This window comes from Myxocyprinus asiaticus, chromosome 38 (assembly GCF_019703515.2).
Source record: "Myxocyprinus asiaticus isolate MX2 ecotype Aquarium Trade chromosome 38, UBuf_Myxa_2, whole genome shotgun sequence".
NCBI lineage: Eukaryota > Metazoa > Chordata > Actinopteri > Cypriniformes > Catostomidae > Myxocyprinus > Myxocyprinus asiaticus.
This window is the reverse complement of record NC_059381.1, coordinates 18,418,154-18,554,797: the sequence shown is the minus strand read 5'-3', so window position 1 is coordinate 18,554,797 and position 136,644 is coordinate 18,418,154. Positions and strand designations below refer to the sequence as shown.

The following is a 136,644-nucleotide window of genomic DNA, read 5'->3' as shown; positions in this document are numbered from 1 at the left end:
AAGATATAATTTACATTTTTATTAACCTGTTTTGCAGCATACAAAATTCAATAACATGAATCGTCCCATAAAGCTTACAGTATAGAATCCACTGAAAGGTTAGGTGGCTTTTAAGACAGTTTTAAAAAGCGTTTAGTTTTATAAACTGTTGCATTTTGAATATTAAATGTTAATGCAAACAACTATAACTGTTTGACTGTATAATTAATACAGTAAGCAAAATTGGACTTACCTGACAGCAACAAAGACAGCAGGAGGACAGGACTCATCCTGCCAGTTAAATTCCAGGTTTTGTTTTAGAAGACAAACTGCAACCTTATCCAAATCACTTTCCACACACCCTTTCCTAGCTTTTAAAATTATACCCTATTACAAAGTGTCTTTTATTAGAGGCAGAATGCCATGAAGCATCAGAATGGTCGTCAAACACGTGACTGCAACAAATGCACAGGAGCAACTTGCTCTCCACTCTAGCAAATTGATTTTCCATTATGATGGTAAGAAGATCTGTGTTTGTGTATAGGATGTGTCCTCTGTCTGCTCAACTCATGGACACTAAGGAGTATAGGGGAGTACTAGAAGATAATGAGTCATCATTCAATCATCTATTATCACTCATACTGAGCATGATTTTGTAATGCTGTTTTTCGAGACAATGAATAAATATATGGGTGAATATGTTAACATGGTCATTGCTATGTGCTTTATAGAGTCTTAATATGCATGTCATGGTAATGACATTCTTTAACAAAAGTCTTTGATAATAATCAAATGCATTATACATATTATTATTATACATTAGCGATTAGTGATATGATAATGCAAAATGCAAGTTTTTTCAACGGGTGTTCTAAAAGACATCCTTTAATTGTTATCATATAGGCAATTCTGTCCAACTGCAGCTAGTCTAGATTTAACAAATATGATATTTGCCCTTTATTAGTACACAGTTATGTTTACCCCACTGAAAAAATCTGTTGAAACCAGTATTTGCTAGTCTCCCATCTTGGTCAGCCTGATCTGTTGGCTGGTTTTAGAGGGGTTTGGGGCACTTTTTAGCTGTCTAAACCAGCTGAGCACCAGCTCGGCTGAGCTGGGAGACCATCTTAAAACAGCTGATACCAACAAACCCACTTAGGTTAGTCTTCACAATTTATTTATTTATTTATTTTGCAGTGTACAAGCCCTTGGGTCCACTGGAAAAAATGTCCATAATTTTAATGGTAAAAGAATGTAAAAATGCTAAAGTAAAAAAAATAATAATAATAATTTAATTGGTTAATGGGTAGTTACCTTAACATATACAGGTATATGGTAAAGATTGATAATATATTTAACAAGACAACACGTAATTTTACGGTAACATATTGTAAAAAAATAAATAAAAATACAAAATAATTTTGATGCAAAAAGTATAATTTTACCTTATTATTAACGGGAAAATGGATCTTAAGTTTTACAAGACATTACAAGTACTTTTTATGGTAAACTATTCTTAAAATGATGGTGAAAAACAATAATCGGGTGTTCCCAGTAGTCCCTGCGTGACCCATCACATTTAATTCTATTTATGTTTCACCTTTTTTTTTATATCAGTTCTGTAAATTGTGGTGTTCTGTGTTATATTTTATGTAGATAGTTAATGTTTATTGTATAGTTTTAGTGTCATGTGTTACCCTGATTGTGTTTGTGTGAGTAACTGTGCACTGTCTCCACATGTGTATTAAATATTGCTCCTAAAAAGGTTGCTCTTGATGAATTTTTAAAGGAAAAGTTCTTCCAAAAATTTAAATTCTCTCATCATTTACTCACCTTCATGCCATCCCAGATGTGTATGACTTTCTTCTGCTGAACACAAACAAAGATTTTTAGAAGAAAAAATCTCAGCTCTGTTGGTCCTCACAGTGCAAGTGAATGGGTACCAAAATTTTTAAGCTCTAAAACGACATAAAGGCAGCATAAAAGTAATCCATAACACTCCAGTTGTTAAATCTATATCTTCAGAAGCAATATGATAAGTGTGGGTGAGAAACAGGTAAATATTTAAGTCCCTTTTTATCATTAATCTCCACTTTCACTTTCACATTCTTCTTCTGTTTTTGGTGATTCAAATTCTTCGTGCATATCGCCACCTGGGCAACTTAAATATTGATCATGCGAACATATGTTGTTCCAGAAGGTTAGTATATTAAGTTTAGATCATTTAACAATACAAACTGTAGCGAACCTTAAAATATATGGGCATCAAATTGAAATCCCGTAAAGCCTGAAACATTGTCACCGTGTTTTTTATGGTAAACATCTGGCAACCACAGCTGCCAGTATTTTTTTTATTATTATTTATTTATTTTTGTTTTTTTACCATATATGTAACAGATTTTTTACAGTAATTGTACAAAAATATATATATTTTTTTTTACAGTGTAGCATGCAACTGAGAAAATATACCAGCAGGTATGCGATATAGGCTTACCTTATACAATATTGATAAAAAGAAACTTATTTTGTGGCACCAAAAAACCTTTTTTATTTGTATCATTTCATATAATTTCTTGATGAAAAATTATAACTTTATCTATGTACCCTTACAAAAGTTGCTACGCTATAACCATCATCACGAGATAGCTAAACAATTTTAAAAATTCTTTCACTGTCTGATGCAGATCCCATGTTAATTTATGGATTTACAGTTGTAGCAACAATAGTACCTGGCGTTTTGGCAGAAGGGTGACATTGGCGGGAAAAATCATACTTTACAACTTTAGTTGTTGGGGGCACAAAACGTTGGTAATATTTTAAGTTTATCATACTGGACGAAACTGTCATCATTAACATGTTCAGGGTTAATAAGATCACCGAGCAGTAGCGGATCCTGGCATAGGCGATATAGGCAGGCACCTAGGGCGGCAACGCTCTGTGGGGTGGCACAACAGGGTACCTGATCGATCGCCCCTGCACAGAGCTCGCAAGATCGCGATGGGAGAAAGGTCCCCCGAATTGTGCCATCACGCCCCTGGCTCGCGAAGGGTGAAAGGTGCCCCAAATCATGCCACCCTGCCCCGAGCTGCAAGATTGCGATGGGAGAGGGGTGCCCCAAATCGTGCCACCCCGCCCCCGCCCCGAGCTTGCAGGATCGCAATGGGAGAAAGGTGCCCCAAATTGTGCCACCCCGCCCCTGGCTCACAATGGGTGAAAGATGCCCCAAATCATGCCACCCTGCCCCGAGTTCACAAGATCATGATGGGAGAGAGGTGCCCCAAATCATGCCACCCCACACAGAGCTCGCAAGATCGGGATGGGGGAAAGGTGCCCCAAGTCGTTCCTGACAGGCTATTCAGCCTAAAAGGCTCTAAATGGTTAGGATTATAGATGTTCATAATGCATTCTTACATTCTGAACAAACATAAGATAACCATAATCAACAGTATAGGTACAACATGACACAGGATGGACTCGGTGGTCTTGAGAAAATAAGTATTAACCATGTGATTGCAGGGCAGATTTGACAAAGTCATTGATGATTTTGCATCAATGAAAACTAGGAGGGGAGGGTTAAATTTGAAATTAGGAATTATGTGTAATAGCACAAGCAGCAATCTGTAAGTAGGGGTAGGGTATGGGAAGTTAAGGGGGGCGCCAAGTCGGATCTCGCCTAGGGCACCAAGACCAAGTAAGCCAGAACCGCCACTGACACCGAGAACGCGTCTTCCTTTTGACGTTTATTGACTGTTTACCAAGCGCGCACGCGATGGTCCCAGCGCGCGCTTGAGAGAGCGCTTGTCCTCGCGCAGCGCTTGTGTGGGTGTGTGTGGCACATGGAGGAATAGGTCACACTCTGGAATCAGGGCGAAGGGATCTGGAAAAATAGGGGGAAAGCGCTGCCATGAGAGTTGAACAGGATTTTGAGCATGGGGAAAAGTCTGCCAACTCGGTGAGCGAAGTGTGTTTTTGAAGAAAGTGCATTTTAAACACGAATCCATTTCTGACAAGGCGTGTATTATGAGATACAGACCCGTATGACAGCTGTCACCGACTTGTTGAGTGTTGGGAGTTGTGTTAAAATGTGCTTTGATGAACAGGATTTTCAGATGTTGTGTTCTGACTCAACTGTAATATTTATACTACAATATATTATAAAAGTAGCAGTCTGTGTATATATCTTTAAATTATGCTAACTTACTTTCTTTAAACTTTGTGATAGCTTATTTTGTGATATCATATTTCTTGTCCTCTGAATGAAATCTCAGAATTATTGTTTAATTTTGTATGCTTGTGTCACTCAAGCTCTCGTGAGCACCATGATAAACAGAGGCGTTATTTGCCTCGTGGGCCCAAAATAGAGCTTTAAACGCGCGCTCACAGGCCTCGAGCTCACCATATATGTCTCCTGCTCCCAGCATAGGGTGTCTGGCGGCCTCTACGTCCATGCCGACATTCCCACCTGCTGTCACAGTTGCTTTATATAGTTCCTCAGGCTCCTGCATCTCTCATTTGGGCCACAGACTTTTTAAATGTTGACATGCCACCTATGCCAACGGCTAGAGCCTATTTTCAGACGCACTGTAGTTAAACAGATGTAATGTCAAATTTGAAACAGTGAAGAAGGAGATATGGGTTTCATGTGTGTTGGGCCTTGCCTTCTGTACATGTAGAATATTGACATTTTCTTTGTAAAATATGTTGATCTAACCAGCTCCTTTACTCCAGCCCACGCAAGAATGACACCTGAGTCAGAAATGACGAATAGTGGGTGATAAATCCAAGTGCAAATTGTGTCTCATATCAAATTCTTGTTTCTAACTCATCAGTTCACACCTGCTCTTTTTTTCTGTAGCGGATCTTGTTATTGAGCGGTTAATTGCTCAAGTGGGTCTTGTTATCACAAACAGTAGTATTCTCAATATACTGATGGGGAATTTTTTTTTTTTTTTTCTTCTTCTTTTTGCTCTATAAAAATTACCAACAGGATGTTTGCTTATCTTTTTCAGAGCCAAATGCTGCTTAACCAGCTCAAAGAGATCACTGGCATTCAGGATCTACAGGTTCTCCAGAGCGCCCTGAACGTATGTTCACTAAAGCAGCACTTATCCATGTATTTATAACATAAGAAACAGATGTAATAAGACTGACATGGCTATAAATAGAACATAAGCCAGGCAAATGTTTGTAAATATGTAAATCATACCATGAGCGAAGGGTTAGCTTACATTCAGCAGTGAGGGTTGGGTTACCTAGATATGGCATAAAAACACAACATGTGTGTCAGGGACACTCAAGCAAAGCATTTTATTGACAACATATTTAACTCCTTTTTGGACTGGCCCAAATCCATCATACAAGAGTGACCTCATATTCTTTTGTTATATATTTCAGTAGTGATGACTAGCTGCATGAATGCTCTTTGTCTTTGTTCAGGCAAGCCAAGGTGACATCAGCCATGCCATCGGGCTACTGACCACTCAGGCCCCAGAGGAGGAGAACATGCCCGAAGAGCCCACTAAAGTCAACAATGAGAGACAGAATGGTGGGCTGATTCTTACATTTTAACATTTTTAATATTTGTTCTGCCCAGTCTTGAACATTTGGTTACATCCTTGGGGAAGACAGAAGAAGCAAACTATCTATATAAAATGATCTTCATGTCATTACATTTTCTCTCTAAAATCAGATTTCTTACCTGTGTGTCAAAAATGTTTTTAAAGGCATAGTTTATCCAAAAATGAAAATTCTATTATAATTTTCTCACCCTCATGTTGTTCCAAACCTGTATGAATTTATTTAATCTGTGGAACACAAAAGGAGATTTTATACTGTATAAAGTGGTAACCTGCAATTGTTACAAAGCTATTTCTACTTCATCTAATCCTTAAAATTAAAATTTGTTGGTGTAACCTAATGTATTTAGGTTGATTTATTGATGTAAAATAATATTTCTGGGTTAATTTAGATGTTACCATATGAATAGGGCTGGGTATTGATACAGATTTCCCAATTTGATTCCGATTCTGATATCGATTCATATGGTTACCTTTCTGTTACAATGTTCATTTAGCTTACATATGATAGAAATTATCTCTCAGCTAATGCCCTTAATTATAAAGGAACCTTCTGTGCAACCCTTCTGGGTACAATTTGAAAATATGAATTTTACCAATTATATTTTATCATTGGTTTTTCATCAAATTAGTCACATTTTTAGCTTTTGAAAAATTTAAAAATTCAGTCTATTCCATCAGTTAATGTACTAAAATGGCATATACTTTATTATGTTGAATATATATATATATATATATATATATATATATATATATATATATATTTTTTTTTTTTTTTTTTTTTTTTAAAGGTGAAATCCCCCAATTAGATCTTGACACTTGTACAGTTTGGAAATATTCTGCCAGGGAGACACTTTAGTTACGCAATCTGGCAACTATGAGCGCGCAAGCTCTCTCTCCACTGCAAAATACACTGGTTTTCTGAAAACACTGGCAAACAAGTATGTTGGAATTTAGCGATGACTTGTGTTCGCATGAAACTTACGCCACTGAAGGTAATGCAATTTTCAAAAGTTTGGCGCACTTTCAAAATGGCCAAGAGAACAGTTCAACAGTTTCTTTAAAAAGAAGATAACAGAAGATAAGATATTGCTATGACGAGTGTACAACATGTACATGGTTTTAATTAAAAAGCTTTTGTGTGTAGAACAACTTTTTTAAACCACTGTTTAAGCATCCTTCATAGAAACAGCCCAAACTTCCTTTACTAGTTCAGTTTTTGGAGTAGAAAAAATGCGTGTCTGTTACAGTGGGCGAGCGATCTAGAAAAAAACTTTTTCATGATCATAACGTGGATTCTTTTAACAGAATTAATCATAAAATACAATAACAGAGGGTAACGTACATATTATGGCCATGTGTCCTTAAGGTCAATGAAGTGATGCTCAGTTTTGTCCAGACCAATTAAAAAATGCAGTTCACACAAACCATTTACTTGAAAACACCTCTTCTATGATGAACAAATTTCCAGTTTCTGAGTTTAAAGTTATATTGATATTTTGGGCTTAAAGTAAAAAAGTAATGTGGAGTCCAGAGACAGTAAGTCAAAGTCTCATTAAAAGCTAAAATTCCTGGAAAAAGAAATGTTGGCATGACTAGTGCAGAATAATTTTTTATTGTTATTAAAAAAAAAAATTTTTTTTAAATGTGTTCTAAAATATAATTCATATTTAAAAACACTTTTGTCCACCAAATCAAAGTCATTGGGTGAAACCGACATTGTAGACGTTTTGTTGTTTATGTTGACCATGAAAACCATAAAACAGAGCAAACAACTTTTGACCCTCAGGACTGAGCATGAAGTTTAAAAAACATCTGATATTTATTTTGACATTTTAAAGGAAAGGCACATTTTGTTAAAATCATGTGGTGGAACCCTGAAAAAAACTTCTTGATATTCTTGATTCAAAAATTAATAATATTTATAAAAAATATTTTTTTACCTTGAAATATGTGTTTGAAAACTTTTTGAAAATTAAAAATTAAATTTGTTTATAATCTCATGTATTCAAGGTGCAATGAAAGTATTATAATACTTTTTACTTGATGGTCACACCACCTGACAATTTTAAAGTTTTAATTTTTTTTGTAGAAAATGCTATGAAGTTTTTCAAAAATTTATGAAACCAAATTGAACACGTCACAAGTGTTTTAAACTAAATTTTTAAAAGTTGTCTCATTTTAACACCTTGGACATCCTTAATTGTCAATGGACCATAAAAATTAGATGATGACAGAATTTTCATTTTGGGTGACCTATCCATCTAAGATATATGTTTTATGCATATGTTGTTGTTTTATTCATCCTCATGTAACTGGTAATTGACTTGTCCTCAGGTCCTGCTAAAGACGATCTGCAGACCGCCATTGAGCTCAGTCTACAGGAGTCACAGCAGGTCGAAGCAGAGAGGATAGAGCTCCACAGGTTAATTTCCAATGCGACAGTGCTTTGGTGGAAATTAAGGAATACACTTACACACACTCTAACTGGCAGAAATGATCAGACACTGGTTTAGACTTCATGGCCCACTGCCGTTCATTCTCTAGGGTTCTCGATGTTAGTGCTGAAGAGAATGCAGCTCGCATGAAGAGGAAGAGGTGTGAGGGGTCTGGAGAGAGCTGCAGCCCTACTGACTGGATTCGACAAGAGGACTGGCCGGTGGGCATCCGGAATGTGGGAAATACCTGTTGGTTCAGTGCTGTCATTCAGGTGAGAGGGCTGCTTAAATATCCCATTAAATCAATTGACAAGTGCAGTTTTCTGTCCTGTGTTGACATATTTCCTATTGAAACAGGAAGTTTGGACTGGGCACATTGTTTTTTATTTTATTTTAAATAGCCAAAACTATTAGTTAAGTCATGATCCATGATTTGCTGCTTGCTTCTTGGTTGCAGAGCGAGAGACATTCTCATTCTTGAGAGCATTTGATTGGACAAAAATCTGTGTAGTGCAGCATGAGTCATCAATATTTTTGGTACAATCGCCCGAAAGAAAAAGACTGTAAATTTAAAATGCGTATATCTGCTTGACGTGAATTTTGTCGATGTTTAGGAGGACACTAGCATATAGACGCTACTTTTGATTTCAAGTGGATCTGTAATCGTAAATGTAGCCTTGTATGTCAGCATTTTCAGTAAAATAAGGTAGTGAGGCAGAGAAGACCCTTCATTATGTTCCACTTATTCGTACATGTATATAAGCTTCATTTTTGGGAACAATTTTCTCAAGGCTTATAAATTGTGTTGTTAAAATTAATTGCAGCGTGTTAGGCTCATTAATATTATAGCAGCTGAACAGATTCTATAGAAATAAAACAAAGGACTGCTGAATAGACTGCTTAAAGTGTTCTCATCTACCCTGTTAGAATGTAATCTGGGCATATTGTGCAAATTATATTAGCGGTGTTGCTAATGACTAGAGAAAAGAGAAGATCAGGTGAAGCTTCTGTTTTTTATTCCTGAATCCAGAAGCGTCTCAGTGCTCTAATTTTATTATGGCCATTCCAGCCTGAATTTAGTGAGGCTTCTCAGATGTCTGTGGTGAAATTTAAGCCTTCATTGATATTGATAGATGTCTGAGCTAATTAAATAGAGCATTGTTTTGATGATAACCTAGCCAGTCCACTGTACAACCTGATGTTGAAATGAGTTTAGCTTATAGATAAGTAGTAACAAAAGCATCTTTGGTAATATTTAATGCAGTTTACTTTAATGTGCCTTGCGGCTAAATGTAAGATGATGTCATCTAAAAAGATAAAACTTACATGGACATAAATACCCCTTTTATTTTTTTTATTATGAAATATACAGATAGTCTGTATACTTGTAAAAAAAATGTTTGCATAGTCCATAGGGGTAGAATTTTAAATGCTTTTATATATTTTATTCTGACAGTCAATGCATAAATGCTTGTTATTTATATTTGTAGAACAAAGAAAAGCAAGTGTCAGATTTGTTAGTGGTATCAGATGTCATTAATAATCATAATTCAAAAATACATCTCAGTAGATTAGATTATTAAACTTTATTGTCATAAGAGTGAGTGTCTATGAAATACAATAGGTATCTAACCAGAAGTGCAAAAAAACAAAAAAAACAAACATGGTATATATCATGAGATGTGGTTCAGAATATTAAAATGTTATATACTGTAAATACTGTATACAGGTCAGGAGCTTCAGTTAATGTTAACATCAACCATCAGAATGGGGAACAATGTGTTCATTACATAATTAATGACACAAATACATTTACTGCAATTAATCATGTAAGAGAATCTTTTTCCTCTTTGTTTTTAGTCACTGTTCCACCTGCCAGTCTTCCGTCGACTGGTGCTCAACTACTGCCTGTCTGAGCGAGTGCTGGAGAAATGCAAGAGTCATTCAGTGAGTAATCTGCCAGATGAGCACTAGTGTCATTTAGTCTTAATGAAGTATGATATAGACAAGAAATCTAGTTTAAAGGTGCAGTATGTAAGATTCAGAAACCCTTGTTATTAATGACACCTGTGGCCGTTAAGTGAACTGCAGCCAGCTACCTGTTGCTCGTGCTCGCACTCGTGCACACACTCCATAGGGACGCGAGCATCAGCCAAAAACAGTGACGTAATGTACAAAGAGACTGAACGTGATCCACCGGCATCATACTGACAGATGAGGTAGCATAATTAAAATTACACAGTTATGACTGTTTTACTACAAACTTTGAGAATAAACTAAAACTACTTATCAGCTAACATAGCATACTGATACACACATACAGCTACATACTACCGAACTATACCAGACAGTTTACTGTTGCACTGCACTGTTATGTTGCACTATTGTATGTTTTGTATGTCATATGTTGTATTACGATCAAGAAACCAGCATATTTGCTTAAATTTATCCTGTATACCTGACTTTTAGTATAAAGAGAATAGCGTTGAAATTATTTGAAAGTTACGAAGCAAGGTAGCTTTCAATTTGTCAGCGTTAGCAGGCAAGATCAAGTTAGCTAAAATTACACAGATCAATCCTTATGGCACTATATTTCACATGCTTTGCAGTTATGTAAGCTTACCTGTCCAATAAGAAGAATGTCAATTCAGGGTTGGTTTTGATCCCCAAAACCGAACGAAGGTCCCTACAGGAATCAAATGCCCTGCCGATGTTCACTCTAGTTTCCGCTCGACCACGATCATGTTCCTGCTTCGCCAGACTGGATTCAGTAGATAAATGTTTTTTCTTGTTGTTTTTTTTTTTTTTTTTGGCTTACTCTGAGTGTGTAGGAGTCGGTGTTGTGCTGGGAGTCGGTCATTTGCTGGATTCCATCTCTAAGATAACGTTACCTAGTGTTGCAGTTTGTTGTCACTGTTGAATAGCGGAAGAGAAGCACTGAGGCAAGGCTCTCGGGAGCGTGCATAAACGTCACATCCTTTGGATTTTCCTGGCAAAACCGACCTGCTCCCTTCGCATGAAAATCAGTCTACAGGCTTTAATAGGCAACCTAGGAAGTCCGGGAAGGGCTCATTTTTTAAGTTGCGTTACAAGCCGTTCACACATTGGCAAAAAAAAGGCAAATATTACATGAAAATTGTTACATTTTGCACCTTTAATAAAGGTATAATCGCTTTTGTTTTTTAAGACACATTCATTAAAGTATATTCCTCAGCATTACAAGCAAGTCTTCATAAATTTCACTTTGTTGATTGGATTTCTATTGCAGGAGAAAAGAAACATTGCCTTCATGCAGGAGTTGCGATGTCTGTTTGCCCTTATGGTGGGTTCAAACCGTAGGTTTGTAGATCCCTCTGCAGCAGTCAAGCTTCTCAGGGATGCATTTAGAACCAGTGAAGCACAACAGGTAAATCATTTAACTGATATGATTTACAGCTGTCCTAAATATTTGCAAATGGTGCACTAAATAAAGGTATCTTCTATGTTCTCCATTCACAGCAGTTTAGAAAGCTGCCAAAGTGATTCTGCTAAAGAGGCAATATGTTGTAAATGTTTATTTTAAATTTGGTTATTCTAGGATGTCAGTGAATTCACACACAAGTTGCTTGATTGGCTAGAGGATGCTTTCCAACTGGCTGCTAATGGAACGTAAGTTTATAAATGATAGCTTTATTTTAATACAGTAATCATAATCATCTTAACTGTGATCTTTGTAAAGATTCAATAATAATTATGCCATTGTTTTTCAGTAAAATGTGTTGTGTTGTGTTTTATGAATTTATGTCATAGAGCTTTTACATTATACATTTATACATACATTTTACATTATAGCCTTAAAAGAAATCCTTTTTGCTGAGCATGTTTAATCATTGAATTAATAAATGTTAATACATGTAGCATTTGTTGTGTAATCATGAATATTTACTCTATGGTATCTTTGATTGCTAATGTATTTGCTAAATCAAATTTTAGTCCCAAAAAATTTTACGTGTCAGCTGTTATTTTCAGTAACCCAGATGATAAACAAAACAACCCAATGGTGCAGCTGTTTTATGGAACATTTGTGGCCGAGAGACTTCATGAAGGTGAAGGAATGCCATTTGTTCTGTTTTGATTATTCTGTGCTTGTCAAAACCATTGCTAACAGTTGTTTAATTGTGTGCAGGAAAGATTGTGTCCAACATTGAGCAATTTGGACAATACCCTCTCCAAGTAAATGGCTTCAATAACTTAGATGAATGTTTGGAGGGTGCTATGGTTGAAGGAGAGATTGAGTCCCTTCATTCAGATCAGACAATTTCCTCCGGTCAGGAGGTTAGTTTTTCTTATTGATAACATCTCTCATTACATATTTAATCAGATAATGATATGAAGTACACACCTGTTGCTTTTATGAATTCAAGTGGAGTATGTGATTTTTCATTGTCTGCAGAGGTGGTTCTCCAAGCTACCACCAGTATTGACCTTTGAGCTGTCCAGATTTGAGTTTAATCAGTCTTTAGGGCGACCAGAAAAAATACACAAAAAACTGGAGTTCCCCCAAGTGATCTATATGGACAGGTTAGAGGTCTACTTGGTCATTGGCCTCAATGTGCTTATTGTGTTTATACAGCTTTCGAAATGGCTATTCACTGTTCTTTGTGTGCAGATACCTTCACAAAAATGTTGAACAGACCCATGGTAGAAGAGGAGAGGTCAAGAGACTCAAGGACCAGTTAACTGTTCTACAGCAGAAACTTGAGGGGTATGAACAAAAACTAAATGCATGCTATATTAAGTTATCCTATTCATAGATAGTATATGTAGGTATTCGTGTGTAAAGTGTGGTTCTAGCAAACATACATTTTGGTGTAAAAGATCAACATATTGACACCATCTAAAATGTAAATTCATTCACGTATGAACTAATTTAAAGATGTACCAATGTTAATGAATCATTTGAGGTTCATAGAATATTAAATAAATGGAATTAATAGGTTGATTTTATTATATTTATAATAAATTAGATAAAAAATGCCATCACATGTATTAAACACAGTTAATGCATTTACCTAAATTTACATTAATAGTTTCCTGCTGCTCTGTGTGATCTCTGAAACTGGTCGGAACAATGACAGCACACACACAAATCAGTAAATGAGTCACAGTGTGTTTCAATCAGCTCCTGAGCTCCCTATGTCATGAATCAGTATATCGTGAACATGAATTCAGGCACTGGCAAGGGTGTTTATCCACTGAACATTGGTACACTTGACTCAATTACCTGCCACATGACTATGAGGTCGCGATTTTAAACGCAGCTGGTATTAATCAGCAACATTTCTGTAGGCTATAAATGACACTATTGTGCATTTTTAGTGTAGATATTGAAACATACAGTGTTTTTATGAAAGATAAATGAAGAAAGAAGTATACAAAGGAGTGTATTTTTAATATTTTTCTAATAACTCTAATATTTAAAAGATTGTTTGCCTTACATGAAAATTATGGATGAAAGATCATTACCTTTTAAAGAGGAAGTACGGTTTTGACATTGTATATTTATGCTTGCATTCATCCTCTAACTTTTTCTTCTTTTTTTTAAGCATAATCAAAATAATACAATAACAGGCAACATTGTGTAACCTCAAAGATACAGACGTTCGTCCTCTAACAACTTGAGAGACTTCAGAAGCCCTGACGTCATTTCAGTGAAGGGAACATAGTGAGCAACAATGCTCCCTGGTTTTTATAGTGCATTCTGGGAATTTTTAGGGAGCAAATGTTTTAGTGCACTGGAACGATTTTCCGATTGAGACAAGCCTAGAAATGGCTGACTTACTGATCAGTGCCCTGACTACTGAACTAGGGAGCTGATTAAGACGCACCCTGAAACACATGTTTATGTTACACCATAACATTGATGGTGTTTCACAAGATTTTATGATAATTAATTTTAGCCGTGCAAATTACTTTTATTGGTCTCATCTGGATTTAATGTACAAAAAATGTACATTTAAGATGCTGTCAATACATTCATATTGTATGTTTCATTGTCTATCCAAGCATATAAAAATTTACAAATGTTTATATACTAATACTTATATGAATACTAATATACCGACTATATCCAGGTTAACACTGCAAGCACACTTTGAATATTGTTCCTTCCTTGTTTTTCTATTCTAAAGCTATAAAAACTATGGCTCGGGGCCAGCAAAATACCCTTTGGCAGACATGTTGCAGTATGTACTGGAGTTTGCCACCACAAAGCCCACGAGTGTATCACCTGTCACCCCAATACCTACGAACCCTACCGTAAAAACAGAACCCAGCTCAAGTGACACCAGGCAAGGCCCAACAACAAACACGCTTTTCATGATTCCCTAAGCTGCGTGAGAGAGAGCTATAAAATTGAAGTTTTTGTCCTCATTGTTTGTTTACTCCTCCGTGTTTGTCTCCCTCTCTAACTATGTTTAATTTCTTGCTGTAGTCAAACAGAACCAGATGATGCTGGCTCGTCAAATGGTTTTAGCTGCCTGCAGACCACTACACAGAGAAGTCCCATACACAAGCCTTTTACTCAGTGCAGATCCCTTATGGAGTTGCCACTGCAACCAGCCCCCCACAGTGTGACTGAGGAGGAGCTGTACTTCGTCAGGGGCTGCATACAGCGCTGGAGAGCAGAGGTTGAGAACACTATAAACGGTAGATGCTTCATGTTGGTTGTTTCTCTCTCTCTGAAAAACCACACTTAGTTAGGATCTCTCTACATTTGCTGCATAGGAGTGAATGTTTTTCCACAACTTGAATACATTCTTTTTAAATATATGCTCAGTTCCAAAACTTAGTGAGCGACCTGTGGAGACAACATTTTAAGGCATCATAGGCATGGTATATCTCCTGTACTGAGCAATTATTTATGTGCTGCACAGAGTTGCTGCCGATGGACTGTAGAGCATTCCAAATCTGTCACTTATGAGGTTCCATGACGGTTAGGATGCTGCCTTAGAAGGCAGCTGCCTATGTACTGTAGGTAGTGGGCAGTGAAGCAGCTCACTAAGTTTTGGAACAGAGTTATAATGTGCATTTTAATGTTTCTCTTCTGAAGGCCATAGTTATTTACAAGCAGTTATCCTAATGCATTTGTGACTGTATCAGGATCCTGCCTCGGGCACAGCATATTGATCTGTGTTCTCTCCTTGTGTGCAGAACTGAAAGCCAGCATTGACAAGGTCAGCCAGGCCCTGGAGGGAATGTACTCAGATAACAGTCTGTGCCAGGTAAAGTCTATATCCTGAACACTTGTTGGTTCTTTTATATTGACTGTAACCTTTCAAGATATTTGCATTATTCGTCTATGTACCCTTCATACTCATTCCAAGAAAATCTGATGCATTTTCTGGTATGTTCAGGTGCCCTACAGGCTACATGCTGTGCTTGTCCATGAGGGACAGGCCTCTGCTGGTCATTACTGGGCCTACATCTATGATCACGCTAATAAACGCTGGCTGAAGTACAACGATGTACTGGTTACTGAGTCGACTTGGGAAGAGCTGGTCCGAGACTCATATGGAGGCATGACCAACGCCAGTGCCTACTGCCTCATGTACATCAATGACAAGTTAACACACCTCATAGCAGGTACTTTCCCCATGAATCTCTCAGATTACACGGTTGTACTCAGATTTTGCTGAATGAGCTAAGCATATCACACTCATGACTTCATGCATTGACATGATGAGATACTCAGATTTCTTTCATGTATTTGTAAAACCACTTGGGAAATTAAATGTAAATAGACTCCTTGGCATACTTAGATTATTTTTTTGGCATGAGAGTGTCTCTGCTAAGCGGTGAGCCTTATACACTCTCTGTAATGGCTTTTACAGAGTTCTAAATGTTTAATGTGTTCTGAGTCCAAGCTGAAAATCTGGGATTCACATTCTTATTTTAACCTGGAAATAAGCAGTGTTTTTAGGATATTGAAAAATAAAAAAAATAAATGTTATAATGTAAAATGAGAAAGAAATTAAGAATCTGATTCAAGGTTACTAATAAAATAAGCAAAGTTGGGAAGAAAGTCTAAAATTGATGTAGTTTTCATTTTTAATTTTCAAATTGTTATGCTGATAATTTATAATGGGAAAAAAAATGGATCATATTAGAAAATGCAAAACAAAAGCATTTTCACAAGTCAGCTCAGAATTTTGAACCCCACTGAATATGAATTAAATAATCATCTTTTTCCCACTATTTTCCTGCTTATGAATGGCAGAGGACACAGATGATGAAACAGGGCAGGTTCTGAAAGGAATGGACTCTCTCCCGCCCATCCTGAGACGTTATGTTCGGGAGGATAACCGCTGGTTCCAGCAGGAACTGAGAGAATGGGAAGAGCAGTTCTGCCAAGCCCAGCATGAAGAACCGCAAGAACTTCAAACTAACGATTCCACCAACACGGAAGAACCAGTCCCAGAACAACCACAGAATCCAGAGCAAAAACCAAAACAAGAACCAGCCCAAGAACACACACATGAAGTAACTGAAGAACCATCTTCAGATCCAACACCAGCACCTACACAGGAATGTGAAGGTCAGGGCCTTTTCTAGTGGTGAGATTTTGTCCATGTATCTGTTCAGCTATAATTTCAGTGTCCTCTTACATCTCAGAGCCTGTGGCCAGTTCAGCAGCTCTCAATTCAATATCATCTGAACCCAATGTGAATGTGAGAGAGGGAAATGAGGAGGATGTCACAAGAAGTTTGGTACATGGCCTGCCAGAAGAGGAGAAGCCAGAGCAGAGTCAGGTGAGAGAAAGGAAACGTTATTTTGAGACCTGCAAGAAATAGGTCACATATACACAAATGTAGTCATCATGTACAGTGTACACTGTATGGGTTACAAGCAGAATACTTTCTTCTGCAGAAAACAAACAAAGATTTTTAATCCATGTCTTCTGAAGTGATGCAATTGGTGAGAACAGACCAAAATATAACTCCTTTTTAACTATAAATCTTGACATTAGCAGTCTCCTTGGCGATCGTGATTTCATGCTTGATTACACTTATAAGTGCCATCTATCGCTCTGCGCATGCCTCAAGCACTAGGAAGTGTAATCGAGCTTGAAATCATGATCATCAAAAGTTATCTTTTGGTCTGTTCTCACCCAAAATCGATTAGATCGCTTAAGAAGGCATGGATTAAACCATTGAGTCTTATGGATTACTTATATGCTGCATTTATGTGTTTTTTGGAGCTTCAAAGTTTTGGTCACCATTCGCTTGCATTGTATGGACCAACAGAGCTGACAAACCTTTGTTTATGCTCTGCAGAAGAAAGAAAGTCATACACATCTGGGATGGCATGAGGGTTTCAATTTTGGGTGAACTATTCCTTTAATACATTCTTTTCAAAAATGTTGATATACAAAATATGTTTTTATATACAGTGGGGTTCAAAAGTTCACACTGAAAATATGGGATTCAAAATCCAATTCATGTATGCAAATAAACATATTTCTAGGATTTAATGATGTAAAATGAATTATTTAAGAAATATTTAAGATTCTGAATTATTTAAGGCCACTGATCAAATAAGCAAATATGTGACATTGACTGTGTTAACACCATGTTTTCTTGCCTTCATTGAAGCACACCAGATTCTTAAACATTCTCAAATCATGCTGGGATAACATGGATCATCAGATTTTACACAAACTTGTGGAGTCCATGCCCACTCTAGTACATGTTGTCATTAAAGCAATGGTGGGATACACCAAATATGAAGAAACTCTGACCTTTTTACCCAAATAATATAATTTGTAATGAAAAAAACAACAACAACTATTTAATTACAATAATGCAAAACAGAAGCATTTTCATGATTGGACTTTTGAATGGTTCGAGAGTGGTGTGGGAATGTGGGAGAGAGCATTCTAAATTTAAATGAATAGATATATTACAGGATTATAAACATGTTTGTTTATACTTGATTAATGTTTAATGTTTTGCCACTCGTGTTCCAAAAGTCTGGTATTTTGTAAGGGGATAAGATCTGGAATGAAATATGGGGATAAGGTTCATCAGACAGCTGAGAGCTGTCCAACATTCTGTTATGGTTCAGGCTTCAAGCAGGGTTGTTGAGTACTGTGTGTCAGCAGAGAAGAGCCACAGGCTTTAAATAGAGCATGAACTCTGTTTCCTACATCTTATCATCAAGAACCACTGTATGCATAATTTTTTCAAAGCCGATAAGTGATTCTTGAAAACATACTCCTGATGCTTCAATCAACAGTCAATTGTTTATGCCTTGTCTGATCTTCGTGTCTAGTCTTGGATACTACTTGACTCAGTTTATGGAGTTTTAATCATTGTTTCTGTGATTAGTGCACAGGATTTATTCATCTGGTTTAGTTCACAGCTCTGCTCTTCCTCTCAATGACTCATAGATTTTTTTGGTGGTCCTCATTTATGTCTCCTTAATTGCATTCCATTGGGTACATTTTTAACAATATGACATTTTTGCAGTGCCTTGTCATAAATGGTAGTGGGACGACCTCTAGTGGTCAGTATCCCATACAGCCATAAGCAACAAGCATACAAAAAGCCATCTCATGCTAGAATGTATTTTAAAGAACAGATAGTTACGACTCTATGTTCTGATTGGATGTAAAATGCTGATAAATGCACACCTGTGACTACACATTTTATATTACAGGTGCTGTTAGTGATTTATTTATGGAATGGTATGGAGAAAATATTCCATGTACTGCTGCTCTTCTGCTCAGTGACGGTCTCAACGGTACAACCGTATCTTTGGAGGGCAGGGTTTTGGAAAGAGGGGGCGTGTCTAATTAAATGATTCAGTCTTGTGGAAGTTCCAGAACGTCTGAAATCTCTTACAGCACTTTTAAGTTGCCATGTTGCATGGCAGCTGTAAGCAGTATTCAGTTAGGTTAAAGAACCATTTAACTTGGTGAAATAATTGCTTATTCTGAATATTTTTATTAATAATAATAAATGTAATGATATATTGAACACTGGTGTCCTTTATCTAATTGCTGTTGTCACTGTTTTATGGGGTTCCCACAGTCATGGGAAATCTGGAATTATCAGGGAATTTTAAAACTGTGATTTCTAGGCCTGAAAATTCATAGAAATTAGTAAAATCTTAAAAAGTCATGGAAATTGATATAGTGTATTTACAGTATATTTTTCTAGTTTTGCTCTTATCTAAAATAATTGGCTTGGAATTTATCTTTGTGACTGCTTGTGATGCTTGCAAGTCATTATGATAACATCAGTATCTCTGAAGACATTATTACATTAATAAGTATAATCATTTAAATCTAATAATTCCAAAGACTGGTACCTGACATATTAAATAAATCCAAATCAGCAATTTCAATAAAATGATTTTTAAATTATTTTGTATCCAGTAATCAGGAACAACTGGAAAGTTCATAGAAAAGTAATGGAAATTCATTGGTCAAAAGGTGTTGGAAGCCTGATTAAAGAAGCTGCTTGAGAATGTGCATTACAATAATTTTACCACAGTTAAAGGGATAATTCACTCAAATGAAAATTATCTCATCATTTATTAACCCTCATGCTGAATACAAAGGAAGATTTGTAGAAAAATATTTCAGCTCTGTAGGTCCATACAATGCATGTGAATGGTGGCCAGAACTTTAAATGTTCAAAAAGCACATAAAGGCAGCATAAAAATAATCCATACACCTCCGGTGGCTAAATCCATGTCTTCAGAAGGTGATAGGTATGGATGAGAAACAGATCAATATTTAAGTCCTTTTTTTACTATCAATCTCCACTTTTACTTTCACATTCTTCTTTTGTTTTTGGTGATTCACATTCTTCGTGCATATCTCCACCTACTGGGCAAGGAGGAGAATTTATAGTAAAAAGGAATTTAATAGTGATCTGTTTCTCAACCACACCTATCATATCGCTTCTGAAGATATGCATTTAACCACTGGAGTCAAATGGATTACTTTAATTCTGCCTTTATATGCTTTTTGGTCCTTTAAAGTACTGGTCACCATTCAGTTGCATTGTATGGACCTACAGAGCAGAGAAATTCTTCTAAAAATCTTAATTTGTGTTCAGCAGAAGTAGGTAATTCATACACATCTAGCATGAGGGTGAGTAAATGATGAGAGAATTTTAATTTTTGGGTGAACTATTCCTTTAAGGGGGTTCCCCTTCTGTCACTCACTCGAAGTTGTGTCAATGTAGTGGCACTAGGGGTCGCTCTTGAGAGCTTGAGCGCCGAACACCTCAGATCTTTGAGAAAAGGCCAATGAGAATTGCCGAGTGGAATTTGCATGCCACTCCCCCGGACATACGGGTATAAAAGGAGCTGGCTCGCAAACACTCGTTCAGATTTTTTCTTTGGAGCCGAGCAGTTGTACTATCAGCGAGCTGAATACTACTGCTGTTCCATTCACCTCTTAAGAAGCATATGCTTTTGGATATACGGGGCATTTCCAGCAGCTTACTGCACGACAAGTGCAGATTTCACCCCAGGGCGCTTCGACAGCACTAAAAGAGTGTATATTCCTGCTAAAGAGTATATTTTCTCTATTAGAGCACACACATTGACGTTGAATGTCTTTTTAAAGACGCGTCTTTATAAAGATGCCTTTCGGTCTTTGTGTGATTCCTGGATGCCGTTGCCACTTCCGACGGCCATGGGCGCTGCCTCACGTGTCTGGGCAGCGATCACACTGAGGCAGTGTTCGTGGATGGTTCATGTTCTCATTGCGAGAATATGACCACGGCAACATTGCGGTTGCGGCTTTCCTTCTTCCGGGGGAAAGCCCCTCTAGCCGCCCCCCGTGCCTTGCCTTTTACCTCCAGGTACGAGGCCAGCCCAGCTGGCACTGGAGGCGATTTGGGGGCTTCAATGGGCGCGGCTCCGCCGGATAAATCCCCGCAGACCTCCCATTCCACTAGCACGCTCGTTTGCCCCCGGCGAGTTCCGAGAGGTGACCAGCTCGCCCCAGGGCCAACATAGTGTCCCTTTCGGAGCTCCGGAGCGGGACGAGTGCTCGATCGCTGCATCGGAGACCCCAAAGCACATTTTGGCGTGTGTCCGGCATCAAGATTGGTTCGCAGCGGTAGACCTGAAGGATGCTTAATTTCACGTCTCGGTTCTACCTTGACACAGACCCTTCGTACGGTTTGCTTTTGACAGCCAGGCATATCAGTACAAGGTCCTCCCCTTCGGCCTGTCCCTGTCCTCTCGCGTCTTCACGAAAGTCGCAGAGGCAGCTCTTGCCCCGTTAAGGGAAGTGGGTGTCCACATACTCAACTACCTAGATGACTGGCTGACTCTAGCTCACTCTCGAGAGCTGCTATGTGCACACAGGGACCTCATGCTCAGGCACCTCAGCCGGCTAGGCCTTCGGGTCAACTGGGAAAAGAGCAAGCTCTCCACAGTTCAGAGCATCTCTATTCTCAGCATGGAGTTAGACTCAGTCTCGATGATAGCGCATGCGGTCGGTGCTGAACTGCCTGAAGTCGTTCAAGCAGAGAACAGCGGTTCCACTGAAACACTTTTAGAGGCTCCTGGGGCATATAGCATCCTCGGCGCCGGTCACGCCACTAGGGTTGATGCATATGAGACCGCTTCAACACTGGCTTCGGACTCGAGTCCCGAGATGGACATGGCGCTGCGGCACACATCGCGTGGCCATCACGCCGATCTGCCACCACTTGTTCAGCCCTTGGACAGACCTTGCATTTCTACGGGCAGGAGTTCCCCTACAGCAAGTGTCCAGGCACATTGTCATTACGACAGACGCCTCCAAGCAAGGCTGGGGTGCCGTGTGCAATGGGCACGCAGCCGCTGGCTCCTGGACAGGACCGTGACTGTGTTGGCACATCAACTGCCTCGAGTTGCTGGCAGTATTGCTTGCCCTGTGGAGGCTTTTGCCGTTGATCTAGGGCAAGCATGTGTTGGTCCGGACGGACAACACAGCGACAGTAGTGTATATAAATCGCCAAGGCAGCTTACACTCACATTGCATGTCGCAACTCGCCGCCGTCTCCTCCTATGGAGTCAGCGGCGACTGAGGTCGCTGTGGGCCACTCACATCCCGGGCAACCTCAACACCTCAGCGGACGTGCTGTCATGGCAGGTGATGCTCAGGGGAGAGTGGAGACTTCACCCCCAGGTGGTCCAGCTGATTTGGAGTCGGTTCGGCAAAGCACAAGTAGACCCGAGAAACCTCCCACTGCCCGCTCTGGTATTCTCCGACGGGGCCCCCTTGGTCCAGGCGGGCTGGCACACAGCTGGCCCCGGGGGTTGTGCAAGTATGCGTTCCCCCCAGTGAGCCTACTTGCACAGTCCCTGTGCAAGGTCAGGGAGGACGAGGAGCAGGTCACCCTCGTGGCCCCGTATTGGCCCACCCAGTCTTGGTTCTCAGACCTCACGCTCCTCGCGACAACCCCTCCCTGGCGAATTCTTCTGAGGAAGGACCTTCTTTCTCAGGGACTGGGCACCATCTGGCACCCACGCCCAGACCTCTGGAACCTCCACGTCTGGCCCTTGGATGGGACGCGGAAGACCTAAGTGGCCTACCACCAGCAGTGGTAGACACGATCACTCAGGCCAGAGCTCCCTCCATGAGGCAGCTTTATACCCTGAAGTGGCATCGGTTTGCGAATTGGTGTTCTTCCCGAGCTGAAGACCCTCAGAGATGTGCAGTCGGGTCAGTGCTTTCCTTCCTGCAGGAGAGGCTGGAGGAACGGCTATCCCCCTCCACCTTAGGGAAGCACGACCTGATCATCAGGTTCCTGAGAGGCGCCCGGAGGCTGAATCCTCCTAGGCCACACCTGTTCCCCTCATGGGATGTCTCCGTGGTCATCCTGGGCCTTTGCGCAGCCCCCTTTGAGCAGCTAGAGTCAGTCGAGTTGAAAGCCCTCTCCTTGAAGATGGCCCTCCTGATTGCGCTCAACTCCATCAAGAGGGTCAGGGACCTGCAAGCTTTCTCTGTCAGCGATACCTGCCTGGAGTTCGGTCCAGGTGACTCTCACGTAATCCTGAGACTCCGGCCGGGCTATGTGCCCAAGGTTCCCACAACCCCCTTCAGGGATCAGGTGGTGAACCTGCAAGCGCTGCCCCAGGAGGAGGCTGACCCAGCCCTGTTGTTGCTGTGTCCGGTGCATACTTTGCGCATCTACTTGGATCACACGCAGAGCTTTAGATGCTCTGAGCAGCTCTTTGTCTGCTTTGGTGAACAGCGAAAAAGGAACGCTGTCTCCAAACAGAGGCTTGCCTACTGGATCGTGGATGCCATCGCTATGGCATACCAGGCCCAGGCCGCGCCCACCCTTTGGGAATACGAGCACACTCCACAAGGAGTCTGGCATCCTCTTGGGCACTGGAACATGGCACCTCTCTAGCAGACATCTGCAGGGCAGTGGGCGGGGCGACACCCAATACCTTTGTGAGATTTTACGATCTCCGGGTTGAGCCGGTTTCGTCCCGTGTTCTGTCAGATACGAACAGGTAAGTTCGGTAATACGGACAGCTGGCCGGGTGTATTGCTTGCGTATAGCGCCTTTCCCCTCCAAAGAGGCGAAGATGTGTGCTTCTTTTCCCATGCGAGTTCACAAACCTGTGAACTTTGGATGTCCTTCCTCCCTAGCCCTGTGGCTCGTGAATTCGGCAGAGGAATTCACAGCCGGAACCAGTATGTGTGCTAATATGCCCTTACTGAGGTAGGTGCTCCACAGGTGCCGGTTAATCCGGTAACCCCCTATGATGTATTTTCCGCAGTACGGTCTCCCTGTCAGCAGACCTGCGTCTCCCTTCGACAGAGCCCTCTCTGTCCCGGTCACTGTGTTTGTAGAGCTCCTCCCCTTTCAGGCAGGACCTACCACCGTGCCTCTTCCACGTGCGGCTCTGAGCCCACATGACGTGCTTACCACATGTTGCCTCCCCTCTAGGCAGGATGTGGTCTCCGCGGGGTCTTTTCCCCTGAAAGAATAGGATAGGAAAAGAACACCTTCCCCGGCGCATATATTGAACGTTAAAATGGCCCCGGCCGAATAACTGAATACTCTGTGGAGAGAAAACATTGAGAGAAAAGGCAGCTGGCGTGGCCTGCTTCCATACTAGATACGTCTCTAACCCCCCCTAGGGATGTGGGGAACTATACGACGTTTTTTGGGGCATTGGGGAAGGCTACCTGCAGTAGCAATCAAGCTGCTACTACGCACGCAGCAGCTTGATTGCATCTGCACCAGCAGTCCACATAACATGGTTCAGCTAGTTGTGGCGTTTCGTATAGGGACCCCTAGTGTCACTACATCGACACAACATCAAGTGAGTGACAGAAGGGGAATGTCTCGGTTACTGTCGTAACCTCCATTCCCTGATGGAGGGAATGAGACATTGTGTCCCCCCTGCCACAACGCTGTACTACCCGCTGAAATGGCTGGGACCCTGTCTCGGCTCCTCAGCACAAAACCTGAATGATTGGTTGCGAGCCAGCTCCATTTATACCTGTATGTCCGGGGGAGTGGCATGCAAATTCCACTCGCCAATTCTCATTGGCCTTTTCTCAAAGATCTGTGGTGTTCGGGGCTCTCAAGAGCAACCCCTAGTGTCACTACATCGACACAATGTCTTGTTCCCTCCATCAGGGAACGGAGGTTATGACAGTTTTTAGGCTCTCAGTTTTGCATCATGCCAAAGAACACCCCTATATGTAGTAAAATCACTGTAACACACAGCCTTTTGTGGCTTATTTCTTTAGGATTTACAATGACGAGTTGATAAGATGATTGACAGTCATTCAGCACCCTCTTCTCTCATTTCCTCTCTCTGTATTTCAGCAGCCTGATGCGGAGTCAGCCTCTGAAGACAAAGCTGATGAGGGAGGACCAGAGGCAGAAACAGACACACAGCCCCAGCCAGAGGCCTCATCCACAGAGGAAAACCCAGCCGCAGTCACACGCAGGCAGCCTGAGAATGAGGTATCTGAGGTGGAGATACCCAATGTAGGCAAGATTCTGGTGCGCACTGATGCAGATGGCTACAATGAGGAGGTAAAAACCATGACATTACACAGGAAAGTGACACTGAAGTATCTAAAGTCTTATTTTATAAAGCAATTAATGAAAATTATAAATCATCAGATCATAGTTTTCATCTTGTCATCTTTAATTAACAGATGATGCTAACCCCAGCCATGCAGGGTGTTATTCTTGCTATTGCCAAAGCAAGACAAGCCTTTGACAAAGATGGGCCAGAAGCAGGACTCATTAAGGTATTCAGCTTAAAATGTATCAGTAAACCAAACAACTTGGCACTACAGAGTTCTTATAGATCTGAATGTTATTGCTTTTGCACTAGAATATTAAAAGCAAAGTAAATTTCGATGTTAAGATAATTTCCCCTATCACTGCCTAATATGCAGAGACAACTATAAGTAAGCTATATGTAGGTTGATTTCCCTGAAAAATGTAAACACTGTGGCACTATCAAAACATTGCTCTGTTTGTTTGAGCATCCCGACCAGCCCGACATAAAAACACTGGCTCAACCAGTCACATGAGTTTGGGGCAGGCTAAAATTTATGTCTGAGCAGTGGCAGAAGGGGGAACCTGACATTATTTTTGCAATTCCATTTGGTGGTAATAGTGGTGCAGAAATTGTACACTTCAACTTTGACACTGATTACTTAGCACTTGATTTTAAAAACCCTTATTTGTTTTACTATTTATTTCTTTGAAAATCGAAATAAATGGTGCCCTTAACTGCATCCCTTTCTTTGATCTCCCAATCAGGCGTTCCATGAGGAATATTCCAGATTGCATGAGCTGTCCCAGGAGGAAGCTACACCCCAGCAAGACCCTCGACTCCAGCATGTACTGGTCTACCTCTTCCAGAATCAGGCGCCTAACCGTATCATTGAGAGGACATTATTGGAGCAGTTTGCAGATCGTAACCTGAGTTTTGATGATAGGTACACAATACCTTTCTCTACATCTTTCTGCCTTAAAAGGCAGTTTCTTGATTGATGGGTCATTTCATTTTGTGAGTGACAAACTTGTTATTGTAACATGCTTAGCATGTGTCATAATATGACATGACTTAGTTCTGATATCTTTGCTGATTTGGTTGAAAAGTGAGTGTCAATTTCAGTCATTTGTCAATTAGTCAATCTATAGGTTCCTAACACATGGAACTTCTCAATGTTAATGAAACAGTGAAGGTCTAGTCAGTGCAGTGATTTAGGATTATATAACTTGACTAAGATAAGCCATTGAAACCTCCTTTTAGGGCCATCAGTATCATGAGAGAGGCCAGAACTAAACTTCGTCTCATTAAACCAGAAGACATGGACATGGATGAGTATTTGGTAAAATCTCTTAGACTATCTACTCTTTTCAGTTCTTTATTTGTAATATATTTTCTTATTTAAATTTTAAACAATATTTTCTTAATTATCTTTCCAGCAATGGCATGATGACTACAGCATGTTCAAGACAGTGTTTGCCTACCTGTTGACAGGTCTTGAGCAGTATCAGAATGGAAAGTATGTAGAGTCGTGGAATACGGGAAGGGTCTGTGCATTGTTTGTGTGCAGGAGTCTTTGAGACTACAGCATTTATGTTTTCCCTTGCAGAATAAGAGAAGCACTGAATTATCTTGCACATGCACACCAGGACAACTTAGTCCTTCTCAGAAAAGGGGAAAAGAAAGGAGTGGACCAGTCGCTTATTGCACTTTACAGGAGAAGATGTCTAAAAGTATGGATTGTTCACTTTGATAATCCTACTGATTTTGGATTTAAAGGAATATTCGGGTTCAATACAAGTTAAGCTCCATTGACAGCATTTGTGGCATTTTATTGATTACCACAAAAAATAATTTCGACTTGTCCCTCTTTTTCTTAAAAATAAGCAAAAATCAAAGCACTTAAAATGGAAGTGAATGGGGCCAATTTTTGGAAGGTTTAAAAGCAGAAATGTGAAGATTTATAATTTTGTTGAAGCACTTACATTAATTCTTCTGTTAAAACGTACATATTATTTGAGCTGAAATTTTGTTTAAATCATAATTTTTACAGTCATTTTATGGTTTTAGGGGTTTGTTGACATTACCATATTATGGCAACAAAGTTGGCGATTTTATCACCCTTTATCATGTTAACACGCATATTGTTTGTCTTGTGGCTTTACTTTTGAAATAATTAGTATTTTAAAGATTACGTATTGGCCCCATTTACTTCCATTGTAAGTGCCTCACTGTAACCCAGATTTTTATTTTTTTTTTTAAATAAAGAAAGAGGGGCATGTCAAAATAATTTTTTGTGGTAATCAATATTTTTCTTTTATTTTTTTAACACAAATGCTGTAGATTGGGCTTAACTTAACTGTATTGAACCCTGAATATTCCTTTAAAGTAGAATTTTAATGTACTAAATTAATGTACTTAAAAATGTGCATAATTTACTAGTTTTTAAATTAATCTTTCACCTTAGATGTATTTTTAATTCACTTTACACCAAAAGTTTTAAACCACATTGATAATGTGGGATTTATTTATTTAAACTGGGAAATAAAAAAAAGTTGTAGAATTTAGACAAACACAAAGTTGTGATGTAAAATAAAGAGGGAATATTTAAGATTCTGAACTATTTCTAGGCCACTAAACAAATGTACGCAAATTTGTATATATATATATATATATATATATATATATATATATATATATATATTGTATATACAGTATGTTCTGTTGTTTTATTGCACCCTGCAGGAGCTTAATGACAAGGCAGCCACACTCTTTAAAAGTCAAGATGTGAATGACATAGCAGAGGGAGAGACCATCATGAACGAATGTGTTATCCCTTGCATGCATCTTATGGTAAGAGACAGCATCAGTCAAGAGGACTTGGATGTCATCGAGCTGATTAGGAATTGCTGGTGCTCCTACCTGGGCCAGGACATGGATGGTGGGCTTTCACTCTATTTCTCTTTTTGTATGTAAACTATGCTAATGAGATTTTATGTCCTACGTCACATTGTTGTCTTATTGTCTGTTTTTGGTTAATCAGATTCTCTGCAGGAAAAGCTCAGTGTATTCCTACCTAGGGTCCTGGACTGTTCTGCTGAAATGGTGGTGCTGAAGGAGCCGCCCAAAGTGAGGAAATCCTCCCATGATCTTTGTAGCCGCCTTGCTGCTGTCATGGAGTCCATTCATAGCACCTCAATTGTCATTGTGAAGTGAAGCAATATCCTGTGAGACAAGGTTGAAAAAGATCACAGTACTGTCACAAGGTGATTTAGTCTGTTTCAGCCTGAGCTCTCAAACCCTGTTTTTTGCTGCACAATGACTATGGAGTTTTGTGTTTCTTTTGTCAAAAATGATTTTGTCATGACATGGCACACTGTTCTGTATGTGTTCTGAATTCCTTGAAGGGATATTTGATTGGCTGATCTCACTCTTTGTAGACATTTGATCTCAGGAAAGATCAAACTGAATAAATTTTCTAAAGAGCTGATATAAGACTGCAGGTTTGATAAGAGGGCAGTGAAGGCAGAGTGTACATTTTTACCCTGCAGTTCTCTTCACTTCAACCTAAGAAATACAGTGTTGCATAAAAATAGTATTTTATAGATATTTGCTGAAGTCACTTTATTTTAGTCTACACTTAGCTGAAGATCCTCTATGTATTCTATCTTTGTACAGTAAGTTTGTCTGATTTTCCACTCCTTTGTTCTACCCCTCTCTTGACTTTCAATAAAATTTTGATTTCTCACTTTGTTGCCCTGTACTGTGAGTTCTCTCTTTCTTCCTTTAGTTTTTCCCATCCACCTTTTTTCTGTCTTCATAGTTTCTTTCATCACAAAGCTTACAGGATGACCATTTATACTGTACATCAAATACAGCTCCATTGACGACACTTAGTTTTCGTGTAGGAGAGCACAGGCATATCTGTTATTAGGAAGTGCTGGTAGCTTTAAATCATCTTTATCTCCGTCTCAGGAATACATTTTTACTTAGATAGTGGTACTGATTTTAGTATATTACTTTTCTTAGGTTGATGCAAAAGTGAGCAGGTTTTTTTACTTGTCTAACAGGATAGGAAAATGTCTGCCAATTCCAAAAAAGGTAGTGAGACATTTCTCATGGCTTGCTTTCAAATTACTGTACATTCATTATGAACAACAACAAAAATTACAACATGAATCTTTTTTTATTTTTTTATTTTTTTACAATCGTGTTTAATTAAATGTTACTACTTTTCATTGGGGTTCTCCTTATTCTTGTTAATAGTAGTAATATTATGTCAGAAATCGGAGATTATTTTGGGATACCGTGCTTACTATCAGTATTTGTAAATATATCAGTAAATATATCATATTATATTTGCTGAACATCTGTAGCAGGGCCTGAAAGTGGTCTTTTTTTTTCTTTTCTTTTTTTAAATGCTGTGTGAGAGGACATTACTAATGTTTTTATTATAATTTTATTATTTTTTGTAAATCTGAGCAAAATAATCATGACTTAAGTAAGAATAATCTTCTCAAATCCATGAACACATCACAACATCTAATTCTTAACACATTCTCATTGAATTAATTTAGAAGATCAGACTACATAATCACCAGAGTTTAATTAGACTTGGAACGCTTGCATGATTGTGATGATAAAACAAAACTTTGCACAGCACAGTGGATTGTGGTCGTCTAAGGCTTCATGAGTGGAGCATGTGAAAGATAAGATGCGGTGGAGCCATCTGGTTGAGTTCCACAAGAATTTCATTATACAGGATTATACTCTCCCATAACCTTTTATATTCAAAACAGAGAGGTTTGTGTTGATTTGACTTTATGAACTTAAGAACTTTAGGTTTATATTTTTATTGATGTTTGTCTTTAGTGGCAAGAGCAATATAATAATAATTAAAAAAAAAAACAATGTTAAATAGTTAAATTTATTATTAATACTAATAATCAGTACCAACGTCCTTCCGTAGTTTATTAACCTAACTTTAGGACGTTTGCAGTTGCCAAGCAATTTAGCATGTTAATTTAGCATTCAATTAATGTGTGGTCACAGGTGTTTGTGTGAGGTAGGGGTTTCACTAGTGAGCCTCTACTATTGTTGATTTGACAACACTGAATAAGGTATTTTCTATCCTCAGGAAGATGGCGCTCGTTGTCTGTGATGGTCTCCACTACCTGTAACAGAATAGCTGTACAGGTGCCCAATGGTGAGAATGGAGGTGGCATGAGACTAAACACTGGCAGAAAATCCATCCCCCAAGCACAGTTTCTAACAGCAAAGCACTTGCTTGCATGTCTCTCCCGAGCACCACCAGAATCAACTTGTTATGGACAATACCCAAAGAAGGTAACTGACTAAAACATTGTGACAATGCTTCTAATCAAACTAAGGATTGTACTCTAATGAATTGCTTGACGTGGATTTTCATTCTTAAATTGGAAACAAATAAGCCATAAGCGTAGCAGTGCATCCTCAGAAGGATGCTGCAACTGCCTTAAGGCACGCTAATCTCTTTTCTGCAGCAAAATTACTCATGTTGCTTTTGAAGAAATCTACTTCTTAGACACCTGGTTCAGTGATAATTAAGGACATGTGAATGATCCAAATTGGCAAAGGTTAAAGGTTGGCGAACTCTCGACAGTGAAAGGGCCACTGGAGACCACATATTGCATGGAGGGTGTCGCATTAAGCCAATGTTAAGCCAATGCATTAATGTTCAGTCTATCATTGGTTCAATTATTGATGTCCTCATAGTTGGATGCATGTTTGTCAAGATGTCCAGGCCACTGAAGAGGGCTCAGACTTTGATTTTAGCAAACAGTGTCATATGTGAACGTGATGAAAAAATGTTGTCTGCTTTTCTGTATCAGAGACCCTGAGAGAGAGCCATTGATGCCAAGATCAAAGCCAAATTCATTAAATCAAGACTAACTAAAGAAGGGAATTTTATACCACTGGAACAGTCTGAAATTAGCCTGGGTCATGACACTAGTGAAGCCTCAGACTTTTATTCAAATAATTAATGAAAACAACCCTTTTGGTAAATACAGATCTTTGAAGATGGATCCATTTGAGATTACTGTAATCCTTAAAAGTGCAGCAGAAGCCTTTGGTTTGTTAGAGCTACTATACTTCTAGTAGTTCATCCAAATACACAGTACTTGAAAGACTTACTGTACATTTGCCAGCAATTCAAAGTTTTGGAAATATCACCATTGTTCCAGTCCTTTCTATTGATCAACATTTGTCAGTTTTTTGATAATGTCTCCAACTCCATTTTTGTTCTAAGTGTGACATGTCATGCCAGAACATTGTACATTGAAGATGAGATTCTTTGGGATCATCATAATCTTGCATCTCCTTACAAAAGAGTGCTTTTTTGTGTGGACTATAGTAGGCAAGTATGGTAAGACGTTTTAGGTGCAAATGTCTCTTCAGAACGCTAAGAGTCTGAAGGAAAATGTTATACTTTATAAACTTTATAATGAACAGTCCTTCATCCACTTTAATGCCACAGGAATGGCTTATAATGAACCACGTGTGAAAGCACTATAAATCTGAGACTATTTAGCCTGATTCAGAGCATTTGTATTGAATCGGAGAAATTGGAACACCCAATATAGTGGATGTAGAAACGGAAGTCCGGCTTTACAGGTAAAAGAGCCAATCACCTTTTAGATACAGACATCGCCTGTCAGTTAACTCAAGAATGCGCAGAAAAATAGTGGTTTTTGTTGTTGTTGTTTTTTGTGTGTGTGTGTGTGTGATCTGAGCTAAAGAAGCACAATTTATGATACCATTGTTGTCAGGTTTAACTGCTGATTTGAAATATGTTCTTTTATTGTAATCTTGACAAAATGTTTTGGAGATTTTAGTCTTTCCCCATTCAAGCAAATAGGAGCTGTACTTTCATGCCGCCTGTATCAATAGAAAATAGCTGTCCAGGAGCGTTTCCAAGATGGTCGTGGACTGACAAACCAGGACAAATCTAGAACTGGATACATTACTTTCACACTGAAATTTCATGAGACGCAATTGGCTGTCAAACATATTAAGCTACACAAAACACATAAGATACACATAAGTTATACATAAGGTACACAGGACACATACATTTTTTCTTATTTTTCTTACAACTTAAATAATTTCAGTAGTACACCCAAATAACAATAGTCATATCAGACTGTTTATGTGTTCTACTTGCTATAGTTTACCTCCATGTTGTTTCTGCATCAAATAGCAATGTCAAATGTAAATCAAGTCGATCACTGAAACAACAGCGCCACCTTGAGTAAGAAATCGTATGTATAATATGAATGTGTACACGCATACAGTATGGGATACTGACTGGTAATTCCATTGCACAGAAAATCAACGTGATATACAGACACTATAAAAACTTTATTAGGAACACCTGTACACCTACTTATTCATGCAATTATCTAATCAGCTAATGGTGTGGCAGCACTGCAATGCATAAAATCATGTAGATACAGGTCAGGAGCTTCAGTTAATGTTCACATCAACCATCAGAATGGAGGAAAAATGTGATCACACTGATTTCGACCATGACATGATTGTTGGTGCTAGACAGGCTGATCTGAGCATTTCTGTAACTGCTGATCTTCTGAGATTTTCACACACAACAGTCTCTAGAGTTTACTCAGAGTGGTGCCAAGAACAAAAAACATCCAGTGAGTGACAGTTCTGCAGACAGAAATGCCTTGTTGATGAGAGAGGTCAATGGAGAATGGCCAGACTGATTCGAGCTGACAGAAAGGCTACGGTAACTCAGATACCGCTCTGTACAATTGTAGTGAGCAGAATAGCATCTCAGAATGCACAACACTTCAAACCTTGAAGCGGATGGGCTACAACAGCAACAGTCTATGTCGTGCACTTTATTAGGACCATAGTGTTCCTAATAAAGTGCTCAGTGAGTGTAGTATTTATTTGTATGACTATAGTACTCATTTCTCTTGTAATAATCAAAGAAATAGATATCATGTGATAGTAAACTTATATAGATATGAAATAATCATAAAAAAAAAAACATTTATGGAAGTGCAAAAAGAAAAAAGAAAAATTAATGAGGGCCCGGGTCACAGTACAACCATGCATGATTCAAAAAACTAAAATAGGCTTTGTATCCACTCTGCTTTTACGTCAAGATATTTTGATCATAACTTTTGGTCACTAATGTTTTTTTCTTCAAAACCACATTAAAAACCAGTTATATACAGTGGGAGATGCAATATATACAGGTGCTGGTCATATAATTAGAATATCATCAAAAAGTTGATTTATTTCACTAATTCCATTCAAAAAGTGAAACTTGTATATTATATTCATTCATTACACACAGACTGATATATTTCAAATGTTTATTTCTTTTAATTTTGATGATTATAACTGACAACTAAGGAAAATCCCAAATTCAGTATCTCAGAAAATTAGAATATTACTTAAGACCAATACAAAGAAAGGATTTTTAGAAATCTTGGCCAACTGAAAAGTATGAACATGAAAAGTATGAGCATGTACAGCACTCAGTACTTAGTTGGGGCTCCTTTTGCCTGAATTACTGCAGCAATGCGGCGTGGCATGGAGTCGATCAGTCTGTGGCACTGCTCAGGTGTTATGAGAGCCCAGGTTGCTCTGATAGTGGCCTTCAGCTCTTCTGCATTGTTGGGTCTGGCATATCGCATCTTCCTCTTCACAATACCCCATAGATTTTCTATGGGGTTAAGGTCAGGCAAGTTTGCTGGCCAATTAAGAACAGGGATACCATGGTCCTTAAACCAGATACTGGTTGCTTTGGCACTGTGTGCAGGTGCCAAGTCCTGTTGGAAAATGAAATCTGCATCTCCATAAAGTTGGTCAGCAGCAGGAAGCATGAAGTGCTCTAAAACTTCCTGGTATACGGCTGCGTTGACCTTGGACCTCAGAAAACAAAGTGGACCAACACCAGCAGATGACATGGCACCCCAAACTATCACTGACTGTGGAAACTTTACACTGGACCTCAAGCAACGTGGATTGTGTGCCTCTCCTCTCTTCCTCCAGACTCTGGGACCCTGATTTCCAAAGGAAATGCAAAATTTACTTTCATCAGAGAACATAACTTTGGACCACTCAGCAGCAGTCCAGTCCTTTTTGTCTTTAGCCCAGGCGAGACGCTTCAGACGCTGTCTGTTGTTCAAGAGTGGCTTGACACAAGGAATGCGACAGCTGAAACCCATGTCTTGCATACGTCTGTGCGTAGTGGTTCTCCCCCACATTTTTGAATGGGTTTTGTTTCACAATCCTCTCCAGGGTGTGGTTATCCCTATTGCTTGTACACTTTTTCTACCACATCTTTTCCTTCCCTTCGCCTCTCTATTAATGTGCTTGGACACAGAGCTCTGTGAACAGCCAGCCTCTTTTGCAATGACCTTTTGTGTCTTGCCCTCCTTGTGCAACGTGTCAATGGTCGTCTTTTGGACAACTGTCAAGTCAGCAGTCTTCCCCATGATTGTGTAGCGTACAGAACTAGACTGAGAGACCATTTAAAGGCCTTTGCAAGTGTTTTGAGTTAATTAGCTGATTAGAGTGTGGCACCAGGTGTCTTCAATATTGAACCTTTTCACAATATTATAATTTTCTGAGATACTGAATTTGGGATTTTCCTTAGTTGTCAGTTATAATCATCAAAATTAAAAGAAATAAACATTTTAAATATATCAGTCTGTGTGTAATGAATGAATATAATATACAAGTTTCACTTTTTGAATGGAATTAGTGAAATAAATCAACTTGTTGATGATATTCTAATTATATGACCAGCACCTGTAAATAATAATTCAAACAAAAAAGTCTACTATTTATTTAACATCACCCTTGCTGCAAGAAAACCAAAAAGCATCCACCTTGTAAAACCACCATCCCCCTTTCCATCCCCTTTAGATCAATTGTGTCATGTATTACTAAGAACTAATCATGCAAGTAACATATTAAAGTTTCTATGTTTAATAAATAACAGACATTAAATAATGGCAATTAGCCAGTCAGAATTAGATTTTGACATGTGTGTGGTTGCCAGATTTTTATAGGTGAAATCCCCCAATTAGATCTCGACTCTTGTACAGTTTGGAAATATTCTGCCAAGGAGACATTTTAGTCACACAATCTGGCAACCATGAGAACGCAAGCTCTCTCTCCACTGCGAAAAGATGCCGGTTCCCTATCGATCCAGTTCACTCGACATTGCCGTAAGCACTATGGGGAAGTCCTTCTAGATGGCCTTGTTGAAACCCTTATTCAATCATGCTAATCTTCTGATTGGCAATGGTGTCTGAGCCCCTGAAGGCACACAGTTGGCCTATATAAGTAGGCGCTTAGTCACCATTTCTTCAGAATTTTCTTCCTTCAAGACTACGAACTTCTTATTCGAACGCTTCTGCTTCGCCGTCAATATATACTTACAGCGGACGGAACTTCTCAGCAGGAAGCGAAAAGGACGACTTGTCGCCTGTGCTCAGTGCCTGCACCGAGAGGCTTTCCGCTCCCCTGTGTGTTCCGGTGAAGAGTTGTCCACATTGTCGTCAAAGACGCTCTCGCTCTCTTCGCTTCAGATGTTCGTTGTTGATCAACACGGTGCTTTAACGAAATTCTACCTGCTTCCCATAGCGCTCCGGCAGAGCCGTTTGCATGATATGCGTCTTTTTAAAGATGTTTCCTATGCAAACAGCACATCCTGCCGTCTGATGAGCATGAGAGCTGTGTTAACTCCCTGGGCCATGCCCACGCACAAGCAACTCTCATGAAGACAGACTGCCCTCACTGCGAGGGCATGAATCTCCAGACGTTGCACTCTAGGATCGACCTCGTTCTGAGGAAAGATCCAGGCTCTCGTGCCCTCCAACCCGCCTCTTCTGTGTTAAGTCCCGAAGGACCACATGAGGAGGCACGGTGGGGCAGTAAGGTTGAGAATTAGAGGAGGATCTCGTGCCGGGCACAAGCCCTGCGAGCCTCCCATACTTCCGATCTAACATCCTCGCCTGTGCAATATGTGCGTGATGAGCTCCGGCCCTCTATTGGAGTACACGGCCTCATTACACTTGGCAGCTCTGATGATGGGGATGATGCTGTGTCATTCGCAGCTTCAGGCGAGGGGTTCACAGAGGATGTTGTCGCCTCTACCCCCAGCGAGGGTGAAGACCTTGCACACCCCATGGACAAGGAGATTCTTCGCATTCTCGAAAGTGCGGTTGAAGAGCTCGGTCTCGAGTGGTCCCCTCCAAAAGAGTCAGAAAAGATGAATGGTTTTTGCAAACCGGCCATTGTCAACAGTCTGCGGTCCAGAGGAGCGCACCATTCTTCCCCAAGATCAACGCGGAGCTCACAAAGACCTGCCGTGTGCCCTACTTTTTGCGCACTCAGGTCAGAGATGCTGCTGTCCTCACTAAAGTGGACCACGCAGAGGAAAAATGCTACTCAAAGCTTCCCCCGGTGAAACAGGAGATTGCAGCTCACCTCTGCCTTAATACTGCCCGCCCCGCCCACCAAGTCATGTCGACTGACGTCCGCACTGGCTGGAAGAGCTTATACAGCAGCGGTCCAAGCTCTCCATAGCATGTTGGTGCTCCAGGTTTTTCAAGCTAAGCTCCTCAAACAAATGGATGAGCAAGGCCCCGATCCAGAGCTGTTCAAAGAACTGCAAGCCATGAATGCTACCACTCAGGCCATCTGCAAAGCAATGAGCAGCCTGGTGGTTCTGGACCGGCACGTTTGGCTAACTCTCACGAAGATGCGTGACACAAAGAAAGCCGCCCTCCTCGACACCCCAGCGTCACAATGGTCTCTTTGGCAACGCCATGTAAGGCTTTTTAGAGTGCTTCATTGTGGCGCAAAAGCAGTCTCAAGCTATGAAACATTTTCTGCCACGCTCCCAATCTAATTACGGTCAGCGCCCAGCAAAGAATCCATCTGTTGCTGCCCCGCACATTCATGAAGTGTATCGGCACTTGCCCCATTGAAAATGATGATTGTCTATTACTAGCCCAATCAGAGGCACTATTGAACAAACACAAAGACTTGCCATCTGCAAAATCTGGCTCTGAATGTCAACTGGGCGAAAAGCACACTTTTCCCTCAGCCAGCAAATCTCCTTTTTAGGGGTTCGTCTCAACTCCGTGAGCATGTGCATGCACCTTACGAACGAGCGTGTACAGACCATTCTTCAGTGTCTGTCTCAGTTCAAACTCGGGAAAACATTGGCACTGAAGTCATTTCAGAGAATGCTGGGTTTTATGGTGGCAACATCCGCCGTCATACCGTTAGGTCTGTAATATATGAGACCTCTCCAGTACTGGCTCAAGCGGCACATTCCACATCACGCCTGGAGCTTCAGGTGCATGCGCATCTTGGTGACTCACTGCTGTCTTGCTGCTCTAGCACCATGGACAGTGCCGGCCTTCTACCACAGGGTGTTATGCTGGGTCAAATTTTCAGAAGAAAAGTGGTGACCACAGATCCATCTAACACAGGTTGGGGTGCGGTGTGAAATGTATGCCGACTTTCAGCACCTGGACAGGTGTGAAACGGGCGTGGCACATCAACCGCCTAGAAGTACTGGCTGTCTTTCTAGCTTTGAGAGCTTTTCAGTCTGACATTGTGAATCACCACGTTCTGATTCCTTCGGACAACACAGCAGTAGTGGCGTACATAAATTGCCAGGGCAGACTCCAATCGCCACAATTAATGAGCATGACACAATGCCTCCTCCAATGGAGCGGCCGTCATCTCCTCTCGTTGTGTGCGACACATGTCCCGGACCGTCTGAATTTCGGAGTGGATTTGTTGTCATGCCAGGGAGTATTTCCAGGGGAATGGAGACTTAATCCTCAAAGAGTGATGAGGATTTGGGAAATATTCGGCAAAGCAGAAGTCGACCTATTCGCCTCCGTGGAGAACACCCACTGTCCTCTCTGGTACTCCATGTCCCAAGCCCCACTGGGCGTGGACGCGCTGGCTCACAAATGGCTGGCAAAACGCAAGTATGTGTTTCCCCCAGTGCGCCTCATTCTGTTTTCAGCAAAGTCCGAGAGGACATGGAAACAGTTCTGTTAATTGCGCCGAAATGGCCCAATCAGTCCTGGTTTCCGGAGATGATAGAAATACTAGATGGCCCTCCATGGGAAATACTGCTGAGGAGAGACCTTCTCTCTCAAGCACAGCCAGAGCTGTGGAACCTACACGTGTGGCCCCTGAAAGGAGCACATCGGACGAGCCAGAATTGGCTTAGTCGGTGATGAATACCATATTACAGTCTAGAGCACCATCCACAAGAATCCTCTATGCACTTAAATGGTGCTTGTTTGCAAACTGGTGCTCTTCACGTGGTAAAAATTCAGTGAATTGCCCCATAGCTGAGGCTGGATGCTGTCTTACCTCGTCAACGCTCAAGGTTTATGTAGCGACTATTTCAGCATACCACGTTGCGGGTGCTTTCCTTAAAGACTGCACTCCTGTTTGCTTTGGCCTCATTTTAACGGGTGTGTGACATGCAGGCGCTGTCGATTGACAGCTCATGCCTGGAGTTTGTTCCAGATCTGTCAAAAGCCACCATTAAACCTAGAAAAGGCTACGTGCCTAAGTTTTTATCAATGCACTTCAGGGCTCAGGTGGTTCGTTTACAAGCCTTCTTTCCCCCACCGTTGAATTCAGATGAAGAGCAGTCTATGCATATGTTATGCCCGGTGAGGGCATTGCATACATATGCTGAGTGCACCATCAGTTTAGACTGTTGGATCAGCTCTTTATTTGTTATGGTGGATACACAAAATTAATGTCCGTATCCAAACAAAGGCTCTCTCGCTGGATTGTTGATGCGATCGCCCTCGCATACACATATGGAGTGGTGGTGGCGAAGTGGACTAAAGCACTGAACTGGTAAGCAGAAGGTTGTTGGCTCGATCCCCACAGCCACCACCATTGTGTCCTTGAGCAAGGCACTTAACTCCAAGTTGCTTTGGATAAAAGCATCTGCCAAATGCATAAATGTAAATGCATACGAATCACAGGGCACAAATTGCCCTATTGGCGTCAAAGTGCATTCAACCAGAGGCATGGACAAACGGTGTGTCCTTACAGGACATATGTTTGGCAGCAGGATGGTCCTCACAAAACACATTATAACCTGGACATGGTGTCCATCTCTTCACAAGTCCTCTCTGTATAGAGCGCTTCTTACTTTCAAGCTGGTGAGCCCAAGCCCTTATTATGGGTGGGCTACTGACTATATTCAACACAGCCACCTAAGATATAAGGTAAGATATTGCTACGACGAGTGTACAGTTACAACATTTACATGTTTTTAATTCAAACTATTTACAGGGTTTCGCCCATAAAAATTTGTAGAACAATTTTCTTACACCACTGTTTAAGCATCCTTCTTAGAAACAGCCCAAACTTCCAAAACCTTTTTTATGATCATAACGTGGATTCTTTTCACAAAATTCATCATAAAATACAATAACAGAGGGTAATATGTGCATATTATGGCCATGTGTCCTAAAGGTCAATGAAGTGACACACATTTTTGTCCAGATCTATTAAATTAATTAATTTAAAAATACATTAAAAAATGCAATTCACACAAACCATTTACTTGAATACACCTCTTCTATGATGAGCTTATTTTCAATTTCTGAGTTTAAAGTCATACTGATATTTTTTCTTGGGCTTAAAGTAAAAAATTTAATGTGGTCTCGAGAGACAGTAAAGTCTCATTAAAAGCTTAAATTCTTGAAAAAAAGGAATGTTGGCATGACTAGTGCAGAATAATCTTTCATTGTTATTTTTATTTTTATTTTTAAAGCAGTGAAACATTTGTGTTCTAAAATATAATTCATATTTAAAAAAACACTTTTGTTCACCAAATCAAAGTCATTGGGTGTAACCGACATTGTAGCCATTTTGTTGTTTACATTGACCATAACCATAAAACAGAGCAAACAACTTTAGACCCTCAAGACTGAGCATGAATATTAAAAAACATCTGATATTTATTTTGACATTTTAAAGGAAAGCCACATTTTGTTCAAGTCATGTGGTGGAACCCTGAGAAAACTTGATATTCTTGACTCAAAAATTCATAATATTTATTATATATACTTCAAAAATTAATGATTAAGTTGTTTATAATCTCATGTATTCAAGGTGCAATGAAAGTATTATAATACTTTTTACTTGATGGTCACCACCTGACAATGTTTTTTTTTTTTTATTTTATTTTTTTAGAAATGCTATAAAGTTTTTCAAAAATTCATGAAACCAAATTGGACACAAATATTACATTTCTCATTGACCTTGGACAACATTATTTGTCAATGACCCATTATTAGATCCCCATTGTTTAAATGGCGCCTCAGTGAATCACATACCAGGATTTCTAACGGCCTCGTTTTCAAATAAACGACCGTTTTTCTTCTCCCATCCCCCTCCCCTCACACCAACTCCCAGCATTCCTTGCGCGCGGAATGGCGGGTAGTGGCATGAAGTGTTGAACAAGCCTTCTTTCATCTGACTGGCCGTTATACCAAAGTCCAGTCGTCATGTCGTCGTTTGTGACTGAAGTGCTCGCCAGCTCAGGTAAACTGGAGAAAGATGACCTCGCCTGCAAAATCTCCAAACTGTCACGGAAAGTGGAAGAAACAAAGGTAAACAAACTAATCTGTGTTAAGTTGAGTCCGCTAGCCTGCTGTCAAATCCGAGCATGATAAGACAAATCTTGACGAAATCAACACTTAATACTAAATGTATTACATTTGAATAGTTAACATGTTTTCAAACTTACTTAGAAATTAATTGTTATTCCAATATGTGCTTGCATATTAGGTTTTCTTTTTAAGATATCTGAATGTTGCTTTTATTATGTTGAAATAATGAAAGCCAGACTAAACTCCTTGTTGCTGTGCAAGCATCCTATACATGTCTTAAAAGTGTAGCTATACTTTGCACAGTCTATTTCTGGTGGAATAAAGTGTCTTTTAAGAATAATAAACGTTTCGTTAAAAATAATGAAGTTCAGCTGGACCATTTTTACTGTTCTGTGTTCATCGTGAGCTGACATTAGCAGGCTGACGTGTCAGTGCCAGTCTGAGCGCTTGGCTCTGTTTTCCGATAGATTAAGCTTGTTTTTAACCTGGTTGTAGTCAACAATATGGTACTTTTTAAGTTGTGAGACACTACTGACACAAATGATCACAGATTACCATAATTTCTCACCGTGTACAAGCATGTTCTGTCTTATGTTTTTGGTTTTGCAAGATTAATCTAATTTTCTAACATTAAAAGCTTTTTGTGCAGTGTGGACTTAAGCAAATGTTAATATATGGCATGCTTTCATGTTTACTACTGCATATTTGTCGTTTGTAAATTAGTGGCCTAGAGTAGTGCTGATCTTTATATTGACAACCGGACTATAAGGTGTTTGTTTGTTTTTTAATTCAATATCCTCATATACTGTGAAACATGTTTGGATTTTAAAACTCAAAGATCCAGCTATAAAATGAATTTTTTTGTTTCACCACTCGTTCTTTTTCTCAATATAGGAAGAGGTCACTGACATGATAAATAAAAAATACAATGAGTTTGTTCCCAGTATGGAGGCAGCAGAGGAGCTTGTGGACCAAGTTGATTCTGTTTCCAAAGACATTGATTTATTAAAAAGCTGTATTGAGAATGAGGCAAGCTTATTGTTACATCCTTAAACAATTAGCATTCTTAAATTAAAACAGTGACACTTTAGTAGTTTGTTCTAATTCTGAATCAAGTGTTTGCACTTAACAGGTTCAGCAGAATCTTCATGATGCAGTAACAGAGTACACCAAGCTTAAACAGCAGTTAGAGAAGAACACTGCAGTCATATGCATGCTCCGGCATCTGCAAGAGGTAATGCTACAGAATTTGTGTGTAAGCTTAGTGAGCTGCAAAAAGGATTTTCTAGTTATAAAGCTAGATTTAACCTATGTCTTAATGCATGTTCAGTCTTGTGATTTATAAGATTGGTATGTAAAGAAAGCTCCCTGCATACACAGTAATTAGCTTGTTTACTGCAGTAAGGCACATGATTTGTGAAACTTGAACATTCTCATTTTAACATGAAATTTAAGTTTGACACGGCAATGGAGGAATATCATAGGGCCTTGCTGGAAAAGAACTATATGGTTGCAGCCAAGCAGCATGGAATAGTAAGTCACATATAACAATATGCATTTGCATATCATAATATCTGAAATATGTGATTTCATATTACACTATAGGACAAACTTTGAGTGTTTGTCTTATTGGTCCATTCTTTTGCCATGTTTAATTACATTTTCCTATTTCCATCATAAAGGCACAAGCTAGTGTTGATGCCCTACAAACCTGGAAAGATACAGAGTTGCCTTTACTTCGGGCCCTCAACTCAGAGATCACCATACAGAGAGAGAATCTCATTTACCACCTTGGAGAGGAGTGGCAGAAACTGACCGTATGGAAACTTCCTTCCACCAAAGGTGATTGCCTACTTAATGTTTTCCTTAATAAAAGACCATGTTCAGAAAAATGTCTCAGAAATGTGTTTCTGAACATAAAATAACATGTCTTCAGTGTCTCAAAAACACATTTGTGATATTAGAGAGAACTTTTTTTTTTTCCCTTTTTTTTCTTCCTCCAATTAAATGCAGTACTGTGCAAAAGTTTTAGGCACTTGTGAAAAATTTTACATAGTGAGGATGTCTTCAAAAGTAATGCCATGAATAGTTATCATTGATCATGTAGCAAATTAGCTTAAAAAGGGAATTATTTATAATTAATTATAACTGGTTATAATCAATAATAAATATTTAGATTAGATCTTAGAATTAACTGTAGCAGAATCGATATTATAATTACCTGATCTGTCCGTCCACCGAGCAGACAATATAATTATTTATCAATTCTAAGAAGATTACTTTCCTGGCCAAGGAACAATAGCCTTCCTACTTATACAGTGCTAGCAGTAGTTTAGCATGTAGCAAGGAGCAACATTCAGTGACTTTGAATTGTGAGCGGAACACAGAGATGATCAATTGTGAATATAAAGGATTTAATAAATTAAACTATAACTAACATACAAACAAACTAAGCAAAACATACATATATAGAATGAAGGAAAGTAAGGAAAGGAGAGAGAAGAGCAGAGAATGGCATTATTCACATCAATTAACCACAACCTAAATGAGAATCATCTTAGGCACAATTCACCTTAAAAGGGGTTCAAACTTAAACGCGCATCTAATCAGTTGTAAATGGTTACTTGCATTGGTTTGTTGCTGAATAAGAGTCTTGATGCGGTAGACAAGGTTCTCGACGATTTCTTTAGGAGTGAGTTGAAGAAGTCCACAGCAAATCCACAAAGTTACTTGAAGGTAAACACTGCCAGAAGGTTAAACTCAAGAGGAGAGTTTTGGAGTGTGTTGGTCTCAAGAAGAAGAGTTTTGAGCGATGATTAGTCTGCGTTCTGGAGTTTTAACAGTTCATTGCCGCACCCATTTTGTGGGTGGAGTGGCCAATCAGAGGCATGCATTTTGAGCGGGAGAGACATCCTTTGTCTCCGTTTATGGCCCATTCGCATTTTATTGCTGATCTGGACCGCTAGTTCAAAACATAGTAAGAATTGTTCGATGCATTTCACGATCACATGGTGTACATTATTGTGTGAGAAATCATTTTGATACCAAGAAGGTAACCTCCAGACGATATTAACGCAGAGATACACTCATACACTTGAATATAGGCATTTAACGTCTAACTAATACAAGTAAAGGGTTTTAACTAAGTTAATATAATAGAGGAATATACATACAACACATGCATATAGCAGATACATTTATAACTGCTTACTATGGCCTAAAATAGAGAAAATGTCTTTAGGTATGTGTGTGACGTGTATTGGAATTACTGGAGACAGACAACTGTTCTGGTGCCTGGCACGGGGGGTCACCCCCCTTTCTGTGGAATGTGTTTGAAGCTTGATGGAGACACTCCAGAGGCGACCTGTTTTAGCATCCTTTTGATAGTGATAAAGACCATCTGCAATTTAGCACCCATATAAATGTAAACGCGGAGGCCAGGTCAGTAATTTATATGCAAATGTCAAAAGGCTAAAAGGGTTTTTTTAAACAAAGTGTAATTAACCATCACTGATCTTACACAGACATTACAATCAGTTAACTTCATACAAAGTCCAGTAAACATAAAAAAGCTTAATCAATATTTGGTGTGACCACCTTTGCCTTAAAAACAGCACCAGTTCTCCTAGAGGTCTGCACGGGCCTTAAAATGAAACCCGGCCCGTACCTGAGACCGCGTGGCTAGACCCTACCCCGCCCGAACGATACCGTCAGATTTTAAACCCAAAAACGCTTACTATCTAATTTCTTCTAGCAAGTACTGTTGCAATAGGCTGTATTTTATGTAAGCATATAGGCAACATTCGAAACAGTATTGAAACAGTAAACATACAGTTTTAACAAGGCACAGCAGCCCCATAGTACTCTAGAGCAGAAGGGGAAAAAAGCATTGCCTCACCGTTTATTTGCTGAAACTTCACTTGGTGCAGAACAATCTGGAATAATATGAAACAATGCAACAGTCCCCTCTATGCAGCCTGAACTTGTTTAGAATATTGAATCTTTGTGACAACTGCGCTAAAAACAATCTAGATGCAGCGCAAAGAATGAAACAGAGCGCAGGTGTTTTTAACTCGACATTGTGTTTAAAAAGTGCCGGTCCTGCGCGAGACGCTGAAGAAAAAGCAAGATGTGGTGCAATTGTCAGACATTCGTCCAGCATGTGTTTACATAGGAAAACAATGGGATAACAGAACAGACGCGCGCAAAAACATGTTCAGTGTAAACGGCCCCTAACTCATCCATTCGTGCGTGTCTGAGCGAAACAAGTTCGGTAAGCCTGTTTATTTTTTCATTCATTACAAAAAGTCCTGCTTGAAAAACTGACCCGAACCCGGCCCGAAACCCGTCGATTCGGGTTGCAGACCTCTATCCTAGGTACACCTGGACACAGTTTTTCTTGGTTGTTGGCAGATAAGATGTACCAAGCATCTTGGAGAATTCACCACAGCTCATCTATCTGTTTAGACTGTCTCAATTGCTTCTGTCTCTTTATGTAATCCCAGACTGATTCAAGGTTCAGTGGGGACTCTGTGGGGGCCATGCCATCTGTTGCAGGGCTCCCTGTTCTTCTATTCTATTTTATTCTATTTGGAAACGTAATGTTTGGGAGTCTAAAATTTATATTTCCTATTGACTAAAGCTGAGTATATAAGTAACCATTTTAAGACAAATGTTTTTTTTTTTAAACAACTTACGTGCTTAAAACTTTTTCACAGTACTGTAAATATCAGCTCTATGCAGCACAACTGTGGACATGATGCTGGTCTGTTTTCTTCTGATCTTCTGAAATGCTTCCATATTGTTTGCAGAGCTCACTAGCATGAAGTATTTTCTGACGACAGCACTTCATTTAAACAAAGTAGGATCTAAAGTGGATGAATCTCTTCCACATCCTCTTCTCTCCAATATACTTCAAGCCCTGTCGGTTCAAGGAGAACTCCATAAAAAGATTAAACTGTTTGGTATGAATAGGTTTTGGTGTTACAGCCCATTTTTCCTCCAGATTGACTGATACTTTTGGTCTATTAGTAGAGTTTCTGAGTCTTTCTCCATCATTTAGGGCAGGTGTTGTTGAAGTACATGCTGAAGCCTCTAATCCTATACCCCTCTTTGGTGGTGGAAGTAAGCAGTCAACCTGAGCAGGGCACAGTTCTGAGCCTACAGTGTGAGGAGAGCAAAGCAGAGCATCCAGACCCCAACCAGGTTTACACCAAAGTGCTCACTGTGCTTAAGACGCTGCATAAACACCATTTTGGTATGACCAAAATTTTTTTATAGTTATTACATTACTGCCTAGGCATTGTAATGCATGTAGTAGGAGTGATGATGGAATTTCATTTGTTTTCTTTCTAGATGTGTCTGTAGGTGAAAAGAAAGTGTCTGAGATATTAGGAGACTTGATATGGGAGGAGATGTCAGAATGCATCATTCGAGAATGCTTGGTTCATTCCATACCAGTCAACAGTATTCAGCTAGCTGAGTATAGCACGGTAAGAGTCAACAAGACCATATAAAGATCTGTCAACATGTGTCAACTGTAAATTGGTCTTCGTAAAACAATATTTAATTCTGTCCTCAGGTTATTAAACAGACTGAACATTTTGAGAGCAGTCTGAAAGAGATGGGCTACCTCGCAGGGGACTCAACGGACCTCTTGAAATATGCCAAGAATGTCAACTGTCACTTCGCAAGCAAAAAATGCCAAGATGTCATCGTGGCTGCACGGAAACTTATGACATCAGAGATGCACAACACAGTGAAAGTAAGACTCCCTTTATTTCTACACATTAATACATGTACCCCAAGGCGATTTTTATTAATCTATAAATACTTTTTAGTGAGTCTCCTCACAAGCTCTCTTAAAACTCTTTGTTTCCAGATCACTCCAGAGTATAAACTCTCTGTCCCAAAACTACCGAGTCCAAGTGGAGGAGAGAAGGAGAGGAAGGAGGTGGTTAAGAAGGGTGGACATTATGATTGGCAGACCCTGGAGAATGAGAAGCTGTTGGGGCAGCAGACTCTTTGCCTGCCTGAGTGTCGCATTAGTGAATCAGTGCAACAGCTAATGGTCTTGGCTATACAAACTCTATCCGAGGCAGTTGGCAGCTCTCCCCAGTGGTAATAGCAGGCATTATGACCACTAAATGTGATAAGTTCAACTCCTATAGAGGTGTTCAGGTTTTAGTCCACAAACCCGGAAGAGAATTCGCCATGGGTTCCCTCAGGATTTTCCTATGGGTTTCTATAATGGGGTTTTTCAACTTATGTGTAAAATAAGGTCTGTGGTACACATTACTTGACGATTAATGTGATAGGAAAATCCAGAGGGAACCCATGGCGAATTAGACTTCCAGGTTCTCCTACAAATTGACTTCACGACTGAACAGCTCTGTATATAGTCTGTCCACAATCTATGCACAGACACTCAAGTTTATGGATTTTTTTTATTTGTTTTTTGGGGGTCCATGTGGTAGCAGTGATTGCTTAAGGACAAGTGTTGTTCTCTTTTTCTTTTCTTTTTTTCAGTGCAGTCCAGCTTTTCTACACAGTCCGAAATATTTTTCATCTGTTCTATGATGTTGTGCCTACATATCACAAGTTAGTCACTCTGTTTGCTTTTTTTTTTTTATAGCAGTATGTTTAGTATATTGTTTGTTGAAATGTATTGTTTTCCTTGACTCAGGGAGAACTTTCTGAAGTTGCCTCACTTGGCTGCAGTCCAACACAATAACTGCATGTTCATTGCCCACCACCTTCTGACCTTGGGTCACCAGTTCAAACCTCACCTTCCCTTGAAAGATGGAGTGTCTTATTTTGTAGACTTGGTCCCAGGCTTCAGAAGACTTGGTAAGAGCATGAAAAGAAATTGGCTTCCCAATATAAATGTTTTATGATTCACTTTTTATGAGAGAGATGCCTGTTTTTATTTTTTTTCTGTTTCTATCCAAGGTGCTCATTGTTTTGTGGCACAAATGAACATACAAAAAGCAGAGATGTTGGAAAGACTGTCCACTGCCCGTAACTTCTCCAACTTGGATGATGAAGACAATTACTCTGTAGCCAGCAAGGCAGTCAGACAAGTATGATCTAACACCATAATTTCATTATTTCTAAAGGGACGGTAGTGGCTTTTGCTGCTTATATTATCACATACCAGTATATATGAGCATATTTGTACCACTTGTACTAAGCATACCTGTCATTAAGGTTTTAATTATTTTATGTATTTTAGGTAATTCATCAGCTGAGGAGGTTGGGGAAAGTTTGGCAAGAAGTTTTGCCTGTGAACATATACTGCAAAGCCATGGGGACTCTGCTGAATACTGCAATATCAGAGCTGATTAATAAGATTATGATATTGGAGGTAATTCACTCTTCACCTTTATTAGATTCAACACCACACTATTTGAGGTGTAAACCAAGTAAAAGGAAATTATCTTGTTTTAGGACATCTCTAATGTGGACGGTGAGCGCCTGCGTACACTGTGTCAAACCGTCATAGAGGAGGGGCCGCTGGTCTTCAACCCATTGCCAGATGAAAACAAGAACAAAAAATATCAAGAAGAGGTTCCAGTCTACGTTAAGAAGTGGATGACCTTAAAAGAGCTCTCCACTGTGCTGAATGCTAGTCTGCAGGAGATAGTGGACAGGTATCATATGCTTTCCATACTCTTTTAGATTCATAGATGCACCTTTAATCCATCTTTTATTTTATTTTTTAGTGCTTCAGATCAAATATACAAAGATTAAATCGGTGGAGGTCGACTGAACTTTGCTCAAACACGTTGCATAACCAACAGTCTCTTTCCTTCGTGTAACTTGAAATGAATGACTTCCATTCACTTTTTTTTTTTTGGCTGCAAGTTGCTTTATGTGTGAATGCGCTTTAGATGTTTCTGTGTGTAACCCAGTCTGTTACATTTAAATGTCTTTTAAAGGCAATTGGTATTTTGTCTAATTTAGATTTAATGAGAGTTGGAACTCACATCTTATTTGTCTTTTTTAGATGGGTGGAGGGCAAGGGGCCTCTGGCAGTGGAGTTCTCCTGTAAAGAGATGAAGAGTCTCATTCGTGCCCTGTTCAAGAACACAGAGCGGCGAGCAGCCGCCCTCAATAAAATCATCAAATAGACAGCCTACACACCAGTGCACTTCCAATTCAACATATCGCTACATGGGGCTTTTCCTTACATATACTGTGTTATCTATTTTTCTATTTTGCTGAAAAATGCATTACAGTAAATGCTGTTCTAAGCACATGCATGTTGTCTTGTTATTAATGTATTATATAGTTTGCTGTAAATAAATTGATACTTGCCTCAATAAAATACCTCAAGAAAGTGAAGCAGTGGCCTTGTCTTGCGCTATCTTTTGTGTTTTCTTAAAGCAATACAATACAATAGCTAAGTTAAAGGAATATTCAAGGTTCAATACAAGTTAAGCTCAGTCGACAGCATTTGTGGCATAATGTTGATTACCACAAAAATTTATTTCAACTCATCCCTCCTTTTCTTTAAAAAAAAAGCAAAGGTCGAGGTTACAGTGAGTCACTTACAATGGTAGTGAATAAGGCCAAACACAGAAATGTGAAGCTTATTATTTTATGAAAGCACTTATATTAATTCTGTTAAAACTCATGTTTTATTTGAGCTGTAAAGTTGTTTAAATTGTAATTTTTACAAGCATTTTAGGGTTTGTTGACATTACATTGTCATGGCAATGACAAAATTGGATTTAACTTTACATAGAAAAGGTCAGTAAGTGATTTTATAACAATAAAATTATGTTAAAGCGTACATTATGTCTTGTGGCTATTCTTTTGAATTTGGTACTTTAATGTTTACGCATTGGCCCCCATTCACTTCCATTGTAAGTGCCTCACTGGAAACCAGATTTTTGATTTATTTTTTTAAAGAAAAGAAGAGCCAAGTCAAAATAAATTTTTGTGGTAATCAATATTATGCCACAAATGCTGTCGAATAAGCTTAACTTGTATTGAACCCAGAATATTTTCCTTTAAGTGCTCCACATAACTCTGTCGCCTTACAGCACTTTTACGACAGCTCTGACAGCTTACCACAGCGGCTTTGACAGCTTGCAAGGTTGCCATTTATTTAAGTAATCCCCCTTCAAAATAATGATTTACATGCAAGCGTAAAACTCTTATATTTTCAATGTATAACTCCTTTATCATATCCAGAATATCAAGTATTACAAGGCTAAAGTGAGGGATATCAGTGTCAAGCATGTGGTTCTATATCTGTTTATATATGCTTAGCGTTATTTATTAAAATGTATCTGATAAATCCATCTAAACCATACAATACCATCAAAAGCCGCAATGATGTGTAAATAATGAGAAAATTGGTGAAGGTTATGTTGCAAACGTGGAGCTATAAGGTTGCAAATGCATTTCTGGCAACCCTGGTGCGTCATCCAGAGAACGACGCGAAGGAGAGTGTCGTAAAGTGGGATGTTTTGAAGCGGGGAGGTCATTGGAAAGTGAGCTTGTTCGGTTCGCTTTGGGGGGGACAAACTGCTGCTTCACAGGTGTCAGATATTCTGATACCAGAGTAGCTTTACTTGTATCTAGTGTAGTGTTTCGGAGGTAATCACGGTTAAAAATGTTGCGTTTAGTGCTGCGAGTGAGACCTATTGCCAGGCTCACCCGGCCCGGTGTCCTCTCGGGCCCCGCTGCCAGTCCTCGATCTGGACCGGGTTCATGCCATCATCTCAAACGATACCACTGCAACGGCCCGTCCCGGTTCCGAAGCTTGTGTCACGGGCGATGCGTGTGCAACAGCATCCTCAGTAACAGATCATGGGGCTTGCAAAGCCAAACGGCCAGTTTCAGTCAAAGCATGCGAGTGTACAGTCTGCCGCCCCATCAGAAGGTAATCTAAGCCAACTGTCTTTCTAACACCTGGCTTGATCAGTTATAACATACTGCTTTACTAACAGATTCATATGTATAACATGTAGTCTGATTCTTTCGTCATCACATATACATGCTCTTTTAGAATACAAAAATAAAATCTACATTTAGTACAAAGAGGAATGATATAGAAAAAAGTAAATGCAAAATATGTTTGGATTTACTACCCTTTTAGTGAGCTTTAAGCTTTCTGAAGTGTTGATATGGGGCATCACTGTATTTCTTCTGTTGGTGTCACCTTCAAGATGGTCAAGAAGTGCTGTCGTAATGATATACAGTACAAATGTCCTGAATTCTGTGTGCTGCCAGAGGTTCATCCATCCATTGGACAGATACTTGTATGGATTGTATGGAAGGTGTCTTAGATTGCACCATTTTAGTTTTCCCATATCACTAGAAATAATCTAGACCACAGCTTCATTGTCTTGCCCCACAGTAAAAACCGCAGAAACAGTACAGCTCATGTATTTCACTCTGTGAGAGGAATTCCGTGAAGATCTACAAAATACATTTGTCCTAAAGTTTCTGTTAATTTAACATAAGTAATTCCATTTCAGGTGGAGCTACCTGCTTTGTCCCCTACAATGCAGGTGGGCACCATTGCACGCTGGGAAAAGAAGGAAGGTGACAAAATCAATGAGGGAGATCTGATTGCTGAGGTGAGGAACATTCTGCTTAGGGATGTGCCATCAACTAGTCGTCTAACAACTGACATTATTCTGTTAATGGGGTTGACTACTTACATTAATATTTTTAGTGGTGGTGGTTTAAATGGGAGACGCAGTTCTCAAATTAACTGAGTGACGCAACTTCTTAGAGAGCGTTTTTGACAGCAAAGCACTGCATCAACAATACATTTCAAGACAGTCACTGTTAGACATTAAATCCTCTGTTGTGAGTAATATTCCCATATTTGTAGTGTTGTGGAGAGATTCAAGTCTTTTGCTGATTCTGTCTGACATTTAAATAAATAGTTTCATGTCATTCTGCATTTAGGGTGCACAAAAGCTGCAGTTACCAGCAGCTTTCTTATTTTTTAAAGGGATAGTTCACCCAAAATTGAAAATGTTCTCATCATTTACTCACCCTCATGCCATCCAAGATGTATTACTTTTTTTCTTCAGAACACAAATTACGATTTTTAGAATAATATCTTAGCTCTGTTGGTCCTTACAATGCAAGTGAATGGTGACCAGACCTTTGAAGCTCCAAAAATCATATAAAGGCCACATAAACGTAATCCATACTACTCCAGTTGGTAAATCCTTTAGAAGCGATATGATAGGTGTGGGTGAGAAACAAATCAATATTTAAGTCCTATTTTGCTATAAATTCTCCTCCCTGACCAGCAGGTGGCGATATGCACGGAGAACGTGAATCACCAAAAACATAAGCATGTGAAAGTGAAGATTTATAGTAAAAAGACTACTTTAATTTTACTAAAAAAAGGACTTTCACATTCACGTTTTACTTTCACGTTCACATTCTTTTACATTTTGAAAGTGAAAGTGAAGATTTATAGTAAAAAAAAAAAAAAAAACTTGCATTTGGATAATTACAATTTAAATTTTAAAGTTTTAAATATTGATCTTTTTCTCACCCACAATTATCATATCACTATAGATGAAGATATAGATTTAACCACTGGAGTCTTATGGATTACTTTTATGCTGCCTTTATGTGCTTTTTGGAGCTACAAATGTCTGGTCACCATTCACTTGCACTGTATGGACCTACAGAGCTGAGAAATTCTTCTAAAAATCTTTGTTTGTGTTCATCAGAAGAAAGAAAGTCATACACATCTGGGATGGCATATGGTAAATGATAAAATAATTTTCAATTTGGGTGAACTATCCCTTCAATTTTCTTATTTTGTTTTGTGTAAGATGTTATAGGATATACTTGTTTATTTGTTGAATATTTGTTAGTCACCATGTTGAAGTGCTGCACTCAGCATCCGTATATCCCTATACATTATTATCCTTAGCACCGACTCATCGACAAGTCGTTAAAACAACCGCACCTCCCTAATTCTGCTGGTGTACTTAATGTTTTAAACCCATAAGAATCCACAGTATTTGTTACTGCTGGTATTCTTTTAATTAATCGTTAATTATGTAATCTATATATAACAGGGCTCCAGACTGCGACTAAAATGGTCGCATTTAATCATTTATTGCGACTATAATTTAAAATGTGGTCGCCGTTGGCGACAGTCGTGTTGTGTGCGTTCTTAAGCGGTTTCGTCAGATATGATCTTGTTAGTTATTGAATACATCTTTAGACCGCGCACCAGTGTGTCTCTCGCCTCTTTTCACCCGTTCTGTTTCTGACGAGCTCGCTGCACCGCACACAACAACAAACCCAGCGCAAGAGAGTCGTGACCAGATGATTCTTTTGAACCGGATCTTTTTCATGAATCACCCGAAAAGAACTGAGGGTTTGAACTCAGGAGCTCAGGTTAGCAGTTTGAATCAGATTCACTTTCTCAGCGAATCAGCCATCAGTGTGTTTACAACTGGGAGTGCAGACATTTCAAAATAAGAGTCCCATGTGTATTTCAGGCTTCTTTATAATTAAACGTTGTGTATTGTGTACCACTTTTTTTTTCTCCTGGTAATTATTGATTGGGATCGGAGTAGCACAATAAACTTTCAAATTCATTCAATTTGCACTCTTGTAGTCTCTGTGTTTGGCCATCTGCGCACACCCACACACCCACACACACACACATACATATATATATATATATATATATATATATACATATATGAGATCAAGCTTTTGACACTTAAGACAATTGAGATTGTTCACAACTATTACACAAGGTGAAAACATTCACTGATGCTCAAAAAGACAAACTACTATATGCATACTATATGTAATTACCTGTAATGTAGATTGTGAAGAGCAGTATTAAATAAAAAAATCTTTTATCTCTTATATTTGTATACATTTTGAAAGGGGTGTGAACATTTTTGAGACAAAAGGGAATGCAAACTTATCTTCTCAACAATATACTGTATACTGTTTATTAAACCTCAGATTAATGGGTTATCAGCTGTCTTTTCTTCTGCTTTATATCTTGTTTCTGAACAGCAATCTAAATCGAGCAGTTCTGAGATTTGGCAACTAAAAACAGCCATTTGGCTCCTTAATTTTTCAGTTTAGGAGCCAATGGCTCCTTAGTCATTTTTTTAGTCTGGAGCCCTGTATAAGATTGCATAACCAACTATTCTGTCTTCCTTCGGTCAGGTTGAAACAGACAAGGCTACAGTTGGATTTGAAATCCTGGAGGAGTGCTACCTAGCCAAGATCTTGGTTGCCGAGGGTACAAGTGATGTGCCCATTGGAGCTGTCATCTGTATTACTGTTGACAAGTAAAGAGCATTTTTATCTGCAGTGCCAAGATCCAGAGCATCATAAGATCCATTTATGCATACACAAAATACACTTTGTGCTTAATAACAGCCTAACTTTAACAGAGTGTTTGTGAAATAAATGACAATCCCAGTCAGTTTAGAGAATGCTGTGGGAGCACAGAGAAACATTTGATTTACCAACAATTGGCCACCCCATTTGGAGTAGTTTTTCCTTTTAAAGGTTGCATTATACAAAGGACTCAGATTGTTAGAGCTGTGCTATATGTCATTAATACAGTGCTGACTGTTTATCTTGTTGTTTGTTATATTAAATAAAAGTCGTCCTGTCATAAATCTGCTCTGTTGTTCAAAGGCTTTAAAAATTCTGTAGATGATGATACTGATGTGCACTTAAATTTCCTACCTAATGTACATCATCTGTTCATCCTTTGACCTTTAGCCCTGACCTCATCCCTGCATTTAAGGACTACACATTGGATAAAATCGCTAGCTCAGCACCTGCAGCTGCAGCTGCCCCTCCCACTCCAGCTGCACCTGCTGCACCCCCTGCACCCCCACAAGTACCTGGCAGCTCCTACCCTCCTCATATGAAGGTATGAGATGTTGGCCAGTGTTAAGTGTTGCTACATTTTGAATTATTAATTTGCAAGGAAGCATTTTGACCTCATAAGCACTGTATTTAATTACTTATATTTCAGCAATGAATACCTGCCTCTCCTGCTTCATTAGGTTCTTCTCCCGGCTCTCTCCCCCACCATGACGATGGGCACCGTGCAGCGCTGGGAGAAGAAGGTGGGTGAGAAGCTGAGTGAGGGAGACCTGCTGGCTGAAATCGAGACGGATAAGGCAACAATTGGTAATTTGTCAATTATTTTGCTTTTAAATGTAAAGCAAATGTAAACCTAAATATTAATAACACAGTTGCCTGTCTGCATAACATTCCATCCCAGATGTGAAGGACTTTCTGTCTTCTGCTGAACACAAACGAAGATTTTTAGAAGAATATTTCAGCTCTGTAGGTCCTTACAATGCAAGTGAATGGTGACCAGAACTTTGAAGCTCCAAAAGCACATAAAGGCAGCATAAAAGTAATCCATATGACTTCAGTGGTTAAATCAATGTCTTCAGAAGCAATATAGGTGTGGGTGAGGAAAAAGAAATCAATATATAAGTCCTCTTTTTACTATAAATCTCCACTTTCACATGCTGCTTGTGTTTTTGGTGATTCATGTTCTTTGTGCATATCGCCACCTGCTGGGCAGGGAGGAGAATTTATAGCAAAAAAGGACTTAAATATTGATCTGTTTCTCACCCACACTTATCATATCGCTTCTGAGACTAATTTAACCACTGGAGTCATATGGATTACTTTTAATGTGCTTTTTGGATCTTCAAAGTTCTGGTACCCATTCACTTGAATTGTAAGGACCTACCGAGCTGTAATATTCTTCTAAAAATATTTGTGTTCTGCAAAAGAAGGAAAGTTATACACATCTGGGATGGCATGAGGGTGAGTGATAAAAGAATATTTCATTTTTGGATGAATTATCCCTTTAACACTGCAGTGATGTTCATTAATTTCCTCCTTTGGTTTGGTAATCAGGTTTTGAGGTACAGGAGGAGGGCTACCTGGCCAAGATCATGATTACCGAAGGCACCAGAGATGTTCCTCTTGGCACTCCTCTCTGCATTATTGTGGAAAAGGAATCTGACATTAGCGCGTTTGCTGACTATGTAGAGATGGGGGTGGCCACAAGCCCACCACCTGCCCCCACATCGGTAAAGAGCTCTGTCACTTCTGCAAGACTATTTTTGTCATAACAATTATGTTATCATTATTGGGTTTGGAGTCATTTACTCTACAGTGCTGTTGCAAATGTGGAATTGACATGAGTGACATGGTATGATGTAATGTGATATACTTCACGTGATCACCTAAAGGCCACTGTGATACAGGTCAAGGTTTGCTTTTACTGCCATCGTAATTTCAACACTTTCAGTTTTGTGCTACTTGATGTCTAAAAGTGGAAGGTCACTGCAATGTTGTGCAAATACTGTTTGAATCATGCCATGCAAGCTTTGCAGGCATTGGTTGTCGAGAATAATTTTCGGAAAAAATCTACTGTCAGTTATTGTGGAATGCAGGGGCGTGATCTGGCAAGCTAGTTGAAAGGTTGTAATTAAATGTGACTGCGAAACACTAGGATCAAGTCTAATTTTAAGCCAGAGGGTTTTTACTTATTTTTTATTTTGGGGCTTTTATTTTTAATAATGTTGTTTAATGTTCTTAATGAAAGTTACTTACTGAGAAAATCTAGCTTTTAGTATTGATGGTCCCTGGGTTGGCTGAGAGTCTGGGTGGATGTCTCTGGGTCTGCAAAGGTTGAAAACCCCTGAGTTAGAGATTTAAGCTAACCAAACAGAAATAATTTTGGTATGTGGACTGTAAATGATTTCTAATTCTATGATACTGACTCCTCAGGTGTCTACCCCTTCACCAGCAGCAGCACCAGCAGCTCCCACCCAAGCACCTACTCCAGCTGCTTCCAGGAAGGGCAGACTGTTTTCCAGCCCTCTAGCCAAGAAACTTGCTGCTGAGAAGGGCATTGACATTTCCCAAGTCACAGGTATGATCGCTTTGACTTGGCTGGTGACGGTCTCAGTTATTTTCTTTTATTTGCATGAGAGATGTCACCCACAGAAAAGGGGATCTAGTGTTACTTAATTATTAGGGCTGAGAAATGTAATTTAAAAAAATTATGCAGTTAATGCAATATGAGTTTTTTCCCCACTATCTGTGGCTAAATTTGGCTTAAGGCCTGTCGTGATAATTAAATAACCGCCCGATCGCGGTTATTTGCTCTAACTGCGGTTATTTAAGATAACCGTGATTATTGTGCTCTTCAAATTCCAATCACATTTTACTTGCCCAAATAAGGGAATTTAATCAACAGCGCGTTTGTGTGTCATTCAGTTGAACACCGAGTGTCACTGAGCCGCATCGCTGATGTCAACCAGAGCAGATCCTGTCCAGAAGAGCGTCTGAAGTGCTTCTCAATTGCTCTGATGCGCGCGCAGTCAGCAGAGGCTCATGCCAAACTCCCGCGAATATATAAACGGACAAATAAAAACACTGACTTTTGAGTTTCATTTTAAACAAACGTGTAATGGCAAATGTTCCTGATCATTACGTGTTCATACATGCAGTTTAAATGACACATAGGACAAGACACACCCTTACTCTATTTCTGTGGAGTGTTGAAATGATGAAAGGAAATCTCAATGTTTTTGCTTTATGAGGAGTAAGGGCTCCTGGGTTTAATCATAGAGCATTAAAATAACACGTGAAGGTGAAGAAATTATGACAGAAATATTTTTATTGCATAATATAATATAAAATAATATTATATAATGTAAACATAATAAAACAATATATATATATATATATATATAATATTATATTATATTATATATGTTTTGTTTATTTATTTATTAATCCCCTTTTCTCCCAATTTGGAATGCCCAATTCCCACTACTTAGTAGGTCCTTGTGGTGGCGCAGTTACTCACCTCAATCCGGGTGGCGGAGGACAAGTCTCAGTTGCCTCCGCTTCTGAGACCATCAGTTCGTGCATCTTATCACGTGGCTCGTTGTGCATGACGCAGCAGAGACTCCGCATGTGGAGGCTCATGCTACTCTCTGCGATACATGCACAACTTACCACGTGCCCCGTTGAGAGCGAGAACCACTAATCGCGACCACGAGGAGGTTACCCCATGTGACTCTACCCTCCCTAGCAACCGGGCCAATTTGGTTGCTTAGGAGACCTGGCTGGAGTCACTCAGCACACCCTGGATTCGAACTCGCGACTCCAGGGGTGGTAGTCAGCGTCAATACTCGCTGAGCTACCTAGGCCCCCCCATTATATGTTTTTAAATTAAAATATTTTTAATGAGTTCCAAAAACAACAGTGTAAATGTGAAATTGACCAAAACTAAAGTTGACCAAAAAGAGAGACATATTTCGAAATATTTTGATATTTAAAACAATAGTTTTCTTGTAATTCATGTAGTTTTAAAGCCTTAAAAGGAAGTCATATATCCCTATTTGATTATTTGAGGTTAAATATGTAAAAAAGACTTAAGGTGTATGAAGCACAAATACACCTTAAGAAATATGACAGTTTATATGACAATTAATCGTGAAAGCCCTAAAACAGACAATTAATCATCATAATCGCAATTATTTGTTTGACAATTAATCGTCAGCCAAATTTCATAATCGTGACAGCCCTATTTGGCATATATACATTTCCAGGAAGTACATGCTCAACTCGACTGCGCATCCTAGCACTGAAACTGTGTGGAGCAGTTCACGCTTACATATTAATTGTGTTCGATGCTGTTTTCACATATCGATAATCGGAAGATGTTCCCGATGATTTTCGATATATATCAGGATTTTGTTCAGATATAAATAAGGCTACTCATTGCATAATATTCTTTGTCTTTTCAAACATATTTCTCAACACAACTTTGGTAAAGTGTGAGGGGCAGGGTAAATTAAAGGGGTTAGCACACCAGACGTGTCTTGCAGATGAGATGGTGCATTTTAAAGTACTAAACGATTGTTTTATTACAGTACGTGCACTGCCACTGACAGACGACGAGCTACAATTCTGGAGACTGCTCATACTGCAGTGCTACTGAACGCAACTCACTTAGTTTTCAGTTAAATTCGACCCAAATGATCAAAAGGACAAAGATTATTTACTCTAGCCATCACTGGATGATATATTGCATATATGTATCTTTCATGGAGACTACACAATGTATTTTCAGTTACAAGTATGTCTTTTTGTGGTTTGACAGATTGAATGAAACTTATTCAATGCTACACACACAAATTTCATATTAAACGTCATCATTTCTAATCGTTCAGTTTGCGCAGTTACACCAGTTTCATACACTCCTGCAAACTCATCAATGTCACTTTGTTCATTTTTGAAGAGGTACAAAAACTTTAGTAACTTTTGTGTGTATAGTGATTCACCACATCCTAGTTTGAACTGCAACTGTGCCTTTGCTACCGGTGATCGCCGGCTTCAGTAAATTTTATATCTCTCCCTTGTGGTTTCCCAAAGCTATTACGCCATTGGAAAGCAAACAAATTGGGATTCTAATTTAAATGTCGGCTATTGTTAATATATCGATGCCTCTAAAATATATCTAAAAAATAACATGGCCAAAAAAATCATTATATCGCTATTTTTTGAGATCCCTACTCGAGACCCATTATCCGGGCATAATAAACACAGGAGCTGATTTACTGTACGGAAAATGGAAACTTCACCCACAAGGGGTGAGCCAGGTGCGGGAGAGACACGGGCAAGCTGCCATACTGTATCTCTTCTCACCGGCCGAAAACTTTCACTCACTGTCATCTGAACCAGGGTCAAAAGCGAAACCGCACGAGAGAGACCCAGCGTGTGTGCGATAGAGACTGAACGGCAGCTATAGAAAATGTTAAACTTAAATTTGCAAATTAAAATTGAGCATTCAATTTGTTTTATATCTGTATGTATAGTGTCTTATAATCAGTTTGCAATGTACACTTAAGTTTCTCTTGCCGATAAAGCTAGATATGAATTGGATCTTCTCATTTGATCCTATTATTATTATTAAGTCCACTCGAAAACTGCAGAAGATTTTGCAAAACTTTTCATCACAGCATGTCCATTGATTTTATGGCATGTAAATATATACTTGTATCAAAGATTTACACCTGTAAAAATGTGTCTAATTAACTTAATCCACACAATTTTTTTTTTAACATGTTTATATTTAAATCATTCAAATAAATAATGACTAACCAATTTCTTGCAAGTTCTTTGAGAAAAAGTAAAATAAAGTATATTTATGATCATGTTAATTAGGGCTGTATATTTAACGTGTTAGTTCAGTATGATTAATTATACTAAATTATTAATAATTATATTAAAAAATAATGCATTTTAAAAATTAATGTAATGAATCCTGTCCCCGGACTCTAATAATGAATATTCCTTCCATAAGCAAATCAAGCTTGAAGTACCACCTCTTTTCTCCAGGGGGCAGTAAGAGAAACTCGCTTTATAGGCAATGCGTAGCTCAAACAGACAGAGAACAGACCACACTTACCGAGAGTAGACAACACAAGATGAGAACATGTTCTTTCTTGCGTACAAACACAGCATGATGGAGCGTAAATCCAAAGGCAGGGACCTCAAGAATATGAATAGGTAACTACGGTTAACTTGACAGCCACCTAAAAACGGTATGTTTATGACGCAACGCAACCGAGACACTCCAAAAGCATCCGTCTGATGCAGATGTACATTGACGCGTCCTTAGACAAGCCCTCATAATAAATCTTGGACTGACTGACGAATTAAATTGCAAAATGGATTGCTGTGAACTGTAGGCTAATGATAGGCTTTTGATCAATAATATGCAAATAAACAATACATTGGATTCTAAAGTCACTTTTTGTGTTATCTTTTTTTAATGCTTCACTTGTGTGCCAAAATAATGTAATGCATTTAAATTTTCTGTATTATTATTTTTATAATATATATTTACATATATTATAATTATTTAAATATAACTTTATAATTATTTAATCATTATATATTGAATTATTGTTATTTGAGGGGCTTTCTCAGCAAATACTTATGCGATTATTTGATAAATTAATTGGCATACCATTATCGATTGACAGCCCTAATTTTAATGTTTGTTTTAATTTAACATGTCCCATGATTAATCCTGATTAATCACAGAGAACTGTGTGATTAATTAGTTTAAAAAAATGTAATCCATTCACAGCCCTTTTAATTATATGTTGAGGACTGGTATTGTTTATGTGTGACTTATATGTGAGACTGACTGAATTGGGAATATGCTTCTGCTGTGTTCATAGGATCTGGACCAGATGGCAGAGTCACAAGGAAAGACATTGACAGTTTCGTTCCACCCAAACCCACTCCTGTAAGTCATCTTGTCACACACTGTGTTTTGACCTTTCTAAAATGTTCTGCCAAAAGCCCTTCATTCACAAAGTTCTAGATGTCCCCACCACTTTTGTGTTTATTTATCAAATATTTTGGCTAAGTAATTTGGTTATGATTTCAACTATCAAGTAGAGTGCAGTGCTCTTAGCTCAGTTTAACACATTTTACCATGTTTAAATGCATTCTGCAGAATTTCCCCAAAATCAGCACAGAAAATACAAAAAGCCTGCAGATTTCGTCTGGCCCTGCCTATGGGTCTACAATACATTGAAGCTGTTTGGAGCAAAAAACACATAAATGGTGTACTGTAATTGTTACCATGGTAAAAATATACCGTCTGTTCTTATACCACCAGGTACCAGCTGCTGCTCCTGCCCCTGCTGCCCCCATACCCAGTGCTCCAGCCAGCCCAGCTGTTGCTGCCATACCCACAGGAACCTTCACCGACATCCCCATCAGCAATATCCGCAGGGTGAGTCCACTACTCTGTAACTGACCATAGAAACCACTTCACATTCTCCATGAATACAAGGAGGCTTTTTCAAATGTATATGGCCTTGCTTATCTTACTCATAATGCAATTTCCTTGCCTGTGTAGGTGATCGCCCAGAGGTTGATGCAGTCAAAACAGACTATTCCCCACTATTACTTGTCTGTGGATGTCAGCATGGACCAAGTTCTTGAACTCAGGAAAGAACTTAATGCTGTGAGTGAACTTCATTCTTATGTGTGACGGCTCCTTAATTTTAAATTAATGGTGAGCTCTGAATTACAGTATTCCTGTTTGAAACTGTACTTTTCCCATCATCTCCTTATGATCAGGAAGTGAAAGCAGATAACATCAAACTGTCGGTCAATGATTTCCTTATCAAGGCCTCAGCTCTAGCCTGTTTAAAGGTGCCAGAGGCCAACTCCTCCTGGATGGACACCATCATCAGACAGTGAGTGCAGTTCCTCCAACTATGCAGTTTTGCTTGTAGCCACATGAGGGCAGAATTACTTTAAATATCTGGAAATAGAGTCACCACCTAAAGAACTTGAAATTACAGTATTAATCAGGTGCTTTTTCTTTCCACACAGAAATCATGTGGTGGATGTTAGTGTTGCAGTCAGTACACCTGTGGGTCTGATCACGCCAATTGTATTTAATGCCCACATTAAGGGCCTAGCATCTATCAGCAAAGATGTGGCCGCGTTAGCTGCTAAAGCACGAGAGGGCAAACTTCAACCACATGAATTCCAGGTGAGCATTATAGGTGCTCTAAAGGAATATTTTATATATTGATGTACATGCCATTAGTATATCAGAAATAGTTGAAATTTATTAGAGTTGTCTTGTGCTTATCCATAATTATAGAATGGGTAGTTTTGCTCCTGGTCGTACAGCATTACAGCAATGCTGAAATAAGAATATAGTAGCAGCTATGACGCAGAACACCTGTTAGCAAAACTAATGTGTTCTCTGCTGCACTTTGTGCCTAACAGCACCCTTTTGCCATGACCCTGTTCACAATATAGCATGGCCTCTCATACATTATGTAAGGGACAATGTACATGTACAGTCACCAAAATAAACCCAGATAGGGTGATCAGGACTTGTATCATGTATCACCATGAAGGGGTTTATTTTGTGATAACAACCGGTTAACTGTACATCATCCCACTTATTACATGGCTACTAACCAAATAAATAAATAAATGGACATAAAATATTGATTTGTGTTGAAATTAAGTTATTATGCGAGAAGAAAGAAATCGCTGAATGGCTGAATTCCACCTCCGGTGTGCGTCAGAGTTCTGTTTGTGTTTATTTTGCGAAAATTACCATCTGACTGCTCGTTATCCAGCTTTTTACAAGACTACTTGCCAAATAATTAAGTAAATGGACATGAAATATTAATTTGCATTGAAATTGTTTTTATGTGAGGAGAAAGAAATCGCTGAACAGCTGAATTCCACCTCCAGTTTGCATCAGAGTTGTGGTGGTGTTTATTTTGCGAAAACGACTGACTGCTCATTATCCAGCTTATTACAAGACTACTTGCCAAATAAATGGACATGAAACATTGATATGAGTTTACATTTATTTTATTAGCTTTCTTGTAGAGATCGCAGTGATACGAGTAGGAAAAATGTCTCGCAATACCCTAATATGTCTTAATCCCTGGATGTGCGGTTGTTACTCAGAAATGTTAGACCGCTAGATGGCGCCATTGACCAATCGGAATTGAGTATTCCAGAGACCCCATGTAATAATACAGAATTATATAACATTAGTCTAGGACATCCATTATTGTATGCCACTTATGTATTGTTAGCTTGCTTCACTTTTTCAATGTGTATTGCGTTTTCTAGGGTGGCACCTTCACTATTTCCAATCTGGGCATGTATGGCATCAAGAATTTCTCAGCTATCATTAACCCTCCTCAAGCTTGCATTTTGGCTGTGGGAGGTTCAGAAAAGAAACTGCTTCCTGCAGACAACGAAAGAGGGTGAGTAAGAGCAATGAGTCGTCGTGAACATCAATTTGCCATCACTCCACACTATTACAGATTGAGCACATTTATTACAGATTGTAATAGTTAATCTAATACTTGAGACGTGAGTGTGTTCTCTGTGTCATATTTTGACGTGTCTGTCATAGGTTTGATGTGGCTAGCATGATGTCGGTGACTCTCAGCTGTGATCATCGGGTCGTAGACGGTGCTGTCGGTGCACAGTGGCTGGCTGAGTTCCGCAAATTCCTGGAGAAACCAGTCACTATGCTTCTGTGAGCAGGGTGCTTACACGGCCACAGGCCCAACAACAGTGGACTTTAAGATTTGGAGAGGTCTCTCATAGGTTATATCCTCTCATTGGGAATTGTAACGGGTTCTTCTCTCTTTTATTTTCTCTGTAACTGACATACACCCTTCCATATGTTGTATTTTCACAACATTGTTTCCTAAAGCCTAATATTACCTCTCAACCCAAAGTTGCAAGTCATTGGTTAGGTCACTTTGTGGAGTTTTAGATGATATTGCTGGACGAGTGTTTCCATTTTCCTTCAGGACATTGTTACAAGCACCACAAATCTGTGTATGCCATTAGATCAAGGGACTCATGGTCTGTACCTGCAAGCGTTGACTTGTTGCTATGTATACATATATTTAATGACACATGCTTTGGCATGAAATTAGGATGGTCTGTATATAAACGAAAAACATTGTGGTATCTTGATGAAATCTGGAGCTGTGTGTGCCAAAATGAAATGATTACAGTTGGAATTTATTTTTGTCACATTCTTCAGTGCATATGTTTATTTTCTGTATTTTTCGATTGCACTTTTGAAAGTCACATGTGTCATTCCCTGGGTTATATACTATACAGTATATACAGGATGGTTTCTCCTCTGAGCCTTTGTGATGATGGTCCTACAATGGGTCTTAAAATAGGAGCAGATTATGATACAGTATAGGCAATTTTATTTATTACATCTCTCACTCCAGAGAAAGCACGATAGTGCCTTTGCACTGTTTATATCAAATAGTTATTTTGTTTTTAAACAGTGGCAATATTTTCAAGACATTATGTTATGAATAACACAAATCATGGGGTGACCTGTTATTATTGATAAACTTATGGAGAAACAAAAGTAAATATCCCAAAAAAAATCAAAACTCTAGACTGAATATACATATTTATATCTTAAGAGAGAAGAACCTAGAAGTCAGTTGGTTGTAACACACAGTCAGTGTCTGTGTGCGGTTGAGTGTGAAACTTTAATGCAAGTCCGTTTTTAGTTTTTTTTTCCATAAGAAAAAAAAAAACAACCAACATTGACATTATTTAATTTGTTCAGAATGAGGAAATAAACAAAAATGGAAACTCAAACTAACATATGTTGCCCATTTTATGTTTTAACATCTTACCTCAAATAGGGTGCATTGAATGAGTTGTCTATAATATTGTCTTGACATGTCACGATTATTATGTACTCATTTACATTTCAGTAAATGTTAGAGACGGTTGCTTGATGTGAAGGAGATTATATAATATTCCATAATAGAAGTCTCATTCACTTCCTTTCTTGGTCTCAGTGCACTGCACACTATTATGTCCACAATCCAAAATAGTTATGTTGAATTTCTTAATTAAATGGGATACCCAATGTTGACAAATCCCTTAGTTAATGCATTTATATATTTCAGGCTCTATATATTTTTGGTTGGGTTAACTGAAACAACAACCTTGGATTTAAAGATGCAGTCTGCTGTGCGAAAATGTCATTAGGAATGATAATGTAATATGATTTGATTACAAATGAGGAGCATCTTGAGAGTTATTGAGCTCAGCTCACAATGAATCTTCATTGCACCTTTGACCAAGAATGTGACTCATGTCTGAATCACTTTAGTCATGCTATCACTTGTTTAAACCAAACACAGTCAGCAACAGGGATGGGCAGAATTTCAGATAAATGTATTTGAAATACATACAGTTGTGCTCAAAAGTTTGCATACCCTTGGAGAATTGGTAATATATATATACCATTTTTAAAGAAAACAAGTGAACAGGCAAAACAAATGTATTTCTTATGGGATTCATATTCAACTGTAGGTTATAACAGAATGGCACAATCATAAAACAAAAAATGGCAACAATGAAAAAAATAAAATGACCCCTTTTCAAAAGTCTGCATACCCTTAGATCTTAATACTGTGTATTGCCCCCTTTAGCATCAATGACAGCGTGCAGTCTTTTGTAATAGTTGTCTATGAGGCCCCAAATTCTTGCAGGTGGTATAGCTGCCCATTCGTCTTGGCAAAATGCCTCCAGGTCATGTAAAGTCTTTGGTCGTCTTGCATGAACCGCACGTTTGAGATCTCCCCAGAGTGGCTCGATGATATTAAGGTCAGGAGAATGTGATGGCCACTCCAGAACCTTCACCTTTTTCTGCTGTAACCACTGGAGGGTCAACTTGTGCTTTGGGTCGTTGTCGTGCAGGAAAGTCCAAGAACATCCCATGCGCAGCTTTCGTGCAGAAGAATGCAAATTGTCTGCCAGTATTTTCTGATAACATGCTGCATTCATCTTGCCATCAATTTTCACAAGATTCCCCGTGCCTTTAGAGCTCACACACCCCCAAAACATCAATGAGCCACCACCATGCTTCACAGTGGGGATGGTATTCTTTTCACTATAGGCCTTGCTGACCCCTCTCCAAACATAGCGCTTATGGTTGTGACCATAAAGCTCTATTTTGGTCTCGTCACTCCAAATTACAGTGTGCCAGAAGCTGTGAGGCGTGTCAAGGTGTTGTCAGGCATATTGTAACCAGGCTTTTTTGTGGCATTGGCTTCTTTCTGGCAACTCAACCATGCAGCTCATTTTTTGTTCAAGTATCGTCGTATTGTGCTCCTTGAAACAACCACACCATCTTTTTCCAGAGCAGCCTGTATTTCTCCTGAGGTTACCTGTGGGTTTTTCTTTGTATCCCGAACAATTCTTCTGGCAGTTGTTGCTGAAATCTTTCTTGGTCTACCTGAACTTGGCTTGGTATCAAGAGATCCCTGAATTTTCCACTTCTTAATAAGTGATTGAACAGTACTGCCTGGCATTTTCAAGGCTTTTGATATCTTTTTATATTCTTTTCCATCTTTATAAGTTCCATTACCTTGTTACGCAGGTCTTTTGACAGTTCTTTTCTGCTCCCCATGGCTCAGTATCTAGCCTGCTCAGTGCATCCACGTGAGAGCTAACAAACTCATTGACTATTTATTCACAGACACTAATTGCAATTTAAAAAGCCACAGGTGTGGGAATTTAACCTTTAATTGCCATTTAAACCTGTGTGTGTCACCTTGTGTGTCTGTAACAAGGCCAAACATTCAAGGGAATGTAAACTTTTGATCAGGGCCATTTGGGTGATTTCTGTTATCATTATGATTTAAAAAGGAGCCAAACAACTATGTGATGATAAATGGCTTCATATGATCACTATCTTTAAATAAAAGACAGTTGTTGTTTTTTTTTTTGTTTTTGTTTTTTTTTTTGCATGATCAGTCATGTTTTCAAAATCAATGCCGAAATTTCACAATTTCTGCCAGGGTATGCAAACTTTTGAGCACAACTGTATTTAAAGTACAAAGTACTATAAAGTCTTTGAAGAAAATCAAATGTAATTTGTATCTAAATACATTTAAGTTTGGTATTTGTGTATTTTCAAAATATATACAATACTTTGTGCCAGTCAACCTCTTTAGTAGGCTGCTGATTTCATGTATTAACTAGTTCAGGCATGCCCACCAACCCCAACTTTCATAACGGCTCCATCTTGGGTGAGCGAATTTTCTGCATTCCTGCAAGGAAATATGGAGTAAACGCAGAAAATTCAAAAGAATCGATAATCACATTCTGTTTATTTTACTGTAACATAAGATGAGGATGTGATGGTTGATTATACTTGTTGCCAAAAAAAAAAACATAATTGCTGGCAACTGTTGTTTAATTTCCATTAAAACTAGTCAGCAGCCAGCTAGCGAGCTAGTCTAAGTCTAATGCGTGTTCACTAGATATTGTTAGCAAGATTGCTAGCTAGCAAGCTAAAATGCTAGTCAAGTGTGTAAAGCATTGCTAGATAGCAATAAATGTACCCACTGCTTAACACGTGATTTATTTCATAGGGTTCGCCACAAGTAAGAGCGTAGGCTACAGTGTAACCTAGACAGAAATAAGTTTAGAATTGGCTGCTATTTGCCCTTTTGGGAGTAATTATGTACCCAGGGTCCTATGCTCATTTCTTCAGTTTGGTGTATTTCACTATTGTTCACTCTGATGTTCAAATGCAATCATAATAATGAGATCCTGCCTATCAGGTTATTATTTTCATTCTACCCCAATGTAAAATTTGACTATTGTTTATGCTGATGTTCAAATAAAAATCACAATAATTAGATCCTGCCTATCAGAGTATACTGTAGATCAGTGTTTCCCAACTAGTGTGCCGTGAAAGACTGTCAGGTGTGCTGTGGAAAGTTATCAAATTCCACAAAATAAATAAATGCATGGGGAAAAAATAATAATTTCAGGGATCCAAGCCCCTCACCTTTCGACAAAACCATAATCGGACACTTTTGTGATTGTGAAGAGCAATGATTAATGTGCAAAAGTGTCTGATATTTATACGCGTTAAGGGTCTTTCACATGACTCGCATCAGCGCTGCAGAATACAAATGAAATGACGCCACTTTACATCAAAGTGTTTTTCACACACGTTTTTGCTTCACAAATAATGTCTTTGAGAGTACTAAGCAACAAGAAATATTTAAAAACTGTCCAAACTGGGGGTCTGGGTAGCTCAGCGAGTAAAGATGTGACTACCCTGGAGTCGTGAGTTCGAATCCAGGTCTTCTAAGCAACCAAATTGGCCTGGTTGCTAGGGAGGGTAGAGTCACATGGGGTAAGCTCCTCGTGGTCGTTATAACGTGGTTCTCGCTCTCGGTGGGGCGCGTGGTGAGTTGTGTGTGGATGCCGTGGAGAATAGCGTGAAGCCTCCACACGTGCTACGTCTTGGCTGTAACACGCTCAACAAGCCACATGATAAGATGTACGGATTGACGGTCTCAGATGCAGAGGCAACTAGATTTGTCCTCCTCCACCCGGATTGAGGCGAGTCACTACACCACCACGAGGACTTAGAGCGCATTGGGAATTGGGCATTATTGGGCATTCCAAATTGGGGAGAAAAGGGGAATAAAAAAACTGTCCAAATTTGTGAAGAGATATTGAATGTCTCATCATTTCTTTTAATTAAATATTACATTATCATTTCCGAATATCAGAGATCCCAGTTATTGAACTAATTTAAATTCACCAAGAAAACGCTTAGACCTAAACATAAACGAGTCATTTTATTACTTTCTGCTATCAAAGCAACTGCACGTTTATTTTCTCTCTTCCAAATACATGTTTTCAAAGTTTATTGTGCACATCTCCCACTTTCTTGAGTGGCAAACTCATAACATCACCCCTCAGTGATGCTTTCAGCAACGCTTGTCATGTGGAGGGCAATTCGCAGCTTGACGCTGACGATGAATGGAGCATTGACACCTCGACTCAACTCATGTGAAATGCGCTTTACAATGACGAAAGAAAATTATTGAAACAAAATTATTATTATTTGGCTATTATTGTGGTCTTTTCTGATAAAAGTCATGCTCAGCAGTTTAAATACTGTAGGAAAATGATACCGTAGGTCTGCTTTGTGTTTATAATTCTTAAACATTCTGCTGAAGTCAGTAGATTTGTAGTCATGCAAGTTTTAATGGAGACGCAAATGACATTATTGATACTCATTAATATTATTAGACTATTATTGTCTTTTTGGATGAAAAATAATGCTCAAACTGAAGGGAGACTATAGTTCTGCTTTGTTCTTTTAATGCTTAAACACTATAAATTCTCTTGGTAGATTTCGGTCGTAAACGACCCAACATGATTCACTGACTCACTCATAGCACATAAGATGCTCATTTGTCACCACCTAGTGACATCTCCAGAGGGGTCACTGAAATAATCAGTTAATAAAATTGAAAAAATTTGTGAAACAGAAGCAAGCCACACCAAAATACTCTTTATTTTTTGCAGCTAATTCTGCACAATTGTGCCGTTAATTTGCTATACTTGAATCACTAATATCGCTGGAATTGGTGCTTTTGCTTATTCTTTAAAAAAATAATATCCCTGGAAAGAAATGTGTGGACCAGTGATTGTCTCACTTTTTCACCCCTCATAAGTTTGCATCCCTGTAATTTGCTGTGGCATTGCAACTAATTTGCAAGAACAAATCTACAAATTAGAAAAGAAGCAAATTAGTTGTTTTTTCATTACCCAATTAGTGCTCTTGCCACTTGGGACCTCACACTGCGTACCTATGTGACTTGAGTTTTTTGCATAGTTGAATTTCAAACATTACAAGTAAACACGCTACAAAGACGGACAGAAAACATGGATGAGTTTTTGAAAAGGAAAACTATTGACGATGGTTATGTGGGATAGTGGTGTGCCGTGATATTTATTATTCGTAAACAGTGTGCCGTGGCAGAAAAAAGGTTGGAAAACACTGCTGTAGATTGTCATTCTTCCCCAGTGGAATGTAGCCTTTGACTCGAATGTGTGTTATCATGGGAATCTACAGTAATTGGGACCAAATTATACACAAATATAATTACAGATATTATGAACTTATATCAGAAAATCAGAATGGGTGTTTGTTGGCATGTTCAGGGAACATAGTATGGAGTTGAACATAGGGCCCTGGGAAAATGAGTCCCTGACAACATAAAACCTTTTGAAAAGTTTACTTAACCCTCGTATTGTGCTAGAAAGGGGCACATACTTTCAAATGTAACTATTTTTTTATTTTTTATTTAAATTATTTTCCATAACAAATGTCAATTATTTGAATTATATTACATATTTGTGAAATATTTGACTGTAATTCCACCTAATTCTGTTGCATTGAACGAAAATGTAATGTTTGTTTCTGAATTAAAGGTTGGTGTAAAAATGTGATGGATTTTGGAACACGAACACAACGTACTGTATGTACTTACTTTTTAGCACCATAAAAGCATGTGCAACAAAATGATCTTTGCATCCAGAATAGGTACAGATAGATTTCAGCCTAATAGTGATACTTCACTGAATGGCCAATTTTGTATTTTGTACAAAAATGTATTTTGTGTATTTTCAAAATACAAAATACTGTATTTTATTTCGATAAAAAATTTTCAACACAGTATTTGGTATTTTATTTTGATACATTTAAACTGAGGTATTTATTTTATTTTATTTTAAATACATTTTCATGCATTAGTGCCCATCACTGGTCAGCAAACAATGACTTGAAATCCCAAACATGCACTATCCATCCATCTGGTTTATAAGTAAATTGTTGCTAAACATCTGTTATGAAACTTAAAATTCAAAATGTATAAGGAGCTAATATTTGTTAAATAAAATAAGTAGACTCTAGTGTCTTTGCTCTCAGGAGTAGTTAGAAATGTTTTCATGTGATCATGTTTTTTTTTTTTTTTTTTCAGCTCAACATTTGCTAAAAATGTATCCTACATCAAAGCAAGTTACATTTATTTAGGCTGTCCCTGCTGGGGGGGAAAAACATCTAAAAATCAGAGCAGTCAAGAGACCAACTTGACTAGTTTGGCCAGGCTGGGTGATGAGTATAAAGGGATAGTTCACCCAAAAAGGAACATTCTCTCATGAAATGCTCACCCTCAAGTCATCCCAGATGTGTATGTCTTTCTCTCTTTTCAGCTCTGTAGGTCCTCAAAATGCAAGTGAATGGATACCAACATTTTGAAGATCCAAAAAGCACATAAAGGCAGCATAAAAATCATCTGTAAGACTTATCTTCAGAAGCGATATGATAGGTGTGGATGAGAAACAGATCAATATTTAAGTCCTTTTTTGCTATAAATTCTCCTTCCTGCCCAGTAGGTGCCCACATAGCAAGAACCTTTGGGCCAAATGTGGAAGTTTGCTGTCACATCTGGCCCAGATCTCTCATGGCTAAACACATGTGTGCCAAACTATTACCAGATATGTTTTGCCAAATCTTTTGAATTAGAGGGAATTTTCTCTTGGGTCACAACTGGCATTGAGGTTAGAGGTCTGCATTCCCACGGAACTCCCGCAGGACCCACAGAACCCGATTGATAAAGGATTAATTCACATTTTTTTAATAACGTAAAATAAATGTGCACACCGTGCACACACTTTGCATTAAATTATCCAATATTAAGAGCAGGCATGTAGTCAACTGGGCTTTAAAAGAATGGCAGAGCAAAGCGCACACTGTGTCATCAAAGGATGTGAAACTCAGACTAGAAAATGGCCAATTAAGTGTTAAGAAACCAACTTCAAGCAAGTCAAATTGGAGTCATCTGATAACAGCACTAACAGAAAAATAAAACTTTGTTTGTGTACACTTGTTGTCTATTTGTATGGCTATATGAATATTTCTATGTGGAAAACAAATGTGGGGTTGCGGGAATGGGAGCGGTCGGGAAGAAAATCACTGCGGGCAGAGAGCAGGTGAACAATGGAGTAAAATTAAGCGGGAGCATTCAGGTGCGGCATAGAAACTTGCAGGAGTAGGATGGAAAAAACAGTCCCTCTCAGACCTTTAATTGAGGTATCCGGCCCAGATGACAACACGTAGCTGATATCCATGTATGGCTTGGCTATGGCAAGCCATGGAAAATGTTAGCTTGTGGCTGACATTTGGTTTATACTTGAAAAAAACACATGTAGGCAGGTGTGGCAGTCCACATCCCAGCCTGTTCAACGATGCCATTGGTTGCTCTTGTTGTTATAGCATCTTCTTTCAATTCCTATTGGTGGATTAGCGAAACTGTCTCTGCAGCAGCAATTTAAATACTGGATGGTAGCCCTTTTTCCCGCTCTTTTCTCTCCTTCTCACAATTGCCTTAACCTGACAAGCCCTTAAAGTAATAGTTCACCCAAAAATGAAAATTTGCTGATAATTGACTCACCCTCAGGCCATCCAAGATGTATCTGAGTTTCTTTCTTCATCAAAACAGAATGTAAGACTTTTAGGATTTCATTTCAGGCCTCCTCCTTTAAACAATGCAAGTGAATGTACTCATTTTCTGACGGTCCAAAATGCATATTTAGGGTGCATTAATGAGCGCACATCACAGAGATGTACGGAAGCGAACATTTGTAGTTTAAAAAGTATATAAGCATTGTTTTGTTTCTCAAAATAATCAATCGTTTGGGTTCAGAAGAACTTTATTTGTCAACTGGAGTCGTGTGGATTATTTTGATGCATCCTAAATATGCATTTTGGACCGTCAAAAAAATGGAGTACATTCACTTGCATTGTTTAAAGGAGGAGGCCTGAAATGAAATCCTAGAAGTCTTAAATTCTGTTTTGATGAAGAAAGAAACTCAGATTCATCTTGGATGGCCTGAGGGTGAGTCAATTATCAGCAAATTAAAATTTTTGGGTGAACTATTCCTTTAAGTAGTTTCACGTTTTGGCATTTTAAAGTCCTATTACTGATATATTTATGATTATTTGTGAATATACAGTAATTTCATTCTTAAAGCAGTCTTTGTTTTGAAGAAAATTGTCTAATATTTTTTTTTAGCTTACCTCTGATCAAAAGTGTTAGATGTAGATGATGTGTGTAGTGATATTCTGGTGACATAAAATCTCTGAAATAACGTTTGATGTGTTACTAATTCTATTTTTTTTATTATTATTATTATTATTATTATTATTTCCTGACCAGCTGTAAGTAAAAAAAGGTATTGCACATGGGTGAGATTTATCTAATATGACTACCAAGATAAAAATGATTGTAAGAATGCTCACATCATGCATTAGACAATTCTAACCACTTCCAAAGTTAATACCAACATCAACACACTTCTGAAGACATGCGCTGCATCCAAATATCCATACTTCTCTACAATATAGTATGTCAAAAACAGTATGCCAATGGAGTAGTATGTCAGAATCAACAGTATTCATGAAGCAGTAAGCGAGAAATACCCAGATGACCTACTATTTCTGGCAAGATTTTTAAGTGCCTCTTCTCAACTGTAAGTGCTATATATAACAAGATAATTGTTCCTTGTGCTTGAATGGTGCTTGCTTAACAAAATCTACGTTATATATTCGGGTCACGAGTCACGATGCCAACGTCCCCGGATGAAGTATATCCGAATTCTATTCATACTACTCAAATGCATACCTAAAAGAACGTACTTCCTTCTTCAAATACAGTACATACTGTGACAGTATCCAGTTTCAGACACAGCAATGGATTTAATCACCGGAGTCTTATGGATTACTTTTATGCTGCCTTTATGTTCTTTTGGAGCTTCAAAAGTTTGGTACCCATTCACTTGCACTGTAAGGACCTACAGAGCTTAGATATTTTTTTCTAAAAATCTTCTTTTGTGTTCAGTAGAAGAAAGTCATACACATCTTGTATTGCATGAGGGTGAGTAAATGATGAGAGAATTTTCAATTTTGGTGAAACCAGCAAAGCTTTTTTTCTTTATGTTTTTGTTTTTTTTAATTACTATTTATGTTTTTTTGTTTGTTTTCAACAGGGCTCACACTCCATCCTATTTACTTAACTACAGTCACTACATTTACATCAATATGTCTTCACTGTATGCATTAATTATGTCTTGAAATATAACACAACAGTTAAAAAGTATGTTTTGGATACATTGTGTCTCTCCAGACATGTGTTGTCTTGCCTTGGCTGTCTCGTTTGGAAGGATGCGTCCTCCGGAGGTCGCATTTCTCGGCCACATACGTCATCAAGACTGTCTCGTTTCATAAAAGCGAGTAGGACACTTCGAATGCGACATTCTTTCAGGGGAATTCGGAGGATGCATGAGGTGTATCCTTCGTGGGCACTCACAACTCACAATTCTTTGCTTCAACGGAAATATCTAGAAAAAATGACGCCAATTTGCCCGTAAATATGATGTTCAAACGCAAGGAATGTTAATTCCCAAATTGAAGTACCTCAGTAGATGGGTGCAGAGTATATAATATGTATAATTATATTAATTTATAATTAAAATAAAGTATTAGACCAAAATTTCACCTGTAAAATCTATCTTCTTTTCTCTTTACATCATTATAACTCTCCTAAAATGTACCTCATGCATTCGCTTCCAAAGGGAATTTGTTCCCTTCTCACTCAAAGCGCTCGCGGTTGTTAAAGAGTGGCGTGCTGTCATAGCAACCATGTTACGTTCCGTTCCGTTCCGTTTGTCCTACGAAGGCCGTCTCGTTTAAAGGAGACTTGTTTAAAGGACACTCGGTATACTGCAGCCTTGAAAGGACGCGTCCTACCAAGCACGCAGCCTTCCAAACGAGACACAGCCACAGTATTTGTGTCTCCGGCTAAAAAAATGCCGGAAGTGACGCGCCTTTGAAGGATGTTACGTCGATCAATTTTCCCGCGTTTTGGTAGTTGAGGAAATAGTAGAGAGTTGCCGACACAAACAAGGAATCTCAGGCTCCGACATCCAACCGTTAACCACAACATCAAAACAAAACCTGTTTTTGTGATCGCTCGCTGTGCTGTCAGTGAAAGCGTTCTTCATCATTACGAAACCATCGACATGCCGCCAAAGAAGCGCAGCAGCGGAACACCACAGATGAAGGAGTTAAAGGGGAACATGAAGAGCGGTTCACCGGACAGCAGCGACAACACAGTGCTGACCCCTGAGAGGTGAGAGCACACCGACCAACTGTCTCTGAAATATTCTTCCACTGTCATCTTATAAACTGTCATGAAAGATCCGTGCAGACTCTGTTTTGTCGTAGAGCAGGAAGCCAGTGAACGTAATCTGTTCTTTTGGCTCTGTAGACCATCAATGTCGTGACGTCTGTTGTGATGCCTGTATCGCTAAAACTAGAGTGGGCATTATACCTCAGAAAACTTCTAAATTAAATCACTAGTTGTTCCCTTATAAGTATGTACCATGTTTTATAGTATAGTGACACTTTGTTGGTGGAATGTTCCAGATTCACACTACACAATCTGTGAGGGCAGTAATTGAATCACAACAATGACAGTTGTAATTATTGCTTCAGGTTTTTATTTTTTTTATTTTTTATAAAACATGCTATAGCTTGTTTTATAGGAACTGTAGTACCAATTATCATACCATGGTAATAATGAGCCGTATTTTGTTTTACCTGTGGTTTCTATAGTCTTACCATAACTACCACGGTTAAACTATGGGTATAATGCAAGAACTTGTCGTAAGTATAACTGACCAATATATATCGAGCCAGACTGATTAATTCAATCAATCACATTTATTACTATAGCACATTTAAAACAACACATGTTGACCAAAGTGCTTTTCAATAGAACATTTTAAAATACAGCCACATTTAAACACATACACAATAAAAACATAAGCCAAAATATAAATACAAAGACAATAGAGAAAAGATGAGTCTTTAACTCAATTTAGAATCAAAAGACTCAGAATGAAAATACAGCCATATTCAAGCACATACACAAACCAAAATATAATGACAGTACAACTAGGTACAGTCACAGGCAATAGTAAAAAGATGAGTTTTAAACTACATTTTAGAAGACTGAATTGTGCCACGGGATCTAATGTGGAGAGGCAGACTATTCCAAAGGTGAAGGGCCTCAACAGAGAAGGCACGATCACCTTTAGATTTCAAACGGACACTCAAAAGCAGACTCTGTGAAGACCTTAATGGTCTAGCGGTTTGATTTTGATGGAGAAGGTCAGAAATGTAATCAGGTGCAAGCCCATGCAGACCCTTAAAAACAGTTATGAGCACCTTAAATTGAACTCAATATTTAATTGGAAGCCAGTGCAAAGAGGCCATCACAGGAAAAATACTAATTTGCTTCCCAGTTAGGAGTATAGCTGCTGTATTTTGCACTAACTGTAAATATGATAATGAAGCATTTGAAAGCCCCAAATACAATGAATTACAATAATCCAATCTGGATGAAATAAAAGCATGAATAACAGTCTCCAGTTCCGTGAATGACAGAAACGGTTTAATTTTTGCGATGGCCCTAATTTGGAAAAAGCCCCCTTTTACCACCAAATTAATTTGCTTGTCAAATTTTAGATTGGAATCAAAAATAACACCCAGATTTCTCGCCTGAGTAATTAAATTAGTGGAATGAGGGCCAAGATGTTTAATTAATTGTTTGGCCGGATAGGGGGGCCAAACACTACCACTTCAGATTGTGATTCATTGAGCTGGAGAAAGTTAGCATATATTCGGTCATTTTCAGATTATTGTCATTTAATATGCCTGTTAGCTTCAAAATTTATTGACAGCTTTATCAGTGGATAATGTAAATTTTTTGTTTTCAAGTATTTTGAGTGAATTGAGTAAAATAAGTGTCCATTTAATTTTCTGAATTTCATTTGCTGTCATTAAATTGTATTATGTATATATCTGCCATCGACCACCTTTCTCTATATATATCAACATCGGTGGTCAACTTGTCAAGGCGAGCCTCACCAACCAGTAAAGTACGTTTTCTGCTTATAATATGAGGGTTCACATGGTTGCTGAACAGCTGACAGCAGTTAAAGTTTATAAACACGATTGTGTAATCAGTGGCACCAGTATGGGGATGACCCTGGAATAGTGTTAAAATCCCATCACCATGTGTTTACTCATGTCTTTCAACACTGAAAAACACTAATAAGTTAACTGCTCATTTGTTTGAGTAAACTTGTTCCCTCAATTGAATTGAGTAATGGCGTCTCAAGAATGTATGTAATTAAGTTTTAATAATGAAAAATTAACTTGTTCATATAGAATGAACTTAAAAGAATATTTCGGGTTCAATACAAGTTGAGCTCAATCGACAGCATTTGTAGCATAATATTGATTACCACAAATATTAATTTGGACTCATCCCTCCTTTTCTTTAAAAAAAGCTAAAATCTGGATTACAGTACTACTTTGTTACTACTCAATCTCAGTAATTGTCCTGTTATTTGACACTTTCACTCATTGATTATGGCTGACCGTGAATACTAAATTTCTACAATGGCATCTGAAACTGAAAACTAATTTTTTATTAACTTTTTTTTTAATTTATTTAAAAAAAAATGTATCCCCTTTTCTCGCAATTTGGAATGCCCAATTCCTACTACTTAGTAGGTCCTCATGGTGGTGTGGTTACTCACCTCAGTCCGGGTGGCAGAGGACAAGTCTCAGTTGCCTCCGCTTCTGAGTCCGTCAATCCTTGCATTTTATCATGTGGCTCACTGTGCATGACACTGTGGAGACTCCCAGCATGTGGAGGCTCATGCTACTCTCCGTGATCCACGTACAACTTATCACGCACCCCACCGAGAGCGAGAACCACTAATCATGACCACGAGGAGGTTACCCCATGTGACTCTACCCTCCCTAGCAACCGGGCCAATTTGGTTGCTTAGGAGACCTGGCTGGAGTCACTCAGCACACCCTGGATTCGAACTTGCGACTCCAGGGGTGGAAAACGAATGAATTTAAATTATGCTGCATCCAAGCCGCTAGGTGTCAGTGTCAGTCCAAGATGAAGACAAAAGTTACTGAGTGCACCTTTAACTATTTAGGTTAAGTTAACTAGATGCAAGTAGACTTAACTCAGATTTGCTATTTAAATATTGTTGTTTCTAATTTTGTTAATAATTTTAATTTAATTGATTCAGTTTTAGATCAAACAATAGCACAGCTCAAATGAAGATCATAACTGATTCTAGGTCAGTCATTAAATAAGCTTAATTCTCCAAAGAAATTCATACATACCTGCACTTTAACTGCACATGCAGATAGAGAATTAGTCAACAGGGTCCAGCTTGACCAAATGGGACACTGATCACCCAAATGGTGACATAACATGAAACAAATGTTTGCAACAAGACAACATAAATAATACTACAAAAGAGCTGAAACCTCTATATTCTTAATTACAAATATTTAATTGCCCCAAAAACTTCCCTATGACCAAGGAAATATAATTGAACAATTCAAGCACAAAGTATTATGGGTATTCCCCATAGCCTCAAATTTGAACTCAAAAGTTTGAGTTTTTAACACTTAAAATCTTAAGTCTATGGATTTTTAAGATAAATAAATTCAGTGAACTTAAATATTTGAGCTATGAGCCCAAAACCTGACATTTCAAGTACATTTACATTTATGCATTTGGCAGACGCTTTTATCCAAAGCGACTTACAGTGCCCTTATTACAGGGACAATCCCCCTGGAGCAACCTGGAGTTAAGTGCCTTGCTCAAGGACACAATGGTGGTGGCTGTGGGAATTGAACCAACAACCTTTTGCTTACCAGTTCAGTGCTTTAGTCCACTATGCCACCACCACTGAAGTAATACTTCATTTGACAACTTGATATTTTCAGTAACGACAGCTTTAGGGTTTACAGTGTGTGTTGTTTTACCAGACACAAGGACAAGGAGTCTGCATTTGTGTCTCTTTGTGAGGAGCTCCAGGTGACCAATGCAACCTGTGATCACGCTTGGAGAATTTGGGAGAAGGAGATCAAGGCCATGGACAAGGCAAATGTACGTTTTCCTCTGATATCTGCAGTTCTATCCACTCTAGTGTTCTGCTTTTATAAATGTGTAATTACAATATCCTTCTTTGACAGATGCCGTATTCAAACAGACAGCTGTGGGGAGCTTGTTTGTTTATTGCAGGCATAGAGCGTGATGGCACCAGTCTCACCTTCACTGAATTCCAGAAAGTGGTTGGTCTGAGGTATGTGTATCAAATGAACAAGTGTCATGAAGTATTCCTGAATTTTCCTCTCTAGTATCAGCAAAGTACATTTTTCAGTCTGGAAGGGCTATCGTTTGACGGCACTCTAAACACAGTATATATCAACAGCTAATTACAAGAGTGCTAATATGTCATGTTATCACAACACGTAGAGGTGATCCACTTAAAATGGTTTGGTCCAATAGTTTGATTTAGGGCTGGGCGATATGGCCAAAAATATTTTCACAATATTCTTTTTCATATCGTTTGATGTCTATATCATGATATACATTCACATTTGCACATTGCACATTTCTTTTGAATTTCCAAGTTGGCAGAAGAAGAAAAAAAATGCTATACAGTCAAACTAGTTTATACAAAACTGCACTGGGGCCCAGAGACAGCCAAAGCAGTGGTGTCTGAGGGGATCTTCTACCAAAATATGAAAATATTTTATAGAGTTTATCAATCAAGTGCAGTTGTATATGAATGTTAATAGAGCATCTGTTAGTTTTGAAGCATAATGACAGCATGTAATTTGTACATTCAAATTATTTTTATATTTCATTACATTCAGACAGCAAGGATGGGGGGCATAGAAGCCCTTGTGAATGTTGAATCTGCATGGGGGTTCGGGGGTATCCCTTGAGAGAAAATTTAGAAAATGTAAAGGTCTGAATGGGCCATTTTTATATTTTCATTAAAGTGAGAAAGACTAGGCTACAATTGAGTAATTTTATTGTCTTTCCTTGTCATCCATGCCATGATGATGACATCTGATTAATTTCACAAAATTAGAACAGCAGTCTATTTGTTTATTATTAAAGGCTTGTGACATGCTGATTAATAAAGCTAAATTTAGAAGGAATAAACTTTATGGTCTAAAGGCTCATGTCTGCTTGCATGAGGGGAAAAGAGGCAACGCATATAGAGCGGGACAGGGCCTAAATGAAATGTGTTCAGTGCTTGAGAAAAATATTCATGAATACAGCGCAGAAAGATCAGATCTGGTGTACACAGCACTGTTGTTTTATTGCGCTGCTCACTAGAGTCGATGAGAGAGCGCAACCGTCATCATGATGTCTTGCGTTCCAGATGGAATCAATTCAGGGTCCGGACCTGGAGTCGGACTGCAGTGGCCGGTGTAGCCTAATCGTGAGCAAGGCAGCTAACGTTAACAACTTCATACAGTCTGAGATAGCCGAACTGCTTGTGTTTTTAGCAACATGCACTTGATCGTCTAGATGTAGAACACAGGCTAAATATTGAAAATTACTCAAAAGTTTATCATTGCTATCGGGTATTATTTTATCGTGTTAAATATTGAGATCCTTTTATCTCCCAGCCCTAGTTTGAATGACTTTAATGTGTTAGCAGTGCAGGTACGATACATTAAACTGCAATGTTTCTGCAGTGTGAAGCAGTTCAGCAGCCTTGTGAGGAAGATGGATGTAAACGTGGACACAATAAGCCCTAAAGTGGACATTGCTGTGACAAGACTGGAAAAGAAATATGATGTGACCGTGGCCATTTACCAAAGATTTGTCAAGTAAGTGTGCCGTTTAAATTAGATTTTGGAGAGTATCGTAAAGGAAAACATCAGACGTTCAGGTTTAATTATTTAAAAGAATAGTTCACCCAAAAATGAAAATTGTGATTATTTACTCAACCCCCATGTTGTTCCAAACTCGTGTGACTTTTTGTTCTGTGGAGCACAAAACAGAATATTTACACAGCTCTTTCCCATAATACTCCAAAAAAAAAAAAAAGCATCATAAAAGTAGTCCACAGGACTTCTGTGCTATGTTTCAAGTGTTCTGAAGCCATATGATAGTGTACATGATTCATATAGATTACTTATAGGGTGCTTTTTTATGTCCTTTTGGAGCTTGGCGCCTCCTGGTCACTGCTGCTTAGTTGTGAACACATTCTTCATCATTTCTCTTTTTGTGTTCCACAGAAGAAAGAAAATCATATTGGTTTGGAATGACTTGAGGGTGACAAAATTGTGACTTTCATTTTGAGGTAAACTATCCCTCGCTAACTAAATGAGATCCAGAAGAACAGTTTTACTAGGAATGCTACAGTAACAGCAACTTGTCTGATGGATGTGTAAAGTTGGTTTGTGAACTCCCCACAGTGAAGGGCTGATAGCTTACTAATCAGGCGTTGCTTGGGCATGCCTCAGGGTGTGTTTGTCCTTCACTCAGCACTTCCTTATATATTCGCTTGCATTTTCTTATTGACGGAATGTGTGACTCACCTCACGTCGCGCCTGAGATGAGGAAACAGCCTGTTGTGTTACTCATAGTCTGAACATAATTTTCTACAAGGAATATTTTTACAAGGTTAAATATACAATGTTTTTTCCACAGTATCTGCATGTGTTACAGGCTGTGCTGATACAGTCATCTTTTGATGTATTAAATCGATATTTCAGGTCCTTGATTCGTTATTTGTGTTCATTGATATCAAGGGCTGTCACGATTACGAAATTTGGCTGACGATTTATTTTCAAACAAAGAACTGCGATTATGACGATTAATTGTATGTTTTAGGGCTCTCACGATTATGAGATTAATTGTCTGTTTTAGGGCTTTCACAATTGTGACGATTATTTCAAATTGTCAAACTTATGTCATAAGTGTACATATGCTTCATAAACCTTAAGAAGTCATTCAGTCATATTGAACTTTTACGGGACTTCCTTAAAGGCTTTAAAAACGAATAAATGACAATAAAAATAATACTTTAAATATTTGAAATATCTTTCTCTCTCTTTTTGCTCAGCTTTAGTCTTGTGGCTTGTTTCACGAAGCTAGTTGAACAAACTAGTTGAAAAGTTTCACGTTGAGAACCTGATTCAGGTTCAGCGATCTCAAGAAGCTCGCTACAAACATTCTCTGTCAACTCGGACTTTGATCACGAGTTCGTGGTTAACCCTGAAGCTCGTGCACATGATTGAATGATGTTTGCCACAAACAGCCAATGGGTGAAGCTTTGAGAGAGTCGGCGCGATTTACTTCTCGCGAGACATTCATCGAGATTTACGTCTCCGCTAAAGATCATTATGAAAATATAAAAAAAATTAACATTTACATAGCATGAAGAAACACAGCTGCTGCCGCAATATATATATATATATATATATATATATATATATATATATATATATATATATATATATATATATATATATATATATATATATATATATATATATATAAAACTGAATATAATGTGTAGTTTAATTTAGATAGGTTTATTAATTGTAAAAGCATAAAAATCTGTATATTTATCTAAAATGTAAAAGCTATTTTATTCATTTAAATTGAAAGCCTAATATCATAATAAGTGCAAGCCATGTCACTTTGTGTGTCTACAATATAAATTTAACTAGTATATTTGTTCATGTGAAAAGACTCATCATACAATAAATTTGTCTTTAAGGTATGAGAATCACCTTACGAACACTTCTGCAAACAGTATTTTTCCGAGGTTTTCAGTATCACACACTGCATACAGGTATAGTATGTAAAGAAATGCATAGAAACTAAATTAAAAAAAATTTGTGCTGCTCAAAAGGTTCCCTGATCTCTCAAATAAACCATCTTATAATATCTTAATTTACAGGTCAAATAATATCTAAAATATTATTATATAAATTCATGAAATATATAAATTTCCCTAAGAAGGCTGCTTTAATTTGGAGCGAGAGATACAGGGGGAGTGACTTTGTTCTGTCAGAGATGTCACTTTACTTACAGCTGATTGAATCGTGAAAATCCCAGGAGATCAGCAGTTACAGAAATACTCAAACCAGCCCTTTTGGCACCAACAATCATGCCATGCTCCAAATCACTGAGATCAAATTTTTTCCCCCATTCTGATGTGAACATTAACTGAAGGTCCTGATCTGTATCTGCATGGTTTTATCACATTACTGCACTGCTGCCACACGATTGGCTTATTAGATAATCGCATGGTTGGTGCCAGACAGGCTGGTTTGAGTATTTCTGTAACTGCTGATCTCCTGGGATTTTCACACACAACAGTCTCTAGAATTTACTCAGAATAGTGCCAGAAACAAAAAACATCCAGTCAGCAGCAGTTCTGCAGATGGAAATGCCTAGTTGATGAGAGAGGTCAACAGAGAATGGCCAGACTGGTTCAAACTGACAGAGTCTACGGTAACTCAGATAACCACTCTGTACAATTGTGGTGAGAAGAACTGGCGCTGTTTTTGCGGCACATTTGGGACCTACGCAATATTAAGCAGGTGGTTTTAATGTTGTGGCTAATCGTTGTATAATGTTAAAAATGTACATGTCATCACAGTCTGCGGGTCCATTGTATTGTATGTTCTACATTATAATGGTAAAAGATAGATAATTTCTGTCCATTTGAATGGTAAGAACCTTGTTGTACTGGAATTGTTTCTTTTCCTCTCCTAAAGGTGGCAGCAGCATTCAATATAGGAAAGAGCTGCTCTGTGGGTTACCAGCTAGTCTGCTTTGATTGAGATCCAGCTACAGTTGAAGTCAGAAGTTTACATACACCTTAGCCAAATACATTTAAACTCAGTTTTTCACAGTTCTTGACATTTAATCGTAGAAAACATTCCCTGTTTTAGGTCATTTAGGATCACTACTTTATTTTAAGAATGTGACATTTCAGAATAATAGTAGAGAGAATGATTTATTTCAGCTTTTATTTCTTTCATCACATACCCAGTGGGTCAGAAGTTTACATACACTTTGTTAGTATTTGGTAGCATTGCCTTAACTTGGGTCAAATTTTTGGGTATCCTTCCACATGCTTCTCACAATAAGTAGGCCTCCTTGCTCTCGCAAACTTTTTCAGTTCTGCCTCCAAATTTTCTGTCGGATTGAGGTCAGGGCTTTGTGATGGCCACTCCAATACCTTGACTTTGTTGTCCTTAATCCATTTTGCCACATCTTTGGAGGTATGCTTGGAGTCATTGTCCATTTGGAAGACTTATTTGTGACCGTGCTTTAACTTCCTGGCTGATGTCTTGAGATGTTGCTTCAGTATATCCACATAATTTTCCTTCCTCATGATGCCATCTATTTTGTGAAGTTGCACCAGTCCCTCCTGCAGCAAAGCACCCTCACAACATGATGCTGCCACCCTCATGCTTCACGGTTGGGATGGTGTTCTTCGACTTGCAAGCCTCAACTTTTTCCTTCAAACATAACGATGGTCATTATGGTTAAACAGTAACATTTTTGTTTCATCAGACCAGAGGATATTTCTTCAAAAAGTAAGATCTTTGTCCCCATGTACGGTTTTGGAGCAGTGGCTTCTTCCTTGTTGAGCAGCTTTTCAGGTTATGTCGATATAGGACTCATTTTACTGTGGATGTAGATACTTGTCTACCTGTTTCCTCCAGCATCTTCACAAGGTCCTTTGCTGTTGTTCTGGAATTGATTTGCACTTTTTGCACCAAACTACGTTCATCTGTAGGAGACAGAATGCGTCTCCTTCCTGAGTGGTATGATGGCTGCGTGGTCCCATGGTGTTTATACTCATGTACTATTGTTTGTACAGATGAACGTAGTACCTTCAGACATTTGGAAAGCTCCCAAGGATGAATCAGAATGAACTGGAATTTGTTTCTGAGGTCTTGGCTGATTTCTTTTGATTTTCCCATGATGTCAAGCAAAGAGGCACTGAGTTTGAAGGTAGGCCTTAAAATACATCCACAGGTACACCTCCAATTGACTCCAGTTAGCCTAGCAGAAGCTAAATTAGGCTTGACATCATTTTCTGGAGTTTTCTAGGCACAGTTAACTTGGTGTAACTTCTGACCCACTGGAATTTGGAAATAGTCATTTAAAAGTGAAACAATCTGTCTATAAGCAATTGTTGGAAATTAAATTACTTGTCATGCACAAAGTAGATGTCTTAAACAACTTGCCAAAACTTATAGTTTGCTAATATGAAATATGTGGAGAGGTTAAAAAATTAGTTTTAATGACTTCAACCCAAGTATATGTAAACCTCTGACTTCAACTGTAGCTTCAGCTCAGCCTGTTCTTCTGTATTTGGTGGTTACTAGATGGAGAACATAGTCTAGATCAGAATAACCTTGTAGGTTCTTCTTCTGGTGGTCTTGTATAAGCCTCTGATCAAACTGCAGGGTAGTGCTGCGTGCCAGCTGCTTTAAAGCATCACAAATTAAGTCTTCACAACACTGTGTGTTCGTTATGGTCGATAAGTGCCTCATTGAGTGTGTTTCAGTTTGTTTACTTTTTTGTTTTTTATGATTTATGTAAAGTACAGTACATGCTATCTGTATAAATGCCTCTTCAAATGTTGTTCATCTGAGGTGTGGAGATGCTGAGATTAACATAGTCTATCTTTAATCTTTCAGGACGTGTGAAAAAATCTTTGCAGAGCCTGACAAAGCTAAGTGAGTAGAAATTACCTTTTGCATTCTGCTTTAAGATTTTGTTACCAGCATGCAATTCTAAAGTTGTTTCCTTAAATATCAATGACCTTATTGTCCAACCTCATTCCTCCTAGGAGAAAAGAGCTTTTGGAAAGCAGCTGGACCATGTTCCTTTTGGCCAAAGGTTATTATAACAAAAATAAACCTGATGATCAGGATTCCAGTGCATTAATTGCATATTGTGTATATAATTTTATTAAAATGGTGTTTCTGCCTTTTGTGTATGTGTATGTCAGAACGAGTGGGGTTTTTCCATCTCCTCTGTCCAGATTATATGTGCTGTGGATAGTGTATACACATCCCTGGATCTTGTTACTTATTTTTCTGTCTTCTTCCCTATACAGGAGTGGTTCTGCAGATGGAGGATGACCTGGTGATAGCCTTCCAGCTACTGCTGTGTGTGCTAGAGTTCTTCACCAAGCGCTGCATGCCTTCTGTACTTCAGTCGCCTTACAGTAAGTATTGATCAAATTCCTATGTTCAGAGACATCCGGGACAAATATTTCAAATGCCATTCCAGTCAGTAAGGGAATATATTGTCAGTGACATCACATCATTACAAAAGTTGATGAGAAACCTTCAGCAATGAGCATATACAGATTGTCATCATCTTTAATGATAAGAGGGATCTCTTTTAGAGCCCGACCGATTTTAGAGAGGGAAAATTCACCGATTACCGATATGGTGGCCGATATATTTAATTTTTGAGTTGGAATGAAAACAGACCTTTTCTATGTGGATTTTTTGCACCAATATGACTATGCAAAAGTATTCAGAAGGCTGCTTTCTTAAATATTTTTAACAAAGAATATTTGACTATTATTATACATTGTCAACAAATTCTTGAAATGAACACTGAGAAAATAAAGAATAAATAAAAATACAATAAATAGATTAATAAACATCAGTACTGTATGTTTAGTATGTCAACTGCTGACCATTTAAATAAAGAATAAATAAAAATAAAACAAATAGCTAAATAAACATCAGTATTGTTTAGTATCAGTCAAATGCTGACCGTTTAAATAAAGAATAAATAAAAATAAAATAAATAGCTAAATAAACATCAGTATTGTTTAGTATCAGTCAAATGCTGACCATTAAAATAAAGAATAAATAAAAATAAAACAAATAGCTAAATAAACATCAGTATTGTTTAGTATCAGTCAGATGCTGACCGTTTAAATAAAGAATAAATAAAAATAAAATAAATAGCTAAATAAACATCAGTATTGTTTAGTATCAGTCAAATGCTGACTAGATTAATACTGCCGAGTCAAGATAAACAGATAAGCAGTGGTGTTACACCGTATTCTGCTATACAAGTTCAGGGGAAACTTTCAATGGTGGAAAACCAGACTTCTAAATATTAAATTTTATAAATGCAACTACTGGAATTGTTCAGTTGAAGGGGGTACCAAACTGTGAATCCTGAACAAAACAGTTTGGTGAATACATATTTACACATTAGCTTCCACTCAGCTGACAACAATGAACAAAGTGACGTGATTAGCTAGTTAGCTATAAGCTCGTTGTCATGGAGAGTAAAAGACGGATGTTGTTTATTTTACTTTCCAGCATTTTGTCTCTCCAACTAGGTAACAACATAGCGTGAAATCAACACTCAACAGACACAAAAAGATTCTTTGATGTTTACCTTTCAATCTGCTACATTACTTAATGCACTGACAAACTATAGCTGGCTAACAGCAAACAGACATGAGTGACATGGTTGTAAGGGACAAGATTAATGTTATATTAGTTATATTGAAAAGGGAAAATGATGGGGTCATTGTTTATTAAGTTTCTAGTATGTATTTCACAAACTAGTTAACTTACCAACACACCGCTCAACTCTGCCCTGTCTGCAGAGCCACCTTCAGCTCAGCTCTGTAAACAGTGGAGTTGGAGCACGCTCTGCTGGACAAACTACGCTATGACACCAATTCTAAAGCATTGTTTTCTGCATTATATGTTCTGAAGAAAAGTTTTCATATCGGCGCATATCGGTAAAATATACGCCGATACCGATATATAATATTGGCCGACCGATATTTTGGTCAGGCACTAATCTCTTTTAAAATTTAGTAGAATAACGGAATCTATTTAGAGCAACCTTTTCCAAAACAAAAATTTGGATTTATAATTTTATAAATGTATAATTAATTAGTAACACACTTCGTTAAAACTCCAGAAATAATATTAACCGCAATATATAGAAGGTTTGGCACTCCTAAGAACATGTAATATTTAATTTGTATTCTTTCTTGTTACATTAATGTGGAAAAACACCATAAACGGATGTGACAGTTGTGCAAACTGCACTTACCTATAGGATACCTGATGAGGGAAACCATCCAAAACGTTTTGAAACCTGCAAATTTTGACTTCTGATATATCGGTTTGATATCCATTAATGCTTGTATTGTATTAAGATTGAAATCGCAATTTGGCGTTGCGTGATTACTAAACCTGAAAAGGCTGTTTTAAACTGCATAAACTGAAGTGCAAAAATGTTTTAGAAGTACAAAATTAACCTTTTATTTTTTCATATCAATCATCATGTTATCATATTTAGTCATTTTTGTGTCCTTTTTATCTTTATATCTTGTATTTATCTTTCACTGTGGCTCTCTCTTAAAATTATGGCATGTCATGTGTTTAACAGATCCAATGTTCAATGTAAACTATTTATTGTTAGAATGGTAAAAAAGCTTTTGTACCTCTTTGTACATTAAGCATTGCTTTGTAAAACAGTGATCTGATGACAAAATAAAGTGGCAAAATATTGGTATCAGTATCATTATCGGCATATAGTTTTTTGTTAAAATCGATATTGGCCATTTTCATATTGGTGTATTCCTATTTTTATATTCTTTAAAGCAAACAAATCATCTCAAGATGAAATAAGAGATTGTTTCTTGACTATACAGTTGTGCTCAAAAGTTTGCATACCCTTGGAGAATTGGTAATATATGTACCATTTTTAAAGAAAACAAGTGAACAGGCAAAACAAATGTATTTCTTATGGGATTCATATTCAACTGTAGGTTATAACAGAATGGCACAATCATAAAACAAAACATGGCAACAAAGAAAAAAATGAAATGACCCCTGTTCAAAAGTCTGCATACCCTTAGTTCTTAATACTGTGTATTGCCCCTTTTAGCATCAATGACAGCGTGCAGTCTTTTGTAATAGTTGTCTATGAGGCCCCAAATTCATGCAGGTGGTATAGCTGCCCATTCGTCTTGGCAAAATGCCTCCAGGTCATGTAAAGTCTTTGGTCGTCTTGCATGAACCACACGTTTGAGATCTCCCCAGAGTGGCTTGATGATATTAAGGTCAGGAGAATGTGATGGCCACTCCAGAACCTTCACCTTTTTCTGCTGTAACCACTGGAAGGTCAACTTGGCCTTGTGCTTAGGGTCATTGTCATGCTGGAAAGTCCAAGAACGTCCCATGCGCAGCATTCATGCAGAAGAATGCAAATTGTTTGCCAGTATTTTCTGATAACATGCTGCATTCATCTTGCCATCAATTTTCACAAGATTTCCCGTGCCTTTAGAGCTCACACACCCCCAAAACATCAGTGAGCCACCACCATGCTTCACAGTGGGGATGGTATTCTTTTCACTATAGGCCTTGTTGACCCCTCTCCAAACATAGCGCTTATGGTTGTGACCATAAAGCTCTATTTTGGTCTCGCCACTCCAAATTACAGTGTGCCAAAAGCTGTGAGGCGTGTCAAGGTGTTGTCGGGCGTATTGTAACCGGGCTTTTTTGTGGCATTGGGGCAGTAAAGGCTTCTTTCTGGCAACTCGACCATGCAGCTAATTTTTGTTCAAGTATCGTCGTATTGTGCTCCTTGAAACAACCACACCGTCTTTTTCCAGAGCAGCCTGTATTTCTCCTGAGGTTACCTGTGGAATTTCTTTGTATCCCGAACAATTCTTCTGGCAGTTGTGGCTGAAATCTTTCTTGGTCTACTTGACCTTGGCTTGGTATCAAGAGATCTCCAAATTTTGCACTTCTTAATAAGTGATTGAACAGTACTGACTGGCATTTTCAAGGCTTTGGATATCTTTTTATATCCTTTTCCATCTTTATAAAGTTCCATTACCTTGTTACGCTTTTGACAGTTCTTTTCTGCTCCCCATGGCTCAGTATCTAGCCTGCTCAGTGCATCCACGTGAGCGCTAACAAACGCATTGACTATTTATACACGGGCACTAATTGCAATTTAAAAAGCCACAGGTGTGGGAAATTAACCTTTAATTGCCATTTAAACCTGTGTGTGTCAACTTGTGTGTCTGTAACAAGGCCAAACATTCAAGCGTATGTAAACTTGTGATCAGGGCTATTTGGGTGATTTCTGTTATCATTATGATTTAAAAAGGAGCCAAAAAAACTATGTGATGATAAATGGCTTCATATGATCACTATCCTTAAATAAAAGACAGGTTTTTTTGCATGATCAGTCATATTTTCAAAATCAGTGCCAAAATTTCACAGTTTCCGCCAGGGTATGCACACTTTTGAGCACAACTGTGTGTGTGTTATATATATATATATGTATGTATGTATGTATGTATGTATGTATGTATATATATATGTGTGTGTGTGTATTTTTTTTAATTATAAATCTATAGAACAAATTATCCACATTAAGGTCACGTCCACATTAATATGTTTTCATTTGAAAACACATTAATTTCACAATGTTTATGCCTCTCATCCACACTAGAACAGCGTTTTCCTCTACCGAAAATGGTGTGTTTCGAAAATGCTCTCCATTACCACATAATTTGAAAAACAGTGACATTAGAAAACTGAAAATGTAGATGTGGCCTTAGAAATATAGAATATTTAGAAAAATAATATTTTGTATAATTAGGTACCTGCAGAACTTTTATGGACCTTTATGGATTTAAGCAGCAGTTACATTAATACTTCGCACACCTTTCACATCCATTCAAACGCATCCAAACACAGAAGACCAGAAATGCAAGGACATGTGAAGAAATTTCACATTCCGCTGCGAATTCTGACCTGTGAGTGTCAAGAAGATATGCTACCATACTTCCATCTGTGATGCCATCAAAGAAAAGCCACATCTTAATTTATAAGGACAGTTTACCTGACATTTTTTTTCTCAAGGACATAATAGTGATATCTCAAGGATTGCACATTGCAACGTTCAAACCTACAACCTTCTGGTTATCATAAAGTATTTTTCTGTCTTCATTCCAGAGTCAGCTGTTAGTTCATCAACCCTGAGTCCTCTGACCAGGACATCCAGACGTAATCAGAGCAAAGCCAAACCTCGTCCCCCAGAGATGAACATGCAGTTATTGGAGACACTTTGCAAGGAGGGCGACTGCAATGTGGATGAGGTTGGCACTCCGTTCACCCACAATCCTATCATCCAATGCTAGGTTTCATACGCAGCTTGCATCTAGAAATTAGACCTTGTTACATAAGCAAGTCTTTGAAAACATAGTTGCATAAAACCCAGACGGTGCTCTTGACTGGAAAACTTGTTTGAATGATCATGCATGAAAAGGTAGCTCATCACATGTATGGTGAAGATTTTGTTTTCTTTCTTCCAGTCATCCAGAGATCACTTTATTTTCTGTTACAGGTGAGAAACATGTACCAGACTACTTTCTGTGCATTCCTGGACTCTGTGGGTTTGTTAGGACTCCAAGAGATTCCTCCGGTGTGTAATGTGCCATAAATGACAATTAACAAAAGCTGCTTCTGCTTAGACTGTGTTGTTTTGCCATATGTGTGCTAAAAGAAATAGTTAAGCCAAAAATGAAAATCCTGTCATTTACACACCCTTATGTTGTTACTTTTTTTCCCTGTGTAACACAAAAGGAGAAATTATGAAGAGAGTCTGCTGATTGCTCTTTTCAATACAGTTCCAATGAATGGGGAATTGGGCTTTCAAACTTTAAAAAGAATACAAATGCACCAAGAAAGTAACTAATAAGTGGTTTATATGACTCGCACACTTTATTCAAAATCTTCTGAAGGTATACCATAGCTTTTGCTGAGAAACAGACTGAAATTTTTGGGTGAACTATTCCTTTAATTTTTTCTGTGTTATAAATATTCCTTCTTTAATGTTAAAATGGTGATCATATCATAATGTTGTCTCTGCTCGCATGTTTTTTTTTTTTTTTAATGACAAATTGCAGACTGACTAATAAATTCTGTCAGCTGCTCAGATGCCATGTATTACTGTGCAATGTTTTGTGCCACGGAGAGCAACAGGCTGTTTAAAGTAATAAAATTCCCATTAGGTGTTGCCTACCGTAGAAAATAAATTCAAAGGCCAATTTTGCACTGTACATTGAAAAATACACAAAGATAATAATTGTTGTGAGTCAGCGCCAGTTAGCACACAATGAATTTGGACCGCCCTATATTGTGCTTCATAGCAGTTGTTAGGGGGTTGGACTATATCCACAGTTTTTATGAATCTTATGTTTGCATGGTGCTAATTAGAAATGTTATTGCAGGTTCAGCTGTATCTGAATTGGCAATAAAATAACAGCAATGCAATACATATTTATCTTCAAATAATCTTTCATCCTCAGTCTGAATAATAGCAATGCTTGTGCCCTCCTTTTTTTCTTACAGATGGAAACACTTTCCAAACAATATGAAGAGCTGTACCACAAAAACAAGGACTTTGATGCCAGGTTGTTCTTAGTTGATGATGAGACGCTTTCACCAAGCAAAACAGAAGTGTGAGTATGATGTGCCAATTACAATCAATTCGTCACACTCATAACTACATTTTCCTAAATGTCAATAATTAATTTGCTTGTAGGACAAAGGTGGAAATGACTCCAAGAAAGAATCACTGTGGTGAGGACGTCATAATTCCAGTCCCACAGACCCCAATCAGGTATAAATATGTTCCATTAGTACCCAAAACATAAATTTTTACCCTGTATATCAACAGGAACACAGACTGCTGTACTGATTATAGAACGAGTTATCTCAAATGAACGGGTGGGCGATATAAGTGGAAATATCTGTTATGATATCCTCCAAAATTGTATTTGATAACATAAGTTACAATGTGAAATGAAACAACATGCCAAAAGTTAAACACCAATTACATTTTCCTCCTGCCACCCTGAATTTAAGCTAATGCCCTGATAAAAACAATGCTGTGATTAACTGATTTCAACCTTTATATTGCCCACCCTTAATCCTATTCATACTAATGTGGCATCACCTTATGCCTCAGCTTACATGATGGAAACCCTTCAGAGATTTGCTTTTGATGTTTTCATGTGGACCCTAAAGCTCAAAACATATTTTGGGTTCTGCTTCTTTTCTGAAACTCTACACACCTTACACTGATGGATATTTTCAAATAATGATTTGTGTTTGAGCAAATACGTAACTCTTCTTAATGTGTCGACTGCCCAATTTAAAACCATGTTATTTGTCATTTCCCCCACTTCTTCACTTTTTTGTTTTGTTTTTTTTTGCAGAGCTGCAATGAATTCCATACAGCAGCTCAGGGTTGAACTGAACTCCACAAGCGACCAGCCCTCAAGCAATCTCCAAGTCTATTTTAAGGTATTTCCCTGAACAAGGATGTTCAGTTTTTTCCAATAGATGGAATAACCAGTCTGATGTTGAAGTGTTTCTTAGTCATTTGGTTGTTTTGAAATATCATATAAGTGAATAATTTAATGTTGCTTTGTCAGAACTGCACAGTTGACCCTTCAGAAGAGATAACAAAGAGGGTTGAGGAGCTGAGTCAGGTCTTCAGCCAGAGGTTTGCACAGGCTGTGGGCCAGCGATGTGAGGGGCTGGGCAGAAAGGTATTGCCAACAAATAAAATCCTAGATTAGAGTAGGGGAGACCCAAAAATTGTGCTTGCTTTTTTACATTTTTTTGCAGAAATGTAATAGACCATTAATGTGTTTACATTGATTACATTAATGTGTTACATTACACTAAATATTTGATTTATTACCGGATTATATTTGATAATCCGAGTGTATCACTAACTGGGGGCAATTGTAACACTTTCTAAATAATGATAATAACCCACTTTATCTCAAATAAGTGCACACTTCAAAGGAATAAAATTACTGCTTTAATATTTTCTGATACTAAATAATTTTCTCCTTGATACTAAATCAATACGCCACCACGAGGACTTGAAGCGCATTGGGAATTGGGCATTCCAAAATGGGGAGAAAAGAGGAGGAAATAAAACAAAAACCAAACAGTTTTCTCATCATTTACTCACCCTCCTGTGATCCCAGATGTGTATGACTTTCTATCTTCTGAGCACAATCGGAAGATTTTTAGAAGAATATCTCACCTCTGTTGGTCCTCTCAATGCAAGTGAATGGGCACCAAATTTTGAAAGTCCAAAAATCACATAAAGGCAGCTTAAAAGTAATCCATACGACTCCAGTGGTTAAATCTATTTCTTCAGAAGCAATATGATATGTGTGGGTGAGAAACAGATCAATATTTAAGCCCTTTTTTTTTTACTATAAATCTCCACTTTCACTTTCACATTCTTCTTTTGGCAATTTCGCATTCGTTGTGCATTTGCCACCTACTGGCCAGGGAAGAGAAATATAGTAAAAAAGGACTTTAATATTGATCTGTTTCTGACCCACACCTGTCATATGGCTTCTGAAGATAAACATTTAACCACTGGTGTCTTAAGAATTACATTTATGTGGCCTTTATGTGCTTTTTGGAGCTTCAAAATTTTAGTACCCATTCACTTGCATTGTTTGGATCTACAGAGCTGAAATCTTCTCCTAAAAAAAATCTTTGTTTGTGTTCAGCAGTAGTAAGAAAGTCATACACATCTGGGAATGCATAAGGATGAGTAAATGATGAGAGAATTTTCATTTTTGGGTGAACTATCCCTTTAAGACAGATAATTTAATCCAATTATGTTTAATAACAATATGAAAAAGTCAGTTTATACAATTTATATTTCCTTACTAGTGCTGCAATTGCCAACCTCACATTGCAGGTCTCCCATACAAATTTATTGGCCTTCTAAGTGTGCAAGCCTCCAAAATTGTATCTTTTGTACAAAAACATGACGAACTGTATTTATGGGTTGCAGCGCTTTAATCTTGGTGTCCAACTCTACTACAAAGTCATGGAGTCCATGCTTAAATCGGTAAGCTTTGATGAAACTTTGAAGTACATTTAACATGTTTACATTCATATTGTCACTTGTACATCCTCTCTGGTGGTCACCTATATGTTGTTTTTAGGAGGAAAAGAGATTATCTGTGCAGAACTTCAGGTAAATCCAGGATAAATATCTTATCAAATCAAAAGTTGTCACTTATCAGATCATTGCTGTTAAATCACCTTTGTTTTTGTTATAAAGTAATGCATCATGTTCCTTCTATTTTAGTAAACTTCTCAACAATGCAGCATTTCATACCTCTTTGCTGGCATGTGCCCTAGAAGTTGTTTTGGCAACTTATGTTGGTAAGTAGAAGTTTGTCTTGTATTTTGAGCATACTTTATATTTGCATGTTATACACTCATGTTATGCATACTGACACTTTTTCTGTCGATTTATATAGCATTTATAACACAGATGTCTGGCCATTTTCTTTGTGGACTTTAATGGCATGTGTAATTTCCTGTTCTAGGAAACTCCCTAAAGAATGGGGGCTTTGGCCGAGGCTGTGGAGCCAGTGATTCCATAGAAACTGATCTGTGCTTCCCCTGGATCTTGGATGTCTTCCAGTTACATGCTTTTGACTTCTACAAGGTGATAGAGAGCTTCATTAAAGCTGAGCCCACCCTGAAACATGACATGATGAAGCACTTGGAGCACTGTGAACATGTCATCATGGAAAGTCTTGCATGGAGAGGGGTGAGTAAAGTTTAGATCAAATCCATGACAGTGTCCAGGAATATGCATATGCTCGACATAACATTTATGTGGATTGTGTTATACATTCACTCATTAAAACACCTGTTTAGCAAACACTGCTATTTCCTTTAGTCCAGTAATGAAATGCACAGTTCTTCACAGCTTGAAATGTCATCTGTGCTTTTTTTTGTTGTTGTTGTTCAGTACCAATATGCAAGTTAAAATAGTCCAACTTTTAAACGTGTCTTGAACGCTGCATTCGGCTTCATTCCAGAACATTCCATTTAGATTTTGTTTTAACAGCAAGGACGTGGCTTATGTAAACGGCCCCTAAGAAATGCATCCAATCAAGGTAAAGTGAACCCGAAATGGGCCTAAATAAACAGGGTGTCCTTAAGAATGTTTAGTCAACTAGTAATTCAGGCAACCCACTGTGTAGTCGATTTGTTTTGTTTTTTGAAAATATGTCATTTTGCACATTCCTACACCAAGTACCCAGTCAGTGACGTTATTGAGCAAACATCAGTAGTGCTCTCTTAGTGCACCAGGCTGCTGGAGAAATAGTAAATGAGGGGGTTGAGACAGCAATTGGCACTTGCCAGCGAGAGCACTACAGGATGCAGTGCTTTAGTGACTTGAGCCAGGCCGCAGCATTGCACAAGCCCCACCTGTGTGAGTGTGTAACCCAGTAGGTTGAGGTGATAAGGCGTAAAGCAGAGAAAGAAAATGCCCAGGACCCAGTAGATGACTGTAAGTGTGCGTCGGTGACGGATTTTCCTGCGACGCGGCAGTCTGCAGAGCACACGGAGTATACTGCAGTAGCTGAGCAGCAGCAGCAGTGCAGGGAATAAGTAGGCAATTTGGACCAAGCAGAGAGCTGCTAGGATTATAGTATGGTGTCGTCTGGAAGAAGGATCCAGGAGGCAAGGCTGGTGTTGTTGGGATGCAGCTGACCGCAGGAAGGGCAGAGTCAAGCTAAGGGTTAGGACCAGACACCAGATCCCAGCACTGACCATGCGGGCCGTACGGACCCTCCTCGGGTATTGCAGTAGAGGGTGGACCACTGCAAAGTATCGGTCCACCCCGATACACACCAGGAAGAAGATTCCTCCATATAGACTAATATACTTTAAGGTGAATGTCACTTGGCAGAAAGCACTTCCTGGAGACCAATCACTCGTGCGGTTGGAGTTGGTGGCATTTTTATGGTAATAATAGATGCGCAGAGGGAGGGAGATCACAAAGAAGATATCCGCAGCAGCTAGGTTGGCCATGTAGACGGCAGTACTGGTGATGGTTCGAGGCATGCGGCAGAAATGTCGCAGTGCAAGGGCATTGCCGACTACGCCAAATATGAAAATCAGGCTGTAGGAGATCTTGTAGTATATGAAGCGATAGCTGGTGTCCACTGTGCAGTTGGGTTGAATGGAGATGTATGTCCTGTTCCTAAAATCCATGACCACTTCCTGTCTGGGCAATTCTGCTTTTTGATTGCATCAATAAAAATGTTGTGGTCCAGATCTAATTGCGGATCCTATCTGTAGTTAAAGAGACAATAGCTTTACTATTATACCAATACTAACTTTTATATAATAAAGCAGCACCATAATTATAGCAATTAAGTTTTCTGTCTGCCTGTGATTTTTCAATATTTGTGTGTAGGGTTGGAAATCAAGAAATGGTTTAAAAAAAAAAAAAAAAAAAAAAAGGTAAAAAAGACTGGAGCTGAACGATTCTGCTTTTCTTTTCCAATAGTTCATACTTGAGCGTCTGTGTTGTTCCACCAATGTGGACAGAACACCGTACTTATATTCTCTGAAATTTTCTTTTGTCACTTCTAAATCACCATGGCAAAAGGAAACACGTTGATCTGACTTAAATTAAAAGAGAGAAATGGTGAGTACTGCGAAATAACACAATGGGGGAGAAAACAACACGTCTTTTTATTGCATTGTCCTCGCTGTGCACACAACAACACACATCACAACCAGTGTAGTCTGATTCATTAACCAATGACTGATGAGCCTGCTTCTTTTAATAAATCTGTCAAAATTACTCACAAATGAGTCTAAAACCCACCAGTCTCTTCCTCACTCAATCAGTCAGTGCAGTTACTGAATTAACATCTGACACACTAAATGGTTACAGACTGAAAATAAAAATAAAACGTTGCTGTGTTATGTGTAATTAAGGTTCTTATCAGTGTAATTACTGACTGGTTGTTTATATAGCATGTTGTTAATGATACACATTTAGAAAAGAGCTTTATTGTAATAAATAGTACTTTAAAGAACCAAAAGTTGTAGAGCTGAATGATTTGGCAAAAATCTAATTGAAATGTTTTTTTTTGTTGTTGTTGTTGTTGTTGTTGTTGTTGAAAAAAAACAACAACAAAAAACTAGTAAGTGTTCCCTTTTGACCAATATTAAGTCATGGGCAAACATGCTCTACTACCAGTAGAAATACTCTTCAAGAAAGGGTGTTCACACTTGAGTCCTCTTAAAAAGAACCAGACTAAATAAATGAAAAAATACAGTGAAAATAGAGAGGGAAAACTGATTTACTTCAACTTCACTTTGTATTTGTTCACTGTGTACCTGTTTTTGTCCACTTTGTGATTGGGTCTCAGCCCACTTTTCATCATCATTTTTGGAACTTAATATGTTTTAATTAAGTTAAGAAAAAAATATGGAAATATATTTTTGTATAACGTTAACAACAACAACAATTATTATTATAAAACAGTACCATATTTATGTAAGATTTTCTTAACCTGTGCGGCATAGCTATGCAGGCCTTTATTTTGACGGCAATACACTACAGAGAACAGAAGACTATTGGCCAGCGCGTGCACACTATTTTTTTATTTATTTAATTAAATCACAGCCTTTGTGGTTTGATAATCATACTACTTCCTATTGCAATTTCGATTTTATTTTGATTAATCCTTCAGCCCTAAAAAAGTAGTATTGTCTTTGTTTTGCATTTGTGTTTTTAATATATATATATATATATATATAAACAAAATTATATTATATGGTATAATATATTTTGTGCTTCCTCAAGATTTAAAAGTACTAAAATAATCGTTTAGGAACCAGGGGCCAGATCCACGAAACATTCTTAACTACCATTTTCTTCTTAATTTCTAACTTAGGAAAAAGTTACAAATATTTTGTATTCCTGGAAAAACTTCTTAAGCCAAATTCTACTCTCTTAATCTCAGTAATTGTCCTGTTTCTTGACACTTTCACTCATTGATTAAATTAATCATGTCTGTCTGTGAGTACTACATTTCTACAATGGCATCTGAAACTGAAAACTATTGATTTTAAATGATGCTGCATCCAAGCCATTAGGTGTCAGTGTAAGTTCAAGATGACACAAAGACAAAAGTTACTTTTAAGAAAAGTGTACTTTTAAGAAAAAAAAAATAAGCTTTCAAATTCTTGAAATGTTTTTTTTTTTTTTTTAATTGTCATAAATCACATCTGAAGATTAGAATAACTTTCAATTAAAAAAATTATCGCAAGGTGCTTGCTACTTAAAAGAAAAAAGAAAAAAAAGAAAAAAGAAAAGTTAATAGATATCTCTATCGTTACAATTTACCAGTGTTTAAGTATTGAATTTGTTGTAAGCTATTAGACAAGGCAACCCCATGAGTAGGCTGTTCAGACAATGTCAAAGCCTGTCTTTTTATTTTTAAGAACAAAATGTAAATTTCCTTAAATATTTGAGAACTTAAAGGAATAGTTCACCTAGAAATGAAAATTCTCTCATTATTCACTTAACCTGATGACTGTCTTCATTCAGCATAACAAAAATAAAGATTTTTAGAAGACGACAGAGCTCTGTGAGGTCTTTATAATGGAAATACATGGGTGCCAGCACTTTGACGGTCCAAAAGTCACATTTAGGCAGCATAAAAGTAATCCATGCAACTCCAGTCGATTAATGAATGTCATTTTAACTTTAAATAGGCATTTCCATCCATGGCTCTGATGCTGTAATAAACGCTGCTTCCGAATTCTCCCGTGAACTCGCCGACGCACTTACGTCACGCTTCGCGTCAGCTGCTGGCAGGAAGCGCTTCTAAAAAGTTAATAATGTTTTAATTATCAATTTATTTTTTACACAAATGTATTGATTTGCTTCAGAAGACATTCATTGATCGACTGGAGTCGCATGGATTACTTTTATGCTGCCTAAATATGACTTTTGGACTGTGAAAGTGCTGGCACCCGTGTACTTCCATTATAAGGACCTGACAGAGCTCTATCTTCTAAAAATCTTCATTTTTGTTCTGCTGACGAAAGACAGTCATACACATCTGGAATGGCATCAGGGAAAGTGAATAATTAGAGAATTTTCATTTTTGGGTGAACTATTCCTTTAAGAATGTTTCAAGAATTGCACTTCGGAACGTTCTTACAAACTTCTTATAATTTATCATGAACTTAATTTTTTTCTTAAGAACAATTTCGTAAATCTAACCCCAGAATCGTTAAGTAGAATTGGACCAGAATTGATGAATTCCTTATAATTTCCAACCCTGTTTGTGCAGCTTAATGTTTTAGGCACTGTGGTACAGCAAGCTGTGAGTGTGTTTGCCATTTTAATTGGTTCATTTTAAGTGCAGGTGCCATTTAGTGACTCCTGTCTCCTAGAAACACTTTATACATGCAACTGGAACCACAGAAGTGCATTTTCCATTTCAGTTACAGCTTCCTCTTCATTAAAGCAAACCACCTGCTCTCACCTCGTCATAATCGTGTCTGTTTTACCTGGGTGGGTTTATGAAAACGGAACAGTAAAGTGGTTGAATTGTGGCAGAGGAGAACTAATTTAGTTAGAAGACAATAACTGTTTCCAATAAAGGGCCCTGTAAGGATTATTAATGTGAATCTGCCTGTTATGTGTACACATTGTGATATACACGTTAAACTTGTCTTGCGAATGTTCAATTACCCCATAATAAATAACTTATAACCACTAAACTAAAGAAAATGCTCAGAAATGTTTGGTTTAACTTATTAAAAAATATAATGCAAAAAGGCAGTATAAGAACTATAATGTCATACCCCCATAGGAAGAGTTTTGCCAAGACTTGTAATTTTAACTCATTTTAATTAGCTGTTATAATAAAATAAAATAAAAAACGGAACATTGTATGGAGTAGTTTAGATAATTTGATGAGGTACGTATACTACATTTATGTTTAACAAGCATGTGTCAATATACAATTTATAAATGTCATACCATGTGTATTACAAATGTGCACATATTGGTAGTTTCAGGCAGAGGGAAAATTAATTTTTATTTTAGTTTTTTTAATGAGAGTGATCACATGAGAAAGCATTCTTGAATTGTAGATTTAATTAAAATTAATAAATCATGCACATGGAATGAACCAACTTACTATTTTGCTCAATATGCTTCACTTGGCCTCGTCCACTTATCCAAATCTTTGTCTCTGATCTTTCTTGGCTAGATGAAGGTGCTCCGTGTTTCTCTGCACTGTCAAGCTGGAGTGAAACTTCCTTCTAAATCTGTCTTTACTGATCTTAACGTCTTATATATCGTCACACTAAATCAATAAGCATGAGTGCGTGTGTATGTGGACATGTGCCATAAAACTGTTAAGATATGGATGATGTGTGTGTAGTTGTTCAGCTCAGGATCCCAAAGTTGTACACTTCATTTAGCGAATGCAAAAACGCATTCAGGACATCGCCAGAGAAACTCAACCTGGCTCTTTTGTGAATCACACTATATTAAAATTGTACACAGTTACACTCCTTTTTGTGGTCATAAGATTACTTTATATTTTGGAAACAAACAAACAAAAAATTGCAGTTTTGGTTTAAAAACACCTGAATTCACGAAACAGTTGCTCCACTTTTTGCACTTGGTATTTTAGTGCAAAAAAACCTGCCTCTTATTCACTAACCAAGCATAATCTAGTTTAAGAAGTCACGGTCAGCGCAGAAATAGCGCTGCATCTCGAGTATTTTAATAAAGTCAATGAGCGCGTTCACTTGCACATTCTTACACCTCTTATACTTAATAAGCTGACAATGTATGTAGTCATGTTAATGCATTAAACGGCTTTCCTTTATCGGTGTAAGGTCATAAACCGCTTAAGAATAAAACGATCGACACGTGTAGATTTTTGCTATTACCCCATTTTTGCATTGCATATAAACACCTTTACCGGCATTCTCACTGGCTTATCCAATGTGTGCAAGTGTTGTGCGCATGCCTCTTCACGGTTTGACGTCAGTAGCAGAGAATAACTCCATTCAAATCTCATTTAAAAGCAGTTTTCTTGCTTGGTCAGATTTTTTAAATAAGCTGATTTTGGGCGTATTGGTGCACATATAAATGGCTCCTGTCATTCCTTTCCATGCAAACGTTCCTTCTTTCTGCATCCTCTAAAGTATAACGCTCAGAACCGGCCTATAAGATTGAAATTGCTCTGTGCAAATTGTTCATCACAGATTTTCAGCGTTTGCGCCGTTGCCTGATCTGCATAATTCCTATAGTAAATGGAGCGTTAAACCAGCGCAGACACTGTGCAAATAAGCAGCGCTTTTACCAGGCGGAATTCATTCTTGGTGAATTCACCCCTTTAATATTTTGTACTGCTGGATTCAAAATGAGCCCATATTAAAACTTTCAGGTCTAAAATCTAATTTAAACTTGGAAATCATTTTTTCAATTAAACTTAAGTCAGATTGTTATGCTAATAATTTGTAGTAAAAATGATGCAAAATGGAACCATTTTCAACCTAACCCTAAGTGGTCTCGACCTTTAAATGCCACTGTTTATAATGCATTTTGACATGCTTGTAAACCAACTGTCATTCTTCCCTGCATTGTGGCTTACAGACTCCTGACTTTATCTTGCCAAAGTGCACATATTTTTCCATGTCATATCTCTCTGCATTCTTTACTTTTTGTGACTTGCTTTCACTTGTCTGTGTCAGTCCAGTAAAATGTTGTGCAAGGCTGTGCTGTACATTTGTCAAGCTGGGCTTTTTTCAGGAAAACATGTGTTCCAGCCCATTTAAAAGTTAAATAAGCAGAACTTTTAGTTGGTCTCTGCATGTCCAAAGACTTTGCTAGCATCTGATTTGGTAAGAGATTTCCATGTATGAGCTTTCTCAGAATCTCAACATCTTTAGTGATTATTCTGTGGGATCACAATCACAAATTTACCTTGAGAGATCAGATTAAAAGCTTTACTTGTGCTGGTTGGGATCTCTATGCTTGTCCTTACAGAATTATCCACACAGTTGACTGTGTATATGAGCCAAGTAAAAGTTGCAAGTGTACTGTGTTGGGGGTTAAGAATGCAGTGCTGTTGATCAGACCGTCCTCTTTGTATAAGTATTCTGCCTCCTATAATTATGGTTTAGCTTGGGGGGAACAAATCCCGGTAACCATAGTTACCTATTCATTTCTATGGGTAGAAAAGAGCATTCGTATCCAAAAGATTTGGCAAATTTCATGAATAAAAAAAAAAAACATACAATTGCCTAAAAAATGGTAAACGGTAAGAGATAATGTACAGTCCTGTATTGCGCAAAACAATCAAGACCCTGACTCGTGGCATATAATTTTGTGATAATGACCAGTTGGCAGTACATGATCCTGTTCATTACAAGAAAATTATTCATCCTTGAGGAATACAAATAAATATTATGTGAGAAGAGACCAATAATAATACATAATAATAAATAATTTATAGCTATGTAGGAATTTGGTTGCCTGGTACAATGGTCAGTTGTACAGTTTTGTGGTCTCTATACAAAAATATTTGAGCACAGAATGCCAATCACACTAAAGGATTCCAGTGAGCCATGTAATAAACTTGAAATGAATGGAGTGCGCTACTCTGCTATATTTTAGTGTTTGACATTTACTTTCTTGCTTATTATTTACTTTTATATTTAAATCATCTTGTATGTTTCGTCAAAGGGTTCACTTGAACTTTGAAAACCCCTACTTCAGCAAGTTGATTTCAGAGAGTGTTTGGAAATGTCCCCAGGCATGCGATTATGTCAGGAATGCGGTATGAGTGATGGAGCAGGACTTTAGCCAGTCCCACTTACTCTCCTGAAACAAAACTTTACTCATGTTACGTTATAAACAGTAATACAAATTAGGAGTTGATTCCTTTTTTCAGATATGACTTTAACAGTTAAAAACTTAAGTCTTAAGCTACTGCAGGGAAATCCTTAACTACATTCATGCGGCACACCCTGCAGACTTATACGTCATCAGCTTAATTTCTTACAATGACAAACACTGATATCATCGGTAGACAGAAGTAAACGTCATGTCATCCTGTGCGACAGGTTGCTCCCTTTTCCTCTCACTGTTTGTCTTAGGACTGAGCGGATATAATGGAATTTGTTTATTATTTTAATCATGGCTTGACTCGGAAAACAATCCAAACATTTTGTTGAGAGACATCTCATGGGAACTTTTTTTTTTTTTTTTGCCCCCAGTGTCATATAGAAGGACTAACAATTTTATATGAATGTTACTAAACATAAACCAGATGTTTAATGAGACATTTAATGGGTATTAATACTGAAGGTTTATGTGTAAAACAAAATGAATAGACACTGAATGGACTCTTATTACATAGGCTTTCTCTGTTAGAGTTTTGGCAATACTGCTAGCAGGTTTTGAAATACTGTTTAATGTCATGTCACATTTGTATACAAATGGTAGATCAATCAACCATTAAGACAAATGTTCCATGAGAGTTGAGATTGGATTGTGAACACAAATTAGTTGGCGCCAAGAAGATGAAATAATACATTTTGTTTTAAAGAAAGTTCACCAGTCATCAGTCAGGTGTATAAATCCAGTGCATCCTTCGCTCTAAACCCATTGCTTGTTTTGGTTGAACAACCAAGAATGTTCAAAGCGTATCATTTTCTGCAAGTGGCATAGTATGAACATAATTTTTTCCTGGCATTTATTGCCTGGGTGTCATTCACACAGTAGATTCATCACTGATGAATTTAACTTGTAAAGATGTGATTTTAGTCACATAATCAGTTCTGCAACTATCAACATCAATTGTATTGTTTATTGTATTTTTATGGACAGCATAAGACTTCCGTTTAATGGAGTTCTGGATTGTCTCGGAAGTGAAATAATAGATCACAGGATCAAAGCAACAGTTGGTCACCGCAATGCAGAATGCGATTGGATAAATAGTCCGGACCACTGACTCCACAGTGCAGTTTGTAATAACCTGACTTCGGACAAGGGTGTAGAACACCAAGTTTACATTGTAAGGGATGAAGCAAAAACAGAAAATGAACAAGTGCACCACAATCATGCGCAAAATCTTGGCCTTGTTGAGCTGCCCACCGCGGTTAAGGCTCTCCGGGTGCCGTAAGGTTCGCAGGACCTTCATGGAGCAGATGAAATTTATCAGCAATGGAATAAAGAAGCCCATTATCTCCATGAACACCACCACTTTCGACACTTGGGACTGCCACTGAAAGTTAGAGTAGTTTTCGAAACAGTATTGTGTGCCATTCGGAGAAGACGTGGTGTCCATTAGAAAACCTGCAGGTAATCCTCCTGAGATCAGGAACACCCAGATGGCACAGCAGGCTATTCTGGCATTGCGCTTGGTCCTAATTGTCATGGAAGCAAAGGGGTAAACAATTGCCAGGAAACGGTCCACACTGATGCACGTGAGGAAGAGGATGCTGCCGTACATATTGGTGTAGAACAGGGCCACTGAGATTTTGCAGAGAGCATTGCCAAAAGGCCACTGTCGATTGATGAAATAAAATGTCCTGAAGGGCAAGCTGAGGACAAAGAGTGTATCCGACACTATGAGGTTCAGCATGTACGTTGTGGTCTCGTTACGTACTTTCAGTCTCCATACGAAAATGTACATTGCCACCATGTTGAAGAGCAGCCCCAGAATGAAGACGATACTGAAAACGGTACTGTATAACATGTACTTAAATCCATCTTCTTTGCAGTTACTTCTTGAATTGTTCATCTTCAGTTTAGAAAAATCAGACCTTCAGAATCAAGTCAATCAATGTCCTGTAATACTTTTAAACATCAAAGAACCAAAACATGAAGTTCCGTGACGATTCATAAATTCATCAAAAATGATACGCTTATGACATGGATAAATTTCACAGGTGAGCCAAAAGAAGCAGTTTAAAATGTTGCGTAATCCTGCTTTCAAAGTGTAATTGAGCGCATACATGTAATCATTTGTTTAATCAAACCACGTCAGTTTACCTTCTCTCTTCCTCCCACAATAGATGCTTTGCATGTGTGGTTCAGTGAATAACTGTCTTGTTGCTGGCACAGGAAGTTGATTTGAATTTGTTCTTTTATATCCAGTCTCTTGGTCCTCACAGATTTGTGACACTAATATAACAGCATCACTCTTGAAGCTTAATGAAATGATAGTCCGTAGCCAGTTTATCTAATTGGTTTTCTTCATAAAGAAAAGGAGTGATCTGATATTTCCACAAACCAGCTCTTTTTTAATTTCACTTAAAAATGATGCATCTTGCTCAGTGCCTTGGCTGCTTCACAGTGTGACTTCTGGCTTGTTAGTCTTCTTTGCCTCTTCCAGATGTTCCTTAAGTTCTGTCTTAGTCATAGTCTTTCATTTTTATGTTGTAATCCTGAGGGGCGTTGTGAAGCCATCCTGCTGTTCAGTCTGTGGTTTACACACTGAAATGGTTATTTCATGTGGTGGACTGGAAGTGGATTGAGAGGGAGGTACTGTAGTTGAAGTCCCTCCTCTCTATGAAAATATCTCTATTCTTCTCTCATACAGGTTTTACACTTTCAATGTGAGTTGCATATACCAGTTCACACGTGATTGGTTTGAATGCATTTTAAAAATGATACCTCAGATGTTTTAGCATATTCACTTACCTTTCTGACAAAGTCTCCATTTCCCCCTTCTTTTCATAAATCACATCCATTTACTGTATAAAAGTAAAAGGTAAAAGTTAGGAGTGGCTTTTACTCATTGCTGTTGTTAGTGTAGTTTTATAATAAAGCCATAAGAATGGTGTAGAAGTACATTGCCAGTCAAAAGTTTTGGACACACCTAAGCCATCTTCATTATTATTATTTGACACATTTTAGAATAATAGGTAAGTCATCAAAACTATGAAAAAACAAATGGAAATATGGAATTTATGTAGTGACCAAAAAAGTTAAACAAATCTAAAACTATTTTAGATTCTTCAAATTATCCACCCTTGGCCTAGATTACAGTTCTGCACACACTAGGCGTTCTCTCAACCAACTTCATGAGGTGCCACCTGGCTTTTTAAACAGTTCCCATTTATACTAGACATGTGTTGGCTTTTCCTTCTCTATCGGGTCCAGCCCATCCCTGTATAATGCGTATTATCTTGCATTACTCAGTCAGTTATCTGTGTTGAAATCATTTAAACAGTGGCAACTATTTGCTACCAATTCAGTTCTTGAGTTATTTTCAGAGTTCTTGGATTTCCAGTTTTCACTCTCATAGGCAAAATGCCATCAGCTTACAGCTCAGTATAACAGATATTATAGTTCCATCCCTAATTGTCTTTTAGGTTTCTCTTTTGATATTAAGGTGTAATGTTATGTAATCAGGCGCATTGGCCATTGACACCCAGGTACATACAAAGAGGGCTTGCCAGTCCAAAGTTCACATAAATGTCTCAATGTGACATTACACATACAACACATTATGCAAACTAAGAGCTTGTAAATGCAGGGAGTGTCAGATTGTTTATTTGCTGTTTGTAAATTTATTTATTTAAATTAAATGAATTTTTGAATTAAAAGATGTAGAGAACACCTTTCTTAAATGTGTCCATGGCCAGTAATTTTTTTTTCCTCTTGTATTGGTATGGTTGACTCATATCTGTCTTTCGTGTTATTGATTCAACTTCGTACGTGTGCAGGGAAATTGAGTGTTGCTCAATTGGCCGAGCATGCTGCTAGCAACGCTAGGTCATGGGTTTGATTCCCAGGGAACCCTATGTATATCTTTAATACACTTAAGTAACTGGTTAAAAATGTCTCCCAAATGCTTGACTGTAAGATAGAACAATCCTGACATTGTTGGTGTTCATTAGGGTTGCAGCGGTATACCGGTTTCACGGTATACCACAGTATGAGAATTGACTGTTTTCATACCATGTACATTTGCTTATCTATGGTATTGAGAAAAAAAATGCCATCGGACGGAGAATCTCACCTGCGCGTCCTCGACTGCCTGTCAGACTCGTCAACTTGCGCCACACACACACATGCAGCGGAGAGAATGTCAGAGAGAAGTGAGGCGAGGGGGTCTGACATAAGTGAGTGTGTGTGTGAGTTCAAACAGTGTTTCTCAACTGGTGGGTCGCAGGTCTATTCGGACTGGGTCACGGACAGCAGGGAAAGAACAATGTCATGGTTCTCCCATTGAAGATATTTCGGCGGCCGCCCATGTGATAGCCTGTTTAGGACTGTTGAGTCAGATTTAATGATAATCTCACAATCAGCTAAAGGCTTCTCATCTGCACTTTCGCACGAGTGTAACGGAACCAGCTCGCGAACATGATCTGCAATGCTCTCTGGCACGCACGTGGCATAGTTTCATATGAAATAATCTAAAGGTAGAATCTGTTAGACCGCATTTTATATCAACAGTGGCAGTTGTAGTTAAAGTTTCAAAATGTGTTTCAGCTAGTATTTATTTTTTCATAAATACTATAATTTGTTATTATTATTACTATTATTATTAGCTACACTGACATAACCATGGTAATGAGGAGCCTTTCCTCCTGTGTAATATGTATAGTATGTTCTGTTTGAATTATGTTTGAAATTATGAAACAAACGGGATAATAATGGGCTCATATAAGTAAATATGCTCTTCAATTTTTAAAAGGGGGAGAGAAAACTTCCTGTGGATTTTGTTGCAACAAAAATAATGTCACTTGAAGCATGTTCTTGTACTTGAAAACCATGAACAAAACTATGCAACATAAAAGGAAATGCGACCCAGGATACATTAAATACAGGTTACATTTTTACTATGGTGTGTCGCCACTTGATTTCCAATGTAAAATCTGGGTCCTGAAGCAAAACCAGTTGAGAACCACTGAGTTAAATGTACAGACAGGAGCAGTCTGGCTGTGCTGTCACGTACCTACTGTATATGTTAACTGTGAATAATCATAGGACATTACTTAAAAGCTCACACAGCTGATGTTATTTTTCATTTAGTAGTTAATTTAACATGCTATTTTTTTTATCATGTTTATAATTCGGTTTATTATTATTATTCTGTTAGCTTTCTTATTTATTCAATTTATTTTATTTATTTTCAAAAAGGGAGACTTTTTTTTTACACATACTTCCATTAAAAAAAAATGGTTTCAAGTTTCAATTATAATAAAGCGTTTGTTCAACCAAAAAAAAAAAAAAACTTCTGTTTTCACTCCTTTGTGTTATTGTAACTGATAATAATTATTGTGTAATATCGTATACCGTGATACCATGAAACAGTGATATTTTCTGAGATGGTTATCGTTCTGTGAAAATCTCATACCGTTGCAACCCTACTGTAAATAAGGATGTATTGAATTGATTGTTTAATTGGTCTTCAAATTCAAAAAGAGAGCTTGCACACTTACTTGCTCCATAAGATCTTTTAATAAATGACCATGTGGTTAAAGTTTTGACCCACACAAGAGTCTTCTTCAGAACGTGATGTCTATTTCAACATAGAATGATTGGTCATTAAACAATTGGAAATTATAAATTTTATTTTCATAGTTTCGGCCGCTGTGCAAATAAATTGAAGCTGGCTGCATAGCAGATGGCTTTAAGCCAAACAGAAGCCTCTGCCAACCAGTTTCTTCGAAAGTGTAATGTACAAAAGCAGATGGTATAACCTACGGTGGTCAGCGGCCACTGCTTTTCAACAAGGACTACTGGGCGAAGACTGTCAGTCAGGTTTATTTTTAAACTAAATTAAGTTCCTTCAGGAAACTACATTTTTCATTTTGAACATGCATGACAGTGGACATGGATATGTTTATCATCATAATGTTACGCCCCACACTTTTCAGATTGTTCCTGGGGGGAAAAAAATATTCTAATTAGTTCCATTTTTGTCAAGAGTGTTCTTGGTTTCAGGCTAGTGATGTAACTAACACAGAGTACCTTGTCGCCCCCTCCCCCCCCCAGGACTCTCCACTGTTTGACCTTCTCAAACAGTCTCGCGAAGAAGGAACTGGTGAACAAGCAGAGCCCCCGGCAACACTGAACCAACCCCTGCATCACAACCATACAGCGGCTGACCTGTGAGTGGCTCCTCGAAATTGTGCTGGGCATGCAACAGCAACGTCCAAAATGAATTTGGGTTAGAGAGGAAATATTGCATAGTGGGAGATGATAGTATAGGAACCTGTTGCATAACCTTTGCATGGGAAAATGGCCAAAATCAGTGCATGATTTTGTTCTGTTGTTGTGAAAAGCCTCAGATGAACTTGTCAGAATCTGCACAATTAGCAAAAGTTTTATCACCCTTAAACATTAGTTAAGAAACATAAAACACTTCAAAATTAAACACTGATTAGCAAAAGGTTTAAAAGCTAAAATCTTTTTCCAAGTGGATTGAGCTTTTAAATACTTTCTGCCTAAAATGTATTACATTTTACATTTTATTAAGTTATATTATGACTATAATTTGGGCTGGTTAAGAATGGCAGTATTTTGGATGCAAATATACTGATTTTTGGCCAAACACATTTGGTGTGTACCCCAAATAGTGTAGTCTTAAAGGAATACTTTAACCAAAAATGACAATTCTGTCATCATTTACTCACCCTCATGTTGTTCCAAACCCATAGACTCTTTCTTCTGTGAAACACAAGGATATATTTTAAAGAATGTCTCAATTTCAATACAAAAGGAATTGATAGTGCCTCACTTTAAAGCTTAAAAAGCTCCCATAGGTGTTGTAAAAGTAGTCCATGAGACTTGTCATATTCCAAGTCTTGTGAAGGAAAATTTTTCATTTTTGGGTGATCAATTTCATTAGTTGCTATGTTCAGATATATATTAGAGTATCAGTATGGTATGGACAAGTTTGCATGTTGTGGTGCAAGTTCGTATTATACAACTAACGTAGATAAGTGTGTCACTGTGGGATAAGTGCTAGTTTCTGAGGACCTTTCCGTGAGAATGAAGTGACATACTTCCTTTTTGATTTATTGTCAGAACAGGGAACCAAAAACTGTTTTGGAAACTTTTGAGGCTGCTAACACAAACAAGTAGGTTATTAGACCTGGGTTTCAGCAAAGGGTCTCATAAATTTACACCTCATCCTTGTGGGGATTTGATCAAAGAAAACTTTCTGGACCCCATGGCCCAGATTCTGAATGAAGTATCTATTTTTGTGAATAGTTTAGTTGTCAGTTCTTATGTGTTCAAAATCTAATGAGACTGTAAGCTTTTTAAGACTCTAAGGTCTGTGGTTGGAGTGTTACAGCCACAGAGTAAATTTAGTTTCTTTTTGACATTTAACTTTCAGTGGTTGGGGGTTGTTTTTTTCTGCCTCCAGTAAAGTTTATTTGCCTATAGACAGAAATGATTGCGAACTGTGGTTAGCCTGTAGGAGGCAATTTGTCTCTTAAGGCGGGTGCACACTGTATTTATAATAGTCCTTTACGATTGTTGCTTGTCAGACTGTACGTATTGATATCACCATGGCACACTGTGTGACATTATGTCAGACTGCACGATATACATCGTAGCCGACTGTGTTCCCAATCGTCCTGATCAGTGAACATGACTCATATTATGGGAGTATTGCGGAATAGAAGCGAAACGGTGAAATTTGCCCACCACATAGGAGCTTTTTTTTTTTCTCTCTCTGAAAGTCAGGACATTAGCATTTCCGTTGCTCCAATACCACTCCATCACGAGCATAGGCTAACATTTACAAGAAAGATGGATTTTGTCAAATAGGCCTATAATAAGACAGCTTGATCAAAAATACAGAAAATTACAGATGCTGAGAATGAACATGAGTGTGGGAGGCAGCCTACAGTAATAATGAGCTACCACAAGCAAATATTCATTGTGGAAATAAAAAGACTCGTGGCCCGAAAAATTACAAACTTCTCCGTTCACATTGGAGAAAACAAAAAAGGTGTGTTATAGTACGTCTTTCTCACCACCAAGAGCAAACCACATTATAGCGATCATGAGGAGGTTACCCCGTGTGACTCTACCCTCCTTAGCAACTGGGCCAATTTGGTTGCTTAGCCGTGGGATTCAAACTAGCGAACTCCAGGGGTGGTAGCCAGCATCTTTACCACTGAGCTACCCAGGCCCCTATTTATTTATTTTATAATAAAATTGGAGTGGTGTGAATCTTAACTAAAGAAGTTTACAGACGTTTAAAATAAATTTGTTTAAATTAAAATAGTAATTACAATAACGTTGTATAGAAAATGCAATCATTTATTTATTTTAATTTTGTAGCCTAAGCTCTGTATTTATTTAATTCAGAGAATAATGCTTTCATATTGCTGATGTGTTACACTTTTCACCAAGTATTTTCTGCTTATTTATTTATTAAAACTTTTTATATAAAATGAAAAGAAGAAAAAATATTCAAAGAGCTTGAGTAGAGTGATAACTGGGCACAAATGTTGCTATGGTGTTGCAGACGCAGAGCAGGTTTCTTTTCAAGTGAATTGGGGTGCGAGAGAGGAGCGGAATATCTCATCTGGCTGTCGTAATAGCAGTCACACTATACGGCTGCGATGCTAAATTTCTGACATTGCCAGAACTTCGTCGGAGGCTGAAGAGCATCACAAAACTATTAATTGGCCATCTGTGAACATGTCACACTGAACATTGTAATATTGCCGATTTTGCCCTGCGACGACAGAAATCCTTTAGGATTCCCGAAATTTGTCTCAGTCAGCAGAATCGTGGCCAAAATCGTATAGTGTGCACCCACGTTTAAAACAAGGTCAGCAATTAGCATTTGGGAGCCCTTTTCTTGTGCTAATTTTCATACAAATTATTGTGCAATTCATTAAAAGTCAAGTCATATTTATGTATAAATCACATTTAGGCACAGCAAATACTGACTGAAAGGCTGTACAAGCAGATCAGTCGAAGCATAAAATTGCCACACTAAGCACATCAGATGTTTCACAAAACAGAGGAGGAATTACATTGCTGTTACGTTACAATTATGCATTTAAACAGCCTCGTAGGCAAGGGATAATGCATGTAGAGTGTTTAAAAACTTGAATAGTAGGAGAGGATCTAATACAGACCAGCATAGGCGTGCACTGATTGATCAGCCACCGATCTAAATCAGCCGATATTCGTCTTAAATCTGTGATCGGCCGATTGCGCCTAGAATCAGGGCCGATCTTTTTTGCAGCACACAGGGAATCACACGTACACTGCTACTCTAATGAATGAGCGCTTCCTCAGCCCTTGAAGCATGACAGAGTGGCCTTTGGAGGGTGAGTTTTTGGCAATTCTAAGCATTCACAAATGTTAACTTTCAGACATTATGTAATTCACATGAATATGCCGTTTTTTGTTTTTTTTTATTAATGTGTAAGAATTACACGTGTATGAATATTACATTTTCTAGAGTCATTGCGGTAGTTATTCTGACTGGTTGCATAGTGAGTACGAAAAGGATAAAGAGGCTGCGAACAGGTATAAAAATGAATTAAACAACAAATAAACATGCAAATACAAATCTGAGTACACATGGTGTAACGAGTCGTGACAATCAGACGTGTGGAGCGAAAGAGACCGTTTGAGCAATCATGAGTGCTTTTTGTTTTACTCTCTTTAACATGAGCGCTCTCGATGTGAATCAAACATGCGGCTCTCCATGTGCTCTCAGTATTTCATCATCAATCACTCATCCCAGTGCTATTCTGTGAGAATCCCAGTTTAAATCATATTAATGTTGGTCATAATACAACTAATAACAGATGTAACTGTTTAACCTTCAATAAGGGCACCGCGTCTTCACGCATTTGCATAATAATTTGTGATTTGTGTTACAGCACAATGCCAAAGACAGTAAACAAATCATAGATAATAATGATTTCTCACTGGAGCAGTTTTAGTGATTGTAATGGATATATTTTTCTTATTTTTGAAAGTATATCTGCTGTATGTGATGCTCTCATGGTTTTTGGTTGCCAGTATGTCACAAAGACCTTTTGGTATTGGCAACAGACCTATTCATAACTGTTTTCAATACAAATAAATGTTAGCAATTCACAATTAATGCAATTTTGGTAACACTTAATAAAAAGGCTTCATTTCTTTAACATTACTTAATGCATTAGGTATCATGAACAAACAATGAACAATATATGTTTAAAGCATTTATTTATCATAATGTTAGTTATACATTAAAATACAATTGTTCATTGTTAGTTCATGTTAGTTCATAGTGCATTAATGTTAACTAATACAACTTTTGATTTTAAAAATGTATTAGTATATGTTGTAACTAACATTTAAGTTCATTAGTTCATGTTAACTACAGTAATGTTGTTAAATAATGTTAAAAAGGGGGAGGGGGGAATGCACATGCATCCAGCACTTCTACAACAGGTGCTTCTACAAACGTTTCGATCAGAATGATCTCCATCAGGATGACGAATAATGTTAATTATGTTAACAAATGGAATCTTTTTGTAAAGTGTTACTGTAATTTTACTGTGTGGGGCATAAACAAATAACTGTAACATATAACTTGCAAAAGTGTGGCAAAGGGCACTTTAAGAAAAAAAATCGGTATCTATATCGGTATTGGCCGATCTTAGTGTAAAAAATCAGAGATCGGTAACGGCCTCAAATTTCCTGATCAGTGCACCACTAGAGCAGCAAGCTATTCCAGAGTAGTTTAACCACTAACATCTATTAACTCTCTGGTTATTATCTCTTTACCTTCTCCCCTTCGTCAGGTATCTCTCTCCTGTACGGCCAAGTCGTCAACCCCCAACAATAGAGGCTGAGCCTCCCATACCAGGCTGCCGACCACCCCGATCAAACTCTCTGAGCCTCTTCTATAAAAAATGTAGGTTAAAGCTGATTTTTTAAAAACACATTCACATACACAAAAGTATTTTCAACAATTTTTTGTGTTAATTGAACTTGGTTGTGTTAATTCAACAAGTTTATTCACACCAAGATAAATGTAACAAACAACATGTAAACCAGTAACAAGTTTTTTACGAAATGACTCGAAAAAGGGTTTTTGTTATTGATGTCATTCACATGCTTTATTTCAAAATCTGATAAAACAGTTTCACTTGCTTTAACCTCCTGAGACCTGAGCGTGACTGCTGTGAGCATTTTGATTTGTAATTAGTAGCCCTTAAGAAACATGCAAAAAAATATATATTTTTAGACCAAATAGTTGTTCTAAAAATTAATGTCCACACACACATATATATATTTATCAAATTGCTCATTATGTTTCCAGGTGTGTTGGTTATTCATGTTTTTGAGACATTACAGACATTACATCATAAATTAGCATAAATAATTCTGATTCAAAGGCCAGCATCACCCAATCAATGCCTACCATGTTAAATAAAATTTTGCATGAAAAATTCTGAATCTATGTACTGATTTCCATTGTCCCATGTCTGCCAAACATCTTGAGTGGTCCATACATCATCTGCAGCCTGAAACTGAACTTTTGAGCAGATGGTATGAGTGAATGCACTTGGCTGCATAGGAAAACTATAGGATTCTCCCTTGCCCCCTAATTAGGGAATGACTTAACCTTCAGTGTGCTGTCTGTCTGTACTGGTCTCAGAACAGTTTGAAATGCACCTTATTTTTGGCCTAACCCTGTATACAGCCTCTGAAAGCAACATTTTCCAGCTTTTGGATGCGTCCATTGATTCTCAATGTGATAATGCACAGTGATTATAGAATATTTTAAGGAAAATTAGCCTATTGTCCACATAATTGTGTTTAACAGCGTGCTGTTTTGCATTAAAATCGATTACATTTTTAAAATGTCATATCAGATGAAACTAGAGACTACTCTTTTTACTCAAACAGCTTTCAGTGTAAAAACTTAATGAGGTTTCTTACAAAATGTAGTTTTGTTGCCGTTTATCCCAAAGACAATCTCAGCTGAGATCGGCGCCATGTTGTTTTGTCACATGACTCGGTGTGTCGAAAGTTTAACCCTTTAACCTAGATTCTCCTGAACTGAGATCAGTCAGTTTAAATTAAATTAAATTATGAATAGCCTATAGCGAAGCCGAAACGTAATGTCCACGCATGTGGACGCTGGGTCTCAGGAGGTTAATGTCAAATGTAACACTAAAATGTAGCGAATATGTTCTCACTCTCCTGGAATAGAACAGTACAAGTAAAATAGAATGAGATTGGAATATATAGTGGTATAATGATGATAATTTTAGTGGTCTACTATATAGTGTATATACATATGTTACATACCTGTATGTTAAACATGTTGTCATTTGTCAGCAATTGCTTGCCATATCACAACATTTCACTTTAGTTGTTTGTTGGCGGTATATTATTTGGAATGCCTGTTCTGGACATTCAGGCCCAGACAGAATCTGCTGACTTTTTTTACGTTTTGCACTTATTTTGAGGAAAAAGTTCAGAGGAATTCTGCAGAATGGATTTAAATGTGGCAAATGTATTAAACAGATTTAAGAGTAATGCACCTCTTTTGGTTACTGAATGCATTATTGAATTAGCCAAAATAAGAGAATTCTGCAGTAATCTACGGAGCTCTGCGTTGACGCCTGCATTGTCAGCAAGCGCTTTTCCACCATGAACAGGCTGAACGGTTCTGAGCAGGGTGAGTGATGGTTACAGTAATATTTTCACTTGAGCATGGTTTGGTATGGTACGATTACAAGCCGTTCTCGACCCCAGATTTTTCAGTAAGGTTAGCTAATTATACACAGGACAGAGAACCATGCTGGTGGAATGGCTTTCATGATCACAATTGGTCACTTGCTCAGTCAGCTGCTGATTTCACAGCACCACATTGCAAAAAGAAACCTTAAGCATACCAGCAAGCACTGATCGGTACTGAATAGCACAGTTCTGCAATGAGAACCATTTAACCAGATGGTGGACAAGTGCCTAATGTGGTGACTGTTGCCAATTCTAAGAGTATTTTTATTCCCTGTTTCAGGAAAGGTGAGGTTTACATTTTTTTCCATTTCAGTTTGTGGTGTTTGAGCTGTGATTTCAAAACATTGCCCACTATTTTGGTCAGGTAACATATCTGACACATAAAGGCAGGTGCCTCTGTTTGTGACTCTGTATTGCTATCATTAATCTTGATGTGACTGATTTCAGTTACAAGATGAAGATCATCAAACCGTCAAGATCACAGAGGAGCTGAGCTGACCTGCCTTACAGCTACGACGTTCATCTTTTCTCTCAATCTTTTTCAGTGTACAGGATGGCCTACCTCCGGCTGAAAATGCTTTTCTCTCAACTGCTGACCTCACACCCTGAGCTGGAGCCAATAATATGGACCTTGCTGCAGCACACACTCCAGAACGAGTATGAATTAATGCGAGACAGACACTTGGACCAGGTACTAAAAACCCAGCTCTTGCTCTTTACCGTATACATGCAAGTATGTTGCATTTGCTTTCTTAGATTGTAGAATTTAAATCATTGTAAATACCAATTAAGATCAGTGTTAAAAATATATCTTAGATGTGGCTTAGCTGTTAAAAGGTTACATGATCACTTTGTGTATCCACATGCCTTTAACAATTATATAAACTAATCACATTTCGGTGAAATTTGCAGTTCAAAAGCAAAAAATATATATTTTATTTTTGGGGTTTGTTTTTCAATCTATATGTTAAATTATAAATGTGATGTCTCCATCACATTTATGCACTTCATGCATTTGTGTTGGACATTTTATTTGAACAAGAATGATAGGAGTTCAGCAGGGCACAAGCCTAATGATTTAAGTCATCTTTAGAATATCTAAAGGCAAACATGACCATTTAACTGGAGTAGGACAGAACAGGAGGAAAACTTTGTGAATAATTTGTCCATTGGTCTATGGAAGTCCAGATTTTAACCCCTTTAACCATTCTAAAATGTACTTGCCTCTATGAAAATTTACCATTTTTCTTCCATTTTTTTAACAGTGGCATTTGTAATGATAAAGCCAGTGCCACAGGTAAGACCATAGATGGTTCTACATTACTGTGGTTAGGCGAATACAGATAGTCTTCCTAATAAATCAACAACAGTATTTGTTATGAAAAACTAAGAGCCTAAACATGTTTAGAAACCTTTAACTACAACTTTCACAGTTAATATTTCCATGGAGTACAAAATGGATAATAAAATGGAGATCTTAGGAAGATTAAACTACTTTCATTGCATCTTTTTCCATGAATGGAAAAATGCATGAATCTTTTTTTTTTTTCGGATCATAAAAAGGATCAAGGGTTTGGATCAAAGCTGACTGAATGATGACAGAATAATTATTAATAATAAAAATGAAGTCTTATAGATTCACCCTAATTGATTTAATATGCATCTATACCAGTTACCAGTTAGTGTTACTGCAGTCAAATAATTTTAGTTTGGACGATGAGGTGTATTTAAAAAAATTACTTGTAATCGATGTTGATGCAGGACACATTGTTATCTCTTTCAGGACTGTCTAAAAGTTTGAAAGGTTCAACTTCCCCCATATAGAGCTTTTTACTAGAAAATTCTATGTAGAATTCAAATGGGTCACATAAGTTTTGTGGTCTCCGCCAGCCACCGCGATATCGAAGCCCGACTGAATCACAAAAGTTTTGCTCTGCGCTGTCCCAGAGCTCTGGTTCTATCTCTGGAGCACGCTGATGTGTGCTGCGGTGGTTCGCACGAAACCATGCCTCATTCTCCCCAATGAGATGCATGTGTAAGAAATTAAAGCATACGGTATTTACTGCTTATAAAACACTGGACGCGAGATGAATACAATGAACTTTGCTTCGGTTGTGGCCACCCGCCTAAGTGGCTAGTAAGGTTGACGGCGCTACCCCAGGGGCGGAGCCAGGAGTTTTTCACAGGGGTGGCCAGGCAGGGGCCAGCGATCAGTGTGTGGTGGCACAGAAATTTTCGGGCAGCATTTTCATATTGTTGCGTGGATACAAAAACAGAGGGGAGTGGATACAGTGACACCCAGGGGGGAGAGGTGTGGCGACCTTGGTGTGCGCACGTTAAGTGTCCTGTGTGTTGCGGTTGTACAGAGATGGTTCTACCTTTAGAAAACTTGTGCCCAAAACAAAAAATGACCAAAATGGTGAGTGGGGTGGCCAATGGGGTTGCCAGGCTTCAGTCCATGGTGGCCACCCCTGGCCACTCCCTAGCTCCACCCCTGAGCTACCCGCCACAGCCGATTTCTACCCACATTTGGCGTGTTAATGTCAAGCCCTGGATGTAAGTGCATGTAAATGTCAACTTTGTGTGAAAATGCTATCAGAGTTCTCGCTTTTTCATGACCAGTCAAGTGCTTGCCAGAAAATTGGCCACTTCTATCAAGCGCTTTGTGTAAATAATCATAAACAGGCACATAAACAATCTAAAGAGCACTGATATAGAACTTTTATGCCGTATATATAAAATTTACAAATGAAAATAAAATGCTTGCTTTTTATATTGAATCTTTATCCCTCTCTTTTTCTTTCTCTTTTGTACATCTTTCATGTTATTTCTTTTTAGATGAAAAGGTCAAATTAAATATTTCTTGGACTAAGTTCTGCTTAGTTTTTTGTTTTCACATTCAAGATACCCTGTTTTGTAGCTAATTTGGTATAAAAATGTCTTGAAAAGGGCTTTAAGCTTATATTTCAAAAATCTAGTTAAAGATTTTGACCCACTCCTCTCTTCCCATTACAGTTGATTATGTCAGCCATGTATTCCATATGCAAGGTGAAGAATGTGGATTTGCGCTTCAAAACTATTGTGACTGCTTACAAAGAGCTGCCCAATACTAATCAGGAGGTAAGTCCACATCAAAACAACTGTATTTTGCTTCAGATGATTGGTACAGCAAGTCTTAGATTTACTCTTTTTAAAGAAAAGTGAATATGAAGTGATATTAACATCAGTTCAATATGCAACTTGTCACTCTCTCTCTCTCTTTTTATTTTTTTATGTGGCAGACATTTAAGCATGTGTTGATCCGGGATGGACAATACGATTCTATAATTGTCTTCTACAACCTGGTCTTCATGCAGAGGCTGAAGACTAACATTCTTCAATATTCCTCTCCACGGGTGAGATGCATGTTTTCAGCAAAGCAAATGTTTAGATTCTCACTGCTTGTGTTATACTGCGATCTAGTGGTCTGAAAGAGACAAAGGTCAATCTTTGGTTTTAAAAAAAGTAAAAGGTAACATACTGTATTTGACATTTGAGATGTGGTCTGAGATGTTATTTGTGAATATCGTTCACATAGTTTTGTCAGTCCTGATTCTGCAGATGTGGAGATATTCACCTGCTATGTGGTCTAATAAGGAGCTCTATATTCAAATAAGTTTGTTTCTCTTCCAGCCACCTCCTCTGTCTCCCATCCCCCGTATCCCCTGCAGCCCCTACAAAAACTCTCCTCTGCGAGTGCCCGGTAGCAATAATGTCTACGTCTCGCCATTGAAAAGCCGTATGTCTCCGGTGGTCATGACCCCACGGAGCAGGTATCACATCTGTCATTACACCCTGAGGGATTGTCCATAAGTTTTAGAAATATTCAGCATCAAATCTTCATATCATAACATTTTAAATTTTAATCATGCTTGGTCCAAATTGCTTTCTCTTTTGCTTTTCTAAACCATAGGAGTTCATTATTATGTACATATACAGTGGGGTTCAGAAGTCCATATTGAAAAGTTGAGATTCAAAATCTATATTAAACCAAGAAATAAACTAAAAAGTTTTAGGATTTTGAAAACTTTCAAACAAAGAAGCGTTTTGATGAATATAAATTAATTTAAAATATTGGTAACACTGGGATTCCCAGCTCTCAGTTCTATAGGTATTTACAGCTGGGCCACCTGCTCTGTATTGTTTTTGGGAGTAGCATACACCCCCCTAAAGCGGCAGATACTCTGGGAGAGGTGATTACTGCTTTTGGAAAAGGTCATGATGCATCAGTGTATTTACTCCCTGTTAGTTCAGAGTCTTAGGGATGGAGCTCTAACTTCTATCAAGAGATTATGGGAGAAAGATTTAAATTTGGTATTGGAGGAGGGAGTGTGGGGTAAGATTCTAAACAATGTCAAGTCTGTATCTAGAGATGCAAGGGTTCGCCTTATGCAATTCAAGATTTTACATAGATTCTATTGGACCCCCTCTAGATTGTATAGGCTTGGTCTTAAAGACACATCCACCTGCTGGCAATGCCAATCAGAGGATGGAGACACAACCCATGTTTTTTGGGGGTGCGTTAAGATCCAAGGGTTTTGGTTGAGGGTTCAGAATTTTGTATGTGACGTCTTCGGCACTCGGGTTTCGTTTTGCCCCAAACTCTGTATTCTGGGGGATGGGGCGGTCATCAGTGTTGGGAATAAACATGTGGAGGATTGAGTCCTAACCAGTGTTATGGTCACCAGACAGGTGATTTTGAGGGGTTGGAAGTCGGTTGGAGCACCCCCATTTCAGGAGTGGTGCTCGGAGATGAGGAGAGTGGCAGCCTTAGAAGAAGGGTCTTATAGAAGATTAGGGAATTTGGATTTGTTTGTTGGGAAATGGGGTGGGGTGCATTCTTGGAGGGTTCTCGGGTGGAATAGTGGAGAGGGGAAATTGTCAATGTGTGTGGGTTTTTTTTTTTTTTTTTTTATATAGATATGCATTTTTATTTTTTTATTAGTTGTTTGGTTTTTGTTTTCTTTTGTATGTGTTCATGTATGACCACAGGTGTGTTGAGGTTTGGGGTGTGGATGGGGATGGGGAGGAGGAGGGGTTAAAAGTTGATTTTGTGTATTTATGTTTTGTTTTTCTGTGTTTTAATAAAAATGTTAATCATAAAAATATTGGTAACACTTTACAATAATGTTCCATTCGTTAACATTATAATCAAAAATTATAATCCATAATCCAAAAATTCTGTTTAACATGACAAATACAGTGCTCACTCCTGCTGCCACCTCTTGTCTTGATGCAACACCTGAGACTTGTGTAGCATTTTTAGATCATTTTATTGGTAAGGTTGATGCTTTACAATCTTGCATTACCACTAGTAGTCATGACCCCTCTGAACCAGTCACTTGTTCTGTTATGTTTGATAGGTTTGAACCTATATCTCTCACTGAGTTGATGGATATAGTCCAACAGATAAAGCCTACCACCTCTTCTGTTGATGTTATTCCTGCTCGGCTCCTCAGAGAGGTGCTGAACACTGTTGATTCTAGTGTGTTGACTATTATGAATAGCTCCTTATATAATGGCATTGTTCCATCCTGCTTTAAGCAAGCAGTGATCCAGCCAACAATGTTGGTGCCAGATGGGCTGGTTTGAGTATTTCTGTAACTGCTGATCTCCTGGGATTTTCACACAACATTCTCTAGAATTTACTCTGAATGGTGCTAAAAACAAAAAACATCCAGTGAGTGGCAGTTCTGTGGACGGAAATGCCATGTTGATGAGAGAGGTCAACGGAGAATGGCCAGACTGGTTCGAACTGACAAAGTCTACGGTAACTCAGATAACCGCTCTGTACAACTGTGGTGAGAAGAATATCATCTCAGAATGCTGTTTTGGCGGCACAAGGGGGGACCTACACAATATTAGGCAGGTGGTTTTAATGTTGTGGCTGATTGGTGTAAATGCTTCCCCTGGGTTCAATTTTTAGGAAATATAACATTTCATTTCATTATCCCGATGATACACAGCTGCATGTCCCACTTAGTTCTGATGATTCATATTCTGCCATTTTTAAATGCTTTGAGGATATTAAATGCTGGACAGCAAGAAACTTTCTCCAGCTAAATGAGAGCAAGACTGAAATTGTGGTGTTTGGCCTCCCTAGTGCTGTCTGATATCACTAGCAATCTAGCGACCCTGTCATTAAATGTTCACCCCTTTGCTAAAAACTTGGGTGTGATCTTTGACAAAGCTCTAAATTTTGAAAAACAAATAAGTTCTGTGATGAAGGGCAGCTTTTTCCACCTCAGGTTGATTGTTAAATTAAAACCATTGCTCTCATTTAAGGATTTGGAGATCATTACTCTTGCCTTCATATCATCCAGACTTGACAATTGTAATGCATTGTTCATGGGTCTTGGTCATTCATCTCTGTATCACTTGCAGTTAGTCCAAAATGCAGCTGCTAGGTTGCTGACAGGAACAAGGAAGATGGAAAGTATTTCACCTGTTCTAGCATCTCTTCAGTGGTTACCAGTCCAATACAGGATTCATTTTATGATTTTGTTATTTGTTTTTAAAGTTATAAATGGTTTAGCCCCATCTTATCTCTCTAATCTCCTTAGTCATCAACATTCATCCAGTATTCTCAGATCCTTTGATAAACTTCTCCTGCATACACCACGCTCACACTTGAAGTCTAAAGGGGATCGTGCCTTCTCCGTAGGCGGCCCTAGATTATGGAATAACGTACATCCTGGACATTAGATCTGCTCCTGCTCTTCACATATTTAAATCACATCTGAAGACGTATTTGTATTCTTTGGCTTTTGTATGAATGTATATTGTGTTGTTTATTGTATTTAATGTAAAAAAAAAAAAAATTCTCCTTTATTTATTGTTTTATTTGCTCATTTACAGCACTTTGGTATACACTTGTTTTTAAATGTGCTCTATAAATAAACTGACCTTTACCATTAGTTCAAGCTGAAGTACATAATTTCTGCACAACTAGCGCCACCGAACGGAATTGCAAAAATAAACAATGTTTTCAAAACAGCTTTCCAAAGACACCCCACACCTGCAGTTGTTCAAACAGTCAGGTAGTCACACCCCCGACTCATGGCATTGGTTGAGTAACGTTGTTGGGACAGGTCTGAGCAGGTCAAAACAAACGCAGGAATTTTTATAGTGCCACAGAGACAGTGTTAACCGTTTGCAAGAAAATTAACCTATGAATGTAAGCCATTCTTGTAGTTGTCTCTGCACATTAAGCTGGGACAGAAGAAAATATTTTAACAATGAAAAAAATGACACCTCAGCTTTAATGCATTATGTATCATGAACTAACAATTAACAGTATTTTTTGCAGCATTTATTAATCTTTGTCATCATTGTTCGTTCATGTTAGTTCATAGTGCTTTAACTAATGTTAACATACAACCTTCGATTTTAAAAATGTATTGCGGTGATGATAAGTTGAAATGAACATTAACCAAGATTAAATGCTGTAAAAGTATTGTTCTTTGTTAGTTAGTTAATTGATGTTGTTAACTAATGTTAATAAATGGAACCTTATTGTAAAGTGTTACCAAAATATTTAACATTCTGCATCATTTCAGGTCGTGTGTGTGTGTGAATCGTTTTTTGTGGTTTGAGGACTTTTTTTTTTTAGGTTACAAACTAGTAATTACAAGGGTATTATGCTATAAAGGTAGTTTATGAGGACACCCCTAGGGTGTCTGTAATTTAAACGGCTTAAAAAAACGTACTAAACAATGTGTTTTTTTGTTTTGTTTTTTTATGTAAAAATGCAGAAAGTTTTTTGTGAGGGTTAGGTGTAGGGTTAGGGGATAGAATCTATAGTTTGTACATTATAAAAATCATTATGTCTATGTAGAGTCCTCATAATGATAGCTGCACCAACATGTGTTTGTATGTGTATTTGGTACTAATTGTGGCATCTCTTTTCTTTTGTGCTATCTTGGGCAGAATTCTGATATCGATTGGCGAGTCGTTTGGGGTTAGTAATTTAAAAGCACTTATTAAGCTTTCAAACCAGTAAAATTGTTAGACCTTGTTTAGAAATCTTTTTTCTTCACTCTTTCTTCCCACAGTCAGCAGACAAATTTCAAAAGATCAATCAAATGGTGAGCAGCAGTGATTGGTCCCTCAAGAGGAGTCTGGAAGGAGGCTCCACCCCCAAACCCCTGAAGAGATTGCGCTTCGACATGGATGGGCAGGATGAAGCTGATGGAAGGTGGGAAAACATTTCATGCTGTATTTCTTTTTCACGATTTGTATCGCTCTTCAACATTCCATTGAATCATTATGACTGTTGGTTTATTTTTAGCAAATCGAGTGGTGAATCAACACTTATTCAGAAGCTGGCAGAAATGAGTAAGTGTCCTGCTTTGGTACATGTCTATTGTCTGAATTGTGAGCTAGATATCCCGGAACCATAATGCTGTCGTATTTTCCTCACTTTGCCAAAGCTGTTTTTATTTTTCATGTAGGATGAAATATATGTATACTGTGGATTGGCTGTAATTTTAGTTTTGTCATTTTTAACAGTAATTTTATTATTAAATGATATTACTGTTTTTTTTTAATGAATTGTAGTCATGATGTAATCTACAGTGCAAATGCTTTAAACATTTTAAGGCGGAATATTCAACAGTTAAAGGAATATTCCTGGTTCAATACAAGTTAAACTCAATCAGCACCATTTGTGGTATAATGTTTAAAAATCTGGGTGACAGTGAGGCACTTACAATGTAAGTGAATGGGGCCAATCGTAAACGTTAAAATACTCACTGTTTCAAAAGTATAGACACAAGACATAAACAATATGTGTGTTAACATGATATTAATGTGATAAAATCACTTACTAACCTTTTCTATGTAAAGTTATATACAATTTTACAACTTTGTTGCCATGACAACGCAATGCCTTAGTCCTAAAATGACCATAAAATGTACATTTAAACATTAAGCGCAAATAATATGCGTTTTAACAAAATTCAAATGAGGTTTTTTTGTTTTTGTTTTTGTGTTGTTTTTTTTATTATATATAAGCTTCACATTTCTGCCTTTTAAACCCTCCAACAATTGGCCCCATTCACTTCCATTGTAAGTGCCTCACTGTGACAAAAATATTTTTTTGTGGTAATCAATATTATGCCTCAAATGCTGTCGAATGAGCTTAACTTGTATTGAACCTGAATATTCCTTTAAGGCCAGGAATCAATGTAAAAGTCTCAAAATGATGTTCTATTCAGCCTAAATGGATTCAGAAAGTATCAGAGCCCTCTACCGTCAAAATATAGACATTGTTGCTTCATGTGAAATCGCCTGTGGGGTTTTTTTTTTTTTTTTTTTTTTGTCACTGTAGGCTCAACTCGAACTCGGATTCAGGAGCAAAAATTGAAGGAAGAGTCTGTTAAAGAGCATCCAGAGCCCTGAGTCAAGACAATGTGCATCTTGATAAAACCACTCCGCCATCAAAAAGTGTTTTACATTTTAGACTCATTCACCTATTTTAGAATTTTAGCGGTGCACTGCATTTCCTGAAATAGCAGAGGTGTTTTACCTGTATTATTTCCTGTGTTTCAAGTTTGAGTGTCCATGAAGGAGTTTTTATTCTTTATTTTATATAGTAGTTGACAGTGTAATTGAGAAAATAATGTGGAGGTACTCAGTGCAACTACAAACATATACAAATGGTTGGTTTAACATGTCATGATAATTTATTATTTTGGTTTTTGGTTGTCATTGTCATTTATTTTTTCCCTTCATTTTAGAGCTGCCTACTTTATTTTGCAGTCCTGGAAATTGTGATTTACTGTGTGTAAAATCACATTTGTTCAGAATCATGTTTTGGGCAAAAGCAACAGCCTTTTGTAGATCTGAATCCTACTTATAGCCTTTTCTAAACATTTTTTTTGGATTGATATGATTGAATGGATTTAATTTTAAAAAATTATTGTTATAGAAATTGGCTGCAGTTTAAGCATTATTGGGTTTGATGTTTTAGGGTTGTGATTGGTGTGTGAGTGGACGTGTGTTTGTCAACACCTGGTCTTTTATTGACCTTTTTTATGTTCTTCCTGGACCGAGTAAACCATTTTTGTTATGGAATTGTACGATTTTTGAAGATTATGTTTTGATTGTTTATGCTTTGTAATTTCTCTAAAAAAAAAAAAAAAATTATCTTTAATGTTCTTTACAAAAGATTATGTAATGCCTTGAATGTTTATCAAATGACTTGTTTGGAAAAGCAAAATGAAATGTTCCTGTTTTTAAATATAGAAGATATGACACCTGGATGTGCATCACATTTCCGCATGTATCATATGTAGATAATGATGTATTACACCCTTTTGTATCGATAACACATGCCTAAACAGAGGTTGGCAGATGCGTCCTTCCATACTGGAATGCATTTTGCCAGGAAATGATAAGCTCCCCAATGCCTTGGTTTGTGAATCACATTAAAGTTGCTTAAGTTCAAACATTTATCTGAAGAGCAGGCACCATTCTTAGCATTTTAATTATCATAGATTTGTATTTTTTACTGGATATATTTGAAGATGCAAAAATGGTTTTCAAGTGCATACCCAATCCTTAAAGGCAAAGTACACCTAAAAATTAAAATTATGCCATAATGTCTTCTGTGGAACACCAAAAGAGATGTAGGCAGAATGACCGCCTCAGTCACCATTCACTTCCATTGTATGGAATGCAGTGCAAGTAAATGGTGACTTGAACATACTGCCTGACTTCAAAGTGAGGTAGAGTGAACAGAACCAGAATTACATGTTTACAAAGTTAGGACACATTCTGTTTATAACAAGATTACAAACACAATATTATTTAAAAATAATTGGAGTGTTTTATTTTATTTGGGGTTTCTCTGAAAAAAATTTTTTTGCAGTTAGTCCACAGTATGTGTGAATGACGAGCTCTTAAATTTTAGTGTGAAAAATTGCAGGCGGCAGCCCAAAAATGCACCAGTTTTTTTTCAAAGACTGTTTTTAAATTAATTTGTCACCCCACATTTTTATAAGGCTTAAATGTGATTTAAAGTGGTTGTAAACGGAATATAACATAAAACATACACTCGTGTGTGTGTGTGTGTGTGAGAGAGAGAGAGAGAGAGAGAGAGTGAGAAAGAAAAAATATAGCAAAGTCTAGCAGCCCATCAGCTTTGAAAACAAATGTTTAAATACGCTTGAATATGTTGCCCCCACAGCTGTTAGCTTATAGAAGCCCCCTCAATAGGGACCTGTGACTATGAGGGCCCCCAGCCTGCTTATAGCACCCTTTTGCCTTCATGTTTCTAATTGAATTGTTTTTTTTTTTTTTTGCCACTCTTTAAAAATTTGAATTTTCTGACTATTATTTCATATAGGCTTTATAGGGTTAAGCTTTATGCTTTGTATAAAAAGTGCTGTCGAACAAAAACATTTATTATACTATTCATTGCAATAACTGCATTTCTCCCCAATATTACAAAGCATAACTGGACTTAGGTGGTTGGGGAAAAGTTTATATTTTATTTTGAGTGGTACAAAAGTACTGACCTAGAAATGTAAAGTTTGTCAAGACAAACAATGTTGGTTTGAAAAAACCTTGTCTGAAAGTTTAAAGTGGTTTTAAATGCTTGAAGTTAGAAATTTATACAGGTCTTACAGCGAAAAAGAAAGAGAGCAGATTAAAGAGCTGCTGTGTATGTTTTGAAATCATGAACATTCAAAAACAGACTCTCAGATCATTTAAAAATTCTGTTAATCCACCCTAAGGGGTAAGTATAAGCGCTTACATGATGCCTTCACAGGGCTTTTCGATGGGAGAATAATAATGGTAGCCAAGCTGTAGGGTCATTGCAAACAGAATTTACAATAGAATGACCAAATGACCACTATTTTTGAGCCCCACACCTTTCAGCCTATTGAAGCTCTCACAATAGAGGGTGAAGTCTTTAAAGGAAATATGGAATAGGGATGATCACTTCTGAATGGAACGCACCTCATCATTCAGATGAGTTAGAAAAGATATAGCAGCGTGAGCCAGAACTGCCTGAACTTTTTGCCAAGTTTCACCAAACCCATATGTACATGCTGTAGGAGTCTATTTGTTAAATTCTTTATATTTAAAGTGTTTAACCTCAACCCTAAATTAGAATATGTCAATGTATTATTGCCCCTTTAAATATATGCATGTTTACATATTTATTACACATTTAAAAGTTAAAAATAATATATATATATATATATATATATATATATATATATATATATATATATATATATATATATATTATGCATATTTTGTAGTATTTACATTGAGTTTACATTATGTATAACGGGTATTTAAAGTTCCAAGAGGTCCAGTCTCTACATTTCCTTCCCAGCAAAGGTTTGTACAATAACTTACATGGTGTCAGTAGTTAGTATACTGTAGCTATGAAATGACATAAGGAATGCTTAATCAATTATATGACATAGTTATTATAAATGTACAAGTTGGCAGCAATAGTACTTTGTAAAATGAAAAATCATAAAGTCAAAACAGTCTCTTTAAAATTAGGCAAGGATTTTGACATTGGGGCCCCAGAGACAAAGCCAAAGTAATGTGGTTTGAGGAATATTCTACCAAAAGATTAAAATATTTTAAATTGGTTTTTCAACCGAGTGCACTTTGATATGAATATTAAAAGATAAAATCAACTGTTTGTTTTGATGCTGAATGACAACAGTCCAGTATTTGTGTTTGAATATTTTTAGATACCTAAGGAGCATAGCAGGCCCTGTTCATTTTAGATACATTAAGTTCACTTTGAGTCTTGTTTTCTGCAGTGTGTTTTAGAGAAAGATGTAAGCTCAGCTCAGTTATTTTTCTGCTACGGCCTAATGCACGCGAACTCGTCACGAGACTAATTTGCATAAACGCGATTGGACAGGACGCGGATCTCGGTTCAAGACTAATTTGCATAAATACGCGATTGGACAGAATGTGGATCTCGTCACGAGACTAATTTGAATAAACACGCGATTGGACAGGACGCGGATCTCGGTTCAAGACTAATTTGCATAAATACGCGATTGGACAGAATGTGGATCTCGTCACGAGACTAATTTGAATAAACACGCGATTGGACAGGACGCGGCCCCAGGCTGGCGTTTCTTCACCACTGCTGGAGACAGCTGGGCGTTTTCCAAAAGGCATTTATGTGCCCTTGAAGGGCACTTCGGGAAGAGGACGCCACTCGAGAGATTGTTCCACACAAAAGTAAGAAAGTTAATTATTTCACAAAGGGCCCTTTCACTAGACTTTTAGTCCAGGCTACATTTAAACTGTGATGCCATGCTCCCTTCAGAATGCACACATCAAGAGCCTAAAAGAAATTTGGCCCCAGGGCCCTTGCTAGTCATAATCCGCCCCTGGTCAGAAGTGTCATACAAAGGCATTTTTAAGACTTTTGGTTGGAGTTTCATGTGCACAGAGGCATATCAGTAAGTCCACTGCCTCAAGGTAGGATCTTGTGGATTTATGAATGAAATAATCTTGTTTTAAAATCTCTTCCCTCTGCTTTTAGTTGTTATGACAACCCCTTTAACATACACATGACAACTCTGGCAACTCCACTTTGCATCAACACCATAGATATCTATATACAGTATATATAAAACGCTAAACCGGGCGCTCAAAGACAACATTTTCAAGTTGGCTGCGCGCTTGTTTTTCAGGCGCATAGCATAACCAAAAGAAACTGAGCACATCACCCAGTCCTCAGGGTATTTATTTATTCTTTTTATTCATTTCAATACATTTTAAAATATTTGTTTCTTCTTTTTTGCTCTCAAGAGAATTTAAAATGGACTTTTATTGATCTTTTTTTGTTTCGTTCTCTGTATAATTTCATTGTGTATGAAAAGTGCATGAAATGTTATAAACTTGCCTTGCCTTGCCTAACATCTATTGTGTTCCACAGAAAGAAAGAAAGTCATTCAGCTTTGGAAAACCAAGAGGGTGAATAAATGACAGAATATTTATCTTTGCATGAACTATCCATTTAATATAAATTATTTGGGTATTGCATAAGTGCTTAACTCTTTTTAAATTCCTTGGTGTGATCATGACTCTGATACAGAAGTAGAGAAAGTCTTTATGCAAAAAGGCAGAAGTTAATTCAATGCAGTTTGCTCATGCAAATTCCCCAGCACATCAGTTATGATAGCATTTTTTAGTGATCTGTTGCCGTCATAGAAGGTCACAAAGGTTTTGTTCTGTCAGCAGGGGGGTTTTGTTAAAAGGTTATCAGTGCATCTTCTTTTGAAGTGATTGTCATCAAAGAGAAAATATAGAGCAGTGCAAATGGATGGCGTAAACCAGAGGAGGAGACAAATAATGGGGAAAGGTAAATGCAGAATGTGCAGTTCAGCTTGTGAAAAACAAAGCTGATGAAGCATGTTTTGTAATACATCTAAATGGCATCAATAATTTTACAAAGCAGCATGTTTTGAGAAGCTTTGGACTTAACAGCTTTCTTACATAGCCTACTGCATAGATAGACATGTTATTCAAAACATTTGGAATCCAAAGCAATTGAAAGAACTGTGAAAATAGAAAAAATAAAATAATGCTGTTACAGGAAGAGTGCTGTTCTTAGAGAGAGAGACAGCTCTTGTGTTTGAAGTCTTAAATTTACCTTTTGCTTTGAGTGCTTCATGAAAGAGAGGCAGGTCTTGGGACATCCTCCTTTTAATTTCTGTCCCTTACCTACTCTTAAATAGCTGAAGACAATGCTGCGCTGGTTGGGTTGGTGATAAATGTCAAGCGCGTGATGATCTGTTTTCACCTCTCTTGCTGAAGAAAAAGGTAACACCTTTTTTCTTTTTTTAAGTTGTGTATCTACATGTTCTTAATGTACTATATAATCACAGTATTCTACAAATAGGCTGTCACAGTTGTTCAGTATGTGTAAAACAATTTAACTGTACTGAAGTGTATTATGAGAAAAGGATTTATTTAAAAAAAGGTTGAATGCTTGCTACTGGTTATGCATCGACTTAAGATTCTCATGTTAAACTAGAAAAACCTTTCTTCATAACTTTCGAACAGCTTATGCTAACAAAATGAAAAAAAAAAAAAAGAAATACTCAAAATGCCTCTTAAAATCCCAAAATAATGAAGTAAAACTTACTGTTTTGTTTTCTCATTCTAGTGACAGCAACAAGCATAGAGTGTTTGTGCTTCAGGAACGATACCAAGATATTGCAGAATTTCTTAAAAACGCATTCACACTTTGTCTGAATTTGATCATCTACTTCCAGGGAAGGACATGAATGCGTCTTCTTCAGAACTGTGGAACAACATTTCCTGTGGTGGCTCCATTGATGACTTCAAACACGTTGTGTACCCTGTAGCCTACTTGATTATTTTTGTCCTGGGGACTGCTGGCCACTCTTTATCTATCTGTGTCTTCTTCAGCCAATGGCGAGTTCAGAAGAGTTTCACTCCAGTCAACTTGTTAATGGTGAACCTATTAGTGTCGGACCTAATGCTGGTGTGCTCTCTTCCACTCAGGATCTCCTACTACCTGTTAAACTCTCATTGGCCATTTGGTGACATCGCCTGTCGAGTTATATTATACGTGTTTTATCTCAACATGTACAGCTCTGTCTATTTCCTTGTGGCCCTGAATGTCTTACGTTACCTTGCGCTGGTGTGGCCGTACCTGTACCTACGCATACAGACCCACTGTTGTGCAGGTATCGTGTGTGGTCTCATTTGGTTGTTGATGGCTTTGGCAAGCAGTCCACTGCTGTTCTCAAAGAGGGGAAATCGAGGCGAGGGCAGTGCTCGGTGCTTGGAGCTGGCATTGGAAAGCGTGGAAAAATTGCTCTTCATCAATAATGTCTCCTTTCCAGTGGGCTTCTTTTTACCCTTGGTGGTCATCATTTTCTGCTCTGTCTTTGTTGTGAAGAGTCTTCTGAGACCTAGACCTGGACTTGGTAGGACCAGACCTTGCAGGAAGAAGGCATGCGCTCTGGTTATCATCAGTTTTGGGATCTTTCTGCTGTGCTTTTTACCATATCATGTAGTGCGAACAATCTTCTTATATACAGAGAAGCAAGTCAAGACGAATGAATACAGAGGCTCTTGTCACTATCTTTGTGTAGTCCGTAAGGTTGCCGTCATATCACATTGTTTGTGCACTGCTAACAGTTGTCTGGACCCTGTCCTTTTTTTCTTCGTTGGGGAAAATTTCAGAACATTCTCTGCTAAATGGATGGGAGGAAGAAGAACAAGCAATAGTGTTGCTAGAAGAAGGCAGCAGGAAGAGTTGCAGGTTTTGCAGAAGTGAAGGAAACAAGGCTAATAATGGCTTGGGCACATTAGATGTTTCACAAAAACATTTGTCTTAACCCTTGTGCTGTGTTTAAAATTTTTACCTAATTTGGAGTTCCCGGTCAAAAATGACCGGCCTATTAATAATTGCTTATAAATCTCTCGTTATGCTAGATTATCACCAAATATTGGATTAGATCTTTTTGTCAACTTGTTTTCTTTCAATTAGCACAGGTTTTGTGTTTCTTTTTGGAGCTTATTAATCATAGGCCTCACTGACCTGAGCTTATACACCTCAGTTTTTGAGTGAAAAAGCATTATTTGTGAATAATTTTGGCAATATTAAATAAAATATGAAAACATTTTATACTATTCATCACACTAGTGCGCTTTCATATTTAACCAGGAAGTTTGTTTTGAAATGCTTTTATTTTGTACAAAAGTATAACAAGTTGGAAATGTGATACCCTGTGTGAGCAAAATAAGTAAATTTTAGTCCAATAGGATAACATTAGCATTTTCAGGCTAAAGAAAATCCTCTTCGGGTCAAAATGATCGGAACACAACATGAGGGTTAAGATGGTTATTTTATATCTTCTGCTTTAGTTTGTTGATAGAACATATCAATTTTAGATTTCCAAGCATTCCTTTTGCAAAATAGAACAGAATAGAAGTTGAACAAGGAGCCCTGCAACAGATGGTATGGCCCCATAGAGCCCATATTTCAACATCAAAGTCGGTCTGGGGTTACATTAAAGCAATTGAGAATACAAATCAATAAAACCAGTGCTTGAAGTGGGCAGGTACTCACCAGTACACAGTACCTGCACTTCTATAATTTAGTCTACAGTGTACCGGCAGTTTTTCTTGCATAACACCTCTTCTCAGATTCTCCCGGTACTAATCTTTATTTATTGTAAGTCAGTGAATGATCAATACGGCCCGCCAGTCACTTTTATCTGTCCCTGATTTTGATCAAATCGCATCACAGAACATCCAAGCGCTCTCTGCGCAAAACTCAGCAGTGAGTTTAACAACACTTAGCGGCATGCAACTGCATCAGCGGTCATCAGATGTTATCCGTGGTCAAGTTCTGGACACAAGAGCGTGTGTTTAAGCTTGTCTGGGCATACTTCAATTGCATTGCTCTCCAAAACATGAACCAGAAACTTTTAGGTGAGCACATTTTATCGCGTCTTATTCAATCAAATGTATTTATGCAAATTGCTTAGCCGCTGAGTGCAGTCAAATCTACAGACTTCACAGCTGTTACAGAAGTGATGTCAACTCATATGCACAACCTGTTCAGCAAAAGATAAATTAATGATGAAAACCGAACCTTTAACGAAAATACACAGAAAAGTTTGCTTTTATTCTCCATTCTTCAAGTACAGGCATATCTGTTCAGCATCTGTAGTACTCATAAAAAGTGATAACATGAAACGTCACTGACCCTGCATACATGCATTATATGGCCAAAAGTTTGTGGACACCATATGTGCTTGATGAACATTTGATTTTAGGCATCAGTTTCCCCCTTTGCTGTAATAACAGCTTCCACTCTTTTGGGAAGGCTTTCCACTATACTGTATGTAGTAACATGGCTGCAGGGATTTGCTCTCATTCAGACACAAGGCTATCAGTGAGGTCAGGAACTGATGCTGGTCGATGGGGCCTGACTTACAGTTGCTGTTCCAGTTCACCCCAAAAGTAATCAGTGGGGTTCAGGTCTGGGCTTTGTGCAGGCCAGTCAATTTCTTCCACGCCAGACACGGTAAACCATTTCTTTATGGACCTCACTTTGTTCACAGGGGCATTGTCATGCTGGAACAGAAAAGGGCTATCCCCAAACAGTTGCCACAAATTTGGAAACACATAAAGATTTTTCTTTACTGGATTAAATGGAGTAACCAAATTCATTAATTAGAAGGGGGTGTCCACAAACTTTTGGCCATATTGTGTATATCATATCAGATGTGTGTCGGCATTCTCAATCCCGAACATTAATCAGTTTGTTCTCCATTTACTAATGATTATTTGCACAAGTATCTTGCTCCTGCACAAATTCACCATATGTGTAGGACAAGGAAATGCTCATCTTCCCCTCATTGAATAGGAGGATAATAGAGAAAAAGGAACAACAGACATTACCCTTTTAAAAGTTTTACATTTATTTTATGTAAAAATACAGTTCTACATTTGATTGCCATTGTTTTGGTATGGACTTTATACCAAAGATATGGACCAAGATATGGACTTTAGCAGATCTAAATGTTCTTCCTCAGTTTTCATAAACAATAACCCTATGCTCTTATGTATATATTTTCTTTTTATTGTTAGTTGAGGGTGATTTTTCAGTCTGATCTTAAGAAGGAATTTATGGCTAGACCTTAAAAATGTTAATTTAATACCCCTGACTATCTGAAAGTAAATAAATGTATATTGTTAACAGTGTTTTGTTTTTCATGTTAACATGTTAGTTACAATTAAAGTGTAAGGCAAGATAAAAAAAGTTTGTCCCCCATTGCGTATTCATCTGGATAATCTGTCCTCTGCAAGAAAGCAATTGAAGAGCCCTGCTGTATCGTATAAACTCCCAAATTAATGAATTTATTTTTAAATAAATGTTGTGAACAAAAGCAGTCTCAGAGTGTAATTTCTTCCACTTCAAGTACGGAATAAAACAGTGGTAAGTTCTCCAAGATGCTTGGAAAAACCTATCTGCCAACAAACTTGAAAAACTGTTTACCTACCTATGTAAAAGTGTAGAATGGTCACACTAACTATTGATGTAGTTTTTTTTATGTTTACTGTGCTTTGTATGAAGTTAATTGATGAATAAAATGTATTCATGGCATTATTTATGAAAACATCTATCAATTTTTTTTTACAACTGCCCAAAACTTATGCACAGTACCATAAACTGTGTATATGTGTATATATATATATATATATATATATATATATAGGGCTGGCCCGTGGCATAAGGGACATAGGTAGTTGCCTTGGGCGCAAAATGACAGAGGGGTGCCGCACAAGAGGATTTTTATTTAATTTTTTTCAGAAGTGCGCCCTCTCATGACGACTATGCACCCCCTACCCCTGTGTTGAGCGATATGTTCCACTAACATCCTTTCAATTCTACTGATAAATGGTTACGCAGGGTGACCATGCGTAATTTTTTCCAGGACATGTCCTCTTTTCTGACCTGAAAAAAGTGTCTGGCTGGGATTTCAAAATTGGATAAAAATGTCCGGGATGTGGCTTTGTCTTCATATTGATGTGCTCTCTACAGTTAGGACCATATCACGACAAAGTGTGCACTTTTTCAAAGTACTTTTTTACATCTATCTCGTGTACCTGCCTGCTCTCTTTGCGCTCACTGTACAGTATGTGTGTGCGTGCGAAAAAATCGTCAGATTGCTCTGCAGTTGTAAAATCAATAACATAAGTACACTTTTAAAAGTATGTTCTCGTGGGGGGGCCTGGGTAGCTC

The 136,644-nt window shown here is 38.0% G+C and overlaps 7 protein-coding genes across 11 annotated transcripts in view; 5 read left to right on the top strand and 2 right to left on the bottom strand.

Annotated features, from left to right (window-relative positions):
* The window catches only part of htr3b (5-hydroxytryptamine (serotonin) receptor 3B), a 7,631-nt gene extending 7,362 nt beyond the window's left edge, over positions 1-269 (bottom strand). The window contains exon 1 of the mRNA XM_051677002.1: positions 233-269. Coding sequence (XP_051532962.1) covers positions 233-269 — 37 coding nt within the window. The remainder of the gene's footprint in view (positions 1-232) is intronic.
* Positions 270-3,733: 3,464 nt separating this feature from the next.
* Positions 3,734-28,779, top strand: usp28 (ubiquitin specific peptidase 28). 2 transcript variants are annotated; one of them, XM_051677817.1, is made up of 26 exons: positions 3,734-3,931; positions 4,989-5,063; positions 5,416-5,524; positions 7,893-7,980; positions 8,103-8,265; positions 9,854-9,940; positions 11,262-11,399; positions 11,571-11,641; positions 12,002-12,078; positions 12,159-12,307; positions 12,426-12,553; positions 12,642-12,737; positions 14,164-14,322; positions 14,466-14,680; positions 15,185-15,255; positions 15,388-15,616; positions 16,251-16,568; positions 16,646-16,782; positions 24,844-25,053; positions 25,179-25,274; positions 25,795-25,973; positions 26,291-26,369; positions 26,467-26,546; positions 26,637-26,760; positions 27,773-27,968; positions 28,071-28,779. In XM_051677817.1, exons 1-26 carry the CDS (start codon positions 3,884-3,886, stop codon positions 28,241-28,243), a joined length of 3,495 nt encoding a protein of 1,164 aa, XP_051533777.1. In that variant the 5' UTR covers positions 3,734-3,883; the 3' UTR covers positions 28,244-28,779. The 2 variants fall into 2 exon arrangements, with proteins under 2 accessions (XP_051533777.1, XP_051533776.1); XM_051677816.1 differs by having other exon boundaries at positions 3,735-3,931; positions 24,841-25,053.
* An 11,736-nt stretch (positions 28,780-40,515) lies between these two features.
* On the top strand, positions 40,516-49,069 carry LOC127429080 (centromere/kinetochore protein zw10 homolog). The gene is made up of 16 exons (XM_051677865.1): positions 40,516-40,728; positions 41,623-41,757; positions 41,861-41,962; positions 42,184-42,261; positions 42,411-42,570; positions 45,540-45,692; positions 45,791-45,985; positions 46,084-46,220; positions 46,310-46,492; positions 46,610-46,848; positions 47,257-47,328; positions 47,414-47,577; positions 47,680-47,810; positions 47,963-48,094; positions 48,178-48,380; positions 48,737-49,069. Exons 1-16 carry the CDS (start codon positions 40,624-40,626, stop codon positions 48,858-48,860), a joined length of 2,313 nt encoding a protein of 770 aa, XP_051533825.1. The 5' UTR covers positions 40,516-40,623; the 3' UTR covers positions 48,861-49,069.
* A 1,119-nt stretch (positions 49,070-50,188) lies between these two features.
* On the top strand, positions 50,189-64,971 carry LOC127428995 (dihydrolipoyllysine-residue acetyltransferase component of pyruvate dehydrogenase complex, mitochondrial-like). The gene is made up of 14 exons (XM_051677708.1): positions 50,189-50,623; positions 51,222-51,323; positions 53,920-54,044; positions 54,487-54,640; positions 54,777-54,903; positions 55,651-55,826; positions 56,530-56,674; positions 61,008-61,075; positions 61,454-61,570; positions 61,697-61,804; positions 61,921-62,039; positions 62,179-62,341; positions 63,454-63,590; positions 63,743-64,971. Exons 1-14 carry the CDS (start codon positions 50,354-50,356, stop codon positions 63,870-63,872), a joined length of 1,941 nt encoding a protein of 646 aa, XP_051533668.1. The 5' UTR covers positions 50,189-50,353; the 3' UTR covers positions 63,873-64,971.
* A 10,146-nt stretch (positions 64,972-75,117) lies between these two features.
* LOC127428902 (retinoblastoma-associated protein-like) lies at positions 75,118-127,561 on the top strand. 2 transcript variants are annotated; one of them, XM_051677571.1, is made up of 28 exons: positions 75,118-75,392; positions 79,133-79,253; positions 79,340-79,449; positions 80,864-80,998; positions 82,900-82,974; positions 85,847-85,885; positions 85,999-86,048; positions 86,269-86,379; positions 91,178-91,320; positions 91,569-91,646; positions 92,576-92,685; positions 92,769-92,846; positions 93,445-93,532; positions 93,664-93,780; positions 95,061-95,117; positions 95,215-95,246; positions 95,361-95,437; positions 95,605-95,831; positions 110,085-110,200; positions 114,866-114,978; positions 117,362-117,507; positions 119,832-119,936; positions 120,098-120,211; positions 120,489-120,628; positions 124,785-124,815; positions 124,910-125,052; positions 125,146-125,192; positions 126,187-127,561. In XM_051677571.1, the coding sequence occupies exons 1-28, from the start codon at positions 75,283-75,285 to the stop codon at positions 126,255-126,257; spliced, it is 2,784 nt and encodes a 927-aa protein (XP_051533531.1). In that variant the 5' UTR covers positions 75,118-75,282; the 3' UTR covers positions 126,258-127,561. The 2 variants fall into 2 exon arrangements, with proteins under 2 accessions (XP_051533531.1, XP_051533532.1); XM_051677572.1 differs by lacking the exon at positions 82,900-82,974 and having other exon boundaries at positions 126,187-127,560.
* On the bottom strand, positions 104,102-106,583 carry LOC127428903 (lysophosphatidic acid receptor 6-like). The gene has a single exon (XM_051677573.1). The coding sequence runs from the start codon at positions 105,874-105,876 to the stop codon at positions 104,845-104,847; it is 1,032 nt and encodes a 343-aa protein (XP_051533533.1). The 5' UTR covers positions 105,877-106,583; the 3' UTR covers positions 104,102-104,844.
* A 2,398-nt stretch (positions 127,562-129,959) lies between the features above and the next one.
* Positions 129,960-135,871, top strand: LOC127428809 (cysteinyl leukotriene receptor 2-like). Of its 3 annotated transcripts, XM_051677418.1 has the most exons (4): positions 129,996-130,085; positions 130,544-131,214; positions 131,591-131,675; positions 132,022-135,871. In XM_051677418.1, the coding sequence occupies exon 4, from the start codon at positions 132,139-132,141 to the stop codon at positions 133,162-133,164; it is 1,026 nt and encodes a 341-aa protein (XP_051533378.1). In that variant the 5' UTR covers positions 129,996-130,085; positions 130,544-131,214; positions 131,591-131,675; positions 132,022-132,138; the 3' UTR covers positions 133,165-135,871. The 3 variants fall into 3 exon arrangements, with proteins under 3 accessions (XP_051533377.1, XP_051533378.1, XP_051533379.1); XM_051677417.1 differs by having other exon boundaries at positions 129,960-131,214; positions 132,131-135,871; XM_051677419.1 differs by lacking the exons at positions 129,996-130,085; positions 130,544-131,214 and having other exon boundaries at positions 131,482-131,675.
* Positions 135,872-136,644: the final 773 nt, after the last annotated feature.

Excerpts from the sequence above, each read along its gene's own strand:
- usp28 (XM_051677816.1), top strand. The coding sequence starts at position 3,884 with ATGAGAGTTGAACAGGATTTTGAGCATGGGGAAAAGTCTGCCAACTCG. Across the intron at positions 16,569-16,645 it reads ACCTACACAGGAATGTGAAG|AGCCTGTGGCCAGTTCAGCA; the intron begins GTCAGGGCCTTT and ends CTTACATCTCAG. Across the intron at positions 25,974-26,290 it reads AACCTGAGTTTTGATGATAG|GGCCATCAGTATCATGAGAG; the intron begins GTACACAATACC and ends ACCTCCTTTTAG.
- LOC127429080 (XM_051677865.1), top strand. The coding sequence starts at position 40,624 with ATGTCGTCGTTTGTGACTGAAGTGCTCGCCAGCTCAGGTAAACTGGAG. Across the intron at positions 42,262-42,410 it reads CAGCCAAGCAGCATGGAATA|GCACAAGCTAGTGTTGATGC; the intron begins GTAAGTCACATA and ends TCCATCATAAAG. Across the intron at positions 48,095-48,177 it reads ATAAGATTATGATATTGGAG|GACATCTCTAATGTGGACGG; the intron begins GTAATTCACTCT and ends ATCTTGTTTTAG.
- LOC127428902 (XM_051677571.1), top strand. The coding sequence starts at position 75,283 with ATGCCGCCAAAGAAGCGCAGCAGCGGAACACCACAGATGAAGGAGTTA. Across the intron at positions 95,832-110,084 it reads AAAGTCTTGCATGGAGAGGG|GACTCTCCACTGTTTGACCT; the intron begins GTGAGTAAAGTT and ends TCCCCCCCCCAG. Across the intron at positions 125,193-126,186 it reads TCAGAAGCTGGCAGAAATGA|GCTCAACTCGAACTCGGATT; the intron begins GTAAGTGTCCTG and ends TTGTCACTGTAG.
- LOC127428995 (XM_051677708.1), top strand. The coding sequence starts at position 50,354 with ATGTTGCGTTTAGTGCTGCGAGTGAGACCTATTGCCAGGCTCACCCGG. Across the intron at positions 50,624-51,221 it reads GTCTGCCGCCCCATCAGAAG|GTGGAGCTACCTGCTTTGTC; the intron begins GTAATCTAAGCC and ends ATTCCATTTCAG. Across the intron at positions 54,641-54,776 it reads CCTACCCTCCTCATATGAAG|GTTCTTCTCCCGGCTCTCTC; the intron begins GTATGAGATGTT and ends CTGCTTCATTAG.
- LOC127428903 (XM_051677573.1), bottom strand. The coding sequence starts at position 105,876 with ATGAACAATTCAAGAAGTAACTGCAAAGAAGATGGATTTAAGTACATG.
- LOC127428809 (XM_051677417.1), top strand. The coding sequence starts at position 132,139 with ATGAATGCGTCTTCTTCAGAACTGTGGAACAACATTTCCTGTGGTGGC.